The sequence below is a fragment of the Pelophylax lessonae genome (assembly GCF_965119305.1).
Source record: "Pelophylax lessonae genome assembly, chromosome: 8".
NCBI classification, from domain to species: domain Eukaryota; kingdom Metazoa; phylum Chordata; class Amphibia; order Anura; family Ranidae; genus Pelophylax; species Pelophylax lessonae.
Genome location: NC_138775.1, coordinates 261246060 through 261390238, shown reverse-complemented (window position 1 = coordinate 261390238; position 144179 = coordinate 261246060). Strand labels below are relative to the sequence as shown.

Below are 144179 nucleotides of genomic sequence, written 5' to 3'. Positions count from 1 at the left end.
GCCTGTCACTATGATGGTCAACCTCTCTAACTAATGATATATAGCAAGAAATGGCAGGTGGCAGATCAAAGCCAGTGACCATAAAAGCAACCCTAGTTTCTGTGGTCGCTGAGCTCTTTACAGAAAGTCCAAACTGGCATGCAAACCACTTGAAGATGCCATGCGGTTGGTGGAGATTTCAGTCCCCTCCACTTCACTGTTGTTCAGTGACACTTTCCATCATGGCTTTGGTCCAACTTTTAATTTTACAAATAATACTCTTTGATGTATTTTACAGCTCATAGAAAAAAAGACCATTTAAGGTCTTCATTTAATAAACAATTTTCTTATTAGGCCCTAACTGTACAGTATATCTTTGATCACCCACTGACCTGAAAATAACCTTTTATTGGCCAATAACATCAACTCCCTTGCAACATAATCATTTAATTTGCTGCAAAGGAAGCATTGCTGCCAGAGAGTTAATTTCAAGTTAATAAATTAATGTGAAAAATAATGTGCAGTTTAGATCTTAGGGTAGCTAAACATTGCTTGATCTTGGTCTAATTTAAGCATCTTCTGCCATTAAACTCTGTAGGACAGCCATTCTCAAACAGGGTTCCGCAGAATCCTAGGGTTTCTCCAGAGGTTGCTAGTGGTTCCTTGAGATGTTGCTAATTGACCTCCCATTTGAAGATACCTGACTTGTTCCAGGGCCAACGCCACTTGTCAGACCCATCAGCATGACACCAATTACCTATTTTACCTGTCAATAAGGGTGGCACTCTGACCATTACTTTACTGGTTTCTTCTTCCCTACTGTCTACCAATGAAAGGGGAGTTTTTGCCAATGACTCTCCAAAGAATTGGTTCTAGTAAGAGTTCCTTATGACCTGGAAAATATTTTAAGGGTTCCTCTGGACTAAAAAAAGGTCGGGAAAGTCTGGTCTAGGGCCTCACAAGTGTACCATCCACCATGAATACCCGTGGTTGCAAAAAGTTTCCAACTTGTTGTGGGAAAAAACAAGTATGAGTTGCATTTACCCATTGATCACTTTGTAGACTACACTGTGGGGAATCCCAGCAGAGCTGCTATAATTCTCAGAACCAGCAGATGTTCTTGGTAACAGAATAACAACCTGGCTGTATCAATCTTAGAGTTTAAAAAAATCCTACGTAGCTTGTAGCTATAATTCAATATTGTTGTCTTTAAACTCAAGAAAAGATGGTGTTTTAGCTCCAGGGCCCCCTTTTTAAAAACTTTATCTGATCAAACTTCCAGAGTAATGTATTATATTTAAGTCTGCTCAATTGAGGATATGCAGGTAGAGGATTAATGTTTTATTTAACGTGAAAGGTATTATAAGGTGCACTTGTAATGATGTGATTATTTTTTTTTTTTTACCAATTACTGTAAGCGTATTACTGTATGGCCAGAGCTTAAACAGATTTGCCCTAGTATGTGTAATGCCAGGAACCTATTTTATGTCTTTAAAGTGTGTTTAAATCCTACTTTTTTTCTTGTTCTGAATAGCATGTGGAAGGTTTAGAACCTCTGTCATAATTTTATTGTTGCATGTGTCCTTGCCGGGGAGATTCATTCTACTATTGCTACCGGGACACAAAGTGATGGGAAATCCAGAATCTTTACATTGTTACAGGAACAGAAGGTGAAAAATATTACAATGGGCCAACTTTTTCTGTGGACAGCTTTTAGAAGGGTGTATTCCCTCACTGTAAAGAGATCACCTCTTATTTCCTGTGTTTCTGGGGCAAGAAGTGAAAATAAATTAACCTGACAGGCACACATGGCAAAAATGCATTACCTACTCTATTCAAAACGAAATAAAAATTATGGATTTGCATATACTTTAAAGAAAACATGCTATATATAAATATTAAACCTGCTATTGCTAAACCTGAAAATTATTATTATTATTATTATACAGGATTTATATAGCGCCAACAGTTTACGCAGCGCTTTACAGTGTGGGGGAAGTCAATACAGAAAATGCTAGTTACCGTAGCTATATCTGGCTTCAATACTTTTTAAGTGATCTGGAAGTTAATGATACCTGCATGTATATAAAAGGGGTTGCTGCCCCTTTGGTTTGGTCCAGCATTCTTGAGCATTGAACCTTTTCCCGGAGGTCCTGCCCATGGGTTATTTAGCAGAGGGAGGAGTACGTTTTCATTGGTCCTGGGCCAGTGAAGGGAAAATGGAATAGTCTGCATGACACTGAGAGTGTCCCCTCTTTTGGGGGGTGAACGCAGCTGGGCCTCGGACCCACAGAACAAGGAAAATACAATGCAAGTTGAGGATCCATATCCTTGATTGACAACTCGAACAGCAGGGATCATCTAACATGCAGCCAGTGAAGTCAGATCTACTATACTAATCAGTATGACTCTTCTGGGTCTTGGACTCAACAAGTATTGAAAGTAGTGGATCTGTATTGAAGCAAAGCAATTAGCATTTTGAGCAATTTTTTTGCTGAAATGAAAATAATAAAATTATTAGTAGCAATAAAAAGGTAATTAATAACATGAAAACATAAAAAAGAAAAAAAAAGAACTAGCCTATAAATGTAAAGGCCAGGTTGTAATATCAGGTTTCATCTATAGGGGGTGATGTAAGAAAAATCTGAACTTAAAGTTGCTGTGGTTGTGGGGAACCCCTTACCTGTTACTTCCTATCGTAGTGTCTACATTGGGTAAAATGCAAGTGTACTTTGGAAAGCACATTCAGACATAGAGACAAAAATCAAGCCACATTTGTTGGTCTTCATTGTGTTTGTTTGTGAATTCCAGTAAGATGGTTTTTAAGTAGCCTGTATCTAGCAATTAGCAAACAACAAGCAATTAGCAATCCATTAGTAGCATACTTAACATTTTATATCTGATTAATGCATCACAGTGCAGATTAGAACTTAGAAAATACACTAGCTCTCTCTGGGAGTATTACCCATTGTTTGCAATGACATATTCAGAATTTGTTGCGCTGACTTAACTTTTTGACCTGGAATTTGTCTTGTGAAGTTGGTTGCCTGCTTGCTAAAACTCAAAGACAAGCACTTCCATGTCCATAGCACCACCCCATGTAGTACTCAAAGAGGTGCACAGTTAAGAGTCATAAGACATGAGCCTGCGATGATGAAAGACTTTACAGTATGGGATTTTATGTGTTCTAGTGTACACTTTGGAGAAAACAACATCTTGTGTGGTTATTTTAGGAGTACTGTCTTCTCCTAAGTAGTGTAGAGATTTTGACGATGGTACACAGTATGCTGTTCTAAGGAATGGCATGTGGTCTTTGCAAGAGTTAAAGGGTTACTAAAGGTTATATTTTTTTTCTAAAAAAATAACAAAAAATTTATATTTCCTTGCTCAATGCAATGATATTGCACAAAGCAGCCCTGAACCTCCTCTAATTGGGTGCCCCACAAGCACTGTCCGTACCTCTTCTTCAGTGCCTGCCCCCATAGCAAAAGCTAACCTCAATTTACCAACAAAAATACGATAAGTAGATAGAAAGTGCAATGTATTGGCAGCACATAATTGTCCTTGGGCAGGTGTGGGAACACAGAAATGAAGGAGAGATAAATGACTCCAGACGCAAGGGCAGGCTCCTATGAAGATGTAAAAAAGGACGACATTATATGTCAACCCACAATAGGTTATCTTTCTCTATTATCTGTATTCCAAATTATCCACTCACAGCTTGTTAGGGTAAGCTAGGGGTGTAACAGTTTGTCAATGACTAACGCCCCTAATGGCTATATAATAAACTGCAGAGACCGGAGACCGGCATAATCAGCGGAGACGTCGTCGGAGGAGGACCGGAGGAAGAAGAGCCGTCAGCCTGACAGCAAAAGAGCAGAAGACCGGAGAGGAGAAGAAAAGAAGAGAGGACAGCAGAAGAGGGGACAGCAAAATAGCAGAAGACCCCGGAGAGAAGAACACAAGAAGAGCGGACAGCAAAAGAGCAGAAGACCCCGGAGAGGAGAAGACAAGAAGAGCGGACAGCAAAAGAGCAGAAGACCCCGGAGAGGAGAAGATTTTTAATAAACTTTCCAAAACGTCTCCTGTCGTTATTTCCATACACTGCCTTTTATGTGGTGAATGTGTAGGGGTACAGTGTACCCCATACCCATTCACATAGGGAGGGGGTCCGGGATCTGGGGGGCCCCCTTGTTAAAGGGGGCTTCTAGATTCCGATGAGCCCCCTGCCTGTAGACCCCCACAACCACCGGCCAGGGTTGTGGGGATGAGGCCCTTGTCCTCATCAACATGGGGGCAAGGTGCTTTGAGGTGGGGGGTGCAGAGCTCCCCCTGCCCCAAAGCACCAACACCCCCCCATGTTGAAGGCATGTGGCCTGGTGTGGTCCAGGGGGGGTGGTGCCGCTCGCTCGTCCCCTCCCCTTTCCTGGCCTGCCAGGCTGCATGCTCGGATAAGGTTCTGGTATGGATTTTGGGGGGGGACCCCACGCGTTTTTTTCGGCGTGGGGCTACCCTCAAATTCCATACCGGACCCGAAGGGCCTGGTTTGGAACCTGGGGGGGACCCCCACGCAGTTTTTTTCACCATTTTTGGCGTGGAGTTCCCCCTCAAGATTCTCACAGTGCAGGTCGCGCCGCAAGTCAGATCCGATAGGTCCCATAGGGAACCATTGATTTTGGAATAAAAAAAACTTACAACGTGGCTGAACGTAGGTTCATCACGTTCAGTCACGTTTAGACACGTTCGGCCGCGTTTGAAACGTCGGGAAACACACGTTCGAACGCAAATAATTGCGTTCTAAAAAAAGTCCCTGAACGCAACTGCCTGCAAATGACTGTAAACGACCATGTGTACATGGACAGATAAGATAACATGGAGCTGCGTTCAGGGGCTTCTGAAAAAAACGCCCAACTGCTCCTAAACGGCAATTTCCAGCGTCCCGTGTACATGGAGCCTAAGCTCTGGTGGGTTTGGCAAAATACGCCAGACATGTGGCCTGTGAAGGAGAGCTTTCTGAGGCCATTTCATATCCAGATCCACACTGCGGTCAGGCTGGGAGTGCACCTTCTTAACAGACAATGCATTCATCATTGGAGGATAAGTGAATAAACATGCTGGCACCCCTATCTCGGAAGACTAGAGGGAATCAGCTCATCTTTTAGCTTGAGCGGTGATCTAAGTTCCATTACTGGTCACAAGGAGAAATAGAGAAGGTGAATCTTCCTAATGGAGGCACAAACAGCAATAAAAACTGAGAAGTGTTCACATTCCCTCTCCACTCCAAAAAAGTTTTGCCTTTAGTTATACTTTAAATCAAATTAGATACTATACGTAATAGTCAAAATCATATCAATATAAAGTGCATAGTGCTCAGATCATAAACAAGTGCAAAAATACAATGGGGTTGATTTACTAAAAGATGGGAGTGCAAAATCTGATGCAGCTGTGTATGGTAGCCAATCAGCTTCTAACTTTGACAATAAAACCCGGAAGCTGATTGGTTTTTATGCAGAGCTACACCAGTTTTTGCACTCTTCAGTTTTAGTAAATTAACCCCAATAAGTATATTGATAGTGTGCCAAATGAATACATTGTGTACAAAAATTCAATACTGTACAAAAAAACTCAATGATCTGCAAAAACAATCCATCAACATATCTTCTCAATTCAATGGTGTTCTTGATGAAATCATCTATGATGAGAGCACACCAGGACTGACAGCTGTAGAGCTGAACTATTTAGTTATAAAACCCACACTTATATCTGCTCATTGTAACTGGGTGCACATCTTTATGTGAGTGTTTTATTTTGTTTTTAATACATTTTTTATGCAACGGAGAGAGCACTATGCAGATTTTTTTATTATTAATATATATATCAAGTATTGCGAAAATAAAGGATGGAAGTTATCAAGGTGATCATTAATTGATGAAAGCTGTTCCTAGCTCAAAGGGGGATGCTGTCTTTAGACATTTTAGAATTTGAAGGTCCATCATATCAGGTGAGAGTGTGTCCACTAGGTGAGGTGGTGGCAGCACTAAATATCGTCATCACATACTATTAGAACACCTATGAATTGAGAAGATTTGTTGATGGATCTTTTTTGTGCATCATTGAATTTTTAGGCACATTATTTAATTTTTTACAAAATGTATTATTTTTGGGACTTTGTCAGTATACTTGTAGTTTTGTACTTGTTTAGAATGTGAGCACTGTGAACTTTATATTGATATGTTTTGACTATTATGTTTGATGTTTATATTATGTCATTTTGATTACTTATACTATACTATATTACTTCTTAGTTTTTCTAAAATCCAATGCATTATTTTAAGAAGATTCTATTATAATGTACATTGAATAGACTGAGATATTAAATACAATGAGGATATCTCTCTAGCTAATCTGTATTACTTTCAAAGTATTATCCCTGTTCTGTCAGGCCTCGTCAGTCAGTTAATGTAAGTTTTGTCCTTATTATCACTGAGATAAAAGCAAATAATCTTGTGCTTGGCTTCTGTAATTGCCTGATTTACTCCCAGATGGGATGATCAGCAATATTGCAAGCATCCTGAGTAATTAATAGACTTGAAACCTTCTATTTGAAATACATGTAGCATGAGGACTGCTGGATATTACACTTTTGGGTTTCCCTGAGTTACTGTTAGCAACTGCAGCATGCACAATTTCACTATTTTCTTCCTGGCTCAGTCAATAAACAGTCTAGGAGTTGTAATTGTTTTTGTGGTTTTATTTTAAATAGGGATAGGAGAAGGGAAGAGTGGGATACTCCAGAATTGAACTATTCACAAAAGAGGAGGACTCCTGTCTGTAGATGCAGCCAACCTGATGATTCACCTTGCCACTAGATGAATTCTAGGATTAAGTCTCTGAGTAGATGACTTGATTAAAGAACTATCTTCAGGGTACTCGCCTGGCACTCCCTTTCATTCCACCAGCTGACACCCGTTCTCTGACTTTGCTACTCTGGGTGGCCCCCTCTCAGGTCAGGCCCCTAGACACGATCCCCTGTACTCACGATACTGTTTTTCCAGGGTCTCCAGTGTCTCAACCCCTCCAGTCAGTTCTCCTGGACCTCTGGGTTCGACTCCTTCCATCTGGTCCACCAGGCTGACCGCCTGCGACCACACACCAACAGCTACAGAAGAGGAGGCAGCCGCCACCCTCCTTCCGGGACTCTGCTCACCAGCCAAAGACCCCGAGCACATGTGCTCCTTGCTTTTATACCACACCCCAGAATGCACCGAGACATCCTGGCTGTATCAAAGGCTGTGCACCCATTGGCCTGGTGTCCTCCACTTTCCAATATGCCTCCTTATTGGACCAGTGTGGACACGAAGAAAATGGCCTCTGCCCCCACCTATAACTGGCCTTCATAGCAAAGAACACATGGAAGGGCAACGCACATGAAACAAACAAAGATAAAATTCCCAGTTCAATTTGCCAACCAGTCTGCTTACCAACCAAATTGGCCTGTCTAACAGTTTGCGTCAATACAGGGGTTTAGTTAGCACACATTTGCAAACGCATGTGAAAGCTGCAGGGCCACGTCAAGGCTCCCTGTTACCTGCAGTCCTAACTCTAATGAATTTTAAAGAGTCTCCACAGTGGGAGCACATGCAAGCTAATGGATAGATAGGGGGCAGGTGAGCCTGGAGGTGGCCCATCCCTCCTGAAAGGTAATTGGGGGCATAATGGAAGCCCAGCTGATAGTATTGCAGCAAAGGCACCCAGTATGTCCACTCACCAGTACACATATACAACAAAGAAAATGGCCTCTGCCCCCACCTATAACTGGCCTTCATAGCAAAGAACACATGGAAGGGCAACGCACATGAAACAAACAAAGATAAAATTCCCAGTTCAATTTGCCAACCAGTCTGCTTACCAACCAAATTGGCCTGTCTAGCAGTTTGCGTCAATACAGGGGTTTAGTTAGCACACATGTGTGCTAACTAAACCCCTGTATTGACGCAAACTGTTAGACAGGCCAATTTGGTTGGTAAGCAGACTGGTTGGCAAATTGAACTGGGAATTTTATCTTTGTTTGTTCCAGTGTGGACACACCCTAGACCAGATGAATCACACACTGAGCACCATGAGCAGACCTAACTCACAGATCCTGCTCTCTGTTAAGCAAAGAGCAATATAGAATTTGGCTGCTGCTCCTCTGATAGGCAGACAGAGCCAAAACTATACTCTCTCTCTAGCACCTACCTAAGAGGGTGCTACATACACAATCAAACATTACTGACTGCCCTCCAGAGAAAAGTGTATTATGAGAAAAGTTTAGTTTATTTGCTTACAAAGCAATATTTTTAGCATAGCTCATTAGATTTAGCATCAGCCCCCGTTCACACTGGGGCGACCTGTGAGGCGACCTGGTCGCCTCACAGGTCGCCGCAGGTCGCCTCCCATAGGGAAGCTGCGGACCCGTTCTGATAGGAGCGACACAAGTCGCTCCGACTCAGAAAAAGGGTCCGGAGCTTCTTTGGGGCGACCAGGAGGCGACCGCCATAGACTTCAATGTTATGAAGTCCGTGGCGGCCGCTCCGAGGTCGCGGCGCGCTGCTCGCACCGTGACCTCGGAGGTCGCGGTGCGAAGTAGCGTCGCCCCAGTGTGAACGGGGGCTTAAAACATTCCAGTAATTACAAAAAAATATAACCAAAAATAAAATTGCATTAAAACATTAAAAACATTTTGTTGTTTAATTGTAAAATCCTTTCTATCATACTGTTACATGACGAAGTAAGATGGTACAGGCTGTTGCAATTACAAGTATGGGAAAATGTCCTTTGGTATGTAAATTTGAATGAATGTCCACAGTTATGTCCCTTGCTCATTGTAACCCACATCAAGCTCAGCTGAAACTATGACCATATTTTGGCAGTCATTTAGATGGGGTGAGGTTTGCTCAGTGTGACAGAGTTTATAATATTGTTGCTAAATTTAAAGTACCGTACTGTAGCATTAATATGACTGTGAGCAGACATTATTATGTCTTTTCTACAAAAAAACAAACTTACTTTCCTGTTTGCAAGCTGCACATGCCTTATTGCTGAAATGAATTAATGTGTTACGTAATTGTTGCATGGTTAAGATGGCTGAAATCCCAAACCCAGATGAAGAGTTGGCAAATATGTTGGTGCTCTAAGGTGTAAATCTGGCCATTTTTTTTATTTGATTTTAAATAGTTTAGATGGTTAGCAACTTTATCAGTGTTTTATTGTTGTGTTTCCTTTGGGGAGGTTTCCTTTTATTAGCCCCAGAGAAAAATCTAGGAATAAGAGAAAATCCCAACTTTGGCAGCTGTCACTAGAAGATGTGTCTCTGTTGGAAAATGTCCCCTTTATTCTTCTTTAGATTACAAGTTTAAGGGCTCATTCATATCACAATCTACAGCACGCATTTTTAATGTTGATGTGTTCTGGGGTGTACTGCCTTGGATAGTCTATTCAAAGTAAATGCACCTTCAAGTATGAAAAAATAGGTGCTGTTTACAATTTTTTTGCAGGGCAAAGCATCAGACATTGTGCGTTGTGCAGCAGAACACATGCATTTTGGTGGTGCATTGGGGTGCCATTCACAATGAATGACAGGGAACCTATGTATGTTGCTGTAAAACTTAAAAATATACCATATAAATCATACATTACAAAAGTGCGCCAATATAAAATAATAGAACAAAAATGTCCATATGTGAAAACAATTGAAATCAACAACTGAAAAAAGTCTTTGCATCCAAAAGAGAGTGTTCTCAAGTAAAGGAAAACCAACTGATGAATGGTTGGTATTTAGGAAGTGAGGAAAGGTGGGTGTAACCTCTTCCCAAACAGCAATCCAAAAAAGTGACTTTTAAAAAAGCATATACTTTTGTGATGACACCCAGTGATAGGAGTGGACTCTTTCCACATTCAAGAGAGATGGAAGCGTGTACTGTGATATCCAAGAGTCCAATTGGTCAGCTAGATGGAATGGAATCCCAAATGGAATGGATCAATCGTCAGCTTTCCGATTGGGGGGATCTATAGGCTTCCAGGGGTAGGGATACCACCAAGGAGATCGTACCAAAGAGAAGAAGGGACTAATAGTGCATTACCTCCAAATTTATTGATAAAATGAAGTGGAATTACACTTACAGAATCCAAAACGATAAAAAGCATACACTTGATAAAGTCACGGTCGCCTGCAGTGCGATCCGAGACATATAGCAGCACGGCTGGCTCCCCCCGATGCGTTTCCACTGATGAGTCGGCTTCTGGGACTGGAGCTGAAGCCGTGCTGCTGTCATCTCTCATAAATACATGAACGAATGGAGACTTCCGGAGCGGCCGTGGCGGGGCCCCCGAAAGTGCTGTGACGCACTTCCGGTATCGTTACCAGCCTATCATAACGGTCACTAACAGGAAGCACTTCTCGTGACACCGGGCCATGAAAGGAAATACCCTTTACGATCTTCCTGTGTCTAGATTGTCTCGCAGAGCTCAATCTCAGAAGTCCATCCCTATTTTAGCGCCCTAGGAGGCTCTTAGAAAGAAGCAAAAAAACATATAGACCTCCACTGTACTGCGGACGCTATATAGAGATAACACAGGAAGATCGTGAAGGGTATTTCCTTTCATGGCCCGGTGTCACGAGAAGTGCTTCCTGTTAGTGACCGTTATGATAGGCTGGTAACGATACCGGAAGTGCGTCACAGCACTTCCGGGTCCCCGCCGCGGCCGCTCTGGAAGTCTCCATTAGTTTGTGTATTTATGAGAGATGACAGCAGCACGGCTTCAGCTCCAGTCCCAGAAGCCGACTCATTAGTGGAAACGCGTCGGGGGGAGCCAGCCGTGCTGCTATATGTCTTGGATCGCACTGCAGGCGACCGTGACTTTATCAAGTGTATGCTGTTTATAGTTTTGGATTCTGTAAGTGTAATTCCACTTAATTTTATCGATAAATTTGGAGGTAATGCACTATTAGTCCCTTCTTCTCTTTGGTACGATCTCCTTGGTGGTATCCCTACCCCTGGAAGCCTATAGATCCCCCCAATCGGGAAGCTGACGATTGATCCATTCCATTTGGGATTCCATTCCATCTAGCTGACCAATTGGACTCTTGGATATCACAGTACACGCTTCCATCTCTCTTGAATGTGGTAAGAGTCCACTCCTATCACTGGGTGTCATCACAAAAGTATATGCTTTTTTAAAAGTCACTTTTTTGGATTGCTGTTTGGGAAGAGGTTTCACCCACCTTTCATCACTTCCTAAATACCAACCATTCATCAGTTGGTTTTCCTTTACTTGAGAACACTCTCTTTTGGATGCAAAGACTTTTTTCAGTTGTTGATTTCAATTGTTTTCACATATGGACATTTTTCTTCTCTTATTTTATATTAGCGCACTTTTGTAACGTATGATTTATATGGTACATTTTTAAGCATTTCTAATTTTTCAGTGCTGCTTTTACACTTAATTTATTGGTTCGCACACCTTTTTCTTTATTCACATGTTGCTTTAACACTTGTGTTTACCATTCATTATCACAACATAATTGGTGTGAATAGGCCATAAAAATTAAAAGAGGAGCGTGGCCAAAGCTTTTTTGGCCATTCTTCTCATGTGGGTCAAAGGAGCGCACTTGTACTCTCCGATAACCCAGCATCAGTTGACGGCGGGGTAAAGCCTGCTGTTGCCTGACATCACAGAGCTGCCCCAGCCTCTGGATGTTTTCCAACAATTATGTAGGGATCTACCTAGATGGCTTATAGGTAGCTGGTTTTTCCACTCAGTGCACTGCTGAGATCCTGAGCCAGCTGCTCCCACCCACTCTCCTGCCCAGTGCTCCAGTGAGGGGCAGAGAACAGAGGCAGAGACTGACTGTCATTGCTTTGTGCTCATAGTGGACCCGAAAATGGAGTGATCAGCGGTCACATGATCGTTCAGTTCTTGGGCTTAGAGCTGGCGGGGGACAGCTTGCAGCATCAGACAGATGCAGCAGCAGTAGGTATGTATGTATGTTTTTTTTTTTTTTTTTTTATGTTCCCACACTTCTCTTTTAAGATTTCCCTGCACTTTTTATCTTGGTAACCACAGTCTATTTTCCCAGTACATTGACAAACCAAGGTCCTTCAACATCGAAGGCAAAAAACCCAAAGTGTCCCCCTTTCCCTCTATGAGCTATACACTATTTCAATAACATAGGTTGCAGAACCTGCCCTTTTTTCCCCCTCTTTCCTTTTTTTGGCCAAAGCACCAAAGGCAGTGCTCTCTTCTGCCTACTCCTTGAATGGCCTTGCCTGACAGAGGTTCTTCTACTAGCAAGATAAAACTAAAAGAAAGCTTTTAGCTAAAATTCCACTTTAATCCATTCTGAGTTACAGCATTCAGTCTGCATAAACATTGCTTCCTGAAATCAAATACAGGAAACAACATATCATAAAAAGGCTATAGTATAATATGGAATCCTTACAATTTTCTTTTTAAACAACATTTGTTAGGATTAACCATATTATAAATCACTGTAGCGATTACTCCTGCAGGAGCCGCTGGTGAGGGCCGGTTCTCTGTTCTGCCATGACTCAGTAAACTGCTGGTTGCCCATTGAAACACCTGTGTGACTTAAGCGTTAGTATACCTGCACTCTATATCAGCACACAGAAACAAGGGTTAACAAGGCAGTTAAACAGTGTGTAAATTGGCAAACAACAACAGAACACTTTCAAAGCTTCAAAACGAAATACGTGAACACTGGCCTATAAGAGGGGGAATTACCTGATCTACCACACTGTTAGATCAAGATTAAGTGATGTAACCAGTAACTGCAGAGTCAGAATCAGCTAATACAATATTAGTGGTCTTGGGTGCACCCAGCACTTGCAGCCCTTTAAGGGGTCAGTTTATGGTGCCTAATAAGGGTACCCTAGAAGGTAATTAAAGTACAGGGCATCTGATTAGTCAATAACAGCTGGCTTTCGGTGAGGTCCTTCTGTCGGTGGTGCACCGTCCTTTTAAGAATGTGGGTGATGAGTGACAGATGATCTTCTAGGAAAGAGCAGAGTCTCTATAGTGTTAATTGTGTTTGTAGCACCCTACAGGTAGGTGCTAGGTAAATGCATAGTAGGCCTTGTCTGCCTAACAGCAGGGCTGTGATTTATTTGGCTAGGGTGTCAGGGCTTCCAGATGTGCCTGCTGAAGGGAGAAGTATCCCACTGGCTCCTGTGAGAGGCTTCTTATAAGGCAGTGTGGGAAGCCCAATCAGGGGACACATCCCAGCTTGTAACTACCCCAGAAGGCAGATTAGGCTGCAAAGGATTCTGGGAGTGGGTATAAGTTTGGAGGGGAAGTGTGTGGCACAGTGTCTTTGGAGGGAGCAGAGTCCCAGGAGGGAGAGTACGGCTGTCTCTCCTCCTGTCTGAGGAAGAGGATATCTCGGGGTGTCGCCTTAGTATCCAGAGAGTTTAATTTATTCATAAATAATCTAGAGGAGGGGATATCTAGTACAATCTCAGTATTTGCAGATGATACTAAACTAGGCATGCCAATATCTTCTATGCAGGATGTGGAAACCTTGCAAGCGGACCTGAACAAAATAACGGGGTGGGCAACTACATGGCAGATGAGGTTTAATGTGGAAAAATGTAAAGTAATGCACCTGGGGGCCAGAAACCAGAAAGCAAGCTACTCACTAGGGGGGGAACCTCTGGGTGAGTCTAAGATGGAAAAGGACTTGGGGGTACTGGTAGACAACAGGCTTGGCAGTGGCATGCAATGCCAAGCCGCTGCAAGCAAAGCCAACAGAATACTGGGATGTATAAAAAAGGGGATTCACTCCAGAAATAAAGAGATTATTCTCCCGCTCTACAAGACTCTGGTCCGGCCACATCTGGAGTATGCTGTCCAGTTCTGGGCACCGGTCCTCAGGAAGGATGTGCTGGAACTGTAGAAAGTCCAGAGAAGGGCAACAAAAATGATTAGGGGAATGGAGGACATCAGCTATGAGGATAGGCTACAAGCACTGAACCTATTCTCTCTGGAGAAGAGACGATTGAGGGGGGATATGATATCAATGTACAAATACTGTACTGGCGACCCTAGCATAAGGAACAAACTATTCAGAGAAAGGAGATACAATAAGACACGTGGCCACTCACTAAAACTAGAGGAAAGGCGGTTTAACCTTAAAGTGCGTAAGGGGTTCTTCACTGTAAGAGCGGTAAGGATGTGGAATTCTCTTCCACAAGCAGTCGTATCAGCAGGAAACATTGATAGTTTCAAAAAACTAGTAGATGGGCACCTTAGAGACAACAACATACAGGGGTATACGATGTACGGTTAAAAGCAAACACACACACATCATAGGTTGAACTGGATGGACTGATGTCTTTTTTCAACCTCACTAACTATGTAACTATGTAAGAGTGCTGAGTTGAGCTGAGGGGATCGGGTGTGCTGAGAGCCTGCGGAGAGCGAGAGGGGTCCAGTCCCAGGAAAGCCTACACAGGTCGTGAGTACTGAGGATTGCCCCTGGGGGTCTGCCTAGAGTCAGAGGGGACCACATTTCGGAAGAGGTTCTGGAATCCAGTGTCAGCTAGCTGCAAAGGGGGTACCTAGGTTGAGGACCCTGAAGTTACCAGGGGGGTACATAGTCAGTGGACCCTGAAGAGTTACAGTCAAGGGGGCGCCTGCATCTGGGCCCTGAATTGTATAGAGAGTGTCAGTTGCAAGTACAGATTCGCAAAGTTCTACCTCAAGCTGGTCTAAGCGGGGGACAGTATTCAGTGAATTGTACAGCCTAACAGTGTCAGGAGTTCTACAGTTTCTGAGTCCTGGATCTTCTGGACTTTAAGTCGAGGATTCAGCACTACTATCAAGTTGCAGTGTGTACTCAGTATTAGTCGGCGTTGGCTGGCGCCGGGTGGCGTCAAGGAAGCGCCAACGGGCATTTTCAGGATCAAAGTCCCAATTGTAATTAGTTCAAGCCTAAAGGAGTATCCCACTCATTCCATTCTCCCATCCCCTTTAACTTATAATAAAAACCACAAACAAAGATGCCGGAGTTGTCGCTGCTTCAGTTGTCACACCCAGTGAATCAAGTCACATGGGCTGGAGAGTATTCCGGTACTAATGGCAGACCCACCTCAGGCCACAGGCCTGGAGACTTTGCTACATGTTGGCAAGAGTTTAGGCTGCATAGTTCAGCTCACCACTCCTGGCAGATAGTAGGCCCGGTCTCATGCATTTGGCTGGCAGCTGTTCCAGAAGTCCCAGTCCTCAAGAAAGGTCTCTCTCTGACTGCCCTTGACTGTAGGCTCTCTTGGCAATGGCTCCCTCCAGCTTTGGGTTCCTGTACAGCAGGAGAACTCTTGATGTCTTTGGCCAGTGATGTGCACGCAGACACCCTAGAATGGATTTGCACTGGTCTAAGTCTCCACATACAGAAGCCTTGCAGTTGCTTGGTCTCTTGTCTCTGTTACTCGCATTGTGTAGCAATTCTCTCTTACTCTCTGAAGGACTCCTCTGGCATAGAGCATGGACTCTGACAATTGGTCTGCAGCTCTTGCTCTCCTATCTGCAAAGGCCTCTCAGTATACCCTTTTGCCCAGGAAAAGCAGTCCTGTCTCTCCTCCTCAGTGTCCAGGGAATTGTGGGTGCATGGATTTCACAAATATTCACTTCTTCAGCTGCAGTGAGAGAAGGCAGAGATGCTGTCTGCAGACACACAAACAACCCAGCGCTCTGACAGAGTACCAGCAGGAGGGGTTGAAGGAGTCCACACACAGCTGGCAGCAGCATCCGACTACACCTGTCAATTTCATCATAGTGGGGTATGGGACAGTGTCCAGAGCTCTAGCTGCCTCTAGCAGTACTTTAAGCTAACCTTACCTTCTTTAGCACCCCAAGTGCCACAAATCCTGGGGTGCTATAACCAGTGAGTTTTTATCTTCTCTTGTGGTGGTTCACCCCTTACCATGAGTTCCTTTCGAACCATCAATATAACAGTTGGCTTTTTTGGCCAATGGCAACATGTGGGAGGAGGAGTGAGTCAACCATCAATACTACCGGGAATTGTCAAGACTTGCTGTTTACTTTTAGAGCTTTCTCAATACCATTACACTAGTGACAGATGTACTATGAAGTGCAGAGTGCAAATTATTTTCTTCTAAATTTAGGATAGAGTAAGGAAACATAAAAACCATTCCAGTTTATTTTGTTCCTGTGTTTTAATGTCGTGTTGAGGAGATTTAACTTCAGAGGAGACAATTGTCCCTGGAGCAGGTATTCCCATTGGAAGATTTTCCCTCACTTACTGTACTGAGAACTGAAAAACGTTGTATTTCCCATCGTGTTCTGTCTTGGTGAACAAATAAAGGACAGAGGGGGTGAATCACCCCACTGGAGATACAGACATAAAAAAAAAAAAAAAAAAAAGAAAAACTCAAATTACCAAATTACAAAGATAGCCAGCACTTAAATAAAGTTCAAAGATTAAAGTGGAAGTACAGCCTAATACTTAAATTCTCCCCTGAAATCAATAATGTGAGCTGAGTTCAGTCTTATGTTTCAAAATGAAAATATCCCAGTTTTTCTACCTGAATCCAGCAATTTTCAGTGCTGTCACATGACTTCAATTCTTCTTCCTGCTGAGTCCAAGAGCAGCAGGGGGTGTGGTTACTGAAAGCTAGTGATGTCACTTCCAGGGAGGGCACTGTTCTTGTGTAGCCAGTGGGTGTATACAGGATGGGAGGAGCTGATCATAGGTTCCCGCCCAGTGTTCTCTCATCAGTAAGGATGCATTGTACATCCTAATTCATGAGAAAATTAAGAAATAAAAAAAGATCCATTCACACAGCTCACAGGGGGTGCTCTGGGGCTCAGCTCACAGTCTACAATGATCATAGTACAGCAACCACATTAGGTCTACGTTTTCACTAATGCGACTTGTCATGCGACTTTGGACACACAAAGTTGCATGACAAGTCACAGCCCATTGATTTCAATGGCACCCGTTCCAATCTATGTGACTTTGAAAATCAGCAACTTTGAAAAGGTACCTGCACTGCTTGCAAATGTTGATGCAATTTTGATCCAGAGAGTGTACAGTTGGATCAAAGCTGCACTCCAAAGTTGCACTCTACCCTTAAGCTATGTTTCCACTAGCGTGACTCCAAAGTTGTGCGAATTTGATGCAACTATGAGTGCAGCTTTGATCCAACTTTACACTCTCTGGATCAAAGTCGGATTAAAATAGTGCAGGCACCTTTTCAAAGTCGCATAGAATGGGTGCCATTGAAATCATGTGTCCAAAGTCCCATGACAAGTTGCGCTAGTGGAAACAGAGCCTAAAACTCATTACTCACATGTAATGAGCAATAGAAATTGATCTATACCCTTCTAAACTTTCAAAAATGTTCCTATGTACATTATTTCTTTTATGTATTGCGCTGCTCACGTGACATTTCTTCCCCAGCTCCCTCTGCCCTTCACAGTAGCTGGGCGTGTCACACACCATGCACACAGTGCCTATCAGTGCCCATCACAGAGCCATCAGTGCTCATCACAGTGCCATGCAGAAACAGCCATGTGGTTCTGCACTGTAGAAAATCTGCAGCATGTTGCATTGTAATCTATCTTACAGTTTCTAACAAACAGTGTGTGTTATGTGCTGCTGGAACCATGAGGAGTGAGCATAACATACTTCCAAAGCTCTCTTTCTCATCTCTCTCTCATCTCTCTCTCTCATCTCTCTCTCTTCTCTCTCTCTCTCTCTCATCTCTCTCTCTCTTCTCTCTCTCATCTCTCTCCAATTTCTCATCTTTCTCTCTCTCATCTCTCTCTCTCTCTCTCGCTCTCTCAACTCTCATCTCTCTCTCAGCTCTCTCTCTTCTCTCTCATCTCTCTCTCTCAACTCTCATCTTTTTCTCTCATCTCTCTCTTCTCTCTCTCTCTCTCTCTTCTCTCTCATCTCTCTCTCTCTCTCTCTCTCTCATCTCTCTCTCTCTCTCTCTCTCTCATCTCTCTCTCTCAACTCTCATCTCTCTCATCTCTCTCTCATCTCTCTCTCTCATCTCTCTCTCTCAACTCTCATCTCTCTCTCTCATCTCTCTCTTCTCTCTCTCTCTCTCTCTCATCTCTCTCTCTCATCTCTCTCTCTCTCTCATCTCTCTCATCTCTCTCTCATCTCTCTCTTGCTCTTTCTCTCAACTCTCATCTCTCTCTCAACTCTCATCTCTCTCTCATCTCTCTCATCTCTTCTCTCTCTTCTCTCTCATCTCTCTCTCTCAACTCTCATCTCTCTCTCTCAACTCTCATCTCTCTCTTTTCTCTCTCATCTCTCTCAAGCAGTGGCGGCCGGTGCGTTCGGGGCGCAGGGGCGCCGCGCCCCCTGTCCATGCGTCTGGCCCCCTAATCTGCATGCAGGGCGCCGGACTCATGGAGCTCAATGGGTTTTTTTTTTCCATCATCTGATTAGAGCCAGAGGCTCTAATAGGGCGATGCAAAGGGTGGACCCAGGGCGCAGAGCAGTGCGTCCCGAGCCCACCCATTGTGTGACAATAGCAAATGAAAATTCGCTATTGTCACACGGAACCTCCTCCTGCCCTATCAGGGAGCGTGTCTGATATGCGCTTCCTAATTGGCCGCAAGGCAAACCAAATGCCATTGGCAGAGGAGGAGGAGGTGGGAGCGGGAGGACTCGTGGAGACGCCGGGGGAATCGGGATTGAAGCCGCTGCTGCCGGGACACTGAAGAGAAGGTGCCGCCACAGCTGCTCCAGGGCTCCAGGTAAGTGCACTGGTCTCGGGGGGGGGGGGGGCATTGAAGGGGACACGCACGCACGCTGGTCTCTGCATTGAAAGGGGGCATGTACGATGGTCACTACATTCTAAGGGGACATGTATGCTGGTCACTGCATTCTAAGGGGACATGTGTGCTGGTCACTACATTCTAAGGGGACATGTGTGCTGGTCACTACATTCTAAGGGAACATGTGTGCTGGTCACTGCATTCTAAGGGGACATGTGTGCTGGTCACTGCATTCTAAGGGGACATGCATGCTGGTCACTGCATTCTAAGGGGACATGTGTGCTGGTCACTACATTCTAAGGGGACATGTGTGCTGGTCACTACATTCTAAGGGGACATGTGTGCTGGTCACTACATTCTAAGGGGACATGTGTGCTGGTCACTACATTCTAAGGGGACAAGTGTGCTGGTCACTGCATTCTAAGGGGACATGTGTGCTGGTCACTGCATTCTAAGGGGACATGTGTGCTGGTCACTGCATTCTAAGGGGACATGTGTGCTGGTCACTACATTCTAAGGGGACAAGTGTGCTGGTCACTACATTCTAAGGTGACATGTGTGCTGGTCACTACATTCTAAGGGGACATGTGTGCTGGTCACTACATTCTAAGGGGACATGTATGCTGGTCACTGCATTCTAAGGGGGCATGTGTGCTGGTCACTGCATTCTAAAGGGACATGTATGCTGGTCACTACATTCTAAGGGGACATGTATGCTGGTCACTACATTCTAAGGGGACATGTGTGCTGGTCACTACATTCTAAGGGGACATGTATGCTGGTCACTGCATTCTAAGGGGACATGTGTGCTGGTCACTACATTCTAAGGGGACATGTGTGCTGGTCACTACATTCTAAGGGGACATGTATGCTGGTCACTGCATTCTAAGGGGGCATGTATGCTGGTCACTACATTCTAAGGGGGCATGTACACTGGTCACTACATTCTAAGGGGGCATGTACACTGGTCACTACATTCTAAGGGGGCATGTACGCTGGTCACTGCATTGAAAGGGGGCACGCTGGTCTCTCTGCATTGAAAGGGGGCACACTATACCTTAATTACTGAAGGCCCCTTTCACACTTTTGCGACCTCAAAGTCACGCAATTTTTTACAGCGTTTTTTGCCGCAAAGCAATACCTATTACATTTTTCTGTTTGCGCCCCCCAAATATTTTGAGCACCAGCCGCCACTGCTCTCAAGGCAGGCTTGATCCATCAGCTGGCTTGTATACAATTTTGGGGCAGTTTTTAGGCCCCAAAATCTAAAGGCACCCTGGTTGAAAAAGGCTGGTGTAGACTATGAACTTGAGTTATTAAACTCTCTGAACAACAGGCATTTTATACAACCTAAGAATCGAAAAGGTAATTTCTGTCAACATCTGCTAACTGAAAATGCATAAAAAAATATTAATGTGCAACATTTCCGTTACAATTTGAATTCTGCTGTCCAAACACCATGTAGTGATCGGGTGCCAGTTAATGAGGTTCCCTGTTAAACGCTCTGTAATAAAAGTGGATTAAAGTGAGGTGAAAAGGTTGTACAAAGATATGTACATTTTGCCAGAGTTTGGAGAAACCAACTAATCACAACAGGGGCAAGTAAAGGTGAAATATGTCTTCCAGTGAGTTAGCCTCGGCAAAGCATTAGCATCCACTTAAGACTGCATTAACGCCTTGCAATTTTTTATTCAACCTTTTTATTCTGCTTTTCATTGAGTCCAGAGCTCTTCTTCCTGCGGCTTATTATAATTAAAATGCTCATCATTTTATTATGCAGGGCATATTGACAGGCCAAAACCTATTTTTAAGGAACAGCAGCCACAAAATTATAGATAAAAACACATTCTATAATAGACTGTCCAAAAAGACTATTGAGTTAGTGTCTAATTAATAACAGTCATACAGCGCTGTTATTATTATTATAAAAGATTACCCACAGCGCTGTTATTATTATCATTATTCCTATACAGAATTTTTATAATGCCAACTGTTTGCTCAGTTCTTTACAAAATAAAGAAAGACAGTGCAATTACAATACAATTCAATCTAACTGGCTTAGGAGGGCCCTGCTTGTTAGAGCTTACAATCTAAAAGGGAAGTGGAAAGTGGTGGGATAGGCTTCCCTGAACAGATGAGTTTTTTTTATCACCTAAAAGCCAGGGTGGGAGATAGCTGGACAGAATGAAGTAGGGAGTTTCAGAAGATGGAAGAAGCTTTGGAGAAGTCTTGGAGTAGGTCTTGGAAGACCATCTTCTTCTGATGGTAAGTAGTCATGGGTAGAGTTGAGCGGACACCTGGATGTCCGAGTCCGGCGGGTTCGACCGAACTTGAAAAAAAAGTCCGGGTCCGTGTCCCGGACTTTTTTCAAACTTTACCCGGACGCCGAACCCCATTGAAGTCAATGGGGACCCGAACTTTCAGGCACTAAAACGGCTCTAAAAAACCAATGGAAAAGGCTAGAGTGCTGCAAATGGCAGCAAAATGTAGTTAAGAGCATGGCAAGTGCTCTTAAAAAAAAATTCCCCTTTAAATTTGTAATTTTTAAATAGCAGATTAGAACACCAATCTGTAGTAAAATATAGCTGAACGCTGCACACAACAGACTGATAAAAAGATATTATTTTCTCCCTCCTCCTCCCCAGTGGGCTCAAGTGAGGGCAAAAAGATTGTTCACTGCACCACCCCCCACACAGCAAAATCGATGTAGATCGCTAACAGACGATTGTTCTGTCCTGTGTCTCCTAATCTCTCCCTGCCTAATCTCTCCAGCCTGTCCCTAAAATGCTCAAATATTATTCCCTGCCTACACTCCGACCTGTCCCTGCATTCTTTTCAGCACAATGTTGTTTTACCCTGTCTGTCCCTAATCAGCAGCAGCCAGCACCGTTCTGTGTGCTCTCTCCCTACACTACAGCAGACTGACGCATCTCTCTGTGTCTCTCGAGCTTATAAAGACCTGGGTCACATGCTTCAGCTGGCCAATCACAGCTACTAATACATTAGTAGGCATGGCTGTGATGGCGCACACCAGTTAAACGCTTGTCGATTGGCTGTTGAAAGCCCGACATTAAAAGCGCGCCATTACATACAAAACAGGAAATAAAATTACCGAACACGGATTTTAAACCCGAACATACAGTAAAGTTTTTGGGTCCGTGTCCGGGTAACACAAATCCAATTATCCGGTACGGACCGGAATAATACAGTCCGTGTTCGCTCAACAGTAGTCATGGGTGATGCAGATGCTGAATGCTGCATCATTATGAAGGGCGCTGTGATTGCATCCTCTAAGGTGGTGACCCCATGACACCTGCATGCACAGTATCTCCCCAGTCTATCAGGTTGAGTAACCCTTGGTATTAATCAACCTGGAATAATAAGGCTATTTTATGGTGAAAAAGAAGTGTAAAGTTGAACTATGCAGTTTTTGTGGTGCCCGCCTGTCCAATAAATCCATTTTTTTAATAAGTAAAACTCCCCTCCTACAAGCAAGCTCCTAGTGCCGGAAAACAAGCAGGACTGCTAGAACTGAACAAGCCTAAAGCTAGCTAAACACCTCTAGGATTCAGTCTAACAGATTCCTCCATCAACGCTAACAGAGCAGGTGAAGAGATCAACACAGTGGTCTATTGAACATTCAATTTTTGTGGAACGAAGCAGTGCCGGCAGGACCATGCTCTGCTCGAATTTTGGCCAAACCAGAAGGAAATTCAACCAGTGTATGACCAGCCTAATTGTTCGCTGGTCTTCCCATTGTCATCATCTTTTTTACTGATGTGTACATTTTTATACTCTCTCAATAAATGGTCATAATACCACATTAATTGTTGCATTTATACTAGGCACTGCTCCTCCCTCCTTATTTAAGCACCTCTCAAGGAAACAATGGACCTGTTGGACCAGAAAGGTAGCAGCCCAAACCCCCTAAGGAGGTCTATCATCACTACGCACCATTGGGGCCAACCCACTGGAAGCGATCCCTTCCTTACTCCCCATGGGACCACCCACTAACTACCAGTTAAATAGCGCGGTCTCCAGCTCCAACGACTTCACTTCTAATAAGCAGAGAATTTTGGGGAGCTAGAATAAAGATTATTTAAGGTGGAACTTTAATCTCAAAATCAGCAATAACTATTTGTATTCATTACAATCCTTATGCTATTAGCCTTAGTAAATAGATATGAAGGCATATCATATTTACTTACTTATTTTTTTTTTTTTTACATATTTTCAGTTGCTTCTTGGTTTCTGGCCTAGGCCTCCTGCCTGCATGCCTGAGCTAAGGGCAGATTAATTCCAGGAAGTAAATGTTACATGAATCATCTGCCCTTACTCACGATGGCCATAGCCAGAAATGCTAAGGGGATGTTTTCTCAACAAAGAGACATGGATGGATGGGGGATGGGGGAGTTTGCTTTGAATATTAAAAATAAATTAAATTAAAAAGAATCTTTGGTTTGTGGTGCTTAGATACAGTTAAATTCCCATTTAAGGTACTGCTAGCAATATTCAAACATGCATTAAACTAGGATTTATGAATATTTAACTGGATTAAAGGGTGTTTTTTTTTTTTTTTTTTACAACTGTCTTATGTGAAAACAGAACAAACCCCTAAAATCTGACTTTATAGGCAAATTGGACCGGAACAAATTATAAAAATCCACATTTTTTATACATAGATAACAAAAAGATTTTTGCACATGAATAGACACAATTAAAAACATATATTCACATCTGAACAGAGTTCGACCCAACATGGCCAGTTACTGCAAATTTTCATTATTTTGTGATGGTTAAGTAAGCCTCTGTGCATCAACGCGTTTCACAGATTTGCTTCCTCAGGAAACACATAAGGATAACACAGGATAAAACAGGCCTCACTTTCTTGTCTGGATGTGAGCATGCATACATACAGAGTCTCCCCTGGGTGGGCACCTGGGCAACAGGATAGATCAAGTAGTCTGACCGCCACGTAGTTTAGTGTACTTAGAAAGTTGTTCATGAGAAGGTGTGTGTTTAAAAAACGCCCATGGACTCAGACGGCCAAAAACAGAAGAAGATTGATGGCTGCGCAAGGTGAGGTATATATATTTATTTATTTAGGCAGCAAATGATCAATGGGACCACTGCTAAACTGAAATAGATGAGCACCTAATGGGGACACGCTGATAATACATCCTGAGTGTATGACTAGGTATATATAGATTAGGGCAAAGATGTTTTGCCAGACCAGCAAGGCCAATGTGCAGCCTGGAGGCACATTGATTTTTTTTATATTTGTTGTGGTCCTATTTACCAATGAAGTCCAATTTTATGAGTTTGTTCTGTTTTATAATTAGAGTACATGGATGTGGCAATGGAGTGATTTCAGTTATTTTACAACTGTCTGATGTGATAGGGACAGTACTCGGGTAGTTTGCATCTAACTGTCAAGCTGGTCCTTTAATTCGTTTAGTTTGCTGATCACATGCATTTATAAAATATCTTAATGTATTTTTTTCCCCGTAGACTTAGGTGAAACCTTTATCAACCTGTATTATATAGAAACTGCCTGTAAAGTTTTGGACTGATGTCAATGCTATTAAGCCGTCATCTAAATATACAAGTTTAATCTCCCTGGCTGATGTACTTGACCTCTGTCTGTCTGGCATGATTGCAAACTCGGTTAAACTGCCTCACACCATCCACTGAAAACTGTTTTCTTAACTCTGGGCCTTGATGCCACTCCAGGAAACTTTGATCCCATAGACAAAGATGGATGGCCTGTTTACGTTATATTTATCTTTTAATCTTGATTGTACTGTGAGAACCAGCGTGAGCCACCAGAACATTTAGATATTCTGTGCAGACTTTTTGATTGCATGGCAGCAGAGGTGTTGACCATGTGACCATCTGATTAGCGCTATATATACAGTACTGTGAGAACACTTAAGGGAAGATTCTGCTCTTTAGGGGAGCCAGTCACCAAGGGAAATATTCATGTAAAAAACCATAGTCGGATGCGACCATTCTAAATGCCAAGCTGCATGCTGTTTCAGAGGCAGTAACATACACTATATTATCAAAAGTATTGGGACGCCTGCCTTTACACGCACATGAACTTTGATGGCATCCCAGTCTTAGTCCATAGGGTTCAATATTGAGTTGGTCCACCTTTTGCAGTTATAACAGCTTCAACTCTTCTGGGAAGGCTGTCCATAAGGTTTAGGAGTGTGTTTATCGGAATGTTTGACCATTCACCCCAAACTCGCTCATCCATGTCTTTATGGACTTGGCTTTGTGCACTGGTGCACAATCATGTTGGAACAGGAAGAGGCCATTGGCAAACTGTTCTCACAAAGTTGGGAGCATGAAATTTTCCAAAATGTCTTGGTATGGCTGAATTTGATGGGTATATGTCTTCGTAATTATGTAACGAAAGTTTATCAGTTATACCATCAACAAAGCACTGCTCCAAGCAATGTGGCCTGCAATGGGTGATGTGCCTTCAGAAGTTATTCTCCCTCATCTGTGCTTATCATGTATCTGAAGCTGGAGGCCAATGGTGAGAGGGCTTCTCTTGCGGCTAAGCTCCAGACTCCCCTGAAGGTTGAACAGGAGGAGTCAGGCTCAAAGAAGCATGGACCACTTGCTGGAATTGCTTGCAGGAATGCTCCGACAGGAGTATTGTCAGATGAGATGTCCAGGTACTCAGATGAGACAACAAGATAGTGTCTGCAGACTGGAGGCGCCTGTGGAAAATAGCAAGATTCCAGAGCAGGAGTCTAAAAACATAAAAGCACAATACACGCTAGGGGGGGAACCCTTGGGGGAATCAAAAATGGAGAAAGATCTGGGAGTCTTGATAGATGATAGACTAGGCAATAGCATGCAATGTCAAGTGGCAGCTGCCAAAGCCAGCAGAATATTAGCATGCATAAAGAAAGGGATGTATTCCAGAGATAAGACTATAATCCTTCCACTTTATAAAACTCTGGTCCGACCACATAGGGGATTGGAGGACCTTAACCACTTTACCACCGGAGGATTTTGCTGTCTTACGTCCAGGCCACTTTTTGTGATTCGGCGCTGTGCGACTTTAACTGACAATTGCGCGGTCGTGCGACGCCGTACCCAAACAAAATTTACGTCCTTTTTTTACCACAAATAGAGCTTTCTTTTGGTGGTATTTGATCACCTGTGCGATTTTTACTTTTTGCGCTATAAACAAAAAAAGAGCGTTTATTTTGAAAAAATAACAATATTTTTAACATTTTTTATATGAAATTCCTCCCAAAAAATATGTAAAAATCTAAATTTTTTTAAATTTTTGGCCAATTTGTTTTCTGCTACCTATGTTTGGTAAAAAAAAATCACAATAAGCATATTTTTATTGGTTTGCGCAAAAGTTATTGCGTTTACTAACTAAGGGAAAGATTTCTGTCATTTTTGGTGTTTTTTTTTTTAACGAGTAATGGCGGCGATCTGCGATTTTTTTTTGCGGGACTGCTACATTGCGGCAGACAGATCGGACCCTTGACTGACATTTTTGACACTTTTGGGGGTACCAGTGACATTACTGCAGTAATCAGTGCTATATATATGCACTGTTACTGTAAAAATGACACTGGCAGGGAAGGGGTTAATTTTATTGGAGAGGGAGGGGTTAATGTATGCCTGGTGCTTACTAACGTTTGGGGGGGGGAGGTGGCTGAGTGAGCCAGGGACAGATCGGATGTTCAGCTATGCTGAACACTCCGATCTGTCACTCCCTGTCACTTAGGAGATCCGCCCGCTCTGTTTACACAGGCGGGCGGATCTCCAAACTAGATTCCCCGACGATCGGGGAAGAGCAGCGGCGATCGCCACCGCTCCTCCCCTGGCCCGACTCCCGTTGTGAATGAAAACAGCGGGAGCGCGCCTCCGGTGGCGCGCGAGCGCCGCCTACAGGGGGAGGAGTCCAGCGACGTAGGTCTACGTCGCTGGACGATAACGAGCCACTGTGCCGCAGTAGCAGCACAGTGGCCGGTGGTAAAGTGGTTAATTATGAAGAGCGTCTGCAATCGCTTGATTTATTCTCCCTGGAGAAGAGACGCCTGAGAGGGGACATGATAGCAATGTATAAATATCTCAATTGTGATCTCGACATAGAAAAAAAGCTGTTCAGTCATAGAGAGTGCATGAGGACTCAAGGGCATACAATGCGATTAGAGGAGAAGCGTTTTAACCTCAGGCAACGCAGGGGGTTCTTTACTGTTAGAGCTACAAGATTGTGGAATTCTCTACCACAAGAGGTGGTTTCTGCGGGAAGTATGGTGGCTTTCAAAAGACTCTTAGACGTACATCTCAAGGATCAGAACATTCAGGGGTATGAGAGATGATTACGGCCACACACACCTACACAGGTTGAACTGGATGGACTATTGTCTTTATTCAACCTCAACTACTATGTAACTATGTAACTAGAGTCTGGAGATAAGCCAGTTCAAAGCCAGGGTCAGGTACTGGGTGTGGACAAGAGCAAGCTTGGTCAGGAGGGTATCCAAGAACCTACACAGAAGAGCAGGATCAGACAGTCCTTTTAACAAGCCGAGGTTAGATCAGGAAGCAGGCAGAAGACAGGTCCAGGGGCAAGTGGAGTCGGTAATGGGTATCCACAGATGAAAGGGTATCACAGGAACAAACGCACTGGAGAGCTAAAGATCAGCCACCAATCACAGAAAGAAACTGGTTCCCTTATAAAGGCCATTTGGCGCCAGTATGGGCTGACCGTGCACGCACCTGTGTGCCATTGCCACGCATTTGTACAAACTGGCATGCATTCATGCGGCCATGTAAGATACTGGCAGGAATGCCAGGTCTTCGTGAGCTCCTGCTGCAGATAGTGTCCCAACAGTGCTTAATGAAGAGGTAGACAGCCAACATTACCATGTACTGTATAAAATTGTACTGTAAATCGACAACTGTGGTTCCAGACATTCAATCATAAATACAATGCTGGGCTCACTTACTGAAAAGCCCAGCATTCTATACAACATTTTATGAATTCACTCTACATTAAATGTATATTTGCAAAATATTTTACAAATAATGAAATAACAGACAAACCTTAAAAAGTATACAGTTGACTAAAAACCATTATAATTTTCTTTTAAATGTTGCAAGAAAATTAAATAAAGCAAAACAACAATTAAATCGTATTTTTGCTTTTGCAGTCAAATGTGAGAAAACCCAACTATATGTTTATTATGTGTTTGCATTCTCACAGCTTACATAAAAAAAAAAAAATATTTTAAAAATATTTCTTACCTAGATATTTCTCAGGAGAAGTCGTTATGGTTGACTGCAAGGTTTCTTGAATAATGAACAGAATAAAGGTGTAGCAGCTTGACTTCTTGTATTTTATGAGAACAGACTTGGTACAGACTCACTCACACAGTGTTCAAATCTAGTTACAACTGATAATGAAGATCTGTCTGCACAGTACACACAGGTTTAACCACTTGCCGACCACCCGCCATCTTTTTACTGCAGCAGGGCGGCTTGACTGCGTCCAGTCACGTAGTACTACGTGACTGGAGTGCATGTGGTTTAGGCGGCGTGCGCGCGCCGCCGGAGCCTCGCTCCCGCTGTGTTTAGACACAGCGGGAGGAGGGCCGCGGGAGGAGTGGCAGCCATTGCCGCTGCCCTCCCGTGATCGTCGGAGAAACCGAGAAAAGACCCACTTGCTTATGTAAACAAAGCAGGCGGATCTTCTGTCAGACAGGCAGGGAAAGATCAGCAGTTTCAGCTAAGCTGAAACTGCGATCTCTCTGTGCCTGTCACAGAACCCTTCCCCTACACAGTCAGTAAGCATATTAGGCATACATTAACCCCTTTGATCACCCCCAGTATTAACCCCCTCCCTGCCAGTGTCATTTATACAGTAACAGTGCATATTATTTAGTGCTGATTACTGTATTAGTGTCACTGGTCCCCAAAAAATGTCAAAAATGTCAGTTAGGGGTCCGATCTGTCTGCTGCAATGTCGCCGTCCCGCTAAAATTCGCAGATCGCCGCCATTACTAAAAAAATAAAAATAAATAATTAAAAGTCCAAAGATCTATACTGTAGTTTGTAAACGCAAACCAATTAAAATACGCTTTTTGAGATTTTTTTTTACCAAAAATATGTAGCAGAATACAAATTGGCCTAAACTGATAAAAAAATCAAATTTTTAAAATGTTTTTATTGGGAATGTTTTATAGCAGAAAGTAAAAAACGTGGAATTTTTTTCAAAATTGTCGCACTTTTTTTTTTTTTTAGCGCAAAATCTAAAAAACGCAGAGGTGATCAAATACCACCAAAAGAAAGCTCTATTTGTGGGGGAAAAAGGACATCAATTGTATTTGGGTACATCGTTGCACGACCGCGCAATTGTCCGTTAAAGTAACACAGTGCCGAATCGCAAAAAATGGCCTGGTCATTAACCACTTAAGCCCCGGAGGATTTGGCTGCTAAACGACCAGGGGGTATTTTGCGATTCGGCACTGCGTGACTTTAACGGACAATTGCGCGGTCGTGCGACGCTGTACCTAAACGAATTTGGTGTCCTTTTTTTCCCACAAACAGAGCTTTCTTTTGGTGGTATTTGATCACCTGTGCGATTTTTTGATCACGCGCTATAAACAAAAAAAAGCGTCAATTTTGCAAAAATAACAATATTGTTCACATTTTTTATATGAAATTGCCCCCAAAAAAATGTAAAAATCAAAATTTTTTAACATTTTCGGCCAATTTGTTTTATGCTACCTATGTTTGGTAAAAAAAAATCGCAAAAAGCGTATTTTTATTGGTTTGCGCAAAAGTTATCGCGTTTACTAACAAAGGGAAAGATTTCTGTCATTTTTGTTGTTTTTTTTTTTAACGCGTAATGGCGGCGATCTGCGATTTTTTTTGCGGTACTGCGACATTGGAGCGGACAGATCGGACCCTTGACTGACATTTTTGACACTTTTGGGGTTACCAGTGACATTTCTACAGTAATCAGTGCTATACATATGCACTGTTACTGTAAAAATACACTGGTAGTGAAGGGGTTAACTTTATTTGGGAGGGAGGGGCTGTGTGTGTCCCTAGGGGCGTGCTTTCTACTGTGATTGGCTGTGGCTTGAGCTGTAAGGACACTGATCAACGGATCTACATACTAGATCCGTGTGATCAGTGTCTTTACACCGAGGAGAATGACAGGCAGCTTGTTTACACAAGCTGCCTGACTTTCTCCCTCTCCCCCGCCGATCGCAGAGTGGCCGGCGGACATCGGGTCCGCCGGTCACACGCGCGGAGGGGTCCGTGACCGCGCGGGAGTGAGAGCGCGCCGCTGGCTGCGCGCGCTCGCTCCCCAGACCCTCCCAGGCTAGTGACGTACCGCTACGTCACTCTGCCTGTGAGGGGCTGACCGCCGCAGTATATAGTCGTGCGGCGGTCGGCAAGCGGTTAAGGAGGTAAAACCTTCCGGGGCTGAAGTGGTTAACTATGACAAACACAACTGCCAAACGCACCCCCCCCATGAACAAAGAGAACTACCTAGGATTTTTTCTTGCTGGAGGGTCCGGCCTAGAATAGAGCATCTAACAAAGGTGAAAAGCTGCAATTTTATTTTATTTATTAGTTATCCTATGTAAATGGGGACATGTACCAAATATAAAGTAGCTGTTATACCAGTTTGACTACAAACATGGAAATGCGCTTCAACATTAGGAGGGATAAGGGGTAAAACTTCATACATATGGCTCAGTCTCTGATTTTTAGAAGTCTACATCCGGGAGTATACATGCCTCAGACAGCGGCTCCCTGCCAAGATGTTGTTTATTTTTCATACCAGCCTATTATCTTGTATGTTGCAATGGCCACTTAAGTAATTTTTTTCTAGTTAGTAAACCGCTCGCTCCATTAACCCACAGCTGAGACAAGCGGGGTCTAAACTATTTTTTTTACATTGTGCATGTCACGGTATAGCATACACTGACGTAAATGTATATGGTATATATAGAAAATGCAACACACCATCTGCCTAAACATATTCTAGCTCTTTACAGCATTTTTGAACTTCTAAATTGTTCAAAATCATTATTATTTTATAGTCCAATAAAAAGTAGATCTAAGCCCTAAATTAAAGCAATATTTCAACCAAAAAAGCAAACTTATTTATTATATTGCAGCTTGCCATTTCTTTGATTGCTGGATTTGTTTTTTTGTTTAGTCGTTCTTTCCCTTATTTTTATCTAATGATCCAGACAGTTAGCGCCGGTTCACATATGAGCGACGCTACTTGCAGGGGCGACCTCCGAGATCGCGGTGCGAGCAGCGCGCCGCGACCTCGGAGCGGCCGCCACGGACTTCATAACATTGAAGTCTATGGCGGTCACCTCCTGGTCGCCCCAAAGAAGCTCCGGACCCTTTTTCTAGGTCGGAGCGACTTGTGTCACTCCTATTAGAACGGGTCCGCAGCTTTCCTATGGGAGGCGACCTGCGGCGACCTGTGAGGCGACCAGGTCGCCTCACAGGTCGCCCTAGTGTGAACCGGGGCTAAGTCCGTTGTTTAAAAAAAACAAAAAAAAACAAAACAACAAGCTCTCTTCCAGATCTATCAGTGTACGGGAATGAGACAAACCATTTAACACTGGCAGGGGTGCTTACAATGCTCAGCTTTTATTTATTCATGTAAAACCCTTATCCAAGGAACAGAACTGTTTGCTGTAGCTGATTATAAAGTGTTAGCTGGAGTTTGGCTTCAATTAGTTAGTGTATTTAAATGTGCTAGTATATTTAACACCCCCCCTCCCCACATATTAACAATGCTGCCGTCTGCTTTGCCCCCTGGGATCATTCATTCAGGATGTAGGTACTCTACTACAGGAGGTGTGTTCCTGGTCAGGTGAAAACAGATTGAAAATAGCCTAAAAAAAAGAAAACGAATGCAGCCATCACATCTAATGATTGTAATGCTGTAATGTATTACATTTTTGGTTTTGAGTTTATTACCGCTTTAATTGCATTCAGATATTTAGGAAATGTCTGATCATGACTTGACCACCAGGCCAATTTTTATTTTTTTTTAATGAAAGGTGTAGATTTACATAATCCTTAACTACTTCTGGACCGGGCCTTTTTCTGACACTTACCAACTAAACTTTAGTTTAATTCAACTAAACTTGAATTACAGTATGTTATGCTGCAATGTACGAAATATGAATTTGTCTTATATGTACGGAAGAGGGGGGAAGGGCGGGACTTTATATGAGGCGCACGGGGGGAATGGCCGTGCGTCTCATCCCTAAATTCAATAGCAAAAAAGAGAAGGTCGGGACTTTATATGAGAGACATGGCAGTGACAAGGCTTGCACGGTTGAAAAATCACATTTAATAATGTTGTAAAGAGTACAAACATAGTATACATGATGAGACATGATGCATAGTATCAAAATAACTAAAATGGCAAAAAAGAAAGATAAATTCCCAAGACAGCTTCAGAAAAACCAACATGACAATGGATAATCACAATGAGTAGTAGGGTACAATCATAACATCCATAGACTGACGCGTTTCGTGGACTACATATGCCACCCTTTCAAGAGTCGATGTATGATCCATATCTATAACAAAAAATGCGTATAAGAACATTGCATGAAATGGTAGTTGGCGGAAGCTGGAAGGGGAAGGAAGAGGGAGGATAGTCCCCCCAGTTCCAAAAACTTACATGGTAATCCTGGCTCAAACTGGTAATGGAGGTGAAGGCATAAACCCAGGATTACCATGTAAGTTTTTGGAACTTGGGGGACTATCCTCCCTCTTCCTTCCCCTTCCAGTTTCCGCCAACCACCATTTCATGCAACGTTCTTATACGCATTTTTTGTTATAGACATGGATCATAGATCGACTCGTGAAGGGGTGGCATATGTAGTCCACGAAACGCGTCAGTCTATGGATGTTATGATTGTACCCTACTACTCATTGTGATTATCCATTGTCATGTTGGTTTGTCTGAAGCTGTCTTGGGAATTTATCTTTCTTTTTTGCCATTTTAGTTATTTTGATACTATGCATCATGTCTCATCATGTATACTATGTTTGTACTCTTTACAACATTATTAAATGTGATTTTTCAACCGTGCAAGCCTTGTCACTGCCATGTCTCTCATATAAAGTCCCGACCTTCTCTTTTTTGCTATTGAATTTAGGGATTGAGACGCACGGCCATTCCCACCGTGCGCCTCATATAAAGTCCCGCCCTTCCCCCCTCTTCCGAACCAAATTAGGGATGGAGAGACATGACTGTTGTGACAGGTCTTTCTATATGTTTACTTTTTGTATATTGACCGGTAGAGATGGCTTATACCCCTTAGCCTCACATACTGTGTCAACAACAGATTCCCTCCGGATCAGTTGGGGGCTCTGCATATTTCAGCTACATGCACAGGTTGATACATACTATTTTTGCAACAATTGGATACATGTTTGATACATTATTTGTTCATTTATTTGTGTTTGTATATTAGCATGTTGCCTTGGTCATCTGGCATGGACACTGGCGTGGCTGGTTGGGCCTTATCCCGCTGTCCTTCCCGGGAGCTGCGATGTGTGCTGTATGCCCCACCCCTTTCTCCCCTCTCCGAGCGGAGGACCGGGTGGGCGGGGCCACCGCACATAGGCGTCACGTCCGGCGCCGACGTGTGGTGTCATGTGACACCCACACGTCGTCAGCTGATATCCATCTTCAGTGCTTAAGAGGGAGCCTGCCGGGCGGTTTGGTTTCTCCGGCCGTTCCCGCGGTTTCCCCCATAGATGCACTATACGTGACGCTGGACGCTACAGGATCGACGGCTATTGGCGGATACCTTTCACACCTCCTACTATTTCCTACCTGGTACCTACCCTTCTATATCTCCTTCTTATTTTTGGCCACTGCACATTCTTGTTCACTATATCTATTCCATCTGTTTTTTCCTTGGGCACAGTCTCCAATGGGTGCATACGATTCCACTCCTTTTTCTTTACCTGGGCACCTAATTTTTATTGGTTTCTCATGACTTCACTTCACTCATTCATGTATTTCTTACACCTCGGATTTAGTGTTCTATTCCCTTATCTCACTTTTTCATTTTTATTTTCTTATTTTTCATTCCAATTATTTCACAGTCACATTCACACATTATTTTATCACATTCATTCACACTATGCAAGTTACAGTATTTGATATTCTTCCACAAGCACACATATATATTTTAATTTTTTTTTACTCATTTTTTTACTCATTTAATATAGATACTTGGTATCTACCATTTCATTGCCACTTTTTATATTCAATTCTTCTTTTTCATCCACAGCATACAAGTTATACTAAAGTACATACATACAGACATATCTATTGTTTACTGCTACTCATTTGATATAGTACATACATATATAGAAGTTTAATACTTATTACTACTTATTTGATATAGAGATATATTACTACCAACATCACGGCAATTTCTTCAACTTATTTGTTCTTGTGTGTGGCATTTCTTGCCTATGCCGCTGACCTCATGCGCCCTCAGCTCCCATGGGAGGCACCTGGGTTTATGCCTTCACCTCCATTACCAGTTTGCGCCAGGATTACCATGTAAGTTTTTGGAACTGGGGGGACTATCCTCCCTCTTCCTTTCCCTTCTAGCTTCCCGCCAACCACCATTTCATGCAACGTTCTTATATGCATTTTTTGTTATAGATATGGATCATACATCAACTCTTGAAGGGGTGGCATATATAGTCCACGAAACGCGTCAGTCTATGGATGTTATGATTGTACCCTAATACTCGTTGTGATTATCCATTGTCATGTTGGTTTGTCTGAAGCTGTCTTGGGAATTTATCTTTCTTTTTTGCCATTTTAGTTTTTTTGATACTATGCATCATGTCTCATCATGTATACTATGTTTGTACTCTTTACAACATTATGAAATGTGATTTTTCAACCGTGCAAGCCTTGTCACTGCCATGTCTCTCATATAAAGTCCCGACCTCCTCTTTTTGCTTTTGTCTTATATGTATGTTTTTTTCTTATCAGTTTTTTACCATATATCTTCATTTCCCTGAAGAAGCCAGTCCGGTGAAACCAGTTGGAAATTGAATCTTAATAGAAATTACTGTATGTTCATACCCTTATAAGACACAAAATACTTTTTTGATTTATATCTTTTTATGAATTTGTATGGAAATAAAATATAATTCATTTTATTATAAAGAAAATGATCTCTTGCACTGGTGATGCTTTTAAGAGTTTTTTTGAGTACCTTTAGAATCCCACATTCCACATTTTCCTGATATATTTTTCTGACACTTGTTGTTTACAAGTTAAAATCAGTTTTGTTTTGCTAGAATATCATTTAGAACCCCCAAAAATGATATATATATATATATTTTTTTTTTGCAGAGATCCTAGGGCAGTGATGGCGAACCTTGGCACACCAGATGTTTTGGAACTCCATTTCCCATGATGCTCATGCACTCTGCAGTGTAGTTGAGCATCATGGGAAATATAGTTCCAAAACATCTGGGGTGCCAAGGTTCGCCATCACTGCCCTAGAGAATAAATTGGAGATCATTGCAATATTTTTTATCACACCGTATTTGCGCAGCGGTCTTACAAACGCAATTTGTTTTTGGAAAAAATGTACGTTTTTTAAATTAAAAATCTAAGAAGACAGTAAAGTTAGCCCAATTTTTTTCTATACTGTGAAAGATAATTATACACTGAGTAAAGAGCTACCCAACATGTCATGCTTCAAAATTGCGCACACTCGTGGAATGGCGACAAACATTGATACTTAAAAATCCCCAAAGGCGACAATTTAAAAATTTCTACAGGTTTTCACCTTAGAGTTACAGAGGAGGTCTAGAACTCAAATTGTTGCTCTCACTCTAACGATTGCGGTGATACCTCACATGTGGGGTTTGAACACAGTTTACATATGTGAGCCTAACTTGTTTATAACGGGGAAATTTTTTTTTCCTATTTATTTTATTTTCTATTTTTACACTGTTTTAATTTTGATCACTTATTTTGATCATGAGCGAGCGACGTAGTATAACGTCGCTTTGCCCTGGAGCAGCTGCAGTAAAACTGCGGTGGGTGGTCGTTAAATGGTTAACCAACAGAAAAAAATGAATAAATGGATACATTGAAAACCTCAATATACAGAACCCTAAACCCAAAGATGATCCAGAGAAAGGCAGAAAAAGATTGAAAATGATGCTTGAAATTATATCAGCATGTCAAAAATGATATGAGATTTTTGTGATTTTGTTCACATCTACTATAAAGCTGGTCATAGATGGATAGAATTTCAAACGATATCTTAGGATAACTAAAATTCAATAAAATTCTAAAATATAAATTTGTTCGTAAAAAGAAAACATTTCCATCCTACGCCTTCAAATTTTCTTGTCACTGCAGGCGAAAACTAATGTCAATTTGACCCCACTAATAATTAGAAAAACAAACAAACTTTCTTAGAACATTCTTTTTCCAAGAAGTTTTTGTTCCAAATTCCAGCGATCTATGGCCTGCCTAAGCTTTATGCATAACCAAACCTTTTTTTTAGTTTTCTATAAAGTAGGGCAGGGCTAAAAAACATAAAAGGGTAACCCCACTTTCGTGGGGGGAAACAAATAGCAAAAAAAGAAAAACAATATAGCGTATACAATTGCGACACAAATCATATTGTAATTGAATGTTATTAAAAATTACCTTTCCTTTTTTTAATCTGCAGCTGTTGTATTTTCTGAAATTGCAATGCAATATGGTTACCTGGAGGTGTTCTGTACACAGACCACACCCCAGAAATATCATTTCCTGCTTGTGTGATTGGCTCATCATTTTTCCCAGAAGTCTGCCTAAGATACAAGTCAGATTTCTGGCATTCCCTGCAATAAAAATGTCATTTTGGTGAGACAATCCCAATCAGTGGCGGCCGCTCTATAGGGGGCGCAGGGATCTGTGGGCAAATAAAAAAAAGGAAAAAAAAACGTGCCTGCAGCAGAGGCAAATTGACAGCTTTCTGGGGGTCATCAGGGCGCAGAGCAATGCGCCCCGACACTCCCCACTTTAGTGATGTCCTGGCTGTGATTGGTCCAGACTCCAGCCTGGACCAATCATAGAGGACATCCCGGGTGACGTCGCGTGGGGGGCGGTGCGTGCGTTAGTCACGCACCGTCCCGACGTCACCTTCCCGCCCGCCGTCAGAGAAGAGGGCAGCGGCGCGCATGCGTAGGTCGAGGAGGAAGAAGACGTCCAAGGTCCGACCGAGTCTCCCGAGTGACCGAGTCCTGAGCTGCACGCCAGGCACGGTGATGGCTTACATGCAGGTCGAGGAGGAAGAAGACGTCCGAGGTCCGACCGAGTCTCCCGAGTCCCGAGCAGCACGCCAGGCACGGTGACGGAACCAGGGTGAGGTAAGTGAAGTGATGCCTCGGGGGGGGGCCCACACACTGCTTTAAAGGAGGCACGCATGCACGCTGGTCTCTGCATTGAAAGGGGGCATGTATACTGGTCACTACATTGAAAGGGGGCATGTATACTGGTCACTACATTGAAAGGGGCATGTATACTGGGAGCTGTGTGTGTGAGAGAGGAGGAGGAGCGGAAGCCTTGCAGGAAGCCGGAAGCGGCGAGGTGATCGGTGCACAGCGAGGGAGCTGTGTGTGTGAGAGAGGAGGAGGAGCCGCAAGCCGCACGTGCGGGGGGGAAGCCGCACCAGGGAGCCGGGGGCCGGGTGAAGGAACCTCGGAAGGTGACCGACCGACAGGAGACAGAGCGGGGACGGAGCAGCGGCGGCGAGGGTGACCGAGAGCGTGCGACAGGGTGACAGAGCAGCGGCGGCAAGGACAAGGACCTGACAGGACCTGACCAGGGACGTAAGGTAATAACTGATAAACTGGTAGGGGGGTGGGGCTGGTGGGGTGACTAAAAGCACAACACTACAAGCAATGGTGACCATCTTGCGACTGGTGAGTATCTGCGACTGGTGACCATCTTGCGACTGGTGAGTATCTGCGACTGGTGAGTATCTGCGACTGGTGAGTATCTGCGACTGGTGAGTATCTGCGACTGGTGACCATCTTGCGACTGGTGAGTATCTGCGACTGGTGAGTATCTGCGACTGGTGAGCATCTTGCGACTGGTGAGTATCTGCGACTGGTGACCATCTTGCGACTGGTGAGTATCTGCGACTGGTGAGTATCTGCGACTGGTGAGCATCTTGCGACTGGTGAGTATCTGCGACTGGTGAGCATCTTGCGACTGGTGACCATCTTGCGACTGGTGAGTATCTGCAACTGGTGAGCATCTTGCGACTGGTGAGTATCTGCGACTGGTGAGTATCTGCGACTGGGACCATCTTGCGACTGGTGAGTATCTGCGACTGGTGACCACCTTGCGACTGGTGAGTATCTGCGACTGGTAGCATCTTGCGACTGGTAAGTATCTTTGCGACTGGGGAGTATCTTGTGACCGGTGGGTGAGTATCTTTGCAACTGGTGTGGGTATCTTTGCAACTGGTGAGCATCCGTGCGACTGGTGAGTATCTTGCGTCTGGTGAGTATCTTGCGTCTGGTGAGTATCTTGCGACTGGTGGGCGAGTATCTTTGCGACTGGTGAGTATCTTTGCGACTGGTGAGTATCCTTGCGACTGGTGAGTATCCTTGCGACTGGTGAGTATCTTTGCGACTGGTGAGTATCCTTGCGACTGGTGAGTATCCTTGCGACTGGTGAGTATCTAGTGACTGGTGAGGGTATTAGCGACTGGTGGGTACCCCAGGTTTAGTACCAGGGAAGTTAGAGGTAGTGTAGGTAAGGAAGAGCAGGCCGTTAATATTATCCCCATAGGGTAGTGGGTAATAATGTCCGACAGGATTGCGGATGCCACTCAGTGCACTTCTTGCGCCATGTATGCGTTCCTTGATGAACCAATCGAGGACGAATACTGCTGTGCAAGATGTGAGAGACTTGTTGCTCTGGAAGCCCACATCGGGGATCTAGAGAACACAGTGACAAGACTGCGTGGCATCTACAACCTGGAAAAGGAGCTTGGACATTACCCATCAGGCGCTGGCAGGGGCCAGCATAGAGGAGGGAGGAATAGAGGAGACGCAAGCAGCAGAGGCACGCAGCTGGGTGACTGTTAGGAATGTTAGGGGGAGGAGTGTCAGGGAGGCCAGTCCTGAGTTGGTACACCCTAACATGTTTGCCGAGTTGCAGGTTGAGGGGGATATCAACTCAGGGGTGGCAGAGCTGGAGCATGCGCCCTCCCCCAGCTGCCAGGGGAGGGACGGCTCCAGGAAGAAGGGGGGCCATAACTCAGGAAAGGTTAGAAAGGTTGTGGTAGTTGGGGACTCAATTATCAAGAGGACAGAGAGGGCAATCTGTAAAAAAGATCTCGTGAACCGAACAGTTTGTTGTTTTCCGGGCGCCCGAGTTCGGCACATCGCAGATCTGGCAGACAGATTGATGTGGGGGGCTGGGGATGACCCAGCGGTCATGGTGCACGTGGGCACTAATGACAAAGTTAAAGGTAGGTGGAGGATCCTTAAGAACGATTTCAGGGACTTAGGTAATAGATTGAGGAAAAGGACCTCCAAGGTGGTTTTCTCTGAAATACTGCCTGTACCTCGAGCCACACAGGAGAGGCAGAAGGAGATTAGGGAAGTTAACAAGTGGCTGAGGAATTGGTGTAGGAAGGAGGGGTTTGGGTTCCTGGAGAACTGGGCTGACTTCTCAGTCGGCTACCGGCTCTTTAGTAAGGATGGGCTGCACCTTAATGGGGACGGTACAGCTCTTTTGGGGAGAAAGATGGCCACCAAGTTGGAGGGGCTTTTAAACTAGGAGACGGGGGGGGGGGGCTCAGAAGTAGAATCAGTCAGGAGGGAGCAGAGGACTGAAGGCAGTTGTAGGGTCAGCAGCGACAGTAGGTCGACAACATCAATTGGCAGGTCTGTGCGGGAAAACCGCAGACCAAACAGGAATAAACATAACCGCCAAATGCATTTAACTTCCGTAAAACTAAGAGGGGTATATGCTAATGCCAGGAGCCTAGCTAATAAGATGGATGAGTTGGAAATGTTAGTACATGAGGAGGACATAGACCTTGTGGGAATAACAGAAACTTGGTTCGACCCCTCACATGACTGGCTGGCCAATATCCAAGGGTATTCGGTGTACCGGAAGGACAGGGTAGGAAAAAGAGGGGGAGGGGTATGTCTCTATGTCAAGAACAATATAAAGGTGCTAGAAAGGAGTGACATTACGGATGGGATGAGCATGGATTTAGAATCTGTGTGGGTTGAACTCGATAGGGAAGAAGATAAGGGAAAAGTAGTTGTGGGGGTTTGCTATAGGCCACCTAACCAAGGGGAGGAGAGGTAGAGCTGGAATTTTTAGCACTAATGGGAAAAGTGGCAAAACTGGGATCAGTCATCATATTGGAGGACTTCAATTATCCCGACATTGACTGGGAAGAGGGGACTGCACACTCACAGAAGGCCCGTCTATTCACGGAAACCTTACTGGATAATTACATGTCACAGTTGGTGGATTCCCCTACTAGAGAAAATGCAATCCTGGATCTATTGATCACTAATGACCCAGACATAATCTCGGAGGTAGGAGTCCAGGACAACCTGGGCTCTAGCGATCACAGGATGATCACATTTAGCGTAAATAACAATATAAAAAGGCAAGTGGGGAACATAAGAACCCTAAACTTCAGACGGGCAAACTTTCCAAAATTGTACTCATTGATGGAAAGGGTAAACTGGGACCAAACCCTGGGATTACTGACCACAGAGGAAAAATGGGAATGCTTTAGGAACATATTAGGCAAAGGCATCTTGCAGTGCATTCCTATGGGAAATAAATTTAGAAGAGACAAAGCCAAGCCTGGCTGGCTAAACCGTAGCGTCAAAAAACTTATTAGGGGAAAAAAATTGGTCTTCAGGAAATATAAATCAGAGGGCACAGTATCAGCTTTCATACAATACAAGGAGGCAAATAAGAAAAGTAAACAAGAAATCAAGATGGCTAAAATCAACTTTGAGAGACAAATAGCGGAGGATAGTAAAAAAAAACCCAAAGAAATTCTTTAAATATATCAACAGCAAAAAAACTAGGGCAGAGCATATTGCACACATAATTAACAATGATGGGAGGATGGTTACAGAGGACACTGAAAAAGCAACCGCGCTGAATGCTTTTTTCTCGTCAGTCTTTATGCAGGAAAAGGAGGGGTACACTGACCATGACTATATGGTTAGTAGTAATACACAGGACTTGCCACTATGGCTAACAGAGGGTGAAATCAGGGAAAGGCTGGATAAACTTAACACAAACAAATCACCAGGCCCGGATGGCGTACATCCGAGAGTACTCAAGGAACTCAGTAAGGTTATATCTAGACCACTGTTCCTGATCTTTGCTGACAGTATTAGGACAGGAGATGTACCAGGGGATTGGAGGAAGGCTAACGTGATTCCGATATTCAAAAAGGGCCAGAGGCATGTCCCAGGAAATTATAGGCCTGTCAGCTTGACATCAATAATATGTAAACTTTTGGAGGGGATGATAAGGGACTATATCGTAGAATATGCTAAAGACAACAACATCATCAGTAGTAACCAGGTTTACAAATGGGCGTTCTTGTCAAACCAATCTCTTAGCATTTTACGAGGAGGTGAGCTGTGAGCTAGATAGGGGCAGACCAGTGGATGTGGTGTACTTGGATTTCGCTAAGGCGTTTGATGCAGTTCCCCACAAGCGCTAAATTTATAAAATAAGGTCTGCAGGTATCGACAGCAGGGTTTGCTCTTGTATACGGAACTGGCTAAAAGGCCGTGTCTAAAGGGTGGTAATAAACAGCGCATACTCAGACTGGTCTGAGGTAGTAAGCGGGGTCCTCCAGGGATCAGTCCTGGGACCAACCTTGTTCAATTTATTCATAAACAGCATTGAGGACGGGATCAGTAGTTCGTTATCAGTTTTTGCAGATGACACAAAATTGGCCAGGGCAATAACTGCACAGCATGAAGCAGATATCCTACAGAATGACCTGGACAAAATTACGGAGTGGGCAACGACATGGCAAATGAGGTTTAACGTGGAGAACTGTAAGGTTTTGCACTTGGGGACTAAAAACATAAAAACACAATACACGTTAGGAGGGGAACCCTTGGGGGAATCAAAAATGGAGAAAGATCTGGGAGTCTTGGTTGATGATAGATTAGGCAACAGCATGCAATGTCAAGCGGCAGCTTCCAAAGCCAACAGAATATTAGCATGCATAAAGAAAGGGATGTATTCCAGAGATAAGACTATAATCCTTCCACTTTATAAAACTCTGGTCCGACCGCATCTGGAGTATTCTGTCCAGTTCTGGTCGCCAGTCCTCAGGAGGGATGTGTTGGAGCTGGAGAAAGTCCAGAGAAGGGCAACTAAACTGATTAGGGGGTTGGAGGACCTTAACTATGAAGAGCGGCTGCAATCGCTCAATTTATTTTCCCTGGAGAAGAGACGTCTGAGAGGGGACATGATAGCAATTTATAAATATCTTAATGGGGATCTCAGCTTAGAAAAAAAGCTGTTCATTCGAAGGAATTGCATGAGGACTCGAGGACATTCAATGCGATTAGAGGAGAAGCGTTTTAACCTCAGGCAACAAGGAGGGTTCTTTACTGTTAGGGCTACAAGCTTGTGGAATTGTACACCACAAGAGGTGGTTTCTGCGGGAAGTATGGTGACTTTCAAAAGACTCTTAGACTTGCATCTCAAGGATCAGGAGATTAAGGGCTATGTTAGATGATTACAGTCACACACACCTACACAGGTTGAACTGGATGGACTATTGTCTTTATTCAACCTCACCTACTATGTAACTATGTAACTATGTACATTGAAAGAGGCACGTATGCTGGTCACTACATTGAAAGGGGCATGTTTACTGGTCACTACATTGAAAGGGGCATGTATACTGGTCACTACAAATTGGGAGAATTTGTTCACGCAAGCAAAATACAGGGGACAAAATGGGTGGATTCTATAAGGGGTGAGGCTTCTGAGAAATGGGAGGGGTCAAAATGGAAGGGCGGGGTCTTGCCCCACCATCTTAAAACTTCACCAGCCGCCACTGCTCCCAATAGGAACATGTCTAAAGGGGTGCAGGCCCAGCAGCTTCCCTTTGCACGTTTTCTGGGAGTGCTCATTTGCACAGAGCCTGTTGAGGGCCTTGGAACCTGAACTTAGAGACTTTGTTCCACAGACTGCCATCACACACTTCGGTGTGCTGAACGGACTTTTTCATGGAACTTTTTTCCAGGAGGACATTGACAACGCCTGGCGGGTGTTGTGTTGCTTTAAGGACGCTTTATGGTGCCCCAGAAAGTGCCTTATCCACCAGCGGGAGAGGATGTCCATCGAGGACTGTCGCAGACTGGTCCACAGTCTGCTCAGAGACTATAACCTGATGGATCTCATGGAGGAAGAGGAGGTCTGAAGATTTCCCCTTCCCCCACTCTCCCTTGTGTGTCTTTGTCCATTCAAGCTTCGGGCCTGTGATTTCATTCCCCTCCCCTTACCCCACTCTCCCACCCCCCCCCCCCCATCACACCTGTTGCTTTTTTGAAATGTCATATTATTGATTGATATCGTTTGAGTAACGCAACGCATAGTCAATGTTTTTCAGTTTCATGCTTTAGGGGTATTGTGGCGTCATGCATGATGTGATGGCACGGGGTATCCATACTTCGCACAACACATCAGGCATCATACCGCAGAATGAATGTATGTGATTGAATGTATTTATTTGTATGACCGGAAATGTATTGTAATGTAGTGTATTTATGCGCTGTGTCGCAGTACAGGGGAGAATGTATCCCCGACAAAGTATTGTTTTTTGTATATCTTTTATGCAAATAAAGATTACATTTTCAACCAAAAAGTGGCAACAGTGTCTGGAGAAGTGGGAGAGAGATCTGAATCTTTGGTAATATAAGAGAATAGTATATGCCTTCAACCTCTCCGCCCTCCCCCTTTTTTTTTTCTTTTTTCTTTCTCTCTCTCTCTCTCTCTTTTTCTCTTTCTTTCTTCTTTTCTTTTTAAAGCGGAGTTCCGGCCTATTTTGCAACGTTAGTGATGCCTGGAGTGCTCGCTATGCTGATCAACAATTGGGCATTTTCAGTTTTTTTTTCGGGGGTCCCTTACCTTATTTTCAGAGCATTTTTGATTGTACTTCCTCCTTCTCCCCCCTCTGTGGCCACGGCCACCGACATCACTTCCACCTTTGCATTGCATCCTGGGAGCTGTTTGTTATCACTCCCAGGAGGCTGGAATCAGAAAGAATTCCCAGAATACTCCCTGGAATCAGGAAGAATGACACAGCAAATTAAACTGTGGCTTAAGATGCCCACATCCAAGATGGCCACACTCAGACAGCGTTTTTAAAAGTAAGATTTTGACTAAAATCCAATACTGTACACCTTGTAAGTATGAGAATAGCGGTTCTGTAAAGGGCGATGGATTAGTATTATAGAGGTATTTTTAGTTAAAAAAGGTATTTGAGGCCGGAACTTTAAGTATAAAGAAAAAGGAAGACTGGGTCAGCATCTTTATTGATGCGGGTTGTCTCCCATTTTAGGCCATTTGTGGTCTCGATGCTGAAATTATGTTTTTGTTTTCACTTTTATGTTTATAAGCGGTGGCCAAATGTGGATATATTTGCATTGTTGTTGTTATTGAATTTGACACTTCAGTCTTTTTGAATAAATAAAATATTTGAAAAAAAAAAAAAAAAAGTGGCAACCACCCCAACCTATAACTGGCCTTTGCAGTAAGGTTCACATGGACGGACAATGCAAATCACAAACAGACAAAGGATTTCCCAGCACATATACCAGCCAGCCTGCAAAACAACCAAATTGGCCCTGTCTAACAGTTTACAGTAAAAACTGAGGGTTTTGTCTGTACACATTTACAGCCTCCATAGTAAGAGCACATACAATATAAGAATGGATAGATTAAGGGCAAGTAAGCCTAGAGGGAGCCAACCCCTCCTACCAGCCCCTGCTTAGTCAGAGCTTGATTGCAGAGCTATAGCTTTGACACGCTGTGGCTGCTTTAATTGGAAAACCAGCTGTAAGACTTTGAACATCTTTTGTTCAGTGCACCTGGAAAGTATTTAGCTGTAGTACCCGTACCCCAGGGCAACGTCATCGGTGACGAAACGTGTTGGGTTATCCTGGAAGGACGGGCGATGCTAGGTTAGCTGGTCAGCTTTATATTTCTATGTGTTTTTTTGTCTGGATTGCTGTAAGTGCATTTCTTTATTTTACAATAAAATGAATACAGTTTACACTATGGAGAAATATTATCTCTTGAGTGATAGTAGTTGTAGCATGTGGAGGCCATCTAGTTTTGGTGAAGGATTCGCTTTGTGTGGTAAAGGCTTTCTCTTCACAAAAAAATTACACAGCTGCAGGCTAATTTACATGTTTGGATATTATCACTGGTGTTTTTCTTTTATACACGTTGCTATGGCCTTTTTTTCCACATTGTGGTTCATTTTGACAGTATGGACATTTATTTAATTAATGATTAATTCATTTAATAATTTTTTGTCATAATATATAGCGCAACTTTTTTGATTATTTAGCTGTAGTGGTGAGCTTTATGCTCACTGCTACCATCGAATCACCTGCCTTTGGCCAAAAAGTTTGCAGGTTCAATAAATAAGGAACAACCAATAATACTGTGCATAACCTTTCCCTTAGTTAATAGAGTCAGAAAAGCCAATAGTTTGAAAGAACGGATATCCCAGCCCCTTTCCAATAAATTGGTGGGCTCACAGTATCAATATTGTCAGTGTGTGTTGTAGCTGGTAGGGAGAGGCACTTATTTTCTTTAGTATTGGTTCATGTCCCCCATAACAGTACCCAGCTCCCCATGCTTTTTTCTTGTACAATAGTTTGCTTAGTTGCCCTACAATTGAATAGCAAAATCCACAACCCATAGACTTATATGGCGTCTGCGTTTGCAAATTTCGGCCTAGATTTGTGAAACTGAACCCAGGAAAGTTTGCTTATCCCTATTTAGTTAGGTTAATCTTAGCATCTTATTGAGCTTTAAGAGAGGATATGACCATCTTCTAAAAATATATAAGTGGTCTATATAGTAATCTTAGTGAAAAGTTCTTTATCATTTTGAGGTCCTTGGCATTGGAAGGGGGCACACTTTGCACCTAGAGCAGGGATATGCAAACTGTGCCCCCCCCCCCCAGATTTTGCAGAACTACAAGTCCCATGAGGGACATAGCAAGACTCTGACAGCCACAAGCATGACACCCAGAGGCAGAGGCAAGATGGGACGTGTCGTTTTGAACAGCTGGAGGGCCACAGTTTGCACATCCCTGACCTAGAGGAAAGAAGTTTAAGGCTTTATTCACATGGGAAAAAAGGGGACACTGCACCTATACGCACCTATATGCGTTACGTCCAAAAGAGATCTCCTCAGTTGTAACTGAGGAAGATCCATTTGGACGCAATGTGTAAAGGAGCGGTGTCCCCTTGCTTGCTGATGGACTTTTCAGGCACAGGTATTTTAGTTAAAAATATTTGTACATCTTTATTTTATAATTTCAATTTCAATCCAAATGTTATTTACATTAATATAGGCCAATAGTACCCTTATGGTTGGTTAGTTACCCTGATACAGTGTGACATTACAAATGACACAGTAGTCTGTCTGATGGCAGTTGTTTGGGGACTACTCCAGCCTAGGGTACAATGGTTTTGGCTCAAATAGTTTTGCGCTGAAAAAACTCTTCCTCAGGGGCATTAACCGTGTATCTGAATGGATGGAAACTACAATGTTATCAATCTAATTATAAATTTTGTCTAAAAACAGTACACTTCACATTAAATGAATAGATCTTCTGTGGTCTTTGCATCACAGGCCCCCAGGAAACCCACCTGAAGCCTTACAACAGAAGACATATAGCAGCATTGCCTGGAAGGGTGGCGTGCCCTCCAGGCTGAACTAATCCTCTCCAAGAAAAGAGCTACCATGCCCAGTGTCTCCCAGCATGCCTTCAGAGATTGCGTCTCTGGGATTGGCCAGGGCTGTATCAATATTCATGCTACATCTGCATAACTCCACATCTATGACCCAGAAGCTTCTCAAGCTCTCTGGAGACAGAGGGAGCTATCAGACTGGCAGCAGCTGAGCATACTGAGCATATCTAACAGGATGCAGCTTCACTGATTACAGTGAGTAAATTACATTTACCTGACAAACAATTACAGCCAGACGGTACAGTAAGTAACTAAATTTAATCAAAAACACTGCTCCACAAACACAGTGAGCCAATACTAGATCTATCTATCTAATCCTAGCATCTACCTAGGAAGGTGCTACAGAGACATATTTTAAGCTCAGGATTTAGAGGCAGAAAAAAACCCTTTTTGTTTTGTGTGTTTGAGAGCAGTTTTCTGGCAGAAAAAAAATCAGAATGCTCCTAATCTTTCCTAAACTCTTGTACAAAAACACACTGTATGAGCGTTTTTTTCTGCCAAGGGAACTGGGTTTCTTTAAGCTCAGTGTGCATGGACCCTAAATGCACAAAATATAACCAGCTATTATTAAACATAACAAACTAGAAAACATACAATTTCCGGGGAAATTGAGTGAAGTGTTCTTGCCGTGTGTGTGGGAGTGGCAGCAGTTTGTGTGGTGTGTGTGTGGTGTGGTTTGTGTGTGTGTGGTGTGGTGTGTGTGGTGTGTGTGGTGTGTGTGTGTGTGTGTGTGTGTGTGGTGTGGTGTGGTGTGGTGTGGTGTGTGTGTGGTGTGTGTGTGTGGTGTGGTGTGGTGTGGTGTGTGATATGTTTGGTGTGTGTGTTGTGTGGGGGTGGCAGCAGTTTGTGTGGTGTGGTGTGTGTGGTGTGTGGTGTGTGGTGTGTGTGTGTGTGGTGTGTGTGTGGTGTGTGATATGTTTGGTGTGTGTGTTGTGTGGGGGTGGCAGCAGTTTGTGTGGTGTGGTGTGTGTGGTGTGTGGTGTGTGTGTGGTGTGGTGTGTGTGTGGTGTGTGGTGTGTGTGTGGTGTGGTGTGTGTGTGTGTGTGTGGTGTGTGTGTGGTGTGTGATATGTTTGGTGTGTGTGTTGTGTGGGGGTGGCAGCAGTTTGTGTGGTGTGGTGTGTGTGGTGTGTGGTGTGTGTGTGGTGTGTGTGTGTGTGTGTGGTGTGTGTGTGGTGTGTGATATGTTTGGTGTGTGTGTTGTGTGGGGGTGGCAGCAGTTTGTGTGGTGTGGTGTGTGTGGTGTGTGGTGTGTGGTGTGTGTGTGGTGTGGTGTGTGTGGTGTGTGTGGTGTGTGGTGTGTGGTGTGGTGTGTGTGTGTGTGGTGTGTGTGTGGTGTGTGGTGTGGTGTGGTGTGTGTGTGTGTGGTGTGTGTGTGTGGTGTGGTGTGTGTGGTGTGGTGTGTGTGTGTGTGTGGTGTGTGTGTGGTGTGTGATATGTTTGGTGTGTGTGTTGTGTGGGAGTGGCAGCAGTTTGTGTGGTGTAGTGTGTGTGGTGTGTGGTGTGTGTGTGGTGTGTGTGGTGTGGGAGTGGCAGCAGCAGTGGCGGCTGGTGCTCCATGGGATGGGGGGGGGCAGACCAACAGCACCATACCCCCCCTCCCTGGACCACACCAGGCTGCACCCCATCCCCCCGCTAGCAAGACAGGAGATAGCAGAGGGAGGAGAGGACAGACAGGACAGGACCCCCCCCTGCTCACTCACCCTGCCTGGATGCAGCAGCAGGCGGCGGCTTTGGCCTCTTCCCCCATCTTCTGCGTCTCCTCCCTCCTCCTCCATGTCCAATGGCATGGCTTCTCCTTTCGGCCAATCGGGAAACGGGTCTCAAAACCCACTTCCTGATTGGCCAGAAGGAGGATCCGTGTGACAATAGCGAATTTTGATTCGCTATTGTCACACAACTGGGCCTACCCTTTTTTTTTAGCCTGTGAGAGCCTCTGGCTCTAATCACATGGTTAAAAAAAAGAAAAAGCCCCATTGAACTCCATGCGTCCGGCGCCCTGCATGTAGATTAATTTTTCAGCTCCCACTCTAGTTTTGAACATTCCGCCATTCATTCCTATGGGACCAATTTCGCCACAAAAACGCCGATATGTCGTGAACCATTCGGCGAAACGTTCCACAAAGTAATAGCACACCAATCCGGAACTATCCACTCGTTTCGGTATATTACTGTCTATGTAGTGTAAAAACTGTGGGAGGATTTAGGGTGGTAAATTTGGCTATAATAATAAGAATATACAGTATATGTGAGATAACAGTAAGTGGTCTTGCCATACAAGAACGCTTAATAACACACCAATTTGTTGATCCAAGGAACATCTAATTGCCTTGGGTAATTATGAAGGAGTTTTTTCCTCTTATAGCAAACTGGAGGTTTTTAGCCTTCTACTGGATCAACAGTTCTGGATCAACTACTAAAAGTGCAAGGTGCTTTTATTACTTCATTTTTCTTTCCTTTCGTAGAACCTGACAGATATGGGTTTTTATCCCACCTAGCTGTGTAACTATGAGTGAAGCCATATTTGCTCATTACGTAAGCAGATTCTGCTTCCTGCTTATCTCACTGATAAAGTGTGACTGATTGAATTTCTGTAGTGCCTAATGACGTGGTACACCTAGATCACACCCGGTAGCCAGAGGCTGTATAATCTTTGCCTAGCATATAACTGGCTTAGTGCCCATTCACACCTTTGCATATGCAGTAACAATCATTTTTTCCTGCATATTTAGGCGTATATTTGTATGTTTTAAACACTTATTTATTCGTTTAACACATTTTTTTTTTTTTTTGCTCATGCATTATGCAAAGTAAGTGAGAATTATTTAAAAACTGTCTGTGCTGCCAAAACATTAAACCGCTGAAGATGAAATATATACAGTATGTGGGAGCTGTTTTACCAGGATTTGTTTTTAACCACTTTAGCCCCGGAGGATTTGGCTGCTCAATGACCAGGCCCTATTTTGCGATTCGGCACTGTGCTAATTTAACAGACAATTGCGCAGTCGTATGACGTTGCACCCAAATAAAATTGATGTCCTTTTTTTCCCACAAACAAAGCTTTCTTTTGGTGGTATTTGATCACCTGTGCGATTTTTATTTTTTTGCGCTATAAACAAAAAATGAGCGACAATTCTGAAAAAAAAAAAAAAAACAATATTTTTCACATTCTGCTATATAACATTCCCAAAAAATAAAAATAAAAAGTCAACATTTTTTATCATTTTAGGCCAATTTGTTTTCTGCTACATATTTTTGGTAAAAAAAATCGCAATAAGCATATTTTGATTGGTTTGCACAAAAGTTATCACGTCTACATACAACGGGAAAGATTTTTGTAATTTTTAAGGTTGTTTTTTTTTTTTTTACTAGTAATGGCGGCAATCTGCGATTTTTTGCGGGACTGCAATATTGCGGCGGACAGATCGGACCCCTGACTGACATTTTTGACACTTTTGGGGGGACCAGTAACATTATTACAGTAATCAGTGCTAAAAATATGCACTGTTGCTGTAATAATGTAATAATGACACTGACAGGGTAACATTATGGGTAAACAAGGGGTTAAATGTGAGCCTAGGGGAGTAATTCTAACTGTGGGGGGGGGGGGCGTGGCTTCTGAAATGACCATAGAGACATGTGATCCTATATAGAAGGTACAACAGCTGACCGTTCTTCTCTCTCAGGAGGGAACGATCGCGGGTGTCAGGCGGCAATCAGAGCCGCCTGCCCACTGCATCGGCTTTCCCGCTGACGAACGGGGGCGGGAGCGCGCCGCCTGCGGCGCACGCTCGCCCCCTGCGGCGCGTGCTCGCCCCCTAGCCTCCTGAGAACGAGCGCCGTACATGTACGCCGATTTGCCTGGGAGCGGCTGCCTGGGAGTACATCTGCGACGGGCGGTTGTAAAGTGGTTAAAGAGGAAGTCAAGTAAGCTTCCATCTTTAAGTTTTACCTATAGGTAAGCCTATTTTAAGGCTTACCTATAGGTAGTGTAAATATCTCCTAAACATGCACCATTTAGGAGATATTTACTGAGCTAGCAGCCAGTTACGTCACTGGTGCATGAGCTCTGAAGGAACGGCCACCCGTAGCGTTTCTTCAGAGCAGTCTGCCGTGGCTGGTGGCTCCAGCGCATGTGCGTCATCGTGGTTCCGGCCAGTCACAGAGCCGGAGCTGCGAACCCAGAAGGAAGACCAGTTAGAGATGGATGCTGCCTCCAGCGATGCCATGGCATCGATGGAACGCTTCGTTTTCAGGTAAGTTTAACATAATGAATGTGCTAGTATGCAATGCATACTAGCACATTATGCCATTGCCTTGCAGGTAAGAAAAAAAAAAGTGCAGTGGTTTACAATCGCTTTAACAGGCCAATAGGAAAACACAGACTGGTGTGTGCAGTGGCCCCAAGGCCCGCACAAATAGTGCAAAGGGCCACATGTGGCCCCCAGGCTGCAGGGGTCTATATTATCCTGTTGGGGAGATCTACCTTTGCCTCCTGTTCCATGGACATAACAAAAAGAAAGAAAAGATCTCTTTAAAGTGAGGGGATATCCCTCTTAGACAGAGCAAAATAAGTTTTCCCATGGCAAAATTTCACATCCTGTTCCTGTGACGACTTTTATTTCTTGTATTTCCCATCACTTTCTGTACAATGATTATCAGGACCAATAGAGATGGTGAATCTCCCCAGTGGAAACACAAATGGCAAGAACGTCTGTTAGAGGTACAAACTTTTCTATATTCTACCAATTTTTTTTTTTTTTTTTAATTGGCTTTAGATACACTTTTAGGTATAATAAGGATGACAACATTTTTTTCTTAAAAAAAAGTGTTTAAAGCATATACAGTGCCTTGCGAAAGTATTCGGCCCCCTTGAACTTTTGCCACATTTCAGGCTTCAAACATAAAGATATAAAACTGTAATTTTTTTTGAAGAATCAACAACAAGTGGGACACAATCATGAAGTGGAACGAAATTTATTGGATATTTCAAACTTTTTTAACAAATAAAAAACGGACGAATTGGGCGTGCAAAATTATTCAGCCCCCTTAAGTTAATACTTTGTAGCGCCACCTTTTGCTGCGATTACAGCAATTACAGTTTTATATCTTTATGTTTGAAGTCTGAAATGTGGGAAAAGGTCGCAAAGTTCTAGGGGGCCGAATACTTTCGCAAGGCACTGTATAAACTTGAAAACAAACATTTTATATAGTGTATTTTAACAGTTCTTAGTTGCAGTGACAGCATTAAATTTCCTTTTTTTTTTGGCTAAGAACATTTTTAGCAAGTATAGAAAATACCTGTTGATTCTGCCAGAAATGCAGTTTCCTTGTCACTTCCTGTGATACAGGGGAAGATGGGGCCAGGGGGCAGGGGGACATTTGCCCCCTGGGCCACTTTGATGCCCCCTAAAAAGGCTGCACCGCTTCTGCCACAGACATGCCTAAAGGATTCCTGGTGAAGAAAAGTAAAAAGTTCCTGCCCCTGACCTACTGAGTGCAGGTTGAAGACAAGGACAGAGCGCCAGCCTCCCCTCCAGCATGGATGGTGTAAACTGTGTCTGAGCAGAGGCCGAGTCCATGCCCCAATGGAGACTCTTCTCCCCCTGGCAGCTCCAACTGAGCTGTCCCAGCTTCCCCCAACCACCTCCTGGCTGGATTTAGCCAGTGAGTAGAGAGTACCTGGAGCAGGGCTTCAGCCTGGAATGGGGGTCAAAGGGAGGACAGGAAGAGGGAGAGTGGGAAGGGGGCCGAGTCATGGGCCTCTGGTTTGTACTTGCCCCCTGGGCCAAAAAATGCCAGTCTGCCCCTGCTGGGAGGTGAAAAGAAATCACAAACCTCATCAATCTTCTTGTGTAAACTACTAGTCCCATCAATCCAAAATAAAATGGAGAAGAGCAAAAGCAGACAAGTTTGAAGTCCAGACTGTGTGACCACCATGGCTACCTTCCCACAATGGAGTAATGAGTGTAGACATATACTGTATGGATAGGAAGTTTGTTATTTGCAGGATCACCAGGTAATGACAAAGGGAAAAAAGTTAAAAAAAAAAAAATAATAATATAGCCACCACATCTAAGGACTGGGAATCTGCAATATACGCAATTTTTGTGTTTGGGTTTACAGTATATAAACTTTATAAAAAAATTCTTAGTATGGACGACTCAGCATTTGCACAGCAGTCACAAAGAATTCCCATAATTTGTCTAATGTGTATTTCCTATGACCGTCAGCTCCATCTAGTGGCCATAATGTGACACAAGGCTGGTTTAAACTCCTTCCCCTGGCCACACGCATATATGAGACCTCTTGGCGGGTGGGCAGTAGCGCAGAGAGGCCGCTTGTATGCGGCCCCATGTAAACGCAGAACTGTCTTGAGATTGCGCACCCTGCATGCTCCCAGCACAGTCACTGGAGGGGACAGGAAAGCTCACAATGCATACCTGTGATCGGGAGCTTTTGGATCATGTGACCGTGGTGACAGCCAATCACAGCGGTCACATGACCTGAATGCCCTCCTCTGCCTCCCAGCATCTAGAAGTTCTTAAAGGACTGGAAGGTGTTGGCGGGAAGGGGTTAAATAGCAACATAGGCAAGTCAAGAACTTCCTGTCCCAGTGGATCAATTCACTGAACTGCAATTGCAAAAAAAAAAATTATCTGCCTTAGCATTTAAACAGCTGTCACAATGATTCCATATCATTTGTTGAATATGTGTATTTTCTATGATCATCAGCTCAATCCAGTAGCTATAATGTGGAATTTTTGTTATTATATTATTTCAGAAAAATACTGCATTATGGTCACTAGATGGAGCTGATGATCATAGGACATACATATATTAGACAAATTATGGGGATTTTTTAATGCTAAGGAAATTCTTTTGCACTTGCAGTTTAGTGAACCGATCCACTGGGACAGAAAGCTGATAACTAACCTGTGTTGCTCTTAGAATCAGATTGATGTATTGAAAGTCGGGGACCAGACTGTTTTTGGGGCATCTTCTTCCTGAAGACTGACCCAATTCTCCTGCGCTTACGACATGGTTTCAATATACCGGGCACAGTTACCTTCTTGGATAGCAATACCAGTCTATCTATATCTATCTACAGGGCTGCAGATAAGGGAGTACCAACGGTCTTCCTGTATGGGGCCCAGGCCACCGGGTGAATCAGATGTGGCAGGGAGGGTGATCTGTACGACGGGTGGCAATTACTAGAACTGATCCCCTGTATGGCTCTCTCTGCAGCAGCTGAAAGCTGGCTTCTACTCCTCTCCCTCCTGCTGGCTTTCATCTGTTGCAGAGAGCCATACAGGGAACGGTTTCCAGTAATTGCACCCCCGCTGCACTACATAGTTAGTGAGGTGAAAAAAGACACCAGTCCATACAGTTCAACCTATGATGTGTGTGTGTGTTCGCTGTTAACAGTACATCATATACCCCTGTATGTTGTGGTCGTTGAGGTGCCAATCTAATAGTTTTTGAAACTATCGATGCTCCCTGCTGATACCACTGCTTGTGGAAGAGAATTAAATGTCCTTACCGCTCTGACAGTAAAGAACCCTTTAGGCAGTTTAAGGGTAAACCGCTTCTCTTCTAATTTTAGCAAATGTCCGCGAGTCTTTTTAAATTCCCTTTCGCTGAAAAGTTTGCTCCATATGCTAGGGTCACCAGTACAGTATTTGTACATTGATATCATATCCCCCCTCAATCGTCTCTTCTCCAGAGAGAATAAGTTCAATGCTTGTAGTCTTTCCTCATAGCTGATGTCCTCCATTCCCCTAATTATTTTTGTTGCCCTTCTCTGGACTCTCTCCAGTTCCAGCACATCCTTCCTGAGGACCGGTGCCCAGAGTTGGACAGCATACTCCAGATGTGGCCGGACCAGAGTCTTGTAAAGTGGGAGAATTGTTTTATCTATGCAGTGAATCCCCTTTTTTATACATGCCAGTATTCTGTTGGCTTTGCTTGCAGCAGCTTGGCATGGCATGCCATTGCTGAGCTTGTTGTCCATTAGGACCCCCAGTTCCTTTTCCATCTTAGATTCACCCAGAGGTTCTCCCCCTAGTGAGTAACTTGTGTTCGTATTTCTGACACCCAAGTACATTACCTTACATTTTGCAACATTAAACCTCATTTGCCATGTAGTTGCCCACCCCATTATTTTGTTCAGGTCTTCTTGTAAGGTTTCAATGTCCTATCAAGAAGTTATTGCCCTGCATAGCTTTGTATTATCCGCAAATACTTAGATTGTGCTGGCCACCCCATCCTCTAAGTCCCTTATGAATAAATAAACAGGATTGGTCCCAGGACAGATCCTTGGGGGACCCCACTTTCCATGACCGAGTACTCCCCTTTTATCACCACCCTCTGGACTCGCCCCTGAAGCCAGTTTTCAATCCAGGTACTCACTTTATGGTCCATACCTACGTACCTTAGTTTGTACAGTAAGCGTTTGTGGGGGATTGTATCAAAAGCCTTTGCAAAGTCCAGATACACCACATCTACAGGCCATCCTTTATCTAGATGGCACCTCACTTCTTCATAGAAGGTTAATAGATTGGTCTGGCAAGAACAATCATCCTCCCTGTGAACCATACCTTCCCCCCCTGCAGCCCTGCCCCCCCTGTGTGCTCCCCACCCCCGCAGTGCTACTGGCTTCCCTCCTCTCCTTCCCCCCAGCAGCAGCAAGCACACAATAAGATGGAGAGTGGGAGAAGGATCCGGTATATACATCACATTCACCGGGCTCTTTTTTCTGAATGAACACAATAAGTGATCTGTACCGATCACTCACTGTGTTCATTCATACCTGAAATATAGTAGACTGTGTTTATTTAGGGGGGGCTGTTAGGTTGGCTGTACAGGGCCTTGTGGTTTCTAATAGCAGCCCAGGCTATCTATACCCCAGGAAGTATAGATAGACAGGAAGACATCATCTCTGGCGAAACGCGTTGGATGACGGCGTGCTGACGTCACACACATAACCAAGAAGGACGGGCGGACACTCCAGCCAGCCGGCTGACTTTGTTTTAGTGCTTTTACTCTGCATGAATGTAAGTGTTTTTCTAGATTTAAATAAATTGTATCTATGGTATTACACTATGGAACCTCCCATACTTCTTTGTTTGATGGCCGTTCTACTCATTCATGGACCTTGAGGTTGGGATAAGGGTTGTCACTTAGGTGACACACACGGCCCGCTCATCCTTAGTTGTGGACATCCCTCCAGATTACATTGGCCTATTGAAGTCCTGCGGTTCCTGGAATACATCTGCTATTGGTGGTTTAAAGCCTCATTATACTTGCTTTCTGGTAAGCAGATTTGCAGTTGGTGGCGGATTTGAGCACTTGCAGTGGATGAATCACACAGCACTTTATGCATATCTTACACATTGTGTCACACTTTTTGGGACTTTTAGATCATCACTATTGTTATTATCTATTCATTTGATGTAATTGGCACAATATACATACTGTGTCACATTTTTTGGTACTTTGGATTACCACTATTGTTATTACTGTATCTATTCATTTGATGAAATTGCTCATCCATTTGATCATCTTTGATTATTTTTTATCTATTTATATAATCAATATTTGCATGGATTTGTTATCCACATATTTATCATTTAGCGCAGCTTGTATATATTACTTAGTTTTTGGTGTTATCTCACTGGAAGCTGCTGCTTTTATTGTAATCTCACTAGCGCGGTTATACTTTGTGGATCTATCTCTACCCATATCAATATATCTGGTGTGCTGGGCTGCTATCCACACAGGATGAGGGTGAGGTCAATAATTTAGTTTTAAAAAAAAGAAAATGTGAGAAAAAAAAACCTCTGAATCTAGAGAACAAAATTTGATGAAATGACAGAAGTTATGAAATTCTCTTATCTGTTTTCTGTGTATACTGTACTTCTGCAGAAATGATGGTGACATGCTCATGATTAAATAAAGCCAACGGCTTGCTCTGGTGCACGCCAATGAATGGGTGGTCCACCTGGGGTCAACATTGCAGCCAATTGTAAATAATTCCACAATAAAAACATACATACGGTCTATAACTTTTCTGGACCACCATGTGGTCAAAAAATATTTCATGTCTTCAGGGAAGGACCTCTACGTGTATTTATTTATCTGTGACCCTGGAAATTCTTCCCTGCATGGGATCTCTTATTTAGTAAATGCTCTCAGACTAGCTTTTGAAATTGCAAACCGTCACATCCCCTCCGAAGAATCCCCTCTGAAGAAATAATGTCATAAGAATTTTATTGTTGAATACAAGCTATACAATATCTGTCTGGCTAGGGAAATAATGCAATACTTTAAAATAGCATTTTTGAATATGTAGCTAGTAACTGTCATTATAAGGAACTAAGGGCAAAAAAAATATATATACTATATATTTTATATATATATATATATATATATATATATATATATATATATATATATATATATATATTATGTATTGCCCAATAGCATTAATACATTGATTGTAAATCAATTAGGAGAGGTATGGACTCCAGAGACAAATCATTAGTAAGACCTAATCTGGAATATGCAGTTCAGTTTTGGGCACCAGTTCTCAAAAAGGATATTGGGGAACTGGAGAAAGTGCAGAGAAGGGAAACCAAACTGCATGGAGGAGCTCAGCTATTGATTCCCTCTTCCAGCTTGTATAAAAAAAGAAAAAAAAGAGAAGAAAAGTTAGCAGCTATAAATACTGGGAGGAGGGGCCAGAAATTTCGTAGATCGCTGCACAAGGATTGCAGAGATCTTACCTGGAAGTGGGATCGGGTACCTGGTTTTGACAGGTAACCCCCCCTTTAAAGGTGCCAAATTTGCCAGCGGAAGGGGGGTGGGGGGAGGAAGCAAACAAGCAGAGCCTCCCCTTTTGGGTGGAGCTCAAAAGGGAATTCTTTAAAAATAACAAATATGTTGTACTTACCTGCTCTGTTCAATCACAGAGCAGCCCTGATCCGCCTCTTTTCCGGTCCACCGGCACTCCAGGCTCCTCCCTCCTGCTGAGTGCCCATAGCATGCCACTTGCTATGGGGCACTCATGCAGGCTCGATCTCGAGCTGCTCTCTGTGTGTCCATTGATGCGCACAGTGTGGCTCAGCCCCACCCCCATGTCCTTCTTATTGGCTGTGATTGACAGCAGCAGGAGCCAATGACTCCTGCTGCTGCCACTGAGCTAGTCAGGAGAGAGAGGAGATAGCTGCAGCTGTCTTGCACAGTGCTGGATCAACATTGGACTGGTAATTACAAGGTGGTGGTGGGGAGTGATTTTTTTGTTTTCAGTCCCCCTTGTTACTGAGTTTTATTACTTGTTGATCCTGCCAGTAGGAACTTTTATGGCCCCATTTACACTTGAATGGGGCCATATACGATTAGCTGTGGGAGAACCAGGCAGTTACTTGTGATTAGCTGCAGCTGCAAAGCCCCACTGAAAGCATCAGGAGACTGACAGCTCCTGCAGCTATTTGTGGCCGATTAGCCCTGGATGCACACAGCCTGCATCTAGGGCCAATCATTCGCAAATAATGACTTTTGCTGGACAGTTTGGGCCGTTAGGCCGCATTCACACTGCAGTGTTTTTTTAGACACAGCGGGAGTCAGGCAGCGGGAGGAGTGGCGGCGATTGCCTCGGCCTCCTGCGATTGTCAGAGAAACTGACAGAAGACTCACCTGCTTATGTAAACAGAGCAGGCGAGTCTTCTGTCACACAGGCAGGGAGAAATCAGAGTTTCAGCTAAGCTGAAACCCAGATCTCTCTGTGCCTGTCACAGAGCCATTCCCCCCCACAGTCAGTAAGCATTGTTAGGCATACATTAACCCCTTTGATCACCCCCCAGTATTAACCCCTTCCCTGCCAGTGTCATTTATACAGTAACAGTGCATAATATTTAGCATTGATTGCTGTATTAATTCACAGGTCCTCAAAAAGTGTCAAAAATAGGGGTCCGATCTGTCCGCCGCAATGTCGCAGTCCCGCTAAAAATCCCTGATCACCGCTATTACTAATAAAAACAAAAAAATAAATAAATAGAAAGTCCAAAAATCTATCCCGTAGTTTGTAAACCCTATAACTTTTGTGCAAACCAATTAAAATACGCTTTTTGGGATTTTTTTTTTTTTACCAAAAATATGTAGCAGAATACAAATCGGCCTAAACTGAGATAAAAATAAGATTTTTTAAAATTTTTTATTGGGAATGTTTTATAGCAGAAAGTAAAAAATATGGTGTTTTTTTTTTTCTTCAAAATTGTCACTCTTTTTATGTTTATAGCGCAAAATCTAAAAACCACAGAGGTGCTCAAATACCACCAAAAGAAAGCTCTATTTGTGTGGAAAAAATGACATCAATTATATTTGGGTACAGCGCCGCACGACCGCGCAATTTTTCGTTAAAATAATGCAGTGCCGAATCACAAAAAATGGCCTGGTCATTAAGGAGGTAAACAAAGGGTGAAAATTGCGCTCAGCAGTCACTGAAAAAAGTGCTTTAGTGCATAAATATTAGATATTAAAATGCAAATGAGATATTGTTTAACACAATAAATAATAAACGAACATTGGTGACTCATGTGGTTCAAAAAAGTCCTTAAGGTGCTCAGTGCAAACTGTGTCTTCAGCAGCAAGATTAGGTAATATGGGAACCTTCACCAAAAACACCTCCACCCAGTGGTAAGACAATATACCTCTTACCAGACAACGATGACCCCTTAATTATAGGGGGTCAAAAACCGGCATTAATCTCCACATAGGCTCAAAATGTTCCTCAGCGCTGTCTCTGCTTAGAGGATATTGGTCCAGATGCCTTTAAGAAGCTTCGGATCTCCGAGCATCATAATGTAAAAGAACAAGGAAAACTCCAATGGTGTAATAACGTCATATATTGGGGTTTAATGATAGAATTGCACTTACATCAAAAGCAGTTTTTCAACGCGTTGAAAAACTGCTTTTGATGTAAGTGCAATTCTATCATTAAACCCCAATATATGACGTTATTACACCATTGGAGTTTTCCTTGTTCTTTTACATTATGATGCTCGGAGATCCGAAGCTTCTTAAAGGCATCTGGACCAATATCCTCTAAGCAGAGACAGCGCTGAGGAACATTTTGAGCCTATGTGGAGATTAATGCCGGTTTTTGACCCCCTATAATTAAGGGGTCATCGTTGTCTGGTAAGAGGTATATTGTCTTACCACTGGGTGGAGGTGTTTTTGGTGAAGGTTCCCATATTACCTAATCTTGCTGCTGAAGACACAGTTTGCACTGAGCACCTTAAGGACTTTTTTGAACCACATGAGTCACCAATGTTCGTTTATTATTTATTGTGTTAAACAATATCTCATTTGCATTTTAATATCTAATATTTATGCACTAAAGCACTTTTTTCAGTGACTGCTGAGCGCAATTTTCACCCTTTGTTATCACAGTTCACGTTTTACGTTTATTATTGCGGCTCGCAGTGTGGAAGCAATTCCCATAATATATATATATTTACACATAATTATTCACATTTGTGTTGTCAAATATCATTCCATTCGCGCAGGTCTTTTTTGGTTAGCGCCAATTGTTTTACGTATATTAAGGAGGTAAAACCTTCCGGAGCTGAAGTGGTTAAGCAGGGCATGGCATGGGGTGTCCCTCGTTCCCTTCTCAAAAAGTTGGGAGGTGTGCTATTAGGAATCCAGTGCATGCTAGCACTTCACGGTATTAACCTGCAAGGGACCATTGTCATTCTCTTTCTTGGAGGGAACTACCGTTTTAGGCTGGGTTCACATCTATGCATGTGCGATTAATGCGTTTCGTGGCATGTTTTTTTGGTGCATTTGGGGCTGATCTGAGGACTGGAGGTGCAGGAATTGGGGCTGATCTGAGGACTGGAGGTACAGGAATTGGGGCTGTTCTGAGGACTGGAGGTGCAAGAATTGGGGCTCATCTGAGGACTGGAGGTGTAGGAATTAGGGCTGATCTGAGGACTGGAGGTGCAGGAATTGGGGCTGATCCGAGCACTGGAGGTGCAGGAATTGGGGCTAATCTGAGGACGGGAGGTGAAGGAATTGGGTCTGATCTGAGGAGTGGAAGTGCAGGAATTGGGGCTGATCTGAGGACTGGAGGTGCAGGAATTGGGGCTGATCTGAGAACTGAAGGTGCAGGAATTGGGCTGATCTGAGGACTGGAGGTGCAGGAATTGGGGCTGATCTGAGAACTGGAGGTGCAAGAATTGGGACTCATCTGAGGACTGGAGGTACAGGAATTAGGGCTGATCTGAGGACTGGAGGTGCAGGAATTGGGGCTGATCTGAGCACTGGAGGTGCAGGAACTGGGGCTAATCTGAGGACGGGAGGTGAAGGAAATGGGTCTGATCTGAGGACTGGAAGTGCAGGAATTGGGGCTGATCTGAGGACTGGAGGTGCAGGAATTGGGGCTGATCTGAGGACTGGAGGTGCAGGAATTGGGGCTGATCCGAGGACTGGAGGTGCAGGAATTGGGGCTGATCTGAGGACTGGAGGTGCAGGAATTAGGGCTGATCTAAGCACTGGAGATGCAGGAATTGGGACTGATCTGAGGACTGAAGGAACAGGAATTGGGGCTGATCTGAGGACTGGACAGTGGTGTATTTTGGTTTTGAGTTGCCCTAGGCAAGACTAAAATTGGGCGCCCCTCCCACTCCTATGGAAATTTGCCCCACCCCTTCCTATTTAACAGATGTGACTCCCTCCAAAATTGAAGGACTACAAGTCCCAGCAAGAACCCCTGAGATCTCAAGAGAGGGGGTGAGAGGGGGTGGGGGAGAGAGAGGGGGGTGGGTAAGGGAGGGTGAGGGAGGATGAGAGAGGGAGAAGGTGGAGGGAGAGAGAGAGTGTGTTGGGGGAGAGAGAGAGAGAGTGTATTGGGGGAGAGAGAGAGGGTATTGGGGGAGAGAGAGAGAGAGGGTGTTGGGGGAGAGAGAGAGAGGGTGTTGGGGGAGAGAGGGAGAGGGAGAGAGAGGGTGTTGGGGGAGAGAGAGAGAGGGTGTTGAAGGAGAGAGAGAGGGTGTTGGGGGAGAGAGAGAGGGGGTGTTGGGAGATAGATAGAGAGAGAGAGAGAGAGAGAGAGAGAGAGGGTGTTGGGAGATAGAGAGAGAGAGAGAGGGTGTTGGGAGATAGAGAGAGAGAGAGAGAGAGAGAGAGAGGGGGGGTATTGGGAGATAGATAGATAGAGAGAGAGAGGGTGTTGGGAGATAGAGAGGGTGTTTGGAGGGAGAGAGGGGGATGAGAGAGAGAGAGAGGGGGGGGATGAGAGAGAGGGGGATATGAGAGAGAGAGAGGGGGGTGAGAGAGAGAGAGGGGGGATGAGAGAGAGTGGGGATATGAGAGAGAGAGAGGGGGGATGAGAGAGAGAGAGGAGAGGTGAGAGAAAAAGAGAGAGGGGGTGGAGGAGAGAGAGAGGGGGTGGGGGAGAGAGAGAGGGGGTGGTGGGAGAGATGGGGGTGGGAGAGAGAGGAAGAGGGGGTGGGAGAGAGAAGGAGGGGGGTGGGAGAAGGTGTGATGTCACTGATTGCTAGACGCCAGGCGGCTCTAGCAACCAGCGGCTAATGGAGTCTCAGATGGAGGCGAGGGTGGTCTAAGCACTGGAGGTGCAGGAATTGGGGCTGATCTGAGGAGGACTGGAGGTGCAGGAACCGGGGCTGATCTGAGGACTAGAGGTGCAGGAATTGGGGCTGACCTGAGAACTGAAGGTGCAGGAATTGGGCTGATCTGAGGACTGGAGGTGCAGGAACTGGGGCTGATCTAAGCACTGGAGGTGCAGGAATTGGGGCTGATCTGAGGACTGGAGGTGCAGGAATTGGGGCTGATCTGAGGACTGAAGGTGCAGGAATTGGGGCTGATCTGATGACTAGAAGTGCAGGAATTGGGGCTGATCTAAGCACTGGAGATGCAGGAATAGGGGCTGGTCTAAGGACTGGAGGTGCAGGAATTCGGGCTGACCTGAGAACTGAAGGTGCAGGAATTGGGGCTGATCTGAGGACTGGAGGTGCAGGAATTGGGGCTGATCTAAGCACTGGAGGTGCAGGAATTGGGGCTGATCTAAGCACTGGAGGTGCAGGAATTGGGGCTGATCTGAGGACTGGAGGTTCAGGAATTGGGGCTGATCTGAGGACTGGAGGTGCAGGAATTGGGACCGATCTGAGGACTGGAGGTGCAGGAATTGGGGCTGATCTGAGGACTGGAGGTTCAGGAATTGGGGCTGATCTGAGGACTGGAGGTTCAGGAATTGGGGCTGATCTGAGGACTGGAGGTGCAGGAATTGGGGCTGATCTGAGGACTGGAGGTTCAGGAATTGGGGCTGATCTGAGGACTGGAGGTGCAGGAATTGGGGCCGATCTGAGCCGTGACATTGCAGGATGTTATTTTGTCACTATTACTCAAGTAGGTTACAGCATTTACTTTATAAAGAATCCTTTTCGTGATTGAGAGTGGGAAGTTGACACTTTTTTGTTATAAAATCGGTACGCTTAATTTCTTTGAAAACATTTTTCGGCACACTGTGCTCAAAAGGTTGCCTACCCCTGGTTTAGTAAATTAAATAAGTTGCTTGATAGAATTGATATAAGCTTATTTAAAGAGGGGATATATATATATATATTTTAAAAATAACAGAGTCATGTCCTTTGTAATATTGCCAGAAAGGTCCGATATCATTACATATTTCATCAGACATCCTGCCCCTGTAACACATTGGCTCCGTACGGGTAACAGCGTAATAGCATGTCATAGGCTCACAATAGTTAACTGAGGTGGGAGGGGCCTGAGAGACTCCTACAGCACCACATTGATTTTTATGTTCAGAACGGATAAGTGGCTGCTGCAAGTAAGTCCAGCTCTCTATAACACTGCCTGTTTATATATAAGGGGAGGAAACTGCAAGACCACATTCAGACAACACGTCTACAGATGGAGATGCTGGCAAGATCCAAGGATTTACCAGTTCTACGTTCGCGCTGAGTTTCCATACTTCCCCGAATTTGGCTGCGACCATGAATAGCGAACAAGATGAAGCCATCGGGGGCTGATAAGAGCCTGCGGGACCCTAAAACAGGTACCGATAAAAAAAAAAAAAAAAAAAAAGTTAAACTGTAATTTTTAAGGTTGAGGTTGTAGAAAAATGAAATACTAATCATCTAAAATATGATTAGGCAGGCATAAAATTACTCTACATTTATTTTGTACAATAATACTAATAAAAACATACTTATTTAAAGTTTTTATGACTTCTGTACATAAAATTTTGTAAAAGATATTAGTAAATTCAACCTAAACAATAAAATGTTTCTTTGCATCAATACAGATCCAAAAACACCTATATTTACATTAAAGTGGAACTATGGGGAAAAAATGTAAATGACATCTACAATCTGTCATACAATCTGTCATTAACATAACAGTTTGTTTCCCCCCCATGTAATGTAGTTTTATTACCTGTTGATCCTAACAGTGGATTTGTTATTTTTCTGCAAGGTGACAACATCATTTGTGCAGTAAAATCAATACAGAAATGTTGTCATCATTTGAACTGGGTAGTCTATGCACATGTATTTTTATTATTATATTTTTTATTATTGTTTTATTATTATAATTATTATTTTTTATTTATTAATTATTGGTATTTTATATAGTGCCATCAATTTACGCAGCACTTTACATATGTATTGTGCATTCACATCAGTCCCTGCCATCAAGGAGCTTACAATCTAAGGTCCCTAACTTACATTCATATATATATATACACATATTGGGGCCAATTTAAACAGAAGCGAAATAACCTCCTAGCATGTATATGGAGTGTAGGAGGAATTCGGAGTACCCAAAGGAAACCCATGCAGGCACAGGGAGAACATGCAAAGGAAGGTGTTGCCATGGTTGGGTTTTAAACCTGCGACCCCAGTGCTGCCAAGCAGAAGTGCCAACCACTTGGCATATTATTATTATTATTATTATTATTATTAATAATAATAATATTATTATTATACACTGCTCAAAAAAAAAGAAAGGAACACTTATTTATCAGAGTGTAGCATCAAGTCAATTAAACTCCTGGGATAATAATCTGGTCAGTTTAGTAGCAGAGGGGGTTGTTAATCAGTTTCAGCTGTTTTGATGTTAATGACATTAACAACAGGTGCACTAGATGGGAAACAATGAGACAACCTACAAAACAGGAACAGTTTTACAGGTGGAGGCCACCGACCTTTTTTTCCCCTTCTCATCTTTTCTGACTGTTTTTCACTAGTTTTGCATTTGTCTAGGGTCAGTGTCACTACTGGTAGCATGAGGCGATACCTGGACCCTATAGAGGTTGCACAGGCAGTCCAACTCCTTTAGAATGGCACATAAATACGTGCCATCGCCAGAAGGTTTGCTGTGTCCCCCAGCACAGTTTCAAGAGCATGGAGGAGATTCCAGGAGACAGTAGAGGGCCGTAGAAGGTCCTTAAACCATCAGCGGGACCGGTATCTGCTCCTTTTGCAAGGAAGAACAGGATAATCACTGCCAGAGCCCTACAAAATGACCACCAGCAGGCTACTGGTGTAAATGTCTCTGACCAAACAATCAGAAACAGACTTTGTGAGGGTGGCCTCACATTCTCTATTGGTCCCTGTGCTCACTGCCTGGCACCATGGAGCTTGTTCGGCATTTGCCATTGAACACCAGAATTGGCAGGTCAACCAGTTGTGCCCTGTGCTTTTCACAGATGAGAGCAGGTTCTCCCTGAGCACATGGGACAGACGTGAAAGGGTCTGGAGAAGCCATGGAGAATGTTATGCTGCCTGTAACATTGTTCAGCATGATCGGTTTGGTGGTGGGTCAGTGATGGTCTGGGAAGGCATATCCATGGAGGGACGCGCAGACCTCTACAGGCTAGACAATGGCACCCTGACTGCCATAAGGTAATAGGATGAAATCCTTGGACCCATTGTCAGACCCTGCACTGGTGCAGTGGGTCCTGGGTTCCTCCTGGTGCACGACAATGCCCAGCCTCATGTGGTGAGAGTATGCAACCAGTTCCTGGAGGATGAAGAAATTGATACCATTGAATGTCCCCCACGCTCACCTGACCGAAATCCAATAGAACACCTCTGGGGCATTATTTTTCGGCCCTTCCAACGCCACCAGGTTGCACCTCAGTCTGTTCAAGAGCTCAAAGATGCTTGGGTCTAGATCTGGGAGGAAAAACCCCAGGACAGCATCTGTTGTTTCATTAGGAGCATGCCCCGATGTTGTCAGGCACGCATACAAGCACGTGGGGGCCATACGAACTACTGAGTACCATTTTGAGTTGCTGCAATGAAATTTCAGCAAAATGGACTAGCGTTCTGCATCATTTGGGAATTGGGGCTGATCTGAGGACTGGAGGTGCAGTAATTTGCATTAGCAAAAGGGTGTCTTTGAATTCAGCCCTCTGTAGGTTGACAGTTTTCATTTCTATCAAACGATGTGGCATCCTTTTATTCCTAACGCATTACCCAGTCCATACCAGTATAGATTTCCAGCATGATATTTTTCACCAGTGAGATCTGATGTGTTTTCAAAGTGTTCCTTTATATTTATTGAGCAATGTAATGCGGATTTATATAGTGCTGAAAGTTTGTTTAGCACTTTACACAATGAAGGGAGCCAGTACAGTTATAATACAAGCAGAGGGGCCTGATCAGCGGAGCTTACAATCTAAAATAGACTTTACATCCAAAATAAAATGTCACTCCAGCCAGTGCTGGGACAAGGCCATCCAGCGCCCAGGGCAAAGATGCCAAACTGCTCCCCCTTCCCTTAGGGTTAGGGTCAGGGTCCCCTGCAATAAACCATACTGCCCACCCCTTGTCCCAGCCCTGACTCCAGTTACCACCTTTAACAAATTTACAGCAGTTGTTTTTTTTTTTTTAAAAAAGGTTAAAACTATTTAAACTAAACTGACATTTGTAAGAACCCCGGTAATGTCATATGGTTTACCTTAACTTCTATGACGGTCGCTTTTGCTGGACAGCTTGGTCTTCTTGTAAATGTGAAGAAAAGTATAAATAGTGCTGGTACACACTGGTGTGATTTCTGAATAGCAAATCGTGTGACAAGGGAAATCACATTATTTTCAATGATGCCCATTCACATCAATTTTGGAAAATAACTTTGGTGTGATTTCAGTATGATCTGGTTCCAAAGAATATGCTAACCCTGCCTTTTTCAACCCGAGGTGCCCAGGCACCCTGGGGTGCCTTGAGGTTTCTTCAAGGGTACCTTGGCAAAATGGCTAGAAATTACCCAAATTTTTTTCAAAAAAAGGTTTTCATTGTGCACAATTACAATCTTCTAACTGCTAACGACCATTGGCATAATCAGTTGATAAGGAGGATATCAGTCGCCTGCATAGCATCCTTATTTGACCCTCCCCTGCCCCTCACGTTAGGAGAATGATAGAGAAAAACTGAGGGAAAAGAGAAACATTGGAATACTAGTCAGTACCAGTTAACAAAAGTGTGTTTGTTTTGGAAGAATAAATCACCTCTAATATTGGGTGTCCTATTTGGACTTGTGGATGTTGCTGCATTATGTAAGACTATTAGAATAGTTTTCACATTTTAGAGGCGCCTTGAGACTGTCTATAATTTTTAAAGGGTGCCTTGACTGAAAAAAGGTTGAGAAACCCTGTGCTAACCACATCAAAAGTCACAACAAAGTTACTCTAAAGGCCCGTACACACGATACGAAAATTGGAAGTAAAATTTGGTCCGACGAACGATCTGCTGATTTTCAGATTGTTAGTATAGTGCTTTCGACAGCCAATTACGAATTGTCGGAAGACAAAATCTGGATGTGCAGGGTATATTTTTTACAATTTTTCAAAACAACGTCCGATTTTCGTTTAAATTAGTACACTTTTCGTCCGAAAAAAATCGTAAGAGCAAGACTAGGCATGCTCAGAAATGAAAGAATACATACAAAACAATTGGATTGACATCACTTCTGAAGTAGAATTCTGTTGTACGGGAATTTTCGTATTAAAGTAACCTCTTCACTTTCCATATGAGACTAGCATGCAACAAAAAACAGACGAAAGATCGTTCGATAATCTGATCGTGTGTACGATGCTTAAGTCATAGCACAGAGAATCACATCGAAATCGCATTGCAGTCGTATAAACTGAGCCTATTTCATATATTGTGTACTATCATTACAGGTATTAACCCTACACTATTGCAAGTGTACAATATTTTTAGCAATACTAAGCCTTTCAGGAAATACATTTATCTTCTTGTTCCCTACTGTATAGGGCCCCAGGCTTCCTCTAATCCAAAGGTAGGCTTGGTGTTTTCTGAGTTAGTTCCAGAAAAAATGTTTTAGTCACATATGGTTTTTGCCTGTTTTTCAAAGTGCAGGGTGAAATTAAACAGTGCGCAAAGAAACTAAACAAAAAACAGCAACAAGTACTATAAATAAACTAAAAAGAAAAAAGTAAAATGTAATATAAATAAACTAAAAAGAAAAAAGTAACACTTACTCTAAATAAACTAAAACGAAAAAAGTAACACTTAACTCTAAATAAACTAAAAAGAAAAAAGTAACAGTTACTATAAATAAACTAAAAATAAAAAAAGTAACAAGTACTATAAATAAACTAAAACGAAAAAAGTAACAGTTACTATAAATAAACTAAAAATAAAAAAAGTAACAAGTACTATAAATAAACTAAAAAGAGAGAAAAAAGTAACTTTTTTATGTGTGCATTTGTATGTTGCTGCCAGGTCTAGTCTGTTTTATGAACTATGTAAAAAAAGGATATACAGATGTAAAATTGTTCCCCCAGGGGTATACTGTATTCACACCAGGGGTGATGGGATTTAGTTGGGAGGCTATTCCTGAGCAGTCTTATGCTGGCCATACACTACACGAAAAATCGTCCAAAATTCGGTCAGTTCTTTAGTTTTTCGGCCAGTTAATGGGCACAAAACGGTAATCAGTTATGACGTTTTTGAGCTGAAAAAAAGGAAGGACAAGTTTGGAAATTTTCTGGTGAATGAACAATAAATTGAAAGGTTAATGTGTTTCTCATCCAAACTGTTTGCACTAGGGATATGTAAAAAACAAACAAACAAAAAATGGATTAATTTATGTCTGTTGAATGATTTATCGGTCATTACATGATGACACGATCGTCTGCTGTCATGGCCAAGTGTTAGTTTTTCGGAAATGCGTTTGAACGATTTTTCTATAGTTTATGGCCAGCATTAGGCTGGATTCACATCTATGCAGTTTGCGATTGGTGCGTTCTACAATGCATTTTTCTGTGCATTTTGCCCTTTTTATGCTTTTTCTGTGGCCAATTTGTTGTTGGGCAGATTAAAAAAACACAAATCTTGACAAAATCGAGGTAAAATCACAGCAAAAATGTATTACATGCATTTCTGCAGTATCTCCAGTGAGGTCTACGGAACCAAAAAAGCAAAAAAAGCACTGTTTTGCATTTAAAAAAGTCCCTAACCCATTTCAAAAATGCAGCGGCTAAAAAAAACATGGATGTAAAAATGTCCCATAGGAAACCATGTTGAAAAGACTGTAGTGTGTTTCTGCAATAAGCACCAAAAAAACACATACGTGTGAACCAAACCTTAGGCTAGGTCCAAACATGTCTGGCTGCGGTTTGCAGTCTGGAGTGCTGTGCGGTTTTGTTCACCGGTTCAGGTGCGATTTCAGGTGCAAATTTTTACTTGAGTTTACACCTAAGCAGGACCCAAAATCGCACAGGACCCTTTTCAGAAATGGACCGCAGCCACCCCAAGCATGTGTAAACCGGCTTTATTGAAAGCTGGTCCAATTCCCATGTTATGCAAAGCGGATGCGGTTAAAAAAGGCATCCGATTCGAATACTTGTGAACCGAGCAATACCACAATGTGCCCAGTTTATACCACTGTGTTGTGGTGAAGTACGGGCACGGTGCACTGAGAGAAAGTACAGCATGCATTCCATTTTATTAGTGCAGTGCATGGCAATCCACTGCCTCTCACTGCACGCCCGGCAATTGAACTTGATAATATGTCTGTGTTAAATCTAAAAAAAAAACCAAAACAGTGCTATCAGCAGAGCTCAGTGCTTCATCACCACGCTGAAATCAGCCGAATCAAATAACTTCCTTACAGGATGTCTCCAATTTAAAAGCCAAACTCAATGCACTGTTTCATTGGGAAACTATGTGGCAAATAAGGTTTAATGTTGATAAATGTAAAGTTATGCACTTGGGGGCTAAGAATATGCATGCATCATACATACTAGGGGGAGTAGAACTGGGGGAATCCATAGCGGAGAAGGATCTGGGTATTCTAGTAGATCCAAAACTTAATAATTGCATGCAATGCCAAGCTGCGGTTTCCAAAGCAAGCCAAGTCCTTTCTTGTATTAACAGAGGCATGGACTCCAGAGAGAGAGATATCATTTTGCCCCTCGAAAAGGAAAGTAGAGTATACACTGCTCCAAGGCTGTCTGCAAATTAAGATCTCTTAATACTGCTGTGGCAACAAGACTGGGTGCCTGCTGAGGTCCGCAACCTGAGAAGTCCATGCAACAAAGAAACAAAAAGCGGCACATCCAGAAATGAAGAAAAGTTTGTTGTTTATTGTAGAGACACAGGTTTAAAAAACATGACACACGAGGGATCCACACTGTTCAGCAGACGTGTTTCACACAAAGTGCTTGATCATTTTGCCCCTGTTCAAATCAATATTGCCCAATAGCATTAATACATTGATTGTAAATCAATTAGGAGAGGTATGGACTCCAGAGACAAATCATTAGTAAGACCTCATCTGGAATATGCAGTTCAGTTTTGGGCACCAGTTCTTAAAAAGGATATCAGGGAACTGGAGAAAGTGCTGAGAAGGGCAACCAAACTGATAAGAGGCATGGAGGACCTCAGCTATGAGAAAAGATTAGAGGAACTGAATTTATTCTCTCTTAAGAAGAGGAGATTAAGGGGGGATATGATCAACATGTACAAATACATAAGGGGTCCATATAGTGAACTTGATGTTGAGTTGTTCACTTTAAGGTCAACACAGAGGACAAGGGGGCACTCTTTAAACCTAGAGGAAAACAGATTTCCTCTCCAAATACGGAAAGGTTTCTTCACCGTAAGAGCTGTGAAAATGTGGAATAGACTCCCTCCAGAGATGTTCTGGCCAGCTCACTAGATTGCTTAAAAAAAGGCCTGGATTATTTCCTAGGTGTACATAATATGAATGGGTATTAATATTTATAGGTAAAGTTGATCCAGGGAATATGCGATTGCCTCTCGGGGGATCAGGAAGGATTTTTTTCCTCTGCTGTAGCAAATTGGATCATGCTTTGCTGGGGTTTTTCGTCTTCCTCTGGATCAACTCCGGGTATAGGATTGTGTATATGGGATTGTATGGTTGGGTTTTCTTCACTGTTTTTTGTTTTTTGTTGGTTGAGCCAGATGGACTTGTGTCTTTTTTCAACCTGACTAACTATGTAACTATGGGTCACTCTGTACGCCAGCCCCTGCGCTTCAATTCAGCTGCTGGTGTGAACCAGCCCTTAATTGGAACTCTTTAGAACATTAGAGATGGGAGAACTAAAAAAACTATTTTGGTTTGGATTTTTACTGTTTATGTCAGCTTTTCTAAGTGTTTTTACCCCAGAGGAAACCTTAAAATAATTTTCAGGTCTCAGGGAACCCCTGCTAAAAGAAATTCATTAGGGGTTACTGGTTACATTGATGGTCACTGATAAGAATGCCCCTTTTATAGTGGTGGCTAGAATGCCACCTTTACAGGCAACTTAAAAGATAATAAGTGCCATTCTGTTATCTGTGCCAAGTCACGTTAGACCAAGAACTATCCCATCTAATAGACACCATCGAATGGGAGGTTAAAGTTGTATTCAACCCAAAACAAAAAATGTAATATATTACAGCTTACCAATTCTTGGATGTAGTGCCTGCATTCGTTTTTTTTTTGCTTTATTTTCTACTGGTGATTCAACCAGTACGTTCAATATTTTTCAACTTCATTTAACAGACCAAGCTGTCCAGCCAAAGTGACAGCTAGATAGTAGAGACAAAGCATTTACTACTGACAGGGGTGCTTACAGTAATCGGCTTTTATTACCCACTTAGCGACCGTCCGCATGCAATGTACTGCGGACAAACAGCCGCTGTTGGCAAAGCGACGTACTGGTTTGTCGCTGCCTACTTCTGAGTTCAGGGCGCGCACACGCGTGCCTCTCGCTCCGGACCTTCTGTGATTGTACATAAAATACCTGTCAGCAAGACCCACCCAATGATTCACGGCCGGGACCTGCTGATTGGCTGCCTGCAAACACAGCCCAGAGCTCCATGTTGGTAAACAACACAGAGCTCTGTACAGAGGGAGCAATCTGCCAGTTTGAGAGATCAGTTAGTAAAAGCAGCACACGTTACACACATTACACATAGTTAGGGACATATTTAACCCCTTGATTACCCAGAGATGTTAACCCCTTCCCAGCCAGTGTTATTAGTACAATGACAGTGTATAGTAAGTATCACTGATTACTGTATTAAAGTAGTTGTAAACCCTCTCTTATAACTTGTACCTATAGGTAAGCCTTTAACAAGGCTTACCTATGAGTACTGTAAATATCTCCTAAACTTGCACCGTTTAGGAGATATTTACTTTTAATGCAGCCGATGACGTCATCGGCGCATGCGCTCTGAAGGAACGACCACCTGTGCCAGTCCTTCAGAGCCCTGTGCCGTGAACGGCGGCTCCCACGTGCATGTGGGAGGAGGACGCGAACCAGGAAGCAGGACAGCTGAACATGTCAGCCATCCTGTCACTGAGCAAGCGGCACTGCGGGGGGCTTCGTTTTAAGGTACGTTTTTCATAATGAGCTAGTATGCGATGCACACTAGCTCATTATGCCTTTGTCTTACAGTTTTTTTTTTTCTTTTTTTTTTTTTTTGGTGCGTTTACTTCCTCTTTAATGTCACTGGTGATGTCAGTGGCAGTTAGTCAGTTCCCACCCAGCGTCAGTTATTGTCAGATTTCCCACCGCACTCAGTTCCGTTATAAGATGTGTATCGCTGCCATTAGTAGCATAAAAAAAATAATTCCAATATATATATATATATATATATATATATATATATATATATATACCATGGTTTGTAGATGCTATAACTTTCATGCAAACCAATCAGTATGCATTTATTGGGATTTTTATTTATCAGAAACACGTAGCAGAAAATATTTTGGCCAAAATTTATGAAGAAATTTAATTTTTTTCTTATTTGATATGTTTTATAGCACAAAGATAAAGACTTGTTCTTTTTTTCATTTATATAATAATAATAAAAATAAAAAAAAAAACAGCGGTGATCAAATACCACCAAAAGAAAGCTCTATTTGTGTGAAAAAAAACAATACAAATTTAGTTTGGGCATAGCATTGCATTGACCGCACAATCGCTAGTTAAAGTAGCGTAGTGCAGTATAGCAAAAAAAAAAATTAAAAAATGGCATGGTCATAGAGGTGGTAAAATCTTCTGTAGCTGAAGTGGTTCATTTTTGTAAAACCTTTATCCCAAAAAGAAAACTGCTGTAACTGGTTAAAAAGTGTTAGCTGGATTTCGGCATTAATTCTGTAGCCAAGTCCATCTAAATCTAATAGTCTAACAATACTCTCTCCCCAGGCTGACAATGCTGCTGTCCAAAGGTGTCTCTGTTGCTCTCCATCCAGAATGGAGACACTCTATGACAGGAAGAGTGTTATTGGCCAGATCACCAGGTGAAAATAAAGAAACAAAAGACTATAAAAAGAAAAATAATGCAGCAACCCCATTTACGGTTTGGTAAGCTGCAATATATAACATTTTGGTTTTTGGGTTTTTATACCACTTCAATCATCCACAGATGAAGGACTCCCGAGCTACCTTTGGAGGAACCCTAGTTGAAAATAAATGGTTTGTGCGTTTAAAATACGAATCTGGTCTTCAGTGAATAGGTGTCACTGGGAAGTCCTCAAGGTACAAGGTTCAATGATATATTACCAGAAAATAATTGCCACAATGTACATTTAATGGTCTCCATATTCCCGTTAGGATCAGTGCACACTGGAGGCAGGACGTGACGTACAGTAAGATTTATGTTGGTGTATTTTAACCTACAGCTTGTTCAGTACATTCTATCCTTCTATATATATATCTAGAGAGAGGGGACGGTGTAATTTATGATTATAACAGACCTGCTCTATTCTTAGACCGTTGGGCTTACAGCACAGCATTTTACAGCATCTTTCTTCAAGTTTATCACCGTTAGATGATTGTCTATCAATAACTGAGATTCCTACAACACTGGACAATAGAGGTATGGCTATGGGTTAGCTATGATATCGGCAGACATTGGGCCACCTCTGGGAAAACCTTGGTTGTCAATGTAGAGTCCAGGGGTCTTCAAACTACAGCCCTCCAGTTGTTCAAGAACTACAATTCCCATCATGCCTAGTCATGTCTGTGCATGTCAGAGTTTTACAATGCCCCATGGGATGTGTAGTCCTGCAACAGCTGGAGGGCCGTAGTTTGAGAATCCTTGATGTAGATTATACACATACTATATTCCTCTGTCCTTCTTCCTGGGACTTTAAGGGCAGCCAACATACTTTTAGTAAAAATTTTATAAAATATACATTTTATTGCAATCCTTAAAGGTACATCCTTCAATAAAATCCATTGTTACAAAATTTTTTTTCACTGTGTCATCCTTATGAACAATATTCTTTTGCATTGAAGTGGTACACCCAGCCTGGTCCCCACTTTACAGCCATATACTGTCTTATTACATTTAGTCCATGTGCTGGGAAAATCCGACATGTTCCCCCTGGGGCAGGGGAAATATCCTTCTGCCAGACTGGAGTTGCCTTTAAATATCCTTGGCAATCAATTTGTCCATCAAAGGTTGATTGGGCTTATGCCATCTCTGTGAACCCCAGGTGTCTCCATGGGCGACGGGCCCCATGTGACAACTTACAGTAGGAGGATGTTTAGTACAATATACCATATAGTGTCTTATATATGCCAGTGGTATAATATCCCTGAAGAAGGTAAATGAATGTGACAAATTTGAAACAGGTTCAATTTTCCCAGCACATGGACTAACTGTAATTAGAAATGATATGGCTGTACAGGAGGAACCAGTCTGGGTGTATCACTTCAATGCAAAAGCATTTTATACGGATGACACGGTGAAAAAATCTTTTTGTAACAATGAATATTATTGATAGATGTACTTTTTGGATTGTAATACAATTTATCTTTGAAAAATTTACTTGAAGGGGAAGGCTACCCTAACGCTAAAATGGCTAAATCTACAGGCATCCACGATCTAAGACTAACCTATCTAACCCTGTAAGGAAGAAATCGCTATATATTAGAGATTGATATATCGAGGGGCGATCTGCACTTTCCCCAATATATCGGAATCAGCCACCAAGGTGACGGATATTGCCGATATTTCGGGAAAGTGCTGTACCGGAGTGATGCCTGCAGCTAGAGGCATCACCCGGTACCGGTGTCCATAGCCGATGGTCGGCTTGTAATGACAACTGAGAAGCCGCTCGGCCATCATTACAAGGAGCGGGTGGAGACCCGGGCAACCAACCTGCACGGTGGCCGAAGACCCGATCAAAGCCGCATTCGGCTCTGATCGGGTCTCCATGCAAAAACCCAGAAATTATGTTATTCCGGGTACTGTCTGGTGCCAGATTAAAAACAATGACAGCATTCCAAACAGCCAAACTTGGCGTTTTGAATGCTTTTAAGTGCAGAGGAGGGGTTTTGGGTCTTTTAGACCCCCAGATCCCTCCACAAGAGTACCTGTCAAATAAAAAAAAAAATAAAAATAAATATTTTTTTGTACGAAAATATCGGCTAATATCGGCCGATACCGAAATGCATTGGCCAAAATATCGGTAGCGGCAACGAGAAACTGATATCGGTCGATCACTACTATATATACCTTTTCTGAAGCCACTCTGGTCCGATCCCACGCTGAGCTGTCAGTGGCCACTTCGCTGTGTAGGTGTGTGCAGAGCAGGCAGCCGACAACAGAAGCGCCATAGTACCTCTATGGGTGACGTCACATCCCATTCATTTCCCAACTGTTGTTGGCTGTGTCCTCTGCAGAGCATTCACCGCTGGAGACAGGACCGTATTGGCTTCAGAAAAGGTATGTATAGCGATTTCTTCTTAGATCATGGATGCCTGTAGATGTAGCAATTTTAGTGTTAGGGTGGACTTACCCTTCAAAGTCTTTTGTTTGCCCTTTTGTAGGTCCAATTAGTGGAATATAGTATGTGTATAGTATGCAATTGTTTGGGATGAGGGCAACCTCCACCCATAACTGAGCTGCTTTTTTTTATTTCTGTTGTCAATGTAGGAATTTTGCAGTCTATTCTTCTCTTGGAATAGGTGCAGAGGTTGTCTTAGGCTAATTAGAAGTCATCATTGACTGATATGACTGCTGTAAAATGAGTTCTGATTGACTGTTATAGGCTTTGTGCATGTTACTGCTCCTATAAGCATTTATTGAATCTGCCCGTATGTGGCTGCTGGGAGTTCATATGGGGATAAAGATCATTCTGTTTAAATTGTCTGACCTGAAACAAAAATGCAGGCAGAAAAAATGTTCTGTGCTGCATATCTCAAGATCAGTGACTCAAACAGTGAAACTCAGTATGTGAGCAAAGCAGTGAGGCAACCAGCAGTTACATTTCACTTAAAGAGGTTGTAAACTCACCTTAAAGTCTTTAACCTGTAGGTAAGCCTATATTAAGGCTTACCTATAGGTACTGTTTAGGAGATATTTACATTGCATGCAGCCGATGACGTCATCGGCGCATGCGCTCTGAAGGAACGGCCACCCGTGCCATTCCTTCAGAGCCCTATGCGCGGGAGTGATGTAATCACTGCAAATCAGATGGCCGGAGGACGCGAACGAGGAAGCAGGACGGCCGGACATGTCGGCCGCCCTGTCGCTGAGCGGGAAGCACTGCGAGGGCTTCGGTTAAAGGTAAGTATTTCATAATGAGCTAGCATGCGATGCATACTAGCTCATTATGGCTTTGTCTTTACAGGTTTTTTTTTCTCATTTTTTTTATGAGGGTTTACTTCCTTTAAAGTGGTTGTAAACCCTTCCATATGCAGTACTCCGTGTAGTGACCGGCCCCAGGTGATACACAGAGATGAAACAAATCCTCCTACATAAACTGTGCCTATCTGTCTGCAGTCTTCTCTACATCTGTTTAAAGTGCAGAATTTATAAATTGAGAAGCATGAGATGTGGATGGTGTGATTCATGCATAGTCCGTGCATGAAGGCCGTGCATGTCGCTCCGAGGTCGCGGTGCGCGCTGTGCACCGCGACTTCACAGGTCGCCCCGGCAAGTCGGATCGCCTCGGTGTGAACCAGGCCTAAGGGTCTGGTAAGCAGTTTACCATACAATTTTCCTCACGGGTGATTCATATGGATTTTTAGTTGGATTTTCATTGGGACTATATATAATTTTTCATCACTTCTATTGAGCACAATTTTCACTCTTTTCCACGGATCTTTTCCACGGATATATTCACAACAGAGGACTTTTTGTTCATGTTTTTTTGATGAGCTTGTTTATTAATATTCACAACTATAGTGTTTTTATTATCATTCAGATCGTTTTTAATTTTTCACTATTATATTGATCGTCATATGCACTTTTTATGTATTAGCGCTACACAATTTTTGTTATATATTATGTGGACTTTTTTTCTATGGGTCTGTGTTAGCAGCTTTTTTCACATCATTTTTTTATACTCACTATTTTTTTTTATCGCAGAAATACCTCTTGATTTATAAAAATAAAAATGAGCAATTAGTTGATTTGCTGATTTACAAATAAATGTCCTCATCAAAACATCAGGAGGGATTACAAAGAAGGGAAACTAAATAAAAATTCAGAGGTGATCTGTTTAAAAAGTATGTATAGCCAAAACCTTTTTTTAGTTTTGAATTGGGTAGAGGAGGGTAAACCCCTGTCAGTTTATATTATGCTGTCTGTGCCCCTTTGGACACCTTTCCCTTTTCTTATAATGGAAATGTAACAGAAATTGTGAGAAAAGCTCTACAAATTGAGGGGAAATCCCAGCTATCATTGGAACAAGTGTCCCCATTGCAAGATTAGGATCTAGGATGTTGTGATCAACTAACATCCGAGGAGTTCAGTCTTGAAAGGAGGGAAACGCCAAATGGAAAAGGATTTAGGAAAACTAGAAGAATGGTCAGAACTCTGGCAACTGAAATTTAATGTGAATAAGTGCAAGATAATGCACCTGGGACGTAAAAACCCAAGGGCAGAATATAGAATATTTGACACAGTCCTGACCTCAGTATCTGAGGAAAGGGATTTAGGAGTAATTATTTCAGAAGACTTAAAGGTGGGAAGACAATGTAATAGAGCAGCACGAAATGCCAGCAGAATGCTTGGATGTATAGGGAGAGGTATAAGCAGTAGAAAGAGAGAAGTGCTTATGCCGCTGTACAGAACACTGGTGAGACCTCACTTGGAGTATTGTGCGCAGTACTGGAGGCCATATCTCCAGAAGGATATAGATACTCTAGAGAGAGTTCAGAGAAGAGCTACTAAACTAGTACATGGATTGCAGGAAAAAACTTACCAGGAAAGGTTAAAGGACCTTAACATGTATAGCTTGGAAGAAAGAAGAGACAGAGGGGATATGATAGAAACTTTTAAATACATAAAGGGAATCAACTCGGTAAAGGAGGAGAGCATATTTAAAAGAAGAAAAACTACCACAAGAGGACACAGTTTTAAATTAGAGGGGCAAAGGTTTAAAAGTAATATGAGGAAGTATTACTTTACTGAGAGAGTAGTGGATGCATGGAATAACCTTCCTGCAGAAGTGGTAGCTGCAAATACAGTGAAGGAGTTTAAGCATGCATGGGATAGGCATAAGGCTATCCTTCATATAAGATAGGGCCAGGGACTATTCATAGGATTCAGATATATTGGGCAGACTAGATGGGCCAAATGGTTCTTATCTGCCGACACATTCTATGTTTCTATGTTTCTATGATGTAGCTCAAGGTGTGAACCGAAAAAGAAAAGCTGGAGAGTCCTTATAGTATAGTTAATTAATTTAAAAACAATGATTTTCTCAAAAGCAGGTAAACAATTGGAAAAGAAAATGGAAAATGACTTACAACTGTTAAGGCTGTGGTTACCCTAGGGCAGGGTTTCTCAACTAGGGTTCCTACTGAGGTTGCTAGGGGCTCCATGAGCAATGGGCAATTTCTGCCTCTCCGATAAGTTCCCAATGACACCATTGTTCCTTTTAGCTATCTGTAAGGGGGTAATTCTTCCCAATGATGACAAGAGTAAGGAGCATTCTTCCCACTGACTGCCACGCTAATGTGTCATGAGTTGTAGACTTTTAATTTTTAGCAGGGGTTCCCCGAGACTAGAAATTTATTTCAAGGGTTCCTCTGTATTGAAAAAGTTGAGAAAGGCTGCCCTAGGGAGTGGGAACACACAACCTTCCAACTATGTGTTGGTAGAAAAACCTGTCTCCATGGAAGATGAATGTGTTGGCTCTCGAGGCCACGGGGGTCCTCTGCTGCATTCTTAGGAGGGTGTAAAAAATTGGTGAGTTTGGAAGGAGACTGAAAAAAAAACCTGTGGGCGGTCTGGTCTGCAGAGGCACCCTTGTAATTTGTTAGGTGCAGAGTGGTGATGTCATTGAGTCTGGCTAGATAACTAGGAGCCCTAGATATATGGATGGACCTGATGGCATTTCTGCACTGCACCTAACATATTACAATAGGCGCCTTTGCCAATCAGACCACCCAGGGTGGGGACAAGGGGTGAGCAGGAGGGAAAACTGCCCTGAGCACAGTAGAATACCCTGAGCACAGTAGAATACCCTGAGCACAGTAGAATACCCTGAGCACAGTAGAACAAGGGGGCAAAGAATGGACACAGAGCAGTAAACCCATTCTATGGCATGCATTAACAGTGGAGGAGGGAGCGCAGTTCTGTGGTCTTGCCCTGGACGCTAGATTAATCTGTCCTGGTACTGAGACCACCAATGAGCTTTTTTGCAGTCTCCTCTGAAACACATTGCAAGATTATCCCTCATTTCTTTTTTTGGTGACAACCATAAAATACTGGTGTTCCTATTACCTTTGTTTCACTGACAATGGACCCCTGGACATATAAGGGTGGAAGAAGCCACCTATAACACAGCAGCAAAAACCTAACATAGGTTGTAATCCTTCTTCTCTCCCCTATTCAAAACTAAAACAAAAAGTTTTGGCTGTAGGCATGTTTTAATGGGATAGAAACAGATACGGGAAGCATAAATGTACAAAGTATTTGGATCCAGGGAACTGATATAGCTTGTAGGACCAGAAAGGAACTTTTTCCTTCTTGTCAAAATTAGCCATAGCATCTCAAGAGGAGGGTTTACTGTCTCCTCGACCAGCAACTCCTTGGTTAGGTTTTGTTTGAGGGTTATCCGGTTTAATATCTTTTTTTAGCTTAGTTATGTATTTAAGGGTTCTGTGTACACTTGTCTCTCCTTCCTGCTAGGCAAAGAGGGCACAGCTGGTCCTTCAAGCGTGTTTTTCGGAAGCCAACAGAAACTGAGACTGTCAATAAACACAGTAGCTAAATATCTGTATCAGCCACTGTTCTGCCTTATACTGTATATTCTGCTAAACCCTAGTGCTGGGCTTTGCTAGTTAACAGAAGATAGTACTGCGTCATGACAGCGAATCTCCCATTTATATCTCCTTCTTAAAGCCCAATCCTGGGAAATCTGAAAATTCCTGCTTGCATTGGGGTTGTGCCTGGACTGCAAGGTTTACAGCTTGTTTAGGTCTAGGGGAGAAAAAAAGCACCTTTACTTGCCCAATCCTCTGCAATCCTGGGAAGCGGCTCTCCCCCATGCTTCAGGGTGGACTGTCCCTTGGTGTCTTATCATCTATGGGGATGTGGACCCTGCATTGGTCTTAAAGTGATTCCAAAAGGTTGTATTTTTTTTTTTGCATCAGCAAACATGTTATACTTACCTGCTCTGTGCAATGGTTTTGCACAGGGCAGCCCCGATCGTCTTCTTTTTGGGGCCCCTGCCGGCGGTCCTGGCTCCTCACCCCTGCTAAGTGCCCCCAGTAGCAATCCTATTGCTATGGGGGTACTTAAGCAGGCTCGCTCCCGAGCCCCACGTGCCTGTGAATGGACATTGTCTGTTCACAAACAGAGTGTGGCTAGACCCCGTCCCCCGCTCTCTCCTCAATAGCTCACTGGATGAAATTGACAGCAACAGTAGCCAATGGCTCCGGCTACTGTGTGAGCCATTGAGAAAAGAGAGACCCGGGAGAGCTGCTGCACTTGTGCACAATGTTGGATCGAGATGGGGCTCAGGTGGGCATAAGGGGAGGTGGTGTCTTTGGGGGGAGCTGCATCCAGAAGGTGTTTTACCTTAATGCAGAGAATGCAATAAGGTAAAAAAACTTCTGCCTTAAGAGCCACTTTATAGATGTCATGTCCTTAGAATGTTGGAGCATGGAGGAGAAGGTACTTTGGGGGCTGGTCTAGCGGTGCAGAGGGATGGGTAAGTATATCTACTCTTCCATACCCCCTAGAACTGAATGAGTGGTTAACCCTTGCAGTGTGGGGGCGCAGCTCCACTGCAAGGTAGGATTTTCAAGTTTCCAGGGGTTAGGCTTTATGATACTAGTTGCAGTGGTGGCTGGTGCTCCATGGGCCGGGGGGGGGGGGTGTGGTTGACGAACCGCACCATACCCCCTCCCTCCCCTGGACCACACATGGCCGCACACCATACCCCCTCCCCCAGGGCCACAGCAGGATGCAGGACGCAGGGTGCAAGACCCGCCACGGCTCACTCACCCGGTGGTGGCGGCTTTGGCTTCTTCCCCCTTTTCTGCGTCTCCTCCCTCCTCCTCCATGCCCAACGGCTTCTCCTTTCAGCCAATCAGGAAACTGGTCTCAGGACCCGCTTCCTGATTGGCCAGGAGGAGGATCCCTGTGACAATAGTGAATATTCACTCACTATTGTCACACAACTGGGTGGGCTCAGGGCGCAGTGCTCTGTGCCCCGAGCCCACCCTTTTTTAAGGCTATTAGAGCCTCTGGCTCCAATTACATGGTTAAAAAAAAAAAAGCCCCATTGAACTCCATGTGTCTGGCGCCCCGCATGTAGATTAGGGGGCCGGACGCATGGATGGGGTCGGGGGGTGCCCCTGCGCCCCCAGCTGCCACTGACTAGTTGTCTGGCTTTCATGCTGGCACTCTTGCTTCAAAATGAGCCACTGAGCCATCAACCGTAAGAATATCACAAGTTCCAAATTCAATCCTGATCAGCATTCTATTTCCAGTTCAGTGATGCAAACTATGAACGCTCTTAGGGTTGGAATAACAGCCAAGGAATTAGCATTTTGTTGGACAATAATGACAGCTCATGACCGGTTTATTTCATACAAGGAGGGACCACATCCATTTGTGGCTGACAAACAGAGACTTGGGTTTACAGTAAAGGCTTGGAGAAAAAAGAATGTGGTTTTTCTCAACACAATATAATATTTTACCACTCTAGATGAAAGCAATGATTAGCTGAGTTCTATAGCCCTCTAATGACTCGGGAACATTTTTATGATCAGAATTATTTGCGTTTTTGATTTTTTTAAATGTTACTCCAAAACACCATCTATTGGTCCTTTACTCTGCTGCTGGATTAAACCCAAAAACAATAATTAAATATATATTGCGGCTTACCAATTCTTAGATGGGGTAGCTGCATTAGTTTCCTTTTCGCTAAGCTTTTTTACCCTTATTTTACTTGATGATTAGTCACAGCAGAAGCCGATCAGTTGGTGCCGACGAATGGATGTCCATGACCACCCACCGATTGTCGGGAAGAGAGGCTGGATTAAGCTCTGACTATGTAAACAAGGCAAAGCTCTGTCCTAAAACAGGGATGTCACTGATTTTCTTTCCCTGCAAAGCAGGGAATAAAATCCATCACATTCCTTTGTAAAAGCACCACACAAAGTACACAAAAACACTGGCTAGGCACACATTTAACCCTTTGATCGCCCTAGATGTTTAACCCCTTCCCAGCCAGTGCCATTTGTACAGTGACAGTGCATACTATTAGCACTGATCACTATATTAGTGTTACTGGTTCCCACAAAGTGTCAAAAGTGTCAGTAAATGTCTGATTGTCTGCTGGAATATCGCAGTCCCGATATAGGTCACCACCATTACTAGAATTTATCCCCTGGAAAAAGGTGGGTGTTGATCTACACACTTGTGTGGAAATGCATAAAAAAATTGTGGTTTAGAACTAAACACCCTATGGTCATTAAGGGATTGAAGAACTTTGGTTTAAAGGAAAACTTTCTAATGACAACCAGCAAATTGTAATGGAATTTGGAAGGGCAACGCTTATGCACAGAGGCGTAACTAGAACCTTCAGGGCCCCGGTGCAAGAAACCATGAAGGGCCCCCCGGACCCCTGGCCGGGGCCCTTCCCTTCAAACCTGGGGCTCTTCCCACTGATCCTGGGGTCCTTTACTCTCGTTGTGCGGCCCTTCATTATGGTCCTGCAGCGGGACCCTTTCACAAGTCCTGCCATCTTGGGGCCTCCCCACGGTGGTGGAATGCCAGGGCCTGGTCTCAAGTGTGACCTTTGTGATCCTGGATGTTCACCCACTGGTGTCAGTAGTTTTTATTTTTTGGTATTTTAATTGTAATATTTTTAATCATTTTATTTTATTTTTTTACAATGTCACTGACTATGACTCTGTCCATTCAGAAAAGGAAGGAGCTGGAAAATTACATATTTACTGACGCCTTCCTGGTTCTCTATTGTGACACATCCCTTGCAGCAGCTGGCAGGAGAGGGAAGGGAGCACAGTGAGGGGGCAGCACAGTAGGGGGGCAGGGGAGCACACGGGGGCCCAGAGACAGCAGAACACAAGTGAACTGGATAGGAGGAATGGCGGGGGCAGCATACAAAGGAACCAACCTCCTCCATCTTTGTCCTGCAGCTACAGGAGGAAAAAGGAGGACAGAGATTTCTCTACATGCGGCCCCTGCTGCCCCTCCTATCCAGGTGTACAGGGGAGCCGCACGGGCCCCCTGGACCATGGGGCCCGGTTGCAATTGCAACCCCTGCAACCCCTGTAGTTACGCCCCTGCTTATGCAAACTGGACAGAAAAAGGACCTGTGACAATGGGCTTTGGTTTTTATCAGACGTGTACTGCATTTCCATACAACTCTATGTGGATGCAAAACTTGCTTCAAGCAGGCCAAATGTTTGTCAGTAGGTGGTCATCAAATACATTTTTAATGAATTCTCAATGTCCTCAGAAGCATCTCAAACTGATATCAAACTGATTGACAGAAAACGATTGCACCAATGTGCACCCTCCAACTACACTGATAAGAAAAGGCAGTAGGTGTACTGGAGAATGTTAGACCTGGGTGCAGGATCTTTGAAGTAGGAACTGAATCACATATGAAGAGATAAGACCAGGGAACTCGTTGGTGACACAGGATCCCCCAGGGCACGAAGTCTAATAATCAGCTGGTATCCACCAGTTCTTCATGGGGCTTGGCACTTAGCTGCATGCTGACCCCAGGTCAAGATCAGTCTAGCACCACAGACCACAAGTGAAGGCCTGTACACACTTGACGGAAATCGGACGAAATATCCTCCGATTTTTCTCTCTCTTGCTCAGCGTTCATAACCGTTTTTAGTTGACATAGTGCATAAATGTTCACAAAATTTCTCGTCCGATTTTTTATTTTTTTGTTGGGACGTTTGTTCTTAGACTTCTGGGTTGTCAGCAACTTCAGATCATGCGCAGCCTTTCGTATCCAATTTTTTATGGACGTACTGCATACACATTACATGAAAATTGGTCGTCTGGGGACAAACGATAAAAATTTTGGTGTTTGTCCCTCCGTTTTTTTTCGTTGAAAATGTCGGCTAGCCGAAAATTGTACGATTTTACCTCGGATGGGAATTTTCGGCAGATTTTCTACTAGTGTGTACCCCACTTAAGGAAGACACCATGAAGTAGGTCTGGAGCGGTTGAATTTCAGTGAATTATGAAGTGAAATAGTTTGCCAATTAACAGTCCAAAGGTCAGAGCTAGTCCCACACCAGAGGGATAATGCTTTCCCACTTGCCAGTGACACCTGTCCCAGCACTGACCACAGAGACATTTTTAGAGATACCACTTTGAGTGCAAATTCTCTCCTCCAGCTATTTTACACACATTACACAATACACCTTTCCCTTCAGCTCAAAGACATGGAAGGAAGCTGCTGTATACTTCATGAGGCCTCACACACCATGGTTCAAACCAAATCCCTAGGAGGGTTCCATTGTGCAGTGGGCCCTAATATAGGACCCTGCTGCACAGAAATGCAATCATACAGCCACCAGTCCACCCCTCCTACGGAACCTCCTTCTTCCGGCCACCACCGCTCCCTCTCCTGAGCTGGCTGCTCCTTATCCCTGTACTTATCACTCTTAACCACCCAGAAGATCAACATGAAGGTTTACACTGCATTCACTGTTCCATTCACTCTAGGAGAATACTCTAAACCTCTTCACAAGTAATTCAGACCAAATGTGTTACTAAATCAGAACTTCCTTTACTAAACCCAGGACTCTTTCTCCCTTTTTTGAAGTGCTCCCTGCTGCCGCACCGTATTTGGGCGGTGCTGTAAAGCTCGTACATTTAGGTTGTGTTAGTTCCCAACAAGCAGTGGTATGGCTTCAACTTAGTCCTGTCTCAGGGTCCTGCTATGTTGCAACTCCATTCTTGGTGAAACATCTACATGTCCATGTGTATTGTCTCTGTCCAACTCCCACAACCAACTCCCCTCTAAGGCCAAGTCTCCTTAATTATATATACAGTGACAGGACAAGGCCATCTAGAGCCCAGAGTGAACATGTTAGATTGCACCCCCCCAAGATGTATGAGCATCAAACCCCCCTCCATAAAAAATTGAGCACTAATCTGCAGGCTTACCCCCAAAGTATAAATTCCCCCTTCTCCCAGGACAAATCCCCACCCCCTGCTGAAATTGCCCCTCCCAGCGCAAATCGTTGCCTTCCCCATTACCCCTCCAAGTTCAAATCCACTATTTCCTTAAATCTCTCCCAAAACAAATTCGCCCCCTCCCAAAAAAAAAAGTCACTACTTCTAACACAAATCCTCTACCCCTCAAATTTCCCCTCCGAGTACATATCCTTCTCCACCCCCGACCCTAATCATCCCTCTCAGCACAAATCCCAATTTTACCCTTTTAGCACAAACCCTCTCAAATCATTCCTACTTGCACAAATCCCCTCTACCATATTATTTTTTTCTAGCACAAATCCTCTTCCCCCATACTCCCTGCCAACACAAATCCGTCCAAATCACTTTTCCTAGCACACACACCAACATTTCCCCACCTCAAACAATTCTTACCACCTGCTGCCTCCTTTACCCCCTCCAAGCTCAAATCCTCTCTTTCCTCAAATCCCCCATACACAAATTTGCTTGACCCCCAAAAAAATAATCACTGCTCCTAGCACAAATCCACTACCCCTCAAATTTCCCCTCTGAGTACACATTCCCCCCCCCCCCAACTCCTAATCACCCCTCCCAGCACAAATCCCTCCATCCCCCCTTCTAGCACAAATCTATCCCTCCCCCAAGTTCCTCCTTTAGCACAAATACCCACTTATCACCTACTAGCTCAAATTCCCCCTTCCCTTAAAAATGTTCCTTCCTAGCACAAATCCCCTCTACCATATTACTTATTTTAGCACAAATCCCTACAAATCACCTTTCCTAGCACACCAACATTTCCCCGCCTAGAACAATTCTTTCCACCTGCTGCCCTCCAAATTCCCCCACCCAGCACAAACCCCCTCCCCCCATCTCCTCATGATGCCCCTCCCCACCTCACATGATGCTACAGTGCCCAGGGCATATATATATATATATATATATATATATATATATATATATATGTATATACAGTCAGGTCCATAAATATTGGGACATCGACACAATTCTATTCTTTTTGCCTCTATAACCACCACAATGGATTTGAAATTAAACAAACAAGATGTGCTTTAACTGCAGACTTTCGGCTTTAATTTGAGGGTATTTACATCCAAATCAGGTGATCGGTGTAGGAATTACAACAGTTTGTATATGTGCCTCCCACTTTTTAAGGGACCAAATGTAATGGGACAGATTAACAATCATAAATCAAACTTTCACTTTTTAATACTTGGTTGCAAATCCTTTGCAGTCAATTACAGCCTGAAGTCTGAAATGCATAGACATCACCAGATGCTGGGTTTCATCCCTGGTGATGCTCTGCCAGGCCTCTACTGCAACTGTCTTCAGTTCCTGCTTGTTCTTGGGGCATTTTCCCTTCAGTTTTGTCTTCAGCAAGTAAAAATGCATGCTCAATCAGATTCAGGTCAGGGGATTGACTTAGCCATTGCATAACATTCCACTTTTTTCCCTTAAAAAACTCTTTGGTTGCTTTTGCAGTATGCTTCGGGTCATTGTCCATCTACACTGTGAAGCGCTGTCCAATGAGTTCTGAAGCATTTGGCTTAATATGAGCAGATAATATTGCCCGAAACACTTCAGAATTCATCCTGCTGCTTTTGTCAGCAGTCACATCATCAATAAATACAAGAGAACCATTTCCATTGGCAGCCATACATGCCCACGCCATGACACTACCACCACCATGCTTCACTGATGAGGTGGTATGCTTTGGATTATGAGCAGTTCCTTTCCTTCTCCATACTCTTCTCTTCCCATCACTCTGGTACAAGTTGATCTTGGTCTCATCTGTCCATAGGATGTTGTTCCAGAACTGGGAAGGCTTTTTTAGATGTTGTTTGGCAAACTCTAATCTGGCCTTCCTGTTTTGAGGCTCACCAATGGTTTACATCTTGTGGTGAACCCTCTGTATTCACTCTGGTGAAGTCTTCTCTTGATTGTGGACTTTGACACACATACACCTACCTCCTGGAGAGTGTTCTTGATCTGGCCAACTGTTGTGAAGGATGTTTTCTTCACCGGGAAAGAATTATTCGGTCAAATACCACAGTTGTTTTCAGTGGTCTTCCGGGTCTTTTTGGGTTGCTGAGCTCACCGGTGCATTCTTTCTTTTTAAGGATGTTCCACACTGTTGATTTGGCCACACCTAATGTTTCTGTCATCTCTCTGATGGCTTTGTTTTGTTTTTTTAGGCTAATGATGGCTTGCTTCACTGATAGTGACAGCTCTTTGGATCTCATATTGAGAGTTGACAGCAACAGATTCCAAATGCAAATAGCACACTTGAAATGAACTCTGGACCTTTTATCTGCTCCTTGTAAATGGGATAATGAGGGAATAACACACACCTGGCCATGGAACAGCTGAGCAGCCAATTGTTCCATTACTTTTGGTCCCTTAAAAAGTGGGAGGCACATATACAAACTGTTGTAATTCCTACACCGTTCACCTGATTTGGATGTAAATACCCTCAAATTAAAGGTGAAAGTCTGCAGTTAAAGCACATCTTGTTTGTTTCATTTCAAATCCATTATAGAGCCAAAAAGATTACAATTGTGTCGATGTCCCAATATTTATGGACCTGACTGTATATATATATATATATATATATATATATATATATATATACACACACACACACAGTATCCCCTCTACAGAAAGTGCCACAGACCAAAAAAAAACAGACATATAACAGTACGTTAACCCATGAGTTTCCAGATATTAACTCCAAATGCATCTACACAATGCAAATAACATTTAGGCACCTGCCCACAAACTGCTTGCATTGAAAAAAGAAACACAGTGATTCAGCATTAGGTAATGACACATCTTCCAGGAAAGAGTATACTGTATAGTAGAGTAGTAGAGTATCAATAAATACCATCAACACATAAATCTGTCATTACAAAGCAGAATCCTTGGAGATGGATTTAGGTTGGAACAGCCTGGGATGAGACAGATCAGACTCACTGTTCTTGTATAATGCTGTATACTAGTTCTGCCAGGTTTGTATTTTGTGTTTAATTCTGTCTTTGGTATTTCCAGTGAAATTTTTTCGCCTCGGTGGGGGCACCGGTCCAGCTTGTTTAAAGCAGAATGAAAAGGTTATTATTATGAAAGCCTTTTATGATATTGCCCAACTCCTGTACAAAGATAGAAAAATTACTCTGGAATCAGAAGTATGTGTTTTAGGAAATTCCCAGTACTGTACATTACTGAAAGTACATTCCTCGGAGGTACAAATTCCTAAATCTCGGCAGGATTCTTTAAACGTGTTGTGTGATTTCTGAAAACAAGTAACAAGTTAATGATATTATTCAAATGATACAAAGCCGGTAAATGCTGCAAAGCAATATAGTCATACCTCCCAATTGTCCCTCATTTGTAGGGCTTGCCTCTCTTTTGGAACCAAATCCTTCTGTCACTCGTTCTTCCTTATGCTGGCCATACAATATACGAAAAATAGTTCAAACTAATTTTCGAAAAATGAACACCCGGCTGTGAGAGCAAACGATCGTGCCCTTATGTAATGACCAATAAATCAGTCAATGTACATAAATAAATCAGTTTTTCATTCGTTTTTTCACATATCCCTAGTGCAAACAGTTTGCACGAGAAACACATTAACCTTTCAATTTATCGTTCGTTCGGCAGAAAATTTCTAAACTTGTCCTTCGTTTTTTTGGCTCAAAAATGTCACAACCGATTACCTATTCATGCCCATTAACTGGCCGAAAAACTAAAGAACTGTCCAAATGATCGAATTTCGGACAATGTTTCGTATACTGTATGGCTACTATTAGTTGTCCCTCTTTTTGGCCTGGTGCAAGGATCCCTGTAACAAAATGTGTTATTTAACTATCAAAAATGTTTTACTGCACTAAGTTATTCTATTTAATATTTTAAAAACCAAAGTTGGGTAACACCAATCATTGTTCTTGCACATTAATCCCCATGGTTTATGATACTGGAGGCATGGCAGGGGCATGCCATTTGCCTATAATTTGTGCTATAATGTGTTCCTCTTTCCCATCCCACAAAGCTGGATGGTATTATTTATGGGAAAGTGTGTCGATCAAATAACTTCCTTATGTATGTTATGAGGAATACTTAGGATAAGAAAGCTTTACTGCAGAATTTCGGAATAAGCAAATATTGTCTAAATACAAGAGTCGTGTATTCTTACTTGAATGTTGGTGTACTTTGTCGTTATTCCAGATCTGTGCAGTAATCTTGTTTGAGACTTTTTCCTTGTGAAGGAGCTTCCAGTATATCCTTGGAAGAATATACAGGATTTAGATGACAGCTTTTGTGCCCAGAGTTCATATTAAAAATGTCCCTTTCATTGATGGTCAGAGGGAAGAATGAAACCCTTACAGTTATTATTAGAATCAACACATAAATTGTTGGTGCGAAGCACCTGTTGCCTGCGCTGTGAGTTGTGCAATCCTCTATCCACCTCAGCTGTAGTCTTGCAGCTGTTGAGAGCTAGCAACACGGCAACACAGGATAGCTTCGGCCTTGCTGCCCCTTACAGGAACAGGGTAGTCTGGGATCACTGAAAATGACAAACAAACACAAAGCAGCGCCGGCCTAGTGCATTATCCTTTAGAAGATTTATTAACAAAGTGTAAAAATACTCTTGATAAAAGGTATGCGATCTTCAGCATCGAGATCCAAGGATGTACCGTCCCCTGAAGCTGTAGAGGCTTACGCGTTTCAGGCTCTGAGGAAGAGGCTAAGCCTCGAAACGTGTAAACCTTTACAGCTTCTGGGGACGGTACACCCTTGGATCTTGATGCTGAAGATCGCGTATCTTGTTTGATATGCTTTTATCAAGAATTCGTTTGTGAGTATTTTTACCCATTTTAAATAAATCTTCTAAAGGATAATGCACTAGGCTGGCGCGCCCTTGTGTTTGTTTGTCATTTTCAGTTATTATCAGAATGCATGAATACCCCCTAAATACAGTTAAAAACATAATTTGTGTCATGCTGCTAGTTTTGCAAAGTGGCTTTGAACCTGGAGCAATGCAGGCACCGTCAAATGGGAGGTCAATCAGCCACAGCTCAAGGAGCCAATCTGTGGACACATTCTGGTAGAGATTGGCTGAGCTAGAAGTATCTTGGTAGAGGGCGGCTGACATAGAGGAACCCTGGTAGAGAATGGCTGACCTAGAGGAACCCTGATAAAGAAATGGCTGACATAGAGGAACCCTGGTAGAGAATGGCTGACCTAGAGGAACCCTGGTAGAGAATGGCTGACATAGAGGAACCCTGGTAGAGGATGGCTGACATAGAGGAACCCTGGTAGAGGATGGCTGACCTAGAGGAACCCTGGTAGAGGATTGCTGACATAGAGGAACTCTGGTAGAGAATGGCTGACATAGAGGAACCCTGGTAGAGGATGGCTGACATAGAGGAACCCTGGTAGAGGATGGCTGACATAGAGGAACCCTGGTAGAGAACGGCTGACATAGAGGAACCCTGGTAGAGAATGACTGACCTAGAGGAACCCTGGTAGAGAATGGCTGACCTAGAGGAACCCAGGTAGTGAATGGCTGACCTAGAGGAACCCTGGTAGAGAATGGCTGACACAGAGGAACAATGGTAGAGGATGGCTGACCTACAGGAACCCTGGTAGAGAAAAGCTGACCTAGGGGAACCCTGGTAGAGAATGGTTGACATAGAGGAACCCTGGTTGAGAATGGGAGACCTAGAGGAACCCTGGTAGAGAATGGATGACCTAGAGAAACCCTGATAGAGAATGGCTTACCCAGAGGAATACCGGGGGAGAATGGATGACCTAGAGTGATGCTGGTAGAGAATGGCTGACCTAGAGGAACCCTGTTAGAGAATGAATGACCTGAAGGAATACTGGTGGAGAATGACTGACCTAGAGAAAGTGGTAGAGACTGGCTGACCTGGAGGAATACTGGTGCAGAATGGCTGACTTAGAGGAACCCTAGTAGAGAATGGCTGACCTAGGGGAACCCTGGTGGAGAATTGCTAACCTAGAGGAACCCTGGTAGCGAGTGGCTTGACCTGGAGGAACCCTGGTAGAGAATGTCTGACCTTGAGAATACCTGGTAGAGAATGGCTGACATAGAGGAACCCTGGTAGAGAATGGCTGACCTAGAGGAACCCTGGTAGAGAATGGCTGACATAGAGGAACCCTGGTAGAGAATGGCTGACATAGAGGAACCCTGGTAGAGGATTGCTGACATAGAGGAACCCTGGTAGAGAATGGTTGACCTACAGGAACCCTGGTAGAGAACAGCTGACCTAGGGGAACCCTGGTAGAGAATGGCTGACATAGAGGAACCCTGGTAGAGAATGGGAGACCTAGAGGAACCCTGGTAGAGAAGGGCTGACCTAGAGAAACCCTGATAGAGAATGAATGACCTGAAGGAATACTGGTGGAGAATGACTGACCTAGAGCAAGTGGTAGAGACTGGCTGACCTGGAGGAACCCTGTTAGAGAACGAATAACCTGGAGGAATACTGGTGGAGAATGACTGACCTAGAGCAACACTGGTATAGAATGGCATACCTAGATGAACTCTGGTAGCAAGTGGCTGACCTAGAGGAACCCTGGTGGAGAATGGCTGACCTAGAGGAACCCTGGTAGAGAATGGCTGACCTGGAGGAATACTGGTGGAGAATGGCTGACCTAGAGCAACACTGGTAGAGAGTGGCGAACCTGGAGGAATACTTGTGGAGAATGGCTGACTTAGAGGAACCCTAGTAGAGAATGGCTGACCTAGGGGAACCCTGGTGGAGAATTGCTAACCTAGAGGAACCCTGGTAGCAAGTGGCTTGACCTGGAGGAACCCTGGTAGAGAATGTCTGACCTAGAGAATACCTGGTAGAGAATGGCTGACCTGGAGGAATACTGGGGGAGAATGGATGACCTAGAGTGATGCTGGTAGAGAAGGGCTGACCTAGAGGAACCCTGTTAGAGAATGAATAACCCGGAGGAATACTGGTGGAGAATGACTGACCTAGAGCCACACTGGTATAGAATGGCATACCTAGATGAACTCTGGTAGCGAGTGGCTGAACTAGAGGAACCCTGGTGGAGAATGGCTGACCTAAAGGAACCCTGGTAGAGAATGGCTGACCTAAAGGGATACTGGTGGAGAATGGCTGACCTAGAGCAACACTGGTAGAGAGTGGCGGACCTGGAGGAATACTTGTGGAGAATGGCTGACTTAGAGGAACCCTAGTAGAGAATGGCTGACCTAGGGGAACCCTGGTGGAGAATTGATGACCTAGAGGAACCCTGGTAGAGAGTGGCTTGACCTGGAGGAATACTGGTAGAGATTGACTGACCTGGAGGAACCGTAGTAGAGAATGGCTGACCTGGAGGAACCCTAGTAGAGAATGGATGACCTAGAGCGATGCTGGTTGAGAATGGCTGACCTAAAGGAACCCTTTTAGAGAATAAATGACCTGGATGAATACTGGTGGAGAATGACTGACCTAGAGCAACAGTGGTATACCTGGAGGAACCGTGGTGGAGAATGGCTGACCTAGAGGAACCCTGGTAGAGAATGACTGACCTAGAGGCACCCTGGTAGAGAATGGCTGACCTGGCAGAATACTGGTAAAGGATGACTGACCTGGAGGAACCCTGATAGAGAATGGCTGACTTAGAGGAACCCTAGTAGAGAATGGCTACTAATCTAAAGAAACCTGATAGAACATGGCTAATATACACAGACTGGATGGTTAGATCTCTAAAATCTCTGAAATGTTGTCATGAAAAATGCATTGCAGAATCCTCCTTTAACCAATCTATATGGCATTAGCTATTGTAGAAGTACAAGTTTCAGAAGATGATTCTCAGAATATAATTACAGTTTGCAGTGGGCTCACCAGTCAGGGCATTGACACATAGAGAACCAGAAACCATCCACCTCTGCAGAGAACATTACAGGACGTTTGCACGCAGCTCACAGAAAAGTTGATTCGGGGGGAAGTGAGTGGGAGACAAATATGCTGCAGCAATACAGATAGTTAACACCAGATTCCTATCACTTCCTCTGTATTTCTAGTTATAAGTTAACATATCAGGCGAGAGTCATGGCACTGCTCATTATGGAAGAGACAAAAGCTGTCTATGTTAGTCATTATATAAAACTGAACCATGGTCAGATATAATAAGACATCATTTAACACTGATGTATTTCTTTTGTATTTTATATAAAACTAGCAACTGAATTATGTCTTTATATAAAATTAAGGACCAAAGAAAAACGATGACAGGAAAAGACCAATGGTGGCCACACACACTTCTATAAATGACCGATTTCTTCTCCAATCAATCTTTTCCAATAGTATTAATTGATCCATAGTCGACATCCCATTCGATCGATAAGCCACACGCAGGGAAGAGGATTTCAATCACCAGATAAGATACGATCATAACTTATGATTGTAAGGTATTGATCTTTTCTCTGCTTCCACCATGAAATCCCATAATCTGATTGACTGAAATGCAATCCTATTCATTAACCACTTAAGCCCCGGAAGATTTTACCCCCTTCCTGACCAGGGTTTTTTTTGCGATTTTTTACTGCGTGAATTTAACGGACAATTACGCGGTCGTGCGACGCTGTACCTAAACAAATTTGACGTCCTTTTTTTCCCACAAACAGAGCTTTCTTTTGGTGGTATTTGATCACCTGTGCGATTTTTACTTTTTGCGCTATAAACAAAAAAAGAGCGTAAATTTTGCAAAAATAACAATATTTTTCACATTTTTTTATATGAAATTCCCCCCCAAAAAAATGTAAAAATCAAAATTTTTTAACATTTTTGGCCAATTTGTTTTTTGCTACATATGTTTGGTAAAAAAAAATCACAAAAAGCGTATTTTGATTGGTTTGCGCAAAAGTTATTGCGTTTACTAACTAAGGGAAAGATTTTTGTAATTTTTGGTGGTTTTTTTTAACGCATAATGGCGTCGATCTGCGATTTTTTTTTGCGGTACTGCGACATTGCGGCGGACAGATCGGACCCTTGACTGACATTTTTGACACTTTTGGGGTTACCAGTGACATTACTGCAGTAATCAGTGCTGTACATATGCACTGTTACTGCAAAATGACACTGGCAGGGAAGGGGTTAACTTTATTGGGGAAGGAGGGGTTAAATGTGTCCCTAGGGGCGTGCTTTTTACTGTGATTGGCTGTGCCTACTAGTGTAGGAACAGTGATCAACGGTTCTACATAGTAGAACCGTATGATCACTATTCCTACACAGGGGAGAATGACAGGCGGCTTGTTTACATTAGCCGCCTGCCTTTCTCCCTCTCCACCGACAATCGCGAAGTGACCGGCAGACCCGATGTCACACGCATGGACTTCCTAGGGAACGAGCCGTGGCGAGCGCGCGCCTCCGCGGGCGCGCGTCCGCCCGTTATTGACTCACAAGGAAGTGACAGGCTAGTGACGTATATATACGTCACTTTGCCTGGCCGGGGCTGACCGCTGCCGTATATAGTCGTGCGGCGGTCGGCAACCGGTTAACAAAGTATCTCAATGCTGCTGATCAATGCTAAATTTAATAATAATAATATTCTGCACTGACCGATCCACTCAGTTTGATAAATTCCAATTAAAACTGAGTCTAAATCGATCGGAAGGAACATTTTGGTCGAATCACAAATCGTTCAAATAATAAAATTGAAGCATTTGTGGCCACCATAAGGGCCAGTCACAACAGGTGGGTTGGGACTGCATTGGGCCACATGTGATAGAGAGCATAAAGCCCCTTCCCCATCATGCCAGTTCACACCACTTTGTTGCGGTGATGTGTGCTGAATAAAAGTATGGCATGCAATATTTTTTTCAGCACAACCAGGTGTGAGGCAATCCCCCTATTACATCACACTGCGGCCAATAGAACTTGGTAGAGGCCTGGGAGGAGTCTGGCTGAAGCCGCCTTCAATCCTCTTTACACCTAGGCTGTTTCCTTGGAGGGCAGTGTTCCATTCTCTTTCTTTTCATGTGTGGACATACCTCCTTAGTCTGTCTGAACAGTATGGTCACCTGCTGACTTAGCACCATCCACAGGCTTATTAACTCTTCAATCTTCAACTCATTATCCACTTCACACCTGGGCAATTTCTGACACTTCGCTCCTACATGTAAAAAATCTACTTTTTTTTTTTTGCTAGAAAATTACTTAGAACCACCAAACATTATATATATTTTTTTTAGCAGAGACCCTATAGAATATAATGGTGTGTGTTGCAATTTCTTTTATATCACCTGGTATTTGCACAGCATTTTTTCAATTGCAATTTTTTGGGAAAAGAAAAAAAAAACACTTTCATGAATTAAAAAAAAAAAAATATTAAAGTTTGCCCAATTTTTTTTTTTGTATAATGTGATAGATGATGTTAGGCCGAGTTAATAGATACCTAACATACCTAACATGTCATGCTTTAAAATTGTGTCTGCCTGTGGAATGGCAGCAAACTACTGTGCTTAAAATTCTCCATAGGCGACGCGTTAAAACGCCTTTACAGGTTACTGTAATTGACCCTATTAAACCCTAAATAAACCCTAAATAAACCCTATTGAGCATCTGTGGGGCAACCTCAAATGGAAGGTGGAGGAGCGCAAGGTCTCTAACATCCACCAGCTCCGTAATGTCATCATAAAGGAGTGGAAGAGGACTCCAGTGGCAACCTGTGAAGCTCTGGTGAACTCCATGCCCAAGAGGGTTAAGGCTGTGCTGGAAAATAATGGTGGCCACACAAAATTTTGACACTTTGGGCCCAATTTTGACATTTTCACTTAGAGGTGTACTCACTTTTGTTGCCAGTGGTTTAGACATTAATGGCTGTGTGATGAGTTATTTTGATGGGAAAGCAAATTTACACAAGGACAACTTATGCATATGATGCTGAACAAGTGCACTAGACTTTTTTGATCGACCATGGTGAGGCCTGTTCTGAGTGGAACCTGTCCTGTTAAACCGCTGTATGGTCTTGGCCACTGTGCTGCAGCTCAGTTTCAGGGTCTTGGCAATCTTCTTATAGCCTAGGCCATCTTTACGTAGAGCAACAATTCTTTTTTCATATCCTCAGAGAGTTCTTTTCTATGAGGTGCCATGTTGAACTTCCAGTGACCAGTATGAGAGAGCGAGAGCGATAACACCAAATTTAACACACCTAATCCCCATTCACACTTAAGACCTTGTAACGCTAAGGTGTCACATGACACCGGGGAGGGAAAATGGCTAATGGGGCCCAATTTGGACATTGTCACTTAGGGGTTACTCACTTTTGTTGCCAGCAGTTTAGATATTAATGGCTGTGTTGAGTTATTTTTGAGGGGACAGTGTTGTCACATGAAAAGATATAATAAACTATTTACAAAAATGTGAGGGGTGTACTCACTTTTGTGAGATACTGTATATCAGGGTAAGGTTCTCTGATATGAAGACGACAGTCACATGTCACTTCCTTGCAATCCGAGGGCTGTTGTGCACACTGTCTCATATATAGACTGTCCCCAAGTATCTCATTCCATGCTTGTATGATGATTCCATCGCCTGTCCCAGCCATCTGCATTTATGGAAATCAAATTAGAAGCATCTCCTGCAACAAGAGTTTCATTTTTTTCTGAGATATTTCCTAGGACTTTATATGGCTAAAGGGATGCAGTTCCTTTTCTTATAACAAAGATTCTCAGGAAATCATAAAAACAGCAAAACCTCCCACCCACCTAGTCAGTGTGAGAAGAGACATGACCAGGCAGACATCCGTCTCTGAACAGAGCGAAGGTAAGATCCTGCATCAGAGTTCGCTAAAAGTCTTTCACCGAACTGGGGCCAAGTTTCTATTCTTTATAGGATTCAGGTTTTAACCACTTAAGCCCCGGAAAATTTTACCCCCTTCCTGACCAGGGCCTATTTTGCGATTCGGCACTGCGTGATTTTAACGGACAATTGCGCGGTCGTGCGACACTGTACCTAAACGATTTTCACGTCCTTTTTTTCCCACAAACAGAACTTTCTTTTGGTGGTATTTGATCACCTGTGCAATTTTTTGATCATGCGCTATAAACAAAAAAAGAGCGTCAATATTGCAAAAATAACAATATTTTTCACATTTTTTATATGAAATTCCCCAAAAAATTTTTTTTAACATTTTAGGCCAATTTGTTTTATGCTACATATGTTTGGTAAAAAAAAATAGCAAAAAGCGTATTTTGATTGGTTTGCGCAAAAGTTATTGTGTTTACTACGGGAAAGATTTTTGTCATTTTTGTTGTTTTTTTTTTTTAACGAGTAATGGCGGCGATTTGCAATTTTTTTTGTGGGACTGCGACATTGCGGCGGACAGATCGGACCCTTGACTGACATTTTTGACACTTTTGGGGTTACCAGTGACATTACTGCAGTAATCAGTGCTATACATATGCACTGTTACTGCAAAAATGACACTGGCAGTGAAGGAGTTAACTCTATTGGAGAGGGAGGAGTTAAGTGTGTCCCTAGGGGCGTGTTTCTAACTGTGATTGGCTGTGGCTACTAGTGTAAGAACAGAGATCAACGGTCCTACATAGTAGAACCGTGTGATCTTCATTATTACACAGGGAAGAATGACAGGCGGCTGTGTTTACATTAGCCGCCTGCCTTTCTTCCGGTGTAACGGACGATCGCGAGTGCCCGGCGGACATCGGGTCAGCCGGGCACACATGCGGGGGGTCCGTGACCGCGCGGGAGCGCGCCTCCGGCGGCGCACGCTCGCTCCCTAGAGCCTCACAGGCTAGCGACGTAGACCTACGTCGCTTTGCCTGTGAGGGGCTGACCGCCGCAGTAAATAGTCGTGCGGCGGTCGGCAAGCGGTTAATGTTATCACTTGCTTGTGTTTCTTCTGCCACTGTTGGGTAGATTGTAGACTTTTAGCCTCATTTTTAAGCAATAATATATTGTTATTATTGGTTGGGAATACTTTTTTAACCCCTTTACGTCAACGTAACACGAACCCCTAGACTGGGCTTTTTTCTGTGGGACGGCAAATTGTTGTATCTACTCACACAGTGCGCTCCCAGCACAAGAGACCGTGAGCCCCGTACCAAGGATCGGGACCAGGAATTGCCGATTTCGAGTCACCTGATCACCGTGATACCCTATGATTGGCTATCACAGTGATCAGTCAATGTGAAGCCCACTCCTGTGTTTTCTTTCTCTGTGAATGGAGGAGAGAGATTCATCGTATCTCTTTCTCGCAGAGAAAAAGAAAAAGTGAGTGTAACAAAAAATAAATTGAATAATAATAATAATAAAAAAAAAAATAAAATAATAAAATGGAGGAGGGGAGAGGAACATCATCTCTCTCTCTCTCTCTATCCTTGCAGAAAAAAAGTGTGTGTAAAAAAAAATAAAATAAAATAAAATAAAAAATAATACAAAAATAAAATAAAAAAAAGACAAAAAAATACCTAGATCAAGGTCAGTGCCAGGGTTAGTGTTTGGGTCAAGGTCAGAGACAAAGGTCAATGTCAGGGTCAGTATTTTTTTTTTTTTGGACAGAATTTTTTTTAATTAGTATCTGTGTCAGATAGTGTCAGTGTGTTTTTAGGTAGGAGAAAAAAAAAAAAGCAAAATGTGCACTATTGATTTTGGGCTGTACTATGGGTACATACAACAACGAACATACACATATGTGGTATCGCAGCAAACATCAGGAGCAGGATAATTTAATTTGGGTTATTCTTTGGTGGTAGGTTATGGTAGTATCAAGAAATGTAAAGCACTGCATAAATTGACGGCACTATACAAGTACCTGTAATAAATAAATAAAACTATACAGCTAAATTTAAAAATTTTTTTTTTTTTTTACTATTTTGGGCCAGTTTTACTTTGATAATAAAAAATAAATCAGGAGATATCCATTACCATTTATAGGTACCTGTAATAAATAAATAAAATATACAGCTAAAAAAAAAAAAAAAAAAAAAAAAAAAAAAAATGTTTTTTTTTTTTTACTTTTTTGGGCCAGTTTTCCTTTGATAATAAAAAAGAAATCAGGAGATATCCATTACCATTTATAAGTACCTGTAATAACTAAAACAAATATACAGCTAAAAAAAAAAAAAAAATATGTTTTTTTTTTTTTACTATTTTGGGCCAGTTTTCCTTTGATAATAAAAAAGAAATCAGGAGATATCCATTACTATTTATCACCCAATTTATTCGGAAAAAAAATGGTATAATCCACCTGGATACACAAAGTAGTTGTGATGACATGTACGGTTTTACAAACACATGTCAAAGTTGCAAAACTGTGCTTAGGCATTTCAATTTGTGTTTACCCTTAGGTACAAAGGGGTTAAATATGATTATTGATTGCCTTGCATGCCTAGTGCCTTCATTTCCCAGATTGCCGATCTCTTCAATGCCTCCTCCCCTTCTGAAACTCGTTTGATTTGTGTTTTCATATTATTAGTTCACCTTTACAGGAAAGAATGAAAAGGTGACCACCATGCACGGGCGGTTGGCAACCCTGCTTCCCTTTAGTAGGTGGTTGCATTCTTTCTCCATGGTCTCACTATGTGTAGGAATGTAGCCATCATCTCCTGCTCACTCCTGAGATTGATTATGAACTTTGGGATTTGTAGCGTGCATAGAACAGAGTACATGACCGCAACTAAGGTGTACTGCTTGTTCCAAAGAAACAGATGTGAGGGGAAAAAGCGTAGGCTTGGGAGTTCACAGACATTTACAATTAGGCAGAAAAACGCAGTTAAAAACTATTTAATAAAAAACAGATTACAAGATGATATGTTTACATCTTTAAAGTGATTGTAAATCCCCTACATATTATAGCCTGAAGTGACTGGCCTCAGATGATACACAGAGATGAAACAAATCCTACATAAGTTGTACCTGTTTATCTGCAGTCTTCCCTTCTTCACATCCACACAAAGCCCAGAACTTAAAAAGCTTGTCTGAGTTGTCAGAAAACAGGACGGGGAGCTGAAGTTACACTTTTCAGAGATCAGTGAGGAGAGCTCTGAGAGCTGATTGGATGTAGGGGTCACATACCCCTTAACACAGGAACTGAGGTTGTTTTTACCACCCCCCTCCCGACCATGTGGAAGAGCCCTTAACCGCTTGCCGACCGCTGCAAGTACATATACTGCGGCGGTCAGCCCCGTGCAGGCAACGTCACTCGCCTGCGAGCCAATAGGGGGCGAGCGCGCACCGCCGGAGGGGCACTCCCGTCCCCGCTCGCTCACTCTGATCACCCGATGTCCGCCGGTCACTCGCGATCGTCGGTTACACCGGGAGAAAGGCAGGCGGCTAATGTAAACAAAGCCGCCTGTCATTCTCCCCTGTGTAACAGCAGAGATCAAACGGTCCTTCTATGTAGGATCGTAGATCTCTGCTGTTACATCAAAAGCCACATCCAATCACAGTTAGAAGCACGCCCCTAGGGACACACTTAACCCCTCCTTCTCCAATAAAGTTAACCCCTTCCCTGCCGGTGTCATTTTTACAGTAACAGTGCATATGTATAGCACTGATTACTGTAGTAATGTCACTGGTACCCCCAAAAGTGTCAAAAATGTCAGTCAAGGGTCCGATCTGTCCGCCGCAATGTCGCAGTCCCGCAAAAAAAATCGCAGATCGCCGCCATTACGCGTTTAAAAAAAAAAAAAAAATGACAAAAATCTTTCCCTTAGTAAGCGCAATAACTTTTGCGCAAACCAATCAAAATACGCTTTTTGCAATTTTTTTACCAAACATATGTAGCAGAAAACAAATTGGCCTAAAATTTTAAAACATTTTGATTGTTACATTTTTTTGGGGAATTTCATATAAAAAAATGTGAAAAATACTGTTATTTTTGCAAAATTGTCGCTCTTTTTTTGTTTATAGCGCATGATCAAAAAATCGCACAGGTGATCAAATACCCCCAAAAGAAAGCTCTGTTTGTGGGAAAAAAAGGACGTCAATTTCATTTGGGTACAGCGTCGCACGACCGCGCAATTGTCCGTTAAAATCATGAAGTGCCGAATCGCAAAATACCCCCTGGTCAGGAAGGTGTTAAAATCTTCCGGGGCTTAAGTGGTTAAAGTGATATTAAAGGTACAAATGTTATTATTTTTAAATAACATATATGTTATACTTACCTGCTCTGTGTAATGGTTTTGCGCAGAGCAGCCCCGATCCTCCTGTTTTTGGGACCCCCGCTGGCGCTCCTGGCTTCTCTCCCCTGCTGAGTGCCCCCATAACAAACTGCTTACTAAGGGGGCACTGGTGCATGCTCTCTCCTAAGCCCCGTTCTGCATGTCTATTGACACACAGAGCTGTGATTGACATCAGTGAGAACCAATGCCTCCTGCTGCTGTCTCATAGGCAATGTTGGATCGAGGTCGGGCTCAGGTAAATTTTTGGGGGGCTGGGGGGCTGCACACAGACGTTTTTTTTTAGAACAACTTTCAGCCTTTAGAAACACTTTCAATTATACTTTAATACTTTAACCTCTTGCCGCTCTTGGTCGGCACTAAGGATCGGAAGTCATTGGGATCGGCTCCCAATCATGTGGCCACTGTAGCAGCCAATCACATTGGTCATATGATCAGCCAATCCTTCTCCTCCCCGGGCTTATACAGTAGATCCCATTAATTAACCATTTAAGCCCCGGAAGATTTTACCCCCTTCCTGACCAGGGCCTATTTTGCGATTCGGCACTGTGTGACTTTAATGGACAATTGCGTGGTTATGAGACGCTGCACCCAAATGAAATTGACATCATTTTTTTCCCACAAACAGAGCTTTCTTTTGGTGGTATTTGATCACCTGTGCGATTTTTTGATCATGCGCTTTAAGCAAAAAAAGAGCAACAATTTTGCAAAAATAACAATATTTTTCAAATTTTTTTATATGAAATTCCCCAAAAAAACAATGTAAAAATCAAAATTTTTTAACATTTTAAGCCAATTTGTTTTCTGCTACATATGTTTGGTAAAAAAAAAACGCAAAAAGCGTATTTTGATTGGTTTGCGCAAAAGTTATTGTGTTTACTAACTAAGGGAAAGATTTTTGTAATTTTTATTGTTTTTTTTTTTTTTTTTAATGAGTAATGGTGGCGATCTGCGATTTTTTTTTTTTTTTTGCAGGACTGCGACATTGCGGCGGACAGATCGGACATTTTTGACACTTTTGGGGGTACCATTGTCGTTACTACAGTAATCAGTGCTATACATATGCACTGTTACTGTAAAAATGACACTGAGAGGGAAGGGGTTAACTTTATTAGAGAGGGACGGGTTAAGTGTGTCCCTAGGGGCGTGATTCTAACTGTGATTGGATGTGGCTGTGTGTGTAACTACAGAGATCAACAGTCCTACATAGCAGGACCGTATGATCTGTGCTTTTACACAGGGGAGAATGACAGGCGGCTTTGTTTACATTAGCCGCCTGCCTTTCCCCCTCTCCACCCGACGATCGTGAGTGACCGGCAGACATCGGGTCCGCCGGTCACACGCGCAGGCTTCTTAGGAAATGAGCGGGGACGGGAGCGCGCCTCCGGCGGCGGGCGCTCGCCCCCTATTGGCTCCCAGGCTAGTAACGTACCAATATGTCACTTTGCCTGGGAGGGGCTGACCGCCGCCGTATATAGTCGGGCGGCGGTCGGCAAGTGGTTAAAGGGATGCCAGGGCTTTGCAGGAAGGGCTTAACAGACCAGAAGGGAACAAATAGGAAGTGCCTTCTAAATTTAGTTATATGACCTCATTACGCGCAAAGCATTTATGGTTTGGTGATATCTATCATCATAATTTTGCGTGTGGCCTTCAATATTCTGAGAGAAAGTCTTATTCACACACTGTATACAACAATCTGTATTTATCATATTTGTCGTCTCCAATATTAAAATATCTTTATTTTATCTCTGCAGGTTGCATTGCACAGTGGAGATGATGCAAATTTAGCCTCTACATATCCAACCATGAACAACAGCCTGGTCCTAGATCTGTCTGGTGGACCCACGTCCCCATCCAATACCACCAACCTCACTAAACAAAAGATCTCAGTGTTCTTCAGCATCGTTTTCATGACCGTGGGAATTACATCAAACAGCCTCGCTATAGCAATACTCATGAAAGCCTACCAAAGATTTAGGAAAAAATCCAAGGCCTCCTTTTTGTTGTTTGCCAGCGGCTTGGTCATCACGGACCTCTTTGGCCACCTCATTAATGGAGCCATAGCTGTGTTCGTCTATGCATCAGACAGGAACTGGTCAAAATTCGACCATGCCGATGTTCTTTGCAGTATATTTGGCATGTCCATGGTGTTTTTTGGACTGTGTCCACTGTTGCTTGGGAGTGTCATGGCAGTGGAACGGTGTGTTGGAGTCACTGAGCCAATCTTTCATTCTACCACCATGACGTCAAGGCACGCCAAAATCATCTTGACTTTTGTTTGGCTGTTTGCCATCCTGGTGGCATTGCTGCCAATATTGACTTTAAGATCTTATCACATCCAGGCCACCAAGACGTGGTGCTTTCTAAAGACGGAGCAGATTGAAAACTGGATGGATCAGTTTCATCTTCTGCTGTTCTCATCTCTGGGGTTCTTGGCTCTGGCCATTTCTTTCTTATGCAATGCTATGACTGGAATAACATTACTGAAATCCAGGTTGAAGAGCCAGCAGCACAGACAAGGCAGATCACACCACATAGAGATGATAATCCAGCTCCTGGCTATCATGTGTGTCTCTTGTATTTGCTGGACTCCGTTCTTGGTAAGCTCTCATGCACATCAGGAAACGTTTTTGTGTACCTACGATGTTGCCTGTCTTGTCAATATGCTAAATACGAAATTTGTTATTACTTTGCCAGATTTTTCTTAACCACTTAAGCCTCGGAAGATTTTACCCCCTTCCTGACCAGGGGGTATTTTGCGATTTGGCACTGCGTGACTTTAACGGACAATTGCGCGTTTGTGCGACGCTGTACCTAAACGAATTTGACGTCCTTTTTTCCCCACAAACAGAGCTTTCTTTTGGTGGTATTTGATCACCTGTGCGATTTTTTGATCATGCGCTATAAACAAAAAAAGAGTGTCAATTTTGCAAAAATAGCAATATTTTTAAAATGTCTTTATATGAAATTCCACCAAAAAAATGTAAAAATCAGAATTTTTTAAAATTTTCGGCAATTTGTTTTATGCTACATATGTTTGGTAAAAAAAAATCGCAAAAAGCGTATTTTGATTGGTTTGCGCAAAAGTTATCGCGTTTACTAACAAAGGGAAAGATTTTTGTCATTTTTGTTGTTTTTTTTTTTAACGCGTAATGGCGGCGATCTGCGATTTTTTTGCGGGACTGCGACATTGGGGCAGACAGATCGAACCCTTGACTGACATTTTTGACACTTTTGGGGTTACCAGTGACATTTCTACAGTAATCAGTGCTATACATATGCACTGTTACTGTAAAATTACACTGGCAGTGAAGGGGTTAACTTTTTTTGAGAGGGAGGGGCTGTGTGTGTCCCTAGGGGCGTGATTCTAACTGTGATTGGCTGTGGCTTGGGCTGTAGGAACAATGATCAACGGTCCTACATAGTAGAACTGTGTGATCATTGTTTCTACACAGGGGAGAATGACAGGCGGCTTGTTTACATTAGCCACCTGACTTTCTCCCTCTGCAGCGGCAATCGCAGAATGCCCGGCGGACATCGGGTCCCCCTTTCACTCGTGCGGGGGGGTCCGTGACCACGCGGGAGCGCGCCTCCGGGGGCGCGCGCTCGCTCCCTAGACCCTCACAGGCTAGCGACGTAGATCTACGTCACTTTCCCTGTGAGGGGCTGACTGCCGACGTAAATCGTCGTTAGGCAGTCGGCAAGTGGTTAAAGAAAACCTGTGCTGAATGGTTGTCTCTGGCATCAATACTTTTTGAGCCACTGAGCAACTGAGCATGAAATTCATGAAAATAAGACATCATTCTCAGGGTCGTAAAAAAAAAAAAACACATGTACAAGTGTTTCTTAACCATTTGCTGACCGCCCGCAATACATGTTCTATGAACGGGCGGCAGCTACAGGCTAAGTGACGTACCCCTACGTCACTTACCACATGCACATTTGCGTGCCCCCAGGGACTCCACAGGACACAGCGATATGCGGTTGCTAAAACCCAGCCGCTTCAGTCGCCCGGGGATCATATGATTGCTATGCCATCACATGATTACAATGTCAACAAAGCTGTTATGAATTCATTCATTCATAATAGCTGTGTTTCCAATGCTGTGATTGGCCCACAGCTATCACATGGTACTTGGGCCAATCACAGCACCCTTTACCATGTGATTAGCTGTAGGCAATCACAGATCACTAGTAATCACAGCTGTCATAAAAGTAATTTATTCAAGACAGTTGAAAACTTTGCTGTTATTGATCATCAATGTGACAGCAAACAAAGTGTAAAAAAAAATATATATATATATATATACATTTATATATATATATATATATATATATATATATATATATATATATATATATATATATATATATATGTATATATATATATATATATGTATATATATATATATATATATATATATATATATATATATATCAGAGGTGGGGGACTTGAGTCACATGACTTGACTTAAGTCAGACTTAAGTCACCAGTTTGAGGACTTGAGACTTGCTTGAATACAATTAATAAACGACTCGACTTGACTTTGACTTGGCATTCATGACTTGAGACTTGACTTTGACTTGAGACATACGACTCGAAATGACTTTACTTTTTTAAGTTATTAAATATTTGCATTTTCTCAAGATGTGTTAAAGCAAAATGAATGTGAATGTTATGTTTCTGACACCACAGTCACTTAAAACACCTCAGTGTGTTCTGATTTTTAGGACACTGGCTGTTTAACAATGGAAATACTTAACATGTTTTTAGTGACTGTGGTGATGAAACATGACCGGACGAAGGATTTTGAGCTGTTTGGGCATTCAAAGTGTTTCTTTAATATACCAAGAAAAAAGCACTAAGCAGTTTTGTTAATGATGAAAATAAAACAAAACCTTCCCTGACCACTGACTTTTAACTGATTTAAAGGTGAAAATTGGGGTAGATCAGTATTTTGACTTGATTTGTGACTTGACCAAAATAAATGACTTGACTTGCTTGACTTCTAGCAGGGACTCGACTTGACTTGCTTGCTTTTCGCCACAGTAACTTGGGACTTGCTTGCTTGAAGGTTAAGACTTGCTTGTGACTTGCATATGTGTGACTTACTCCCATGTCTGATATATATATATATATATATATATATAATCCCTCATTATCCCCCCACCATAGCAGTACTGTGCGCTAGCGGGGCGTCACATTGCCTCCTCACTACCTATCAATCAAAAAGTGATCTAAATGTGCCCATCCTCTGACCATCTATGATCAGGAAAGTCACACCCCCGACTGTGTATCAATCCAAATGAAATTGCCTGGACTGGGGAACATTATTAATTATTTATTGTCTATAAGCACCTTCTCCTAGTCATTTTTTTATGGGCTCATGGAAAATGGCCTTGGATTTTATTTTCTCCTCGCACCAAATTACTTAAGCAGGAAATCTGTTTGTTTGGACCGCTTGTCTTGTAAACGTTTTTAACACTCCAGCTTTTCCAGGCGTGGTCGTATTTTGGTGTGCTTAAAACTGGAACACAGTTAAGTTTGTGTTTTGCAATGAATAATGTTGGGAGCCGGGAGGATAAGAAAATCTTTATACTCAGCTGAGGGTTTGCACATCACACCCTCTGCAGGCGTCCTCCTGAATACCTTCCACCTCTCTCTCGCAGCCAATCCTGCATTTACTGAGCGGTTAGATAATTATCTTTAAAAAAATCGTATTTATTTTGAACAGCTTTTTTGTCTGACCTGGAACACTCTGTACATGTTTAAAATTCCTGCTAGCATAATATACTTTTCAATTTATAGCTCAAAATTACAATACAATGTATCCAAACCCAAGAACAAAAATGTAATATATTGCAGTGTACCAGTCGTTAGATGTGGTGGTTGTATGAAGTTGGATTCGCACTCTGTGAATGCTGTGGAAATGTGCAAAAGTGTGTCGTTGTGTGCTGTGGTGCTATTCATTGTTAATGGCACCCCAAAGCACCCCACCAATAGATATGCATTGCAACGCACTACAACACAAGGAAGTGCAATACTGTGTGTGTTACGTTGCGCGCTGAGTTGGAAAGAGCGCATGCGCCATTTGTAGTGCTTTTTAGTGTGTTAGGCAGCCCATTTAAATGAATGTGTGTAAAAACAACTAGTGCACTTTATTGAGGTCATAAATGCATATAAAAGTATAAAAATGATTTCTCTGATGTGTCAGTTATAGGTAACATATTTGGACATCATTCACCATCCTTTATATGGGGCATATTTAGACACTACTCACCATCCTGAGTATGGGGCATGTATGGACCCTGTTTACCACACTGAATATGGTGCATGTTTAGAAACCATTCACCATCCTGAGGATGGGGCATGTATGGACCCTTTTTACCGTACTGAGAATGGTGCATGTTTAGAAACCATTCACCATCCTGAGTATGGGGCATGTATGGACCCTGTTTACCATACTGAGTATGGTGCATGTTTAGGCACCATTCACCATCCTGAGTATGGGGCATGTAAAGACCCTGTTTACCGTACTGAATATGGTGCATGTTTAGACACCATTCACTATCCTGAGTATGGGGCATGTATGGACCCTGTTTACTAATGCCATCCTGAGTATGGAGCATCTTTGGACACCATTCACCATCCTTCATATGGGGCATGTATGGACCCTATTCACCATCCTGTGTATGGGGAATGTTTGGACACCTGAGCATACATTGGTAATCACAATATATATATATATATATATATATATATATATATATATATATATATATATATATATATATACACCCATTCATTATCCAAAAATCAATACACCTGCAGAGTTATCCATGCCTCATGCTTGGTCCTGTGCATGCCAAAAAATAGGAAATATAAAAAAAATATCCCCTCACCTTTGTGAAGCAATGTGCATTAATACTCAGGATGGTGAATGGTGCCTACTTTTGACAACTGTCCTGTTTTTGCAGGGACAGTCCCAGCAAATAGGAGCTTGTCCCGGGTAATTTACATTTTCCTGGCAAGCGCCCATCAATCGGGGTTCCCGTAAAAAAAATGGTTGCGGGCTGACATCGTAACTGCGCAAGCACCAATCCGACGCCTCCTGGGCTTGGGAAAGCCCGTACAAGCTCGGCCGGGCAGGCGCATGCGCAGTTACATAATGGCCCCGCCTGGCACCATTAAAACCTAATTATACCAGATAGTATAATTAGGTTTTATCGTACTTATTTACACTTTGCACTTTATTTATATTTACATATTACATTCACACCTGAGCACATTTGACACCTTAGAATTGCAGGGAATTGTGATGAGAATTTTAAACTTTTGGCAGAAGTAGTGCAGCTGAATGGGAGAATTATTCCAACTCTGCTACTTTGGCCTAAAAGCGGAGGTTCCACCCTCAAAAGTGACTTTGGCCCATCCGCTTGCTCTGTGTCACCTGAAAAAGAAATAAATGGATAATGACAATTTTTTTTTTGTTTAATTACCTTGTTTTTGAAGAAAATATACTTACCTTCCTTCCACTTCCTCCCTCTGCGGCTGCGCCGCGCCTTCACTTCCTGCTTGCGATGACTCCTGGGAGCTGAACGTCATCGCTCCCAGGAGTCAATGCGCCTGCACCGGCCCCGCTCGTCAGTTCCAGTGCATGCGCGTCATTCCCTGCTAAACAGCTTCTGGGCATGCCCAGAAGCTGTGCAGGGATGACACGCCTTCCCCGGAACTGACGAGCAGGGCCGGTGCAGGGTATTCTGGGACGGAAGAAGACACCAAAGAGGACGCTCTGGCTTCAGCTGCCCACACCTGAGATGGCAGCGCTGGACAAGAAATTTTCAAGGTAAGTATTTCTTCTAAAAGGTAAGTGCAACCTGGGACAGTTCAGAGGCTATCCATTGTGGAATGTACTAGCCCTGACTGTCCCGGGGGTATTTTTATCTCAAAAATGTTTTTGAGGGTGGAACTCCGCTTTAAGTTTGAAATTCCCTTTTCAACTTCCTGTAATTCTCTCTTTATTGAGTAGACCCTATAATCTGATGATAAGTAGGTGGAGATTAATTATGCGGAGTGGGCGGAGCTTCGGTGAAGTGGGTTTGGTAAGTAATTGATAGCCGTGCTACAAAGTGTCCCTGGAAATGTTTTTCAAATGTTGGCAACTATGCAAAGGTGAAACGGTGGGCATGAAGCAAATATTGTAGAACTAAAATAAGAAGACAGGCAAAAATGAATATAATATACAACAAAGGAGGTGAAATAGACAACAAAGCCAAAAACATTACAATTACATTAAAGGAAGAGTAGTTCTGAAAAAAGAATAAAACTCAAAAATTTTAAGACTAAAGACCAGCTTCTACCAATGTATCTATTTATATAGCATACCTGTGGGATCCCGCTTTCAGGGATCTTCAAACTATGGCCCTCCAGTTGTTCAGGAACTACAATTCCCATCATGCCTAGTTATGTCTGTGAAAGTTTTACAATGCCTCATGGGATGTGTAGTTCTGCAACAGCTGGAGGGCCGAAGTTTGAGGATCCCTGCATCACCCCTGCTATAGTGATCTCTGCTAGCTTCTGAGTCCCGTGCCAAGCAACTGCCCTGCTGCAATGGCCAAGCTGGAACTATGTAACTGTGTAAACCTATCCATACCTGGAATTCTTTTACTTCCGGACCGCCCACCGTGTATTTAGGTTGGTGTTTTCACATTAAATACCGGGGTTATGGCAGCAGCTAGCTACCATAACATTTTTTTACACAGCTGGCGATATGGAATCTAAGAAAAGTGGTCCTGGCAGCAGATTTCCCACAGGATCACTTTTATGGACAAGTGCCCCTGTAACGTGAGAATTACCTACCCCGTGAGAAAAACCTACCCTCGTCACTTCTGGCCAGGAACAGCTGAGCAGCGCAGCAGTGCGCATGCTCACAGCCCCGGATACCTAATGGAACAACTGAGGAGCTGACTAGTGCGCATGCGCACTAGTATGAAAATATCACGGTGTACCGTGAAAAAAACCTACCCACGTGGCGGTTACATAAAACAGCTGGGCTGCAATAGGAGTCATCTCCGCTCCTGTCCCTGTCACTTCCCTGATGTGGGCTAGTAAATATAAAAGCGGCTCTCGGCTCCGTGATTTATGTTTTCATACACCCGCCGCCACTTTTATATTTACTTGCCGAGAGCAGGGAAGTGACAGTGACAGGAGTGGAGATGACTCGTATTGCAGCACAGTTGTTTTAATTTAACCGCTGCATTACATACAGTGCCGTGCACCGGAAGTGACGAGGGGTAGGTTTTTCTCACGGGTAGGTAATTCTCACGTAACACCCCCTCCTCCTGCAGCTTCCCAGCTATTTTCCCCGCTTACCAGAGCCGTCGGTAGCGGCAAAAACGATCCGATTCTGTGCACTGATGGGCAGAAAGACGAGTGAGGACAATATGGCCCCCACTCGACTCTACGCCCCTGGAGGACCGGAGTGATGTCAAACATCACTTCCGCCCATCGGCCTTAAAGGGCCAATTTTTTTCTTATTAGCAGAGGTAAAATTACATTTTTTTTTTTTGCTTTTAAGTGTAAATGAGAGATCTGAGGTCTTTTTCACCTGTCATGCTTATTTCTATTACAAGGGATATTTACATTCCTTAAAATAGGAATAAAAGTGATCAAAACATTTTTTTTAAAGGGACAGTGTAAAAATAAAAAAATAATAAAGTAAAGTAAATGAGAAAAAAAAATTAAAGCGCCCCGTCCCTCTCAGCTCGTGCGCAGAAGCGAATGCATACGCAAATTACGCTAACTTATGAAAACTGTGTTAAAACCACACATGTGGGGTATCACCGCGAACATTACAGCGAGAGCAATAATTCTAGCACTAGACCTCCTCTGAAACTCTAAACATGTAACCTGCAAAAACGTTTAAATCGTCGCCTATGGAGATTTTTAAGTACCATAGTTTGTCGCCATTCCATGAGTGTGCACAATTTTGAAGCATGACATGTTTGGTATCAATTTACTCAGCATAACATCATCTTTCACATTATACAAAGAATTGGGCTAACTTTACTGTTTTCTTATTTTTTTATTCAAAAAAGTGTATTCCCCCCCCCCCCCAAAAAAAATGTGTTTGAGAGACCGCTGTACAAATACGGTGTGACATAAAGTATTGAAATGATCTCCATTTTATTCTCAAAGGGTCTCTGAATGTTTGGGGGTTATAAGTAATTTTCTAGCAAAAAATACTGATGTTAACTTGTAAAGAACAATTGCCAGAAACAGGCTTGGTCCTTAGATGGTTAAGAAATTTGAGGACTACATTTTAGAAGAAGGAGAGCTTCACACTGAAACACTGGTGACCGACTGTTGCCTTGAAGATCCATCCTCTTGACACAGGTCCAGCACAGATTTGTTCACATTTCCAGCACACAAGCCCTGATGAAGGGGGGTTTGTGAGCCCGAAATATGTTGGATTTGTTTTTTCCATACTTTAGATTGAATAAAAGAACCCATCCTGGACTGAACAATTGGTTGTAAAAAGAAGAGCAATGCTCAAAAATGGTAAAACTAAAGAATAAAAAAAAAATATTAGACAAAACAGAAAATGAAAACACCAATAAATATGTCAAAAAAGCACTAATGTACATGAAAATGTTCTGAATCAACAGTCAGAAACTGCAACAATGTGGTGTTTGAACCTCTGCAAATAATGTATCCAAAAAACTCTCTTTGAAATAAGTTACAATATTTGTTATACTCACACCAGGGTCAGTATAACCATGCCTCTACCTTCATGAGTTGGATGCCAGGCATGAACAAAATGAACTGCAGCAGGCTTGTCATAGGTAATTGGTCTCTGCAGAAGGTAGACACCCTCATGTTGCTCCTGCAATTGAAAAGTCTGGTAGTCTTTCCAATACAGAGGAACAAAAACATTTCACAAGATGAAAGCAAAAAAAAAAATCCATATTGCTGTTGAAATAATCAAGAATAAGATACTGGTGACCTGAATGTGAAGGAGAAAATGTTGAACTGCAAATGAGAGCACAGCACCCTGTCCATGTGTGATATTTTAGGCATCCTTTCTTCTCCGACATTCTAATTGAAGTTTTTTGGTACTTATCACAAGGGTCTGCTCTGATTAATAGATCTTCTAGATATTTACTCCGTGTGAAGTGGTGGCTGGCTGTGTAATTTTAGCACAATTTAGAATATAACTCTGCCTGTTTATGATTTTCTTAAGTCTCTTGGATTAAAATTTGTGGGTCTGCACAAGTGGTATTGTGTCTGCATTTGTAGAAGGTCTCGAAAAAGTTAACCCTGCCATTGGATGTAGTAAAAATACAGACGAAATACCATTTGTACAAACCCAGAATTGTTTTCTTTTTTTTTTTAGAATTGTTTTATCTGACTGTGTTTATTGAGCTGTGTAGATCAATGCAGACTCAATGACAAGGTACTGTGCCTAGAAAACAATTGTTTCCTATGTACTCTTGCATTCAGCCTGAAGAATGCAGGAGGTCCAGTGCCCCTACAACTGAGGAGACCCAGTGCCCCTACAACTGAGGAGGTCCAGTGCCCCTACAACTGAGGAGGTCCAGTGCCCCTACAACCGAGGAGGTCCAGTGCCCCTACAACTGAGGAGGTCCAGTGCCCCTACACCTGAGGAGGTCCAGCGCTCCTACAACTGAGGAGGTCCAGTGCCCCTATAACTGAGGAGATCCAGCGCTCCTACAACTGAGGAGGTCCAGCGATCCTACAACTGAGGTGGTCCAGCGCCCCTACAGCTGAAGGAGGTCCAGTGCCCCTACAACTGAGGAGGTCCAGTGCCCCTACACCTGAGGAGGTCCAGCGCTCCTACAACTGAGGAGGTCCAGTGCCCCTACAACTGAGGAGGTCCAGTGCCCCTACAACTGAGGAGGTCCAGTGCCCCTACAAATGAGGAGGTTCAGTGCCCCTACAACTAAGGAGGTCCAGTGCCCCTACAACTGAGGAGGTCCAGTGCCCCTACAACTGAGGAGGTTCAGTGCCCCTACAACTGAAGAGGTCCAGCGCTCCTACAGCTGAGGAGGTCCAGCGCCCCTACAGCTGAGGAGGTCCAGTGCCCCTACAACTGAGGAGGTCCAGGGCCCCTACAACTGAGGAGGTCCAGTGCCCCTACAACTGAGAAGGGCCAGTGCCCCTACAACTGAGGAGATCCAGCGCTCCTACAACTGAGGAGGTCCAGTGCCCCTACAACTGAGGAGGTCCAGTGCCCCTACAACCGAGGAGGTCCAGTGCCCCTACAACTGAGGAGGTCCAGTGCCCCTACACCTGAGGAGGTCCAGCGCTCCTACAACTGAGGAGGTCCAGTGCCCCTATAACTGAGGAGATCCAGCGCTCCTACAACTGAGGAGGTCTAGCGATCCTACAACTGAGGTGGTCCAGCGCCCCTACAGCTGAGGAGGTCCAGTGCCCCTACAACTGAGGAGGTCCAGTGCCCCTACACCTGAGGAGGTCCAGCGCTCCTACAACTGAGGAGGTCCAGTGCCCCTACAACTGAGGAGGTCCAGTGCCCCTACAACTGAGGAGGTCCAGTGCCCCTACAACTGAGGAGGTCCAGTGCCCCTACAACTGAGGAGGTGCAGTGCCCCTACAATTGAGGAGGTTCAGTGCCCCTACAACTGAAGAGGTCCAGCGCTCCTACAACTGAGGAGGTCCAGCGCCCCTACAGCTGAGGAGGTCCAGTGCCCCTACAACTGAGGAGGTCCAGGGTCCCTACAACTGAGGAGGTCCAGTGCCCCTACAACTGAGGAGGTCCAGCGCTCCTACAACTGAGGAGGTCCAGCGCTCCTACAACACACGTCTATTTAAAAAAACAAAACACTTTATTCAACCTCATGCACCTTAAGGCTTTGAGGTGGGTTGTGGTTTGCTACGTAAAAATGTAGATATGGTCGCAACAACGAGCTAAGGTGCATGGGGTTAACCACTTGCCTACTGTCCGCCACAGATACACTGCGGCAGGCTGGCTCGGCTGCACAAACCGCGGGAGAGCGCTCCTGGGGACCGCCCCCATTAAGCACCGGGAAGCCAATCAACGGTGCCGACAACTGCAATTGCCGCCGGGCACCCGCGATTGCTCCCCGTGGAGAAAGATCGGCGGTCTGCTGTTGTAAACACAGCAGACTGTTGTTCTCTCTGGAATGAACATAGAGCTCCTGTGATCCTTCTGTTTAGGAACACAGGTCTCTGTGTTGACTCCAAAAGTCCATCCCCCATGCAGTTAGAAAACACTCCCCTAGGCTCACACTTAACCCTTTGGTCGCCCCTGGGTTAACCCCTTCCCTGCCTGTCATTCTCCCTGGTGTTACTGCAGAGATCATACGATTCTGCTATGTAGGATTGTATGTCTCTGTGGTTACATCAAAAGCCACACCCCTTGACAGTTAGAAGCAAACCCCTGGATCTCTAATAAAGTTAACCCCTTCCCTGCCAGTGTCATTTTTACAGTAACAGTGCATATGTATAGCACTGATTACTGTAGTAATGTCACTGGTACCCCCTAAAGTGTCAGAAATGTCAGTTAGGGGTCCGATCTGTCTGCCGCAATGTCGCAGTCCCGCTAAAAATCGCAGATCGATGCCATTACTAGTGTAGCACCCTCCTAGGTAGGTGCTAGGTAAAAGCATCTTATGCTCCTTCTGCTTATCAGGGGAGCCTGATCTATTAGGTTGCCTGTTGCATGTTTCTAGATGTGATTCACTGGGTCTGAGGGAGTGTCCCCACTGCATCCAATAGGGGAGCTTGTTTGGACAGTGGAGGAAACCCAGCCAGTGACACACAGGCTTTTGTGAAAGTCCCAGTGGGAGGGCCAGGGGAGGACTGGGCCAGGGGGCAGGGGGGCAATTGCCCCCTAGGCCACTCTGATGCCCTGTAAAAAGGCTGCACTGCTTCTGCCACAGACATGCCTAAAGGATTCCAGATGAAGAAGTAAAAAGTCCCCGCCACTGACCTACTGCGTGTGGGATGAAGACAAGGACAGAGCGCAGGCCTCCCCCAGCATGAATGGTGTAAACTGTGCCTGAGCAGAGACCAGTTCCATGCCCCACTGGAGACTCTTCTCCCCCGGCCAGCCGCAACCAAGCTGTCCCAGCTTCCCCCAACCACCCCCTGCTGGTCAGGTCAGGAACCCGGATTCAGCCGGTAAGTAGAGAGTACCTGGAGCAGGGCTTCAGCTTGAAATGGGGATCAAGAGGAGGACTGGAAGAAGGAGAGTGGGAGGGGTGCCTCTGGTTTGTACTTGCCCCCTGGGCCGAAAGCTGCCAGTCTGCCCCTGGGGAGGGCACTCCTGCAGTGCATCCTGGGATTGCTCATAAAGGCCAAGGGGACATGTGAGAGGGTGTCTTTGGCGGGAAGCAGAGTCCCAGGAGGAGGCAGACGGCTGTCTCTCTTCCTGCTGTATGAGGAAGGTGGTCTTAGGCGGTCGGCCTAGTGAACCAGGTGTGAAGCTGAGCTGCAGAGGATCCAGTAAAGCTGACAGTGGAGCTGCTGGCAGAGTATTCCGGGAAAAACAGTGTCCGTGAGTACTAAGGGACTTGCCAAAGGGTCTGCCCAGGAAGGGGGACCACTCCAATGAAGTCAGAGGATCAAGGGGTCAGCTCACACAGAGTGTCAGAGTAAAGGGGGTGACGTTTATAACCCTAAAGTGAAGGGACAAAGGGGGTGACAAGTAGGACCATGAAGAGTGATTCAAAGTGCATTACAGTTCATTTAATTCTTATTCACTATAGTGGCATGGTGAAGCAGCGGCCTTGCCGTATCCAGTGTTAACCAGAAGTCCCAGTAATTGTGCATAGTTATTCAGTTGGAGTATCCCACTCATCCCTTCTCCTATCCCAGTTCTCAAATAAAACAACAAAAACCAAAACCCCTGGACTGTTTTCTGACTGAGCCAAGCACTTAGATAAGGAGGATGTCAGTTGGCTGCAAAGCATCCTTGTTTGACCCTCCCTTGCCTCTCTCCATCAGCTTAAGGGTCTCATTAGCTAAGTGATGGAGAAAAACTAAGGGAGAAGAGAAACATTGGCATACTAGTCAGTACCAGTTTGCAAAAGTGTATTTGCTTTGGAATAATAAATCTCCTCTAACATTGGGTTTCCTACATGTATCGATGTTGCTGCATTATGTAAAACTATTAGAATAGTTTTTACATTTCAGAATGGGGCGCCTCAAGACTGTACATAATTTTGGAGGGTGCCCTAAGATTGTCTATAATTTTAAAGGGTGCCTTGACTGAAAAAAGGTTGAGAAACAAAGATCTATACACTGAAATATAACAGTCATCACTTCACACGTAAAAACAGTAAAAATCTGCAAGAACTATTAATTAGAGCAGACCTCAGTCATAAGTACCAGAAAATCTAACTTAAAATGTCAGAGAAGAAAGGTTTCTTTAAATGTGACCATTGTAAAGTGTGAGCCTCTCATTTGCAGTTAAACATTTATTCATTTACATTCAGGTTACATTTATTCATTTGCAACAGATTTTTACATTTATCTCTTGAAATGTTTATGTTCTTTTGTCTATACTGGAAGACCTACTGGGACCTTCAAGTGTCAGCTATAGAAGTATAGGAGCAACATAAGGGAGGCCTTGGAGAACCACCATCTGCAGAGACCAATGAACATTGATAGGCTTGTATTTTATACCTGACCGTTTACATTTAAAAAATTCCATGTGAATTTGTGCCCCCTTTTTTGAAATATTTTTTTTATTACTCTTTAGTTTCAAAATGTTTAAGTGTTCGTATTATTTTTCTTTGGAACATATTTTTTTCCTTAAAATTATTTTTCCCCAATGTTATTGTAATTTTTTTTTCTTTTTTTTGCCTGTTTCACTTTCTTTTTTACACGAGTTATCCTTTCCTCATTTTTGTATTTTTGCATTATTGCTTACATACACGGCTACAAGGTTGAAAAAAAGACACAAGTCCATCCAGGTCAACCTATATGTGTGGGGGTCTTATTCTCTAACAATTCCCTTGGCCTATATTCTGCTTCCTCAAGAAGACATCTACATTTTTTTTTAAGTTGTCGATACTCTCAGCTAGTACTACTTCCACATTTATACTGCTTTATCAGTAAAGAACCCCTTCCACTATCTAAGGTAAAACCTCTTTCTTCTAACAACGTATTGTGGTCACGTATCTTCTTCAGGGACCTTCGAGTAAACAGTTTATTACAGTTACTGGAGTCACCTTTGATATATTTTTACATTATTTTAGGGCGCTTATGTTCCTTTCTTTTTGTTCTACAATATTTGCTTCATGACTAGTATTTTCCCTATGTTTACAATCTCTCTTTTTTGCCCTGGGGCCACACAAATAGGAAATTGTTTCCTCCTATTTGCCAGCCAGCGGTGTGTCTTAGTGTGTGCAAGCACTGCGTGGCAACATCTGGTTTCCGGAATGAACAGACATGAACAGTACATTCAAGTTCTCTTCATTCCGAGTTTGGAACAACTTTTGACTCCATTCACCATCCTAAGCATGGGGCATGTTTGGATACTCTTCACCATCCTGAGTATAGGGCATGCTTTCACCATTCTGATTATGGGGCATGCTTGGACACCATTCCCCATTCTGAGTATGGGGCATGCTTGGACACCATTGCCCATTCTGAGTATAGGGCATGCTTGGACACCATTGCCCATTCTGAGTATGGGGCATGCTTGGACACCATTGCCCATTCTGAGTATGGGGTATGCTTGGACAGCATTCGCAATCCTGAGTATGGGGCATGCCTGGAATCCATTCACCAGTTTGAGTATGGGGCATGTTTGGACACACTTCACCATTCTAAGTATGGGGAATGTTTAGACATTCGTCATTCTGAGTATGGGGCATCTTTGACACCCTTCACCATCCTAAGCATGGGGCATGTTTGAACACCCTTCACCCTTCTGAGTATAGGGCATCTTTGGACACCATTTATCATCCTGAGTATGGAGCACGCTTTAACACAGTCACCGGCCGAAGTATTGAGCATGTTTGGACACCCTTCATACTGAGTTTGGGGCATCTTTTGACACTGCTCACCATTCTAAGTATGGGGCATGTTTGGACACCCTTCATTCTCAGTATTTGGCATGTTTGCCCCATACTCAGGATGGTGAAGGGTGTTCAAACATGCCAAATACTGAGAATGAAGGGTGTCCAAACATGCCCCATACTTAGAATGGTGAGCGGTGTCAAAAGATGCTCCAAACTCAGTATGAAGGGTGTCCAAACATGCCCAATACTCCGGTTGTTGACTGTGTTAAAGCGTGCTCCATACTCAGAATGATAAATGGTGTCCAAAGATGCCCTATACTCAGAAGGGTGAAGGGTGTCCAAACATGCCCCATGCTTAGGATGGTGAAGGGTGTCCAAACATGCCCCATACTCAAACTGGTGAATGGATTCCAGGCATGCCCCATACTCAGGATGGTGAAGGGTGTTCATTCTTGGACACTGTTCACCATTCTGAGTATAGGGCATATTTACCCACCCTTTAACATACTGAGTATGAGGCATCTTTGGACAATACTCTTCATTAGATATGCAAACACATTGTTTGACATAGGTGTGGGGATATTTTATTACATCTCCTACTTTTTGGCATACACAGGATGTTTTATTTTTGAATAATCAATGTGTATTTATGTATTTGTGATTGTCAATGCATACATTTGTCCGTTACCTTTTGGAAGCAGACGAGCATGTCTCTGACATGTCGGTAAAATATTTTTTTTGCAGTTGAACTTTTTTATGACTTTTTTATGACCTCAGTAAAGGACTGATTTTTTATCATGGTGTGCTGTCTATTTCTTCACATACAGTATCTCACAAAAGTGAGTACACCCCTCACATTTTTGTAAATATTTTATTATATCTTTTCATGTGACAACACTGAAGAAATTACACTTTGCTACAATGTAAAGTAGTGAGTGTACAGCTTGTATAACAGTGTAAATGTGCTGTCCCCTCAAAATAACTCAACACACAGCCATTAATGTTTAAACTGCTGTCAACAAAAGTGAGTACACCCCCAAGTGACAATGTCCAAATTGGGCCAAATTAGCCATTTCCCTCCCCGATGTTATGTGACTTGCTTGTGTTATAAGGTCTCACTTTTGTGAGATACTGTATGTTACGGCACCAACACTGGTCATGATTGATTCATTTAAATAATCGGGCTGCCTTTTCACAATGCATTTTTAACATAAAATTCATTTGTGCTAATGCACTGCAACATAGTCTTTTTTGTACAGTCATTTTTTGATTTTATTTTCAACTAGTGATCCTACCAGAAACAAACTTTCTGTTCTAAGGTGACTGACAACTCTAACTTGCCTTACTGCATTTATATAGGAGTGTTGTCGCCATAGGAAAGAAAGCATTTTAGAAGTACAGAACATCTCCGCCTCTCCTCAGCTACATACCATGATGTGGGAAGTGTTTTGTAGCTCACAGAGGTAACTAATGGCGCTTTTTCACTGCATGGAACCTAACGGTTCGGCTCGCTTTTGTGCTTTTCCACCGCATGGTACGGTGTAGGAAAGGTTCGGTACTATACGGTACAGCGGCGCTTTTCCACTGTATGGAACCGAACGGTACGGCTCTCAAAAACAGTACCACCTCGATTGTGGTTCCAAGAGGTACCATACCCGGTACCATATCCCACAATCCTTTGCATGCAGTCACTACTAGCCACTGATTGGTCAGAGAATCGTTATCCCACCCACATCCCACCCACTTAACTTTAGTACTACTTTAGTGGAAAAGCAAACCATACCGTATCGTACCGAACCGTTCCAACACCGTACCATGCAGTACCAGCAGTGGAAAAGCAAAGCGGGCCAAGCAGGGCCGAGTAGAGCCGAGCCGGTACTTGCAGTGGAAAAGTGCCATAAGTCAAGGGTGATAACATTGCTTGAGACAAACACTGTGGTATACACAAGACCAAAAGGGAGCAAAAAGAAGTTCAGTGTTGAAGTTTACATTTACACTTTAAGTGGGTTGTGTCGCAAAAATTGTGAGACTAACCTTTTATAGATCAGCGAGACATTTTGCGTTTATATCTCGATTAGTTACAGTAGTGGTGTTGTTTGACCAAAGCTTCCTGTCTAGAGAAAATATCTGTTAAAAAAACAAGTGAAACACCAGCTTTTAGTTTTGCAGAAGTTGGAAGAAATTCATTTTACATTATATATATATATATATATATACATATAGATATAGATATAGATACAGATATATATATATAGAGATATATATATAGAGATATATATATATATATATATATATATATACATACATATAAATGGGCAGTTTTCTAGTGCATCAGTGTGAAAGGGCTCTTAGTGTTGCAACATCATTGTCCAGAAAGTAATAAGTCATGTTTATTAGCAAAAAATAAGCAATTTTGTGATGCAAAGAGTTTAGGGAGACTAGCTCCAGGCAGTACGTTTCAAAACCATCATGCTACACGTGTCATTAAATGTGCCAGACAGTGGAGATCAAACAGAAAATTGTATTTGTCAGTGGCACATTAGCAGTCTATTAGTGGAGTCATGCTGGGAATTGTACTGGCATTGCGGAATCTGTTATGCAAGGGAGGACAGGAGTGTGTATACTGCGAGGAGGGAGGACAGGAGTGTGTATACTGCGAGGAGGGAGGACAGGAGTGTGTATACTGCGAGGAGGGAGGACAGGAGTGTGTATACTACTAGGGGGGAGGACAGGAGTGTGTATACTGCGAGGGAGGACAGGAGTGTGTATACTGCGAGGAGGGAGGACAGGAGTGTGTATACTGCGAGGAGGGAGGACAGGAGTGTGTATACTGCGAGGAGGGAGGACAGGAGTGTGAATACTGCGAGGAGGGAGGACAGGAGTGTGTATACTGCGAGGGAGGACAGGAGTGTGTATACTGCGAGGAGGGAGGACAGGAGTGTGTATACTGCGAGGAGGGAGGACAGGAGTGTGTATACTGCGAGGAGGGAGGACAGGAATGTGTATACTGCGAGGGAGGACAGGAGTGTGTATACTGCGAGGAAGGACAGGAGTGTGTATACTGCAAGGACGGAGGACAGGAGTGTGTATACTGCGAGGGAGGACAGGAGTGTGTATACTGTGAGGAGGGAGGACTGGAGTGTGTATACTGCGAGGGAGGACAGGAGTGTGTATACTGTGAGGAGGGAGGACTGGAGTGTGTATACTGCGAGGGAGGACAGGAGTGTGTATACTGTGAGGAGGGAGGACTGGAGTGTGTATACTGCGAGGAGGGAGGACAGGAGTGTGTATACTGCGAGGAGGGAGGACAGGAGTGTGTATACTGCGAGGAGGGAGGACAGGAGTGTGTATACTGCGAGGAGGGAGGACAGGAGTGTGTATACTGTGATGGAATACTACAAATTCTGGATGGACCCTCTGCACACTGCTAAACCCTTTCCAGCAAACTATGCAATGAAAAACAGGGATATTTAGTTCACATATAATGCAATACATGTTTAAGCTGACCAACTGCGTCAAAGTAATCCCTCTTCTGGCCAGTCCTACTCTGCTCTGCCACTGCAAATGCTCCGATGAACACCCCGCCATCATGGGGCATAAAGACCCAAGGTGGGGGAGAGTAACTAGGTTCAGATCTGGCCACTGACCTGCGTTACAACAAAGAATAGATACACCTGTGCTCAAATCCCAATAGCTTGTTCATGTATTTGAACTATCAGGTGCTAAAGGGGTGTGACCACATCGTAACACCACAAATTCTGTATGAACCCTCTGCACACTGCGACACCCTTTCAAGCAAACTACGCAATTCAATTTTTTCTTTCTTTACTGCGATGGAATGACATGGCCAGAAACAGCGCCTGTAGCACAATAGTCAATGAGTGCAATGTGCTTGAAATGTTTGAAAGGCTATTGTGGGAAATATTGTGTTTTAAAAACTGGATTTTGGATAGTACATGTAATGATTGGATTCAGTATAAGAATTCCTTTTTAGCTAATCTTAATAAATCTTTTATTTATATTTTTTCTTCCACATTTATATGGAAACTATATAATACTGCTAGGGGTGTGTACTATAGTCACCTTTTAGTTACTCACATGGCTTCAATATGTTATTTCTATTAAATTATAAAAAACTGTCCAAGCACCCCTGGCAGCTTTATAGATCACCCCAACCAATGTCACTGTTCAGGCCCCATGCACAATGGGTGTTTAGCCCTGGTGCATGAGGCTCCGGTGCTTAGGTATAACAGCTGCTGTGGCTAGAAGAGCCTTGATGGTGCTACTAATGTTTAGGGCAGTATGCACCCAGGGATGATTGCCGGGAACAGAAGAAGTCTGCTTTCCAGGTATTCACCGTTCAGCCACAGAAGCTGTCAGCCTGTCTAAGGCTATATGTACACTAGCCAACACTGGCAGCTCCTAAACTTGAGTTTAGGAGCGTTTGGCCAAAGCTTCTAAACAGGGTCATCTTACTGAATGGGCACGCTGGGCCACCCGCCCAACGACCCAGCCAAGCATTAGTCCCAATTCCCATGTGCATCCTGCCGCCGAACTTAGCAGCTGGCAAGCGCCTGTCGGCCCTGCGCTGTCAGTCCACTTAGGCCATAGAGGGGGAGCCCAAAACTGCAGGAATGCCTGTCTGCCTCCACGGGAACAGGCACACACAGGACAGTTGAGTCTGACTCCCATCCATGTGTGTGTTCACCATACCCAGCCACCAAAATTGGAAGCGGTCATTAGACTGGCACTGCTGTACCAATAAATATTGCCATATCGATAATTTGCATTTTAATTCTCGTGGGTGATTGTGTAGGCGGGGCCACAGTGCACTGCATTGCCCGGATTTAGTGCTCTTAAGATGGCACTGCTTCTAAACTCAACTTTATAAAAGACTATGTGTCAATATACACATAGGCTTTTAGCAGAGTTTAGGAGCTGCCGTATTTAGGTGAGCTTCAACCTCCTGAATGTGGAAAATGTGCCACGATTTTGCCACGTTTTGCAATTTCTTACGGTAAATGTAGGTTAGTGTACATAAAGCCTTGGGCTGGGTTCACAAATGAAACGTTTGTGGCTGACAGCAGGGATTTGGTGCGTCCCTGTTCTCTGTTTCAGGGACGAATCAGGCCCGAATTTCTGGCTGAATTCGGACTCAAAACGAAGCCAAATACGCACAGGATTTTTGTGCAATTCCCTCCACAGCCACCATGGAGATGTGTGAACCGACTCCATTGAGAACGGGTCACAATCTCCTGTCATGCGAATTTGATGCGGAGAAACCCACATCCAATTTGCATAAGTGTGAACTCAGTCTTATGCCTCGTACACATGCATCGATTATTGGCCGACCGATCGTCCGTCTTTTGTCCAGAGTGGTGTTTTGTTGGTTGGAATGTGCCTAGACTGCACACGAATTTTCTCGGCCAAAAAAAATCTACTTCAGAAGTGATGTCATGTTGGTTTGCTTTCTTTGTGTTCTTTCTTCACTGAGCATGCCCAGACTTGCTCATTAGATTTGTCCCCGTCGAAATCTGTACTGACTGCACGGAAATCGGCCGTGTTTTGACGGCGAATAGAAGAGAACAGGCGCCGCTGAAGTTAGCAAAGGCTTTATTGCATGACAAACATAATGTAGTAACTTACATGCAGCCAGGAAGTGACGATCCAGGAACCTAAACCACGGAGCTGGTTAGATCGGAAGCCGCGGTGGACCGCAGGCTAACCGGAAGTGACGTAACGCGTTTCGGAGCATGCATACTCGGCTCCTTCTTCAGATGTGAAACGTCTTCACGGTCCACCGCGGCTTCCGATCTAACCAGCTCTGGGGTTTAGGTTCCTGGATCGTCACTTCCTGGCTGCAGGATGGCCAGAACATCAAGGACTGATTCCGAGGAACAACCACTTCACAGAATATGGATTAGAGTAATTTTACATGTAAGTTACTACATTATGTTTGTCATGCAATAAAGCCTTTGCTAACTTCAGCGGCGCCTGTTCTCTTCTATTTGCTGCCAGCGGGATTTCCTGTTCTTTGCCTGCCAGAGCTGCCTTGAATGTTGACTATAATTGGAACGTCTGTCTGCAAGCACCCACTGGTCATCTGGCTGTTTCTTGCATTCGGTGGACACTTCTTTGACAATAGCGCCCAACACCCATCTTTTTGAACTCTGTGTTTTGACGGTGGACAAAAATTTTATAGCCTGCACACCAGATTTTTTTCAGCCGAAAAGTCGGAGTCGGTTGTCGGAAGCATCATACTAACAAGCCGAAAATTGGCAGATCGGTCGTCGGACGTAAATTCCCTGCCGATTTTCGACGCGTGTGTACGGGGCTTTAGACTTTTACAGGCTGCCAGCAGCAGGACTTAGTGGTGCATCTGTGCTTTCGGCACCTAAACATTGAAGCCTCTTACACCAGGGCTAAATGCCCAGCATGCATTGGGCCTTACTGGACAGGCTGGTTTTCAGGTAAATGGGGAAAAAAGTATACATAAAGGCAAAATAATGCTTATATGGAGTACTATAACTTCATGAAATAATTACATACATTTATCAGCACATGATGATTTTCACAATATTGCTCATATAAAGCCCAATTGAGTCATTATAATTTAATACTGTAACTTATTTATGTTCAGGTACATAGATAGCGCTTTCAATTTACTCAGCGCTTTACATTATATATATATATATATATATATATATATATATATATATATATATATATATATTCACATCAGTCTCTGCCCTCTAGGAGCTTACAATCTAAGGTCCCTCCCTCACATTCATACAAACACATACTAGGGCCAATTAAAACAGGATCTATCCAATTACCCTACCTGCATGACTGTGAGAGGAAACCCGTGCAAACACAGGCAGAACATACAAACTCCAGGCAGGTAATGTCATGGTTGGGATTAATAATGCAGTCGGGCAGCACATACAGAAATGAATAGGCCTCTTTTTTACTTTTGTTATCTGCCAAGTGGTGCAGCAAGGGTTAAAACACCTTATGTTGCCAATCTTGAGAAACTGACTAGTTTGCTGAAAGATTTTTGCAGGTCTATAGGCCTGTTCACATTATATTGCACAGAGGTAATGCATACGCCACAACACTTTTTAGCCTGCATTACGGCACTCTACTCATTTATTCTGAAGCAAGAGAAATAGCTCCTGCTATATTTTCTCACAGTGGTATGAATCAAACATTGTGCTGCACTGCAGTGCACTGTGTCTTTAGCACAGATATGTTGTGTAAGTGCTTTGGAGTTTCCTTTTAGAATCAATGGCAATGCACATACAGAATGCATTCCACTGTGAATGGGCTGTTAGCTTGTACCTGTTAAAATCTACACAATGGTTCCCATTATCCTCTATATTCTACCTAAAACATTATGTGCAACAGGAAGCTTGTCAGCACTATATTGTAAGCTTAGTATACATTAGGAAGATCATAAAATGCATGTTGTGGTTTGAGAACTTCCAATATTTAGCACAGAAGACACGTTACAGCAGATCGGGAATTATTGATTGCATGGACTCCCAAGAATGTGGCTTTATAAGGTCTGAACATGTGTTTAAATACTACATGTTACGTCAAAACACGGTCATTATTCTAAACTGTATTGCCTCCAGCAAGTCCATCCATCCTGAAATGTTCTGTTACCAGTCAAAGTAGCAGCCACAGCTTGCAGCAAACAGGATGCAGAAATATACAGTACAGACCAAAAGTTTGGACACACCTCTTTCAAAGAGTTTTCTTTATTTTCATGACTATGAAAATTATAGAGTCACACTTCAAGAGGTAGTCACCTGAAATTGTTTTCCAACAGTCCTCAAGGAGTTCCCAGAGATGCTTAGCACTTGTTGGCCCTTTTGCCTTCACTCTGCGGTCCAGCTCACCCCAAACCATCTTGATTGGGTTCAGGTCCGGTGACTGTGGAGGCCGGGTCATCTGGTGCAGCACCCCATCACTCTCCTTCTTGGTCAAATACCCCTTCCACAGCCTGGAGGTCCTGTTGAAAAATAAATGATGGTCCAACTAAACGCAAACCGGATGGAATAGCATGCCGCTGCAAGATGCTGTGGTAGCCATGCTGGTTCAGTATGCCTTCAATTTTGAATAAATCCCCAACAGTGTCACCAGCAAAGCACCCCCACACCATCACACCTCCTCCTCCATGCTTCACGGTGGGAACCAGGCATGTAGAGTCCATCCATTCACCTTTCCTGCGCCGCACAAAGACACGGTGGTTGGAACCAAAGATCTCAAATTTGGACTCATCAGACCAAAGCACAGATTTCCACTGGTCTTATATCCATTCCTTGTGTTCTTTAGCCCAAACAAGTCTCTTCTGCTTGTTGCCTTTCTTTAGCAGTCGTTTCCTAGCAGATATTCTACCATGAAGGCCTGATTCACACAGTCTCCTCTTAACAGTTGTTCTAGAGATGTGTCTACTGCTAGAACTCCGTGTGCCATTGACCTGGTCTCTAATCTGAGCTGCTGTTAACGATTTCTGAGGCTGGTGACTCGGATGAACTTATCCTCCGCAGCAGAGGTGACTCTTGGTCTTCCTTTCCTGGGGCTAGGGGCGGACTGAGAACCCTCAGGGCCCCCGGGCAAAATAAATCAAGGGCCCCTTCCAGGCCCCACCCATGTTCCGCCTCCAGACACACCCTTGCCACGCCTCCATCCACACCCACACCCCACCTCCAGCCACACCCACACCCCGCCTCCAGCCACACCCACAATAAAACAACACAACATAGCTCTCTAAGCCCCCGTTCACACTGGGGCGACCTGTCAGGCGACCTGGTCGCCTGACAGGTCGCCTGCCATACAGAAGCTATGGACCCGTTCTAATAGGAGCGACACAAGTCGCTCCGACTTAGAAAAAGGGTCCGGAGCTTCTTTGGGGCGACCTGCATAGACTTCAATGTTATGAAGTCCGCGCCGGCCGCTCCGAGGTGAGGTCGCCCCGGCAAGTAGCGTCGCCCCAGTGTGAACGGGGCCTAATACCTAGGCCAAGTTGGCTCTTCTTACCTTAATAACAGTTGCTGGCTGGCAAGCTGTGGTCTTGCTGGCTACCGCTGGCAGGCTGTGGTCTTGCTGGCTACTGCTGGCAGGCTGTGGGCCTGTGGCTGGCACTGGCAGGCTTGATGGCTGGCTGTGGCTTGCTGGCTGTGGCTGGTACTGGCAGGCAGGCTTGCTGGCAGTCTGTGGCTTGCTGGCTGTCTGGCAGGTTGTGGCTTGCTGGCTGTGAGCCTGTGGCTAGCACTGGCAGGCTTGCTGGCTGGCAGGCTGTGGCTTGCAGGCTGGCTGGCAGGCTGTTGCTTTCTGGCTGTGGGCCTGTGGCTGGCACTGGCAGGCTTGCTGGCTGTGGCTTACTTGCTGGCTGGCAGGCTGTGGCTTTCTGGCTGTGGGCCTGTGGCTAGCACTGGCAGGCTTGCTGGCTGTGGCTTGCTGGCTGTGGGCCTGTGGCTGGCACTGGCAGGCTTTCTGGCTGGCTGGCTGGCTGGCAGGCTGGGGCTTGCTGGCTGTAGGCCTATGGCTTGCTGGCTGTGGGCCTGTGGCTGTCACTGGCAGGCTTACTGCCTTGCTGTGGGCCTGTGGCCAGGGGCAAACTGAGCGGTCGGGGACTTCGGACGTGGTCAGAGGGCCCGGCCCGCAAGGGGGCCCGCCGCCAAGTACGGGCCCGCCGCCCAGTACAGAATTAACTCACCCAGCGATACATAGTGGGAGGAGGGGAGGCCCGCACTGCTTCAGTGTGAGGAGGGGAGCTGGGGAGGGGCCTGGCAGCTGTCGCTGCTTCAGTGAGAGGAGTGGCCCAGGCTGGTGCTGGATTTCCATGGTGTCCTGTGTGCAGGGGGCATGTCGGCATCGCATACTGATGTGACGTCGACGTGCCCTGCCTCCACAGGCTGTGATACGGGAAACAGTCGGTAACCTCACCGGAGAAGAGTTCCTGGATGCCTGCGATTGAGAAGGAGCGCCCTCTTCGTCTTCTTCAATCCCTGCTTCATCCCTCGATCCCTGGCGGTTTCTGTTTGATTGTGAGTAGTTCTTGTGAGCTCTATGTAAAATCCAGCTCCACTCAATGGTCTCTCCTGTGAGGAATAATGTGTACATACATTTGCATTATCCCACACTATTTTAATAAAAATATATGAAAAATATATGATTCATATATTTTTATTAAAATTGTGTGGGATAATGCAAATGTATGTACACATTATTCCTCAAAGGAGAGACCATTGAGTGGAGCTGGATTTTACATAGAGGCCATATGTTACAAGAACTACTCACATCATACAGAAACAGGGGATCTGAGGAAGAGGGAACTCCTTTGCAAATTGCAAGGCATCAGCAACTAATCCAACTCCACTCAATGGTCTCTCCTGTGAGGAATGATGTGTACATTTGTATTATCCCACACAATTTTAATAAAAATATATAAATCATATTTTTTCATATATTTTTATTAAAATTGTGTGGAATAATGCAAATGTATGTACACATCATTCCTCACAGGAGAGACCATTGAGTGGAGCTGGATTTCACATAGAGGCCATGTTACAAGAACTACTGTAACTCACATTATACAGAAACAGGGGATCTGAGGAAGGGGGGACATCTTTGAAAATTGCAAGGCATCAGCAACTAATCCAGCTCCACTCAATGGTCTCTCCTCTGAGGAATAATGTGTACATTTGCATTATTCCATACAATATTTATAAAAATATATGAATCATATTCATATACTTTTAAAAATTGTGTGGGATAATGCAAATGGATGTACACATCATTCCTCACAGAGACCACTGAGTGGAGCTGGATTTCAGAGGCCACACCACAAGAACTACTCACAATCTAATAGAAATCAACGGAAGAAGCCAGGTATTGAAATGAAAAAGTAGAAGATGAGAGGAGAGACGACACACACGCTGTCACCAATGACACAATCGCAGGCAATTGCATCCACTGACTGGACTCGGCCGTTACTCGTCATTGTTGTAACACGCCCTGTGGAGGCGGGGCACGTCGACATCACGTCAGTATGCGACCCCGACACGCCCCCGTACACAGGACACCACATTGAATCCAGCGCTAGCCTGGGCCCGCCCTCCTCCTCTCACTGAAGCAACAACAGCCGCCGGGCCCCTCCCCAGCTCTCCTCATCACACTGAGTCAGCGCCGGCCGCCGGGCCCCTCCTCTCCTCCCAATACTTATCGCGCTGGGTGAGATAAATGTAATACTGAGCGGCGGGCCCCCTTGCTGGCCGGGCCCCCCCTTTCTGGCTTCCCGGCCGGGCCCTCGGACCACGTCCGAAGTGCCCGACCGCTCAGTCCGCCCCTGCCTGGGGCGGTCCGCATGTCAGCCAGTTTCGTTGTAGCGCTTGATGGTTTTTGTGACTTCACTTGAGGACACTTTCAAAGTTTTCCCAATTTTTGGACTGACTGACCTTTATTTCTTAAAGTAATGATGGCCACTAGTTTTCCTGTACTTAGCTGCTTTTTTCTTGCCATAATACCAATTCTAACGGTCTATTCAGTAGGACTATCAGCTGTGTATCCACCTGACTTCTGCACAACACAACTAATGGTCCCAACCCCATTTATAAGGCCAGAAATCACACTTATTAAACCTGACAGGGCACACCTGTGAAGTGAAAACCATTTCAGGTCACTACCTCTTGAAGTGTGACTCTACAATTTTCATAGTCATGAAAATAAAGAAAACTCTTTGAATGAGAAGAGAAGGTGTGTCCAAACTTTTGGTCTGTACTGTATATGTGGGATCTTTATTGAAATGTGCAGCTATGCCCAATGTAGAGAAAAAGAGAAGTGATGGAAAGGGAGAGAGAAAATTATTTGTTGGACCCACAATTCATTTATAATGACGTGAGTGAGATTTACTACAAATTGTGCACTCAGAATCTGGTGCAGCTGTGCATGGTAACCAACCAGCTTCTAAATTCAGCGTGTTCAATTAAGCTTTGGCAATAAAACCTGGAAGCTGATTGGTTTCTATGCAGAGATGCACCTGATTTTGTCATCTCCAGGCTTACTAAATAATCCCCATATAATTCATTCCATAACAATATAAAAATTCATTCCTGATATTAGTAAAGTGCTAGAGCTATTAATGAGTGCAAAGAAGAACTGTTTTATAAAAAGTACTCAGAAATACATAAAAATGTATAAAACTATTTATCAAAATGGATGGGCATACACAAATAAACACTAAATAATCCTCACAAATGTGTACAGAGAAGCATAAATCCAAGTTACTCACTGGAGGAGATTTACTAAGGCCCCTTTCACACACGGAATCCGATCAATCCGCCGATCCACCGCTGAGCAGGCAGATGACAGCTGTGTCTCTGCGCTGTGTGTGGAGACACAGCTGTCAGGTCCACATTCTTCTCTATGGGGGAATCGGATGGGAACGGACCGTCTGTCCGTTATCATCCAATCCGATTCGCCAGATGGATGGAAAATAGGGTTTCTATCCGTCCGGTTTTGACGGATCGGATCGGATGTCAGCTTCTGGGTTTTAAGCCCCGTACACACGATCAGATTATCGAACGATCTGTCGTCTGTTTTTTGTGGCATGCTAGTCTGATGTGGAAAGTGAAGAGGTTATTTTCATACAAATTTTCCCATACGACAGAATTCTACTTCAGAAGTGATGTCATGTGTTGGATTGCTTTGTATGTGTTCTTTCGTCTCTGAGCATGCCTAGTCTTGCTCTTAAGATTTTGTACTAATCAGACAAAAATCGGACGTTGTATTACGGACGACAAAAATTATATAGCCTGCACATCAGGATTTTGTCACCCGAAAAGTCGGAGTTGGCTGTCGAAAGCACCATACTAACAATCCGAAAATCAGCAGATCGGTTGTCGGACGAATTTTGCCCTACAACTTCATGTCCAACTTCAATGAACAGGATCCGACTTTGATCTGACAATATCTGGCCCTATGAGTATGAATCTTGAGGGGGGAAACCCCAAAGCAAAATTTATAGAAACGGCATAGGGTCCCTCCCAAAATCTTTACCAGACCCTTATCCAAGCATGCAGCCCAGAAGATCAGGAAAGGGGGGGGCAAGTTAGCAGCCCCCTCCTCCTGGACCATACCAGGCCACATGCCCTCAACATGGGGGGGGGTGGGTGCTTTGAGGCAGGGGGTCTCTGCGTCCCCCACCCCAAAGCACCTTGCCCCATGTTGATGGGGGCAAGGATCTCTTCCTGACAACCCTGGGCGGTGGGTGGTTGTGGGGATCTGTGGGCAGGGGGCCTATCGCAATCTGGAATTCCCCCAGATCCCGCCCACTCAATGTGAATAAGTATGGGGTACATTGCACCCCTTTCTCGTTCACCCAAAAAGTGTCAAAAATAAATAAAAACAGTACACAAGTCCTTTATTAAAGTAGCTCCAACGTGTTCTTCTTTCTCTGTTGATGTCTTTTCCCTCTGGTTCCTCTCCCTTGGCTGTCTTCTTTCTCTGGTTCTTCCTCCAGTTCTTTTACCTCCGTTGTCTTCTTCCTCTGCCCATTCTTCTCCCTCTGCTGATGTCTTCTTCTGACGCTAGCTCCCGCTGTTGTTTTAGCTCCGGTGTGTGCCATTTCTTATATATGCATTGGGCGTGACCATCTGGTGATGACCCTACCCCATTGTGACATCCCCACCCTATCATGCCCGGAGGGTCTGGTATGGTCTTGGGGGGGGGGGGGGGGGAGGTGGCACACTTTCTTTTAAATTTGGCGTGGGGTTCCCCTTTAAGATCCTCAGAGCACAAGTCCCATGCCACAATTAAGATCAGTTAAGATGATGATCCAACTTTGATCCGACTTTAATGCTATTGAATAGGCTAAAGTCACACCAAAGTAGTGCAGAAACCTTTTCAACCATTCTTGTGTCAGACCAGTTAAGATGGCTCTCCTAGGGAACCATTGATTCATACACGTCATGTGACATGTGCTCCAAAGTCGGACCCGGCCATATTGTTAAAGAAAATTGAGCAAGCTAAAGTTAGAAGCCGATCGATTACTATGCACAGCTGCACCAGATTCTGTGTGCACCCATTGTGTCTAAACCAAGGTACCCCCAATGAACAGGGTGAAATAGTTAGGTGGGGCTTAGCTCAAAAGTCAGAGAAGTCAAGCCTCTAACAACGAAGGGAAACCAACATAAGAAGGATGCATTGACATGGTCTTTCTGCCTAGTGTAAAGGTAATAGGTGGCACATTCTGTTCTTAGGGACGGTGTTTCGTTATAAAGAGACTGGGTTTCTAAAACCAGTCTGTAAACACAAGGGCCCTATATAAAGGAAACATTACATGCTCACCTTTTCATCAGCTTTTAATGCTTTCTCAGCAGAATCTGACACTTTTGCGAGTGTTTTTTTTCCTGGTCCCCTTCTCCATGCTGTGGTTCCTTCCACCAACCCCTAGGTCACTACAAGACACATTAGTGGTAAAGGGACCAACAGATCAAACCACAACATTCAGTGAAGGACTAGGAATTCAACCCTTCTGGGGGTTCCAAGTTTCTTAAAGTGGCAGTTTCTATTCACAATACCAAAGATCATTTTTATTTTAGCAACAGAGTTGTTTAGGGTACATTGAGTGAACCTTCTGACTTTTTCTCAATTGCAAGTTAACCACTTGCCGATCGGGCCATAGCCAAATGAAGGAGTACAATGATGTCCTCCCAGAAACACGCTTCCCGCGTGCCCCCTGGGGTGCGTATACGTAGGTGTCCGTGATCATGGATCGTAGTAAAGGGCCAATGACAGTGGCCCTTTACCAGGTGATCGCTCCGTCCAATGACAGAGCGATCAGTTGTCAACAAACCGCCGCATGTCCAGTTCAGTTCTCTCCTCTCCTCACACACTATACACAACGATCGCTACAGCATGTGAGGAGTGGAGAGAGACCGCAGCACCGCTCACACCTGCCTTAATTATGCCTCAATCATACCTCAGTCATGCCACAGTCATGCCTCAATCATACCTCAATCATGCCCATCCATGCCTCAGTCATACCCATCCATGCTTCAATCATGCCAATCTGTGCCCCAATCATGCCTCATTCATGTTCATCCGTGCCACATTCATGCCTCATCCGTGCCACATCCATGTCTCATCTGTGCCCACCCATACCTCATCTGTGTCCACCCATGCCACCTCCATGCTACGTCCATGCCACATCTGTGCTCATCCATGCTACGTCCATGCCACATCCGTGCTCATCCATGCCACATCAGTGCTTATCCGTGCCACATTCGTGCCACATCCATGCCACGTTAGTGCTCATCCGTGCCACATCCATGCCACATCAGTGCTCATCCGTGCCTCATTCATGCCACATTAGTGCTCATCCGTGCCACATCCGTTCTCATCTGTGCCACATCCATGTTACATCAATGCTCATCCATGCCACATCCATGCCACATCAGTGCTTATTCCTGCCACATCAATGCCACGTCAGTGCTCATTCATGCCACATCAATGCTCATCTATGCCACATCAATGCCACGTCACTGCTCATCCGTGCCACATCCATGCCACGTCAGTGCTCATCTGTGCCACATCCGTGCTCTTCGGTGCCACATTCATGCCACGTCAGTGCTCATCCGTGTCACATCAATGCCATGTCAGTGCTCATCTGTGCCACATCAGTGCTCATCTGTGCCACATCCATGCCCCATCAGTGCTCATCCGTGCCACATCCATGCCACATCAGTGCTCATCTGTGCCACATCTGTGCCAAATCCATGCCACCTCAATGCTCATCCATGCCACATCTATGCTACGTCAGTGTTCATCCATACCACCTCCATGCCACATCAGTGCTCATCCCTGCCACATCCATGCCACGTCAGCGCTCAGCCATGCTACATAAATGCTCATCTATGCCACATCCATGCCACATCAATGCTCATCGGTGCCACATCCATGCCATGTCAGTGCTCATCTGTGCCACATCAGTGCTTATCCCTGCCACATCAGTGCTCATCCGTGCCACATCCATGCCACATCAGTGCTACATCCATGCCACATCAGTGTTCATCCGTGCTACATCCATGCCACATTAGTGCTTATCCCTTCCACATCCATGCCATGTCAGTGCTTATCCCGGCCACTTCCATGCCACATCAGTGCTCATTCATGCCACATTAGTGCTCATCCGTGCCACATCCATGCACGTCAGTGCTCATCCATGTCACATCCATGCCACATTAGTGCTCATCTGTGCCACATCAGTGCCTCACAAAAGTGTATTGAGTAGCCAGGAAGTGACGGTGCTCCCTTAATATTGGGCCTCTGTATGTGGCCAAGCTGTGGAAACGTCTCACACATGTGGTATTGCCATACTCAGGAGGAGTAGCAGAATGTATTTGTGTGTGTAATTTTGACTATGTACATGCTCTATCTTAGAAATGGACAACTTTGTGTAAAAGAAAAATGTGTTTTATTTTGGTTCCACATTTCCCAAAAACTTGTGCAAAAAAATGACATGTTCAAAAGACTCATAATGCCTCCGAGATTATGTGTTGGGGTGTTTGCTTTCCAAAATGGGGTCATTTTGTGGGCGTTTCTATTGTCCTAGTGCTCCAGGGACTTTTTATGCGCCTGAAGGTGCTCCTTGAATGTTGGGCTGTTCAAAAGTCTCACACATGTGGTATCGCCATACTCAGGAAGAGTAGCAGAATGTATTTTGGGGTTTAGTTGCAAGTAGGTCTATACAGTGTGTGAGAAATAATTTGGTAATATGACAATTTTGTGGGGGAAAAAAAAATCATAATTTTTCAAAGAATTGTGGGGAAAAAAATTACAACTTTAAAAACTCACCGTGCCTCTTACTAAATACCTTGGAATGTTTGATTTCCAAAAAGGGGTCATTTGTACGTTCCTGGCTTGTAGTGTCTCAAGAAATGAGATAAGCCATCAGTACATCAGGTGTGATCAATTTTCAGTGATTGGCACCATAGCTTGTAGACTCTATAACCTTCAGGCCCCTTTCACACAGGGAGTCCATCGGCAGACTCAGTTTTCCTCAGCGGGGGATCGACCTGCCAATCTCCCGCTGAGTAGGCGGATGGCTACTCAGTCTCCACGCTGTGTACTGAGACAGAGCTGTCAGGTCCCCGCTGTTCTCTATGGGGAATCAGATAGGAACAGACCGCCTGTCCGTTCTCATCTGATCCGCTGGACAGATGTAAAATAGGGTTTCCATCCGTTCAGGTTTATCGGATTGGATGTCAGCGGACATGTCTCCGCTGACATCCGATGCCCCATAGAGATGCATGGGGCATCCGTTCAGATCCGCCTGAAAAGCGGACAGGCGGATCTGAACGGTCCGCCTGTGTGTAAGGGGCCTCACAAAGACCAAATAATATACACTTATTTCGGGTTTTTTTAACCAAAGATATGTAGCAGTACACCTTTTTGGCAAAATTTATGAAGAAAAATTACTACATTTGCAAAATTTTAAAACCGAAACGAAGAAAAATCAATTGTTTTACAAAATTTTCAGGATTTTTTCATTTATAGCGCAAAAAAAAAAAAAAAAACAGTGATGATTAAATACCACCAAAAGAAAGCTCTATTTGTGTGAAAAAAAGTACAAAAATTTAATATGGGTACAGTGTTGCATGACTGAGTAATTGTCATTCAAACTGTGAGAGCACTGAAAGCTGATTGGTCTGGTTAGGAGGGAGGTTTAAGTCTCCAGTGGGTAAGTGGTAATTTAATTTGTGTTCTTTTAGTGCTTTTCTCAAACTGCTTGGACAGCCATCTTGGGATTATACACCTGAGCCTGGCAACATGTCTTTTACGTGTGGGGGGTGGGGGGGGGGGGGAAGCCACACAGACAAACGGAGAACATGCAAACTCCTTGTAGGTAATGTCCTGGTTAGAATGTGATCCAAGGGCTTCGGTACTGCAAGACAGAAGTGTCAGCCACTAAGCCCCTATGCCAGTGATGGCGAACCTTAGCACCCCAGGTGTTTTGGAACTACATTTCCCATGATGCTCAACGATACTGCAGAGTGCATGAGTATCATGGGAAATGTAGTTCCAAAACGTCTGGGGTGCCAAGGTTTGCCATCACTGTGTCTATGCTAAAAAGTAGGAAATAAGGTAAGGCGTACTTGGTATTTGAACCAAGATATCTGGTGCTGCAAAGCAGAAGAGCTAACCACTAGTCCACTAGAGTAAGAAATAAGGCAAGGCAAGGTAGGATTGGGATTTAAACAAGGCAAAGAAGACACCTAGAGTTGCCTTTTAAATACTAGATTTAAAAGGAAGTAATGGGCACGTGCTTTAATGACTCAGGATTATGGATATTCTGTTTTTTCTATGATCATCTTTGTTGAGTCACACACTTTACAAAACGTTAATTTCTGTAATGGAAGAATGTTGTGATGTTTTATGTCTTAATATGAATTATGTCAGCGAACAAGCATTTTACTCAGCACTGTTATAAAGCATCTGTGAACAGAGTGTGATGCATAACCCAAATTTACGGCCAAAAGTTAATGGTGGTGACAGTTAGTGGATCATTACACTGTTATGTTGGTCTCAGGAGAGTGCTTCCTAATTATAATTAAAAAATAGGAGTGAATGAGATACTTTTCATTTTAGAGATATAGGTTTGTCATTGATTGCATGAAGGACATTTAGAATTCACTTATGAACATCAAGGTAGGAAACTAGTGTTACTGACTATAGAAGTCCACAGAGATTAGTGTAAGGGCTCTTTCACACGGTCCGCCTCCGTCAGCGGACTCTCTGCTGCTCAGCAGGGGATCGATCCACCGATCCCTGCTGAGCAGGCGGATGACAGCTCTGTCTCCGCACTGTGTGCAGAGAGGGAGGTGTCAGAGCCCCGCTGCTCTCTATGGTGGAATCGGATGAGAACGGATCGCCTGTCCACTCTCATCCGATCCGATCCCCTGGACGGATGGAAAATAGGGTTTCCATCCGTCCGGATTTCACGGACAGGATTGGATGCGGATGGCAGCGGGTGTCAGCGGACATGTCACCGCTGACATCCGCTGCCCCATAGAGATGCATGGAGGATCCGATCAGATCCGCCTAAAAAACTGACAGGCGGATCTGATCAGATCGTTCACGTGAAAGGGGCCTAAGGCAGAATGGAGCCAGACCAGCTGCTGACAGGCCCATGAGTGCAATCACACTGGAAAGATAACGCTAAAGATTTCACTTCTAGTCTATTCACATGAAATGGCCATTCTTTGACCCCCAAAATGCAATGGACTATTTTTGGATCGCCCCCCACTGATTTGTTTTTTTTTTTTGGTATAAGTTGTATCTTCTGGACATCTTAGCAGTGGTGTGGTGCTTCAATTTCCATTTTTGTTAAACTTCTAAATAATAACATCAATCGAGGCAGAGACCACAGGAAATTAGCAGCTCACTTGATTTCTGATAAGGTCAACAGGTTTTGGGTTTTTTTTTTTTGCCCCAAAACCACAGTATTTTTAAAAGTGAGCAAATAAGAGAAGTTTGTTGTTAGGATTTACACACACTTTAAGCTTCCTTCAAATGTATTTGCATGCATTTGTGTGCATTTTTAACATGTTTTTCATGCTTTCTTACATATGCAAACATGCATTGATAACCAAATTTTGGGGTGTTATTTACTCAAGGTTTCCGAGTCCGGTTGGGGGGTCTAGCAAAGAATTGTTGTCACCAGAAAACCTGCATTACTCAGGGGAGCGCCTACACTATGTAAACCACAGATGGCTTTATTTTCCTACTGGTTGTGTAGTACTGTGCAGATCTGCTAAGTAGTCTCTACTCTCTGGTGGTCCAAACTCCAGTTAGATTAAATAAACTTAACCTGACCTACTCATTAACCACCAGCACAGTGCTGGCATAAAAAATATCTGGTGCCACCAAGGAGTCCATTAAATCTATGTTCATGATAAGTTAACAATCAATTTAGGAAGGCATTAAACCAGATCTTTTCTCAAAATGACCTGTCTGTAATGGGCCATACACACTATAAGATTTTCTGAAGACTTTTTCCTTTAGATTTACCAAATCCATATAATATGAGGTCAAACCTAAACACTTTCAATTTGCATGCAATCTGGCAGGTCCTTGCACTACATAGAAAAGGTAAATCTGAAGGAAAAAGTCTTCAGAAAATCTTATAGGGTGTATGGCCCTTTACCCCCTTCATGACCGGGCCATTTTTTCCTAATCAGCACTGAGCTACTTTAACTGGTAATTGCGCGGTCATTCAATACTGTACTAGAGCTTTCTTTTGGTGGTATTTGGTCATCACTGGGTTTTTATTTATTTATTATTTATTTTTTACTTTCTACTATAAAACATATCCAATAAAATTTAAAAATCAAGTTTCTTCATAAATGTAGGCCAAAATGTATTCTGCTACATGTCTTTGGTAAAAAAAAATTCCATTAAGTGCATAGTAATTGCTTTGCATGAAAGTTATTGCGTCTACAAACTATGGTGAACAGTGTATACTGGAATTTTTATTAATTTATTTTTTAATAATAGTAATGGCCGTGATCAGCGACTTATAGTAGGGCGGGCAATCTGATACTAACTGACACTGGGTGGTAACTAACTAAATGACACTGACATCACCAGTGACACTAATACAGTGATCAAAACTAATACTATTTACTGTCACCGTACTAATGACACATGCTGGGAAGAAGGTAACATTTAGAGGCAATCAAAGGGTTAACTGTGCCTAACAAGTGTGTAGTGTGTGCTGCTTTTATTAAGTGATGTGACTGTTTTTACTCCCTACTTTGCAGGGAGAAAAAAAAAAAAAAACAGCCACACCGCTGCTTTCCTTAGAGCCCTGCTTTGTTTACCAACACAGGGCTCTCTTCTGTCATTCGCTCATTCGCTCAGCCAATCAGCAGGTCCTGTCCATAAATCATTTTCCGGGACCCACTGATCGGCTTGTGCTGTATTAAATGACAGCTCACCCAAGGCAGGCTGCACATGCATGTGCGACCCCTACCTGGAAAGGCTGGATCGTGTATATATAAAGTATCTCACAAAAGAGAGTACACCCCTCACATTTTTGCAAACATTTTATTCTATCTTTTCATGTGACAACACTGAAGAAATGACACTTTGCTACAATGTAATGTGTAAATTTGCTGTCCCCTCAAAAATAACTCAACACACAGCCATTAATGTCTAAACCGCTGGCAACAAAAGTGAGTACACCCCTAAGTGAAAATGTCCAAATTGGGCCCAATTATCCATTTTCCCTCCCCAATGTCATGTGACTCATTCGTGTTAAAATGTTTCAGGTGTGAATAGGGAGCATGTGTGTTAAATTCGTTGTTATCACTCTCACTCTCTCATACTGGTCACTGGAAGTTCAACATGGCACATCATGACAAAGAACTCTCTGAGGATCTGAAAAAAAAAGAATTGTTGTTCTACATAAAGATGGCCTAGGCTATAGGAAAGATTGTCAAGACTCTAAAACTGAGCTGCAGCATGGTGGCCAAGACCATACAGCGGTTTAACAGGACAGGTTCCACTCAGAACAGGCCTCGCCATGGTCGACAATAGAAGTTGAGTGCACGTGCTCAGCGTCATATCCAGAGGTTGTCTTTGGGAAATAGATGTAGGAGTGCTGCCAGCATTGCTGCAGAGGTTGAAGGGGTGGGGGGGGGGGGGTCAGCCTGTCAGTGCTCAGACCATATGCCACACACTGCATCAAATTGGTCTTCATGGCTGTCGTCCCAGAAGGAAACCTCTTATAAAGATGATGCGCAAGAAAGCCTGCAAACAGTTTGCTGAAGACAAGCAGACTAAGGACATGGATTACTGGAACCATGTCCTGTGGTCTAATGAGACCAAGATAAACCTATTTGGTTCAGGTGGTGTCAAGCGTGTGTGGCCACAACTAGGTGAGGAGTACAAAGACAATTGTGTCTTGCCTACAGTCAAGCATGGTGGTGGGAGTGTCATGGTCTGGGGCTGCATGAGTGCTGCCGGCACTGGGGAGCTACAGTTTATTGAGGGAACCATGAATGCCAACATGTACTGTGACATACTGAAGCAGAGCATGATCCCCTCCCTTCAGAGACTGGGCTGCTGGGCAGTATTTCAACATGATATTGACCCCAAACACACCTCCAAAACGACCACTGCCTTGCTAAAGAAGCTGAGGGTAAAGGTGATGGACTGGCCAAGCATGTCTCCAGACCTAAACCCTATTTAGCATCTGTGGGGCATCCTCAAATGGAAGGTTGAGGAGTGCAAGGTCTCTAACATCAACCAGCTCTGTGATGTCATCATGCAGGAGTGGAAGAGGACTCCAGTGGCAACCTGGAAAGCTCTGGTGATCTCCATGCCCAAGAGGGTTAAGGCAGTGTTGGAAAATAATGGTGACCACACAAAATATTGACACTTTCGGCCCAATTTGGACATTTCCACTTAGGGGTGTACTCACTTTTGTTGCCAGCGGTTTAGACAATAATGGCTGTGTGTTGAGTTATTTTGAGGTGACAGCAAATTTACACTGTTATACAAGCTGTACACTTACTACTTTACATTGTAGCAAAGTGTAATTTCTTCAGTATTGTCACATGAAAAGATATAATAAAATATTTACAAAAATGTGAGGGGTGTACTCACTTTTGTGAGATACTGTATACATGATCCAGCACAGTGGGGCCGCACTATAGCAGTAAAGCTACAAGGCGGTCCGGAAGTGGTTGATGCACACTTGTATAAACATTTTTCAGGTTCGAGTGTTTTTGTTTTAACTTTGGAAAGCTAGTTAACCTCCTTGGCGGTATTCTCGAGTGTGGCTCGGGGTGGAATTTCAGTGCCATTAGCGGTAACCCCGAGCCACACTCGGGGTACCGCCAGGGAGCATCACTTGATCCTGGTAGAGGTTACTAACCTTGTCCCCGGGATCCCCCGTTGTGTCCCTGCAGCATACGGCGGCTGGATCTTCCGCCCGATGCTGTGAGCCCCGGCTTCCGTCTCCTGCAACGTGATGCTCGCAGGGGGGTGGAACCGGCGGCAAATCTGAAAAGTAAAACACACAAACACACTGATATATTGTAATCCTATTGGATTACATTACAAAATAAAATAAATTGACATTAGTTTGCCCCCCCCCCCCGTGCCCTTTACTGCAGTTTTACTGTACTTTATATATATAGATATACATGTGTATATATATATATATAGATATACATGTGTGTATATATATATATATATATATATATATATACACATAAATATATATATATATATATATATATATATATATATATATATATATATACTTTAACTTATTTAGAGTTATTTATTATATTATAATTTATGATTTTGTGTTTCAAACTTTATCATACCCGAGATGTTATAAAGAAGAACGCACAGTAAAAAAAAAAAAAATCATATGTAAATAGTTGGTTTGGGCTGCTCGTTTATTCTAGGGGTGCAGGCCATGTTTCTCTTTTACGAGACTTCTTTACAATGTGCTTTTTATACTCTGCAATGATATTGAAGGTTATTTTACATTTTCATGTTTCTTTCTCTTTTAGTTCACAATGGCCAACATTGGATTAAAGAGATATGGTTCCCAATCCCAAGAGACTGATCAGACAATTCTTTTTGCCCTACGAATGGCCACATGGAATCAAATACTTGACCCATGGGTGTACATCCTCTTGCGGAAGACAGTCCTCAGAAAACTGTTCAGGATTGCCAGCCGCTGCTGTGGGGTGGAAATCATCGATTTACATGCTTGGGAATTCAGCTCCATCAAGAATTCTCTGAAAGTTGCCACCATATCAGACTCTCCGAGCTGCACGCGAACAAACACATTCAGCATCTCCCAAAAATCCGATACAGAACAAAAATGTGAACTCATTGAAACAAAATAAGACATTTTTAAGAGACGCTCTAATTCTGCTATTGGCTGTTGTTGTATAATATGACCATTGAGGTGATGGTTCATTCATGATTGCTGATGAAATGGAGTCCATCCATGGTAGCTGAGGAGACTAGATAGAGTGATATTTCACCAGAGGTAGACAAGACCATATAAGTACCAAATAAATAGTTTATTTGCCTTTACAATACTGAAAGTCAAACAACAGTATCTTGAAATGGGTCGTGTGGAAGGTTACTTATAGTAAATCACTTCTACGATGGATATCATAGTTTGTCTAATCAGAAGCCTAGGAGGGTCATACAGCAAAAATAGCAGATGGCCTGTTTCGATTTATACCCTACGGTTACCCTTTAGCAGGTTGTATCTAGAACAGGCATGTCCAACCTGCGGCCCGGGGGCCGCATGTGGCCCAGAACTTCAGGCAATGCGGCCCACTGCACCCTGACAATTTTTTTTTTTTGCTGGGGAGGAAGGAAGGTGGGTTGGGGGCAGGGTCACAGTGGCTTCCAACTAACTGTAGGCAGAGGCTGCCTCGGAAGGGATCATCCTCTTGTTGTGTTAGTAGAATTAGTGCTGGGGGGGGGGGGGGGCGCGCGACAGTGCGGGAAGGGCGCGGCGGCATTTTATTACTTATATACCTTAACTATAGTATATATTTTATGTGCGGCCCGAGAAAATTTCTCTACGCTCAATGTGGCCCACAGAAGCCAAAAGGTTGGACACCCATGATCTAGAACATATTTATGCCAAAGATCTTCCATCTTGGTTGGGCGGCTTACCCATTGCCTTCTTGCCTAGGGTTTTAGTAGGAGTTGGAAATCCCAAATTGAAGGCTCAAATTTGTGAATACTGGAATTTAATAATAATCTGTGATTTCTCATTGAGTATTTTTT

The 144179-nt window shown here is 43.6% G+C and overlaps 1 protein-coding gene across 1 annotated transcript; it reads left to right on the top strand.

Annotated features, from left to right (window-relative positions):
• Positions 1-63724: 63724 nt before the first annotated feature.
• On the top strand, positions 63725-143578 carry PTGFR (prostaglandin F receptor). Its single transcript, XM_082265576.1, has 3 exons — positions 63725-64005; positions 104054-104899; positions 142934-143578. The coding sequence occupies exons 2-3, from the start codon at positions 104105-104107 to the stop codon at positions 143273-143275; spliced, it is 1137 nt and encodes a 378-aa protein (XP_082121702.1). The 5' UTR covers positions 63725-64005; positions 104054-104104; the 3' UTR covers positions 143276-143578.
• Positions 143579-144179: the final 601 nt, after the last annotated feature.

Coding starts and splice junctions, on each gene's coding strand:
- PTGFR (XM_082265576.1), top strand. CDS start 104,105: ATGAACAACAGCCTGGTCCTAGATCTGTCTGGTGGACCCACGTCCCCA. Junction 104,900..142,933: donor TTTGCTGGACTCCGTTCTTG/GTAAGCTCTCAT, acceptor TTTCTCTTTTAG/TTCACAATGGCCAACATTGG.